Below are 144,179 nucleotides of genomic sequence, written 5' to 3' on the forward strand. Positions count from 1 at the left end.
AGGTACAAAGTATGTAGGCACTAAATAAGTCCCAGCAAATGTCTTCGAACTGTTTTGCATTTTTTAATATATAAAAGTATTCTATGCTGTGACTTGAGGATTCTTATTTTAGGCTTACTTGTAATTGTACTCCATTTAACTCAGCAAAATACAATTAATTTGTTACTAATAAATAAGTTTCATGTGGGTTTTCAACTAAAGAATGTCTCTATCTCCAAATTAATGGAAATTTGAGAACATACATAATTATATTTTATGAAGTGTTTGATATCCCCCCACCCTACTCCCTCTCTCCACCTGCCAGTTCTGTTATGATCAGGACTGACATATTCACATAGAAAAGTCCATTTAAGGAATGTATCTTGTTTTAAAAACATACTACTGTTGGTGTCTTAACTTTGCTCTATCACTTAACACATACGATGCCTTTTATTTAAGGACAGGGTCTTGCTATGTATTACAATACTGGCCTAGACCTTACAATGTTGGACAGGCTACCCTGGAATTCTCCATCCTCCTGAGTGCTACAGTGGAGGATGTGTGAAATCATGCTAGGCTGGGATTCCTTAAGAGAATAAAGAGCCTAATGTTTCTCTTCACATTTGCTTACATCGAGGAGCTTCCACATGTGTTATAAAGATTGAAACAATCAATTTACCAATAAAGATGTTAATGTAATTATACCATTAAAGGAATGAAAGGAATGCACCTATTAAAACTGCCTAATTTTCAATATGGCATCCAAAACAGTAACTTTTCTGGAGCTTATATATTTGGTAGTTAAAAAGCATATTTGGAAAACTGTAATGTTATTAAGGAGAGAATTGTATTGCATTGTTCCTATTATATACTAATACACCTCCAGTTCAATTAAATTCATGAAATAAATTAGTTCTAAGATGAAGATGAAATGCTCATATAATACATAAGAGCATTGCTGATTTCAGGTGGCCCAATGCCTTCTAAGAAATAATTCTGAAGGGTTGAACTCTAGTCCAGTGCCAAAGTAATTTCTTGTCCATGAGGTCCTGGTTCTAGCTCTTTAACCAGAAGAAAACCAAAAAATCCTAATTAAGCAATTCAGCATTTTTTACACCGAAAAGTATGTCATCTGGGAGATTTCAGGATGAAGCTCCGTGGGAGGAAAAAAATTGAATTTCTTAATGTGCAGTTGCTTCCATATTGCATTTAGCTTTAATTTTTTTATCTGAGGGAATGAAGCATACAAATCAAATATACACTACAATCACATTGACTGTATGAGAGTAAATTTATCATGTATGCAATTAATGTTTACTGAAGTGTGTACAACTATGTTCTGGGACATATATGTTTTCACTTGTGGGCATCTGTATACTCAAATAAAAATTTCATTGCAATAATGTTCTATAATAAGGATGCTCAGTGATTTGTCATGAACATATACTTTAAAAACATGCGTTTTATGATTTAGAACTTCAACAAATCCATAGTGAACAGATTCTAGTTTAACCTATTATCAGTTTTGCTAGTGTAGCATACAATGATTCATATTGACATTATGTCAAGTTCTTGATTAAAGTAGAATGCCTAATTCAATTTTCTATGGGGACTTCCTTGGAGGAAAGTTGGGAAACAGCCAAGGGTTCATAAATGTGTCTGAGCTTTTCTGAAAGATATTTCAGGGCGAGAGACTACTGGAAATTACCTAAGTGAAATTTATTTAATTTGCTTTTCTATTTGTAGATTTGAAATAGTATCAGGAAGGGCTATTTATTGTACCACACCAGCCAATTCTCTGTGATGAAACAGAGAGGAAAAAAATGCCCAGTGCCAGTTTTACATGTCGAGGGCACACTGATAATGTCTAGCCTGGTGAAAGATACAAATGGAAAAATGCATTTTTTCAACAGTTTTAGCGTGGAAATTCTTTTAAACTCAAGCATTTTGTTTTCAAGTCTTTACATATTTTGAAACAAGGCTATCAGAGAGTGAACATCCATAATGCAGTACTTGTCTTTACCCCGTGCTTTTGAGAAGACTGCAGCCATTAACTCTTCCATTTCAGGGGTTGAACAAAAAACACCACGGAACTTTTTCCCCCCTGGCTAAGTGATACTGAAAATAACACTGATAAGGTCTGAACGATCCGGGGACCTTTAGTTAAAGGCGATTAGACAGGGATGGGGCAGAATATACACCTTTAAATATGTGGATACAGCCAAGAAAACCCCTTTCTAAAAGTAGATGCACTAACCAGAGGTTTTCTTTTTCACTGCAACATGTTGGAAAGGTTGGGTCAGAGTTGGCTACCTTTTACCATCGCAATACTGAACAAGACTCGGTCTGATTTTTTTTTTTTTTCTTTCCGTTTCTTTCTCCTCAGGGAAGAAGAGGGAAGGGTTGAAATCCTATGAACTAAACACCCACGAGCTTGCCACAGGTAGAACAAGATTTTTTTAAAAAGCAAACCTAAGAGCGAAACGAGAGGGCTTGAAGCGCGGACCGCGCGAGGCCTGTTTGCACCGGCCCGCGGACACCGTTTGAGCGCTGCAGCGGGTATCCCCGGTGTCCGCCGGCCAGCCGGGCCAGCGCGCCCACGGGGACAGTGGGCTCCGGTCCCTAAGGGTGAGGCACTCGGAGCTGTCGCGCGAGTGCGTCACTGTCCGGGACGGGAGACAGGTCCGCTAAGAGAGTGGGCGCCGAGCCGCGCGGGGCCGCTCTTCGGTCCGCTGACCAGGCTTCGCCTCCCACCTCGGCGTGCGGGTGCGGGTGCGGACCGCTCGAGAGGGGAAGGTCGTCCCGCTGCAGCGACGGTCGTCACTCTCCGGCCTCCACACGTTGCGGGTACCGCCCGGCCGCGCGCCTAGGAAGCGCCGGTGACTGACGGAGTCACCGCCCCCTCCTCCCCCGCCGCCCCCTCCCGGTGCCCCTCCCCCGGGCCGACACGTCATGGAAACACCGACGTCAGAGGCCGCCGGCCAATCAGAGGCCGCCGCAGGAGGGAAGGGGAGCGCAGGAGGGGGCGGGGACAGCCGCCAGCCCGGGCGCGCACAGGGAAAAGGAAGAGGGAGCGAGGGAGGGGCGCCTCGGAGGCGCGAGTCGCCCGCCCTGCACTCCGGCCACCCTTTCGGCCCCGTGCGCAAGTTCTGGTCTCCGGGCGCGCGCTCCGCCAACCCGGAGACGCGCTCGCCGGATCCTCCCCTTAAACGCCCTCACGGTGAAGCGCCCAGTCCCGGTCGGTCCGAGCCGCGCTAACCTCTGCTCGTGCGCGCGCGCCCGCCCGCCCGCCCGCCCTCAGGCTCCCCGCGGGCCGCGTCACGTGACCGCGCCCAGCCAAGGCGGCAGCGGCGGCCGCGCGAGCATCGGCGGCGGTGGCAGAGGCAGCGGGAGGCAGCTGCGCCGCCAGCGTGGAGCGGGAGGCGTGGAGGTGTGGAGAAGAAGGGAGCGTCGGACCGGAACGGGTGAGCGTCCTCCACCCCCTCTGCCTACTCGGACGGGTCCCCAGCGGGTCCTCCCCGGTGCACACGGGCCCCTCGCCCCGGAGCTGATTGCAGCCCCTCGTGCTCGGCGGTCCGCTTCCCGGTGTGTCCCCCTACACACACACACAACCCCGGACCCCGCCCCGGGCTGCACCCCGCCCGCTGCTGCAGCGGACGACGGCGCGGGGCCGGCAGAGGTGCCTTGCCGAGCGCGGCGCGCCCTGAGCGCGGCTTTGCGGAGCCGAGGAGGCGGGTCCTGCGGGGACGCGAGCGGCCACTCGGCGACCGCCGGGCTCTGGGCGGGGGCCGGCCGGGCGCCGCCTCCTCCTCCTCCTCCTCCGCCGCCGCCGCCGCCTCCTCGCGGTGCAGCGTGAGTAGGGAGCCCCGGCTGGTGGACGCCGAGGCTCTGGGCTCCGCGGCGGCCGCCTCGTCCCCCGAGGTGCAGCCGCACCTCCGCGTGGCGCCCCGAGCCCAGCGAGCCGGCTTGCGGGCACGTCCCGAGACCCCCACGCCGCCATCCCCGGTTCCCCCCAACCCCTCCCGCCTAGCCTTCCTTGATTCTTCCCTCGGAAAAATGGTTCCCGCTGCGGGCGAGGTGAGTGGCGGCCGGTGGCCGCCCGCGGCGGGGGCGGCCACCTGCGGGGGAGGCCGGGCGGAGCGCGCAGGGCGCGGCGGGGGTCCTGACAGCTGGGCTCGGGGTGGAGTGCGACGGGTCCCCGCGAAGTTGGCGGAGCCGCCGGGGTTCGCTCTCCTGCTAGGGGGACCATAAAGGTGAGAAGGCTTCCTCCCCGCGCGCCCAGCGCTGGCTCCAGCACGGAGTCGCTGTCCCGGTCGGTGGGTCCTCGGCTACACCCGCGCCTCTCCTACTTGGCGGGGCTGCCTCTGCTGCCGCCACAGCCCATCCGAACACCGGTCGCCCCCACCCCGGCGTGTGGGTGGTGACCTTGAGGGCAGCCTAGCCCGGCACTCCCTCTCCCCGCGCCCCGGGAGGGTCACCCATTTAATCCCTGCGTTGGGCCCCTGAGAGGTGCTGCCGGCTCAAGGTGAGGGTTCGTGCTTCGGCCTCCCGGAGGGGGTGCTGTGATAGATGCGTGTCAGACAGGACGGTGACTCCCGGGGAGTTGGAGAGCCGCCCCGACTCTCTGTTCAGGTCTTGCGTCTGGCCCCCCAGGATGTTCACGCTTGCTTCCGATTCATGTTTATGTACTTAGTTTAAAAGAAAAAAAAATATCTGCGCTGTCCTCAGGTCCCCGGAAAGGGTCAGTAAGAAGGAGGGTGACATTCCAATTGCCGGAGGGGGGGGAGCGGAGAGGGCGGGGGGGGTTCCTCTCTGTTCCCATCTTGCAAGAGAATTTAGTGGCTTAGCTAGTTAGCGACCCCTGGGTCTGCGCTTCGGTCTCTGCCTGGGTTGGTCTCTGTGCGCATTTCGTTCACCAGTTTACTGCGGGACTCTAGCATTGGGAGGGAGTGCTTTTGCTGTAGAGGTGAGAGGACCCCCGAAGGAGGACCCAGAGGAGAACTGGGACTGCTCTGCGTGGGTAGAGGGGTCTGCAGGACCGCCAAGGACGCGATCCTCCTCGGTGGGCTGATTTTTTTTTTCTCTTCCTTCCTGTGGGCTGGAGCGCTGCAGACCTTTGCATGCTACTTTTCTGGGTTTATTAATAATCTAATGGCTCCTGTTGGTATCGATTGCTGTTCTTGATAAATTAGTTATATGGATTTTTTTTCATACGCGTGTAGGTATATGCACGTCCTGGACTGTCTGCCTTTCAACATGGAAGGCTTTGTTGTGTTTCACCTCCCCCACCTGAGGACAGTCTTTACTTTAAAATAAGGTTCTTACTCAGCGTAGGTGTATTTTATAATAATAAGTACTTGTAAGGGCCTGGTTTGTGTAAAGCGCTCTTAGGGCATCCCTTTGGATGGTGGCCCATGAGAGTGAATGGAGAGTCTTGACTTGCTCTGCCACCAACCTTCCCTAGGGAGACTCCCTGTCCTTGTGTGTGGCAGGGATGGATTGGGGGAATTAAAGGGTTGGAGGAGGAGAATCTGCCTTTTGTACTTGGGTGCTTCATTTGGCACCACCATCCCAACCCCTCTTTTTTCCCCTCCTGGTGAGTTCAAAATTTGAAGTAAATAGAATTTTTTTTTTCTTATTGGGAGGTTTTTTTTAGTGTATGAAATGGGCCTTTTAAGCCATGTTTTCAGGGAGCTGTTTTAGTTTTTACCTTGCTTTGGATAAGACAGTTAAATTGCTGTCATTAAGGGTGGATCTCTGCCCTGATTTTGGCTTGGGTGTAACTGCAAAGATCTTTGAAAAGTAACTGTTATTTTCTACCATATAGTCTGCAAAAGTGAGTCACATTCGGGTGAGATGAGGACAGAGCGCCACCTTTGATTTAAAATTTTGTTGTCCCCCAGTCCCATCAAACGGTGAAAATGAAGAGTACGCCTGCTTACTGCAGTTGTCTTTGCTGCACCCATTTAGAGGGAAGGGGGACTTGTCTTCATTTCTCTGTATCCTCTAGTTTCTAAAAGATCTTGAGAAGCATTTCAGCAACTGTGTGGGGAAACTACGATGTTTTGTTTTTAGATGAAGCTTGAGACCTTACGTAGCCTTCTAAGATGAGGTGAGGAACTGGTTTTGACTCATGTCGATAATAGAGTAAGAGGATATTGATGATCTGGACCGACTGAGGGAAGGAGGTAATGCAGCAGTGTTTTCCACTGTGTTTGGACATTCCAGCAAATTCCAGTACCTACCAGCATGGTAGTGCTTTTACTACTTTTTTTTTAAACTGCTGAGCTATAAACAGGTTCTAAAATAAAGAGCAAAAATGTGGTAAAATTATTTTTCTGGCCTGAATATGATATATTAATTCTTTTTCCTTCGTTATCTTGTTTTACCTGCCTTTCATGGTTTTACCGGGTGCTTATAATTACTTGCTTTAAGTACTCACATTCAAAGTTTAATCAAGACCATGTTGGGAAAAGTGGATTCTGTGTACAGCTCCTCTCAGATGTATCTCATATGAAAATAAATGGACTTTTTCAGGCTTAGGGGAAAGAGATGCTGTAGCGACAGCTGAGCTGATGAGATTTCCCTGTTCGCTCTGCGCCGCTCTCTCCCTTCTCAGATCCAAAGTTTAAGGTACACTATCTCTTTAGACAGACGATAATTTTTTTATTGTATACCGTAGAACACAAGAGAAAAGGATGTAGCCTTTAAATAATGGGTAAATTAACATGGATATTACCTAATACAGATTTTAATTACAGACCACAAGCTATTATTACTGTTTTATCTGCCTTTAAATTTTAATTCAATGTTTGTGAGTTCTTCTGACTGCTGTCAAACGTTAGATGTTGAGCTGTAGATAAGTATGAAGCTATAATTAAACAAAAAATCCGTTTGAGATGATAGATTACTTATGCCTTCATTGCTCCAAGGCCTCCTTAAAGCCATAGACTATGGCCCTACTAACCTAAGACATTTAAAACGATCAAGGTGATGCATGCAGAATAATTAATACATTGTTAAATGTATTTTGATAAAATTTTTTATTTGGGCATTCAGTTGACTAATTTCCATGGACAAACATGTTAACTTCATTTTGAATGAAACAATCTCTTATGTGAAGAGATTTACGAGGACTTGTCACTCAGTAAAACTATAAATAATAATAAAAATAGTAAAACTATTGTAATATTGAACATCAAAAACATTTGACAATTTTTCCTATGTTTTATACATATAAGGTTTAAACTAGCATTTTATGTCTTATGGAATTTGTAATTAATATGAAAACACAGAAAGAGTAAGGATCAGGAAGCAGAGACTAAAGTTCCTGCATCTCGTGTGAAAGTGTTTACTTGATTAGTTGAAGGGAAAATGATTTTCTGGTAAATGTCTTATAAAACGGTGCTATTAATAGCTTATTTGGGGATTTACAGACTCTGAGGCAACATTACAAGGAAAATGATATATACAGGAAACTTATTTTTAAAAGAAGTGACAGTTTCTTAACTTTTAGAAATGGTGCTTAAAAGCACACACCAAATATACTGCTTTATTAAATTTTTTGTTACAGAAAACAGAATAACAAAGTTAAATCACCATTTTGACAACCCATAGCCAATCCACTGTCAAAATCACCATACTAGAAATAAGTCTGTTATGAATGGGCACATTAGGTAAATAGATGGAATTTCTTAAAATATCAGATTCTTGTTATGTAGCCCTGGCTGGACTGGAACTCACTATATAGACCAGGCTAGCCCTGAACTCATAGAGTGCCACCTGCTTCCAACTCTTGAATGTTAAACTGCATTCTTACGTTTAATATTTATAGCATAGGAGATCCTCAGTACTACTTAATATTCAATAGTATCTGAAAAGTTGACTCTGTAGCCTTCGTTGTATGTGTGGCCTGGACTTTTTATTTTTCTGCTAATACTCTGTTGTGTAGCAGGTACCTAATAGTAGCTTTTCGGGGTTCACGCTTGTTGGTGCTCTATAACAGTGACTAAGGAACGCTCATAGCTATTTAGTGTGGTTTTTTTTTTTTTATCATACTGTGCTACATGATTCTCATGATGAGTAATTTTTCCAAATGAGTTACGTAGAGAGTTGTACCTTCCCCTCTGGTAGTCAGGGTGATTGATCTAGGTTCAGTGTCACATAGCTGACAGATAAATCAGCCAGACCTAGACTTGAGGTTCTCTGAGGCTCTCTCTTCTAGCTCTGCTCACTGCTCTGCTCACTCACTGTGTGTGCGTGTGTACAAGCGTATGGATATTCATACTCATGATCTGTGAAAGGGCAACTTCTGATCGGCATAAATTTAATAATATAATGAAAATAAATTTGCTTAGGCTTAGCTTTTTAGTTTAATTATTGCTTACGCTTAGAGTAATATAAACGATCCGTACATACCCTGATTTGCTTAACACTGAGTTAATGAATATGAACATCTGTAAAATATTAAATTTATATATTATTTTTTAAAAAACCTTGTTTTCAGTAACCTTGTTTTGTTTCTCAATAATTTAGTTAAAAATAGAAATGTTCCTTCTTTCAAATCCTGTAATGTTTTATGTGCTTGTTTTTCAGCCACAGGTATGTTACCTAAATTTTTTTAGAATATTAATTTGTTGAGCAGTGGAATTTAGAAGTTTAAATAGGTCCCTAGTGAGGAGATTTTAGTTCATGAAATCCAAAACCTGGTTACAACTCTCTCTCACACAAGAAAAGGTAATGGGTCTCAACAGTTAGTGTGGTTCCCCGGGGCAGTCACTCAAAGTGCGGGCCCTTGGCATCACCCCTGCAGTTCTGATTCAGCAGATTTGGGAGGGGGGCTATCGGTGTGAATTCTGAAAAAGAATAAAACTGAATTTATGTTATGTGAAATTGTAATATTATTAAGAATCCTTTATGATACAGGAGGAAACCGTTGATCTATTTGGACATAGTCGAATTTATGTTTGGAAATAGTTTTGACTGTTGTAGAAGAGTGTGATTTGTTGGCTTGGGTAGTTTCTGTGATAATTGTAAAAAAACATAGATGGAAAATCCTCTCTTATCTGTGTGCGCAGTCATCTTTCATCTGTCTGTGGCTACTTCCTAAGCACTGTAAACTCTCAGTGTTCTTCCTTATATTCATGTCTAAATGTCTGCTGTCTTCAAAGGATTTGAACACAGGTTTCTTTAAAAGTGATTCATGTTGTGTCTTCATAGTTTTGCATCTCTAGGCATCAGTCTACGTCTTGTTTTATTGTTACAGGGAACATCCTTCTAACAACTGGGCATAAACTAGCAGGTTTAGCATTTAGCAAACAGGTATCTCATAACATGTTGGTGCTGATAATCTTTCAAGAATATTAATTATACTGGATTGATAACTTACCAAATGTACACCAGGACAAAAGTTAGCGTTGTTTCACTTAGATGTTAGTTTGTATAGCTAGGTTAGGTCCATTTTATCCGAGTGTTAAGGCTGCTTTAATTACTGCATACTGGTACATACTATATATGGAGTAACTGCCTTGAATAAGTTTCCTGTTTAAAATCAGTCTTAAAATGTGGTTATTGTTTTGCTTTATGTATATCCATGTAATAAATAGTACATGCATTAAAGTGAAAGTAGTTTCAAAACCCATCTCAAGAATACTGAACTTGTCTTTATTTCTAAAACTTAGCTTATTGGTTGAGCCTTAGGGAACAGTTAGAAATCATGGGGTCTAGTTTACTAATGGTTATGGAAATCTAAATTGGTATTTTTGGCAGAGTGGGAAGACTTCTCCCTATAGTCTCTTAAAGCTGTTGTCTATTGAATTTTTCCATAAACAATGTTAACTAAAGAATATATGATGTTTTGAATTATTTCTTTGGTAAGAAAATTATTTGCTACTTGTAAGAATAGCAACTTCTAATACTGTGGTTTTTAACCTTTTGGGATTCGGGTTTTGTATTGTTGCTGTCACCCGGGCCTCTAGAGACAAGGAGCGTAATTTTGAATGGACCACTGCTTGCTTACACTGTGAAATCTGAGATTATACTCTTCACTGAAAACTGGTGTGACTACTGGAGAGACCTGATGAATTTAAGAAGAAAGTGTATGTTTTCTGAAAAGTAAACCTAAGAAAGGATTTGACTATTTAACTTAAAAGGAGTTCTTACAATAATTGTATTGTTAGCAGTGCAAATCTGTTCAGTTTATTGACTGAGAACATTCTCCTGCCACGAGAACTAATAATCTTGTTCGCAGAGTTTCTCAGTTCTCGTTTTACTCTAACCTTTCATATTTGTGCTGAAATTTGTTGTCGGCTTTCTTAGAAAATACCTCATCTGCCATAATTTCTTCACTAAAACATTTAGTAGCTCTGTTTAAATCATATAAACTTATTTTGGAGGTCTTGGATCAAATAAGTAAGCCAGTGTTTTCTAAAGTGTGTTTAATCTGATTCTTAGGAATATTAAGGGCTTGAGGAAGGAGTAGAGCTGAATTCTAGGATGTACTGTTTATGCAGTTTTTCCATTTGGGATTTCTTTCCTTTTTTAATGTGAGATGTCATTGTTTGCTTCTATTTCATAGATCACCTTAGTGGAGCACCTGTCTCATCTGTCAGCCTTAATATGCTTCTAACCAGGGTCACTACTTCGTACACTTGCAGTAGGAGTGATTCATAAATATAACATCAAATGAATTCTGTTTTCTGGAGTCGAGAGCCATGCTGTACGCACAGCACTGTTGACTGTCCTTTGGAGACAGCTGAATAGTCTGGCTGCTTCCCTGTTCCCTTTGCAGTGACTTCATACATGTCTTTCTTCTGACCTGAGACAGCTCTGGGTCTTCTAGGCTAAATGTGCCTAGTATTCAAAGCTCAGCGCCTGTCTGCTTTTCCTGTCTGCTCTTCATTAATCTGCCCATCTGAATTCCTCTAAGTTTTAATTTTGGCTATACACTTACTGGTTTTGTTTTAAAGATTTATTTCTCTTTTTACTAATATGTATTTGTGTGTGCCTGTGTAAGTTTATGTGCCCCATGTGTGTGTAGGTGCCCATGGCGGCCAGGGAGCAGTTGAATCCCACTGACCTGTTGTGAACTGGCGGTTGTGAACCATCTGGTATGGGTGCTGGGAACAGAACCTAGGTACTCCTAACTACTGAGCCATCTCTCCAGCCAAAGTTAGGCACTTCTTATGTTATAGATCCCCTTTCTGTAAGAGTTTTCATTTGGAGATAGTATGGAGAAGTTGAGAAATATGTTCATGAAGATGTATAGACTTGAAGACAACAGATGTTTGTTTAATCAATGTTTTCTGCATATTGAGTGTGTATCTTTTGCTAAGATATAGATAACAGAGAAGCTTGCAGGAAATTGAGAATTTCTAAAGCCTATTTTATCTTTGACTTTTTAACCCTGCTTTTGCTTAAAAGAACAGTCTGTTTTACTACTGGTAGAGTGACTCTTTTTCATTGACTATTACCAGGACAGTAGAATTTAGCTTCTATAAGGAACTATTTTTCATTCGTAAACAACATGGTATATCTATTCTTATTAGACTTTATTCTGATTCTAAGAAGTGGTTACAGTTAATATATCTATTTTTAATCAAAACGTGTGTGTAACACAACTTTCAAAGAAATAATAAAAATAAAAAAGAGCAAGTCATTGGGAAGAATATATTTTTAAATAACTAATTTCATTTTTGGCATGTGCTGTCTTTGTCTTTTGTTTGGATTAGTGTTGAGATGTGCTTTCTGGTTCTATATATAATCCACTGATATACTGCATAGTATAAAAGGCCATACGTTGAAGCATATATTGTGACTTATAATTTAAACATTGCGTTCTTACGGTTTCTGTTATGGATAGGACTGCTTGTGGAACTATGATGGGTTACGGGTTCCACTGTTTTGGAAAAGGGTTTTGAACTGCAAGTGAACTATTAGTCCATGACCTAATATTCAGTCACTGTAGGCATCAGGAAGAAGTATAAGGATACAGTCTGTTAGAGTTTATAAGTACAGTAATGTGGTTTTTCTTCCACCTGCCTTTAGGTCAGGAAAGACCACATCTATCAGTTCTACAGAATGCTCATTTTATACACACGATATTAATTTCAAGCATCAAGTAATTATAAATTTACCATGTAAATCATCACTTTTAGAATACTTGGAGGGAACTCTAGAAATGACCCATTTTCAGTAATTAAATTTTATACATGCAAATTTTGAAAAGATTTTAAGGGTTTATATTTTAAGTGCTTATTTTCTTTAAATCTTACTTTTGGACATTATCCCATGTAGGCCCAATTTATTGTGATTATATTTATACCACCCCCTTTACCCTCTGTTACCCTCTTCCTTTCCTTCAGTTCTCTTCCTTCCAGCTAGTCTGCCAGTGGCTGCACTCTGAGAAAACTTTCAGCAACCATTGCCAGTCAGCAGCCTCTCAGGAAGGGGTAGTGCCTATTGGATACCTCTTCCATTCCTGATAGGCTGGAGGGGCCAAGTCTTGTGCTTTGTTTTCATGATTGCAATATCATGTCTAGATGACAATGTTTTATAGAATTACTCCCCATCGTGTGTGTGTCTGTGTGTGTGTGTGTGTGTGTGTGTGTGTGTGTGAGAGAGAGAGAGACAGACAGACAGACAGACAGACAGACACCCCCTTTCCAGGGCTCAGCATTCAGCAGTTACTCATTCTCAGCATTTGACGAAATAGAAGTCTGCATCACCCTTTACATCAGGGAGCCTTTCTGCTGCGGGTTCACAGGTATAAAAATAAAAAACTTAGAAGGCAGTTTGACAACACATTCATTTAGGGAAGCACTGGTAGTAGGGTCCCTTCATGGGATGATGACCTCCTTAGGCTTCTCAACAGTTTTATAGTATGAGGCATTCCATCCTGTGGAATAGGCCTCCAGTCCAATCACAAAGCAGTTGGTTATCCCCAGATAGTTGTGCCACTGTTGCAGCAGTGTGCATATCTTGCTTAGCTGGTCAGTATTGTGGCACATGGTCTACAGCTAAATAAGACCATTGATGTGTTGCCTAACCATACTGTAGGTAGACGAGTTTTGATAAGGTGTCATAGAAAGTATTGGCGCTTGGTCCTGCTTTAGTTTTACAGTTGTAATGGTAATACAGCTGAAAGTGATGCATGGGAGTGGTTTCGTTAGTGGAAAAATAAAAGGAATGTGAAGGCAACAATAATATCAGCAAAAGTAAAAATGGATGAGTGAAAGCAGTATGTCTTGATCTTTTTGGACCAGAATGCACACAGGTGTTAGTGGCCTATACATTATACTGCCTGCCGATGCCTAGAATTGTGTGAGATCACCCATCCCTTTGCTTTGGGTCTGTCCTCTTCTTCTCAATTCATGCCCAGCGCCAGCTGAGTCGTGCTGTCACTACTCCTTTTTTGTTCATGTGACTCGTGAACTTCGGGTAGTTTATATACTCAAAACAACTAATGCCATGACAGAAAGACTGAGGGGAAGGACACCAGTGCATACAGAGAAGACACCAAGCAAGGATGGCCAGGTAGTTAAACAACAAAGATGGTGGGCGTGCTCAGGGAACCGAGCTCTCCCAGCATCAGATTCCAGGTCAGGTGTTAGAAACACAAGATCAGTCCGTCCCCTCTACACACAGTAGATTTAGGGTAGAGGATGGTTGTGTTGCCTTAGAGTGAACCCCAGTCTTTTTGCATGTAGAGCACTGGGACCCAGCTGATTTCTCGGTCTCCTTGCTCCTCTTGCTGAAGCGGTTTCAGTGTGGTGTTGTCATATTCCTGTGTGTGGCCACAGCTAAGATGTTCACTTTGCTTTTCCCTCTGTGATATTTCATGGACTCCAGTTTTAAGTTCTTTCTTGTCTTTGCCACTGAAAACCCTAGGAACTTTGAGTGATTGAAAAGCTTGTGTTGTTACCTCCCAGAAAAGTCTAAAAAGGGGTATTTTTTAAATTAATTTTCTTTTTAGTTTAGCTTTCAGAAACCTTTATTAAACTTAGAGCCACTGTTTTTTCCCCAACCTTTAATTTTCAAATTTTGTTAACTCTATCTTCTAACTTCATTTTATTATTTGACTTTTCAGCTGTGACAAGCACTATTTGGTTAGTGAAGAGAAATAAATACAGTCATTGAAAACCTAAGTTGTCTAACTCCATCGGCTACCTGTCAGGTGTACACCGAAAACATGAATAGTGAGTTCCTTATAAATTCAGAGGAAAAAAAAAATCCATACCAGAATGTTGGAAAGAGCTACAATAGCCTTACATCAGAACTCAAGATTGCCACTTTCAACAACATGTTTACTGCACAGTGTTATACCTTAAAAAACAGCAAGAAACATTTTACGTTATGATTTTATAAAAAAGTAAGAGAAACACACTAAATCAAAGGTGTAGACATCAGTGTGCAGCTTGCTAACTCTGGATTTCACTGTAGACGATCTGACAGGTACCTCCCCCTTCTCTCTCTTTTTTTCTTTTTTTCTTTTGAATGCACACAAATTGGAATCTTTAAGACTTTCTCCTCGAGCCAGAGAGCTCTTCTGTGCTAGACAGCAGGCACACTAACTGTTAAATGGGAGGTGGCCCTCGGTGTACTCTCTAAGCTGAGTTCTAAGCCAGTGATACTAAAGCCTAATATCTACTCAGTTTGCATTTCAGAGTTCCCCAAAGGCTCTCAAGTGTAGCTCTGCCCATCTTCCTCATCCATCCAGGTTATAGAAGCCTGTTTTCTGGGAAGCTGAATACACTGAGGCATGCAACTGAAAACCAAGATACACTCCTTGGTGGGTACGTGCGGGTTAGCCACTGCCTATTTAGCCATTAGTGTGCCTGCCATCTAGCACAGGAGAGTGTTCTGGCTCAGGGGGAAAACTCTCGAAGATTCTGCTTTGTGTGTTCAAACATTTAAAAGGAAGTCTGGGTCAGGTCTTCTGCTGTGAAATCCATAGTTAGAAAGCCACACACTCATGTCTATACCTTTGATTTACCCTGGTTGTCTTTTTCCCCCCTAAGACCAGGTTTCTCTGTAGCTTTGGAGCCTGACCTGGAACTAGCTCTTGTAGACCAGGCTGACCTCGAACTCACAGAGATCCACCTGCTTCTGCCTCCTGAGTGCTGGGATTAAAGGCATGTACCACCACTGCCCAGCTTTGCTGTTATTGTCTTGCTTCTTAAAAAGTCAAATGTAAAATCTTTCTTATTTTTTTTTTTTTTATTTGAAGGTATACTGCTGGGCAGTAAGCATCCTGCTGTTTAAAGTGACAATGGAGAGTTCTGATGTATGGCTATCTCAGGAAAATCACCACAGTCATTAAGTGTAGTCATCTCCCACAAAGATGTCTTTCTGTCTCTTTATACCACACCCCTTCCCTCCATTTCCCTGCTGCTTTCCTCGGGTAACCACTGATCTGTGCCCATAGATTAATTTGAAATTTCCACAACTATAAGTACATAGAATCATACAGTATATGCTCTTTTGTGGTCTGTCTTTCACTTAGTCGAATTATTTTGAAATCCATCCACGTTTTACCTATTCATAGTTTGTTTCTTTTTATTGCTGATGAGGATGTCATTATATAGCTGTAACACAATTTGTTAATTCTATTAGCGGATATTCCGGTTCCAGTAAGTCATAGTTTGTTATTATTGCGTTATATTGCTCTTTATCGTTTAGACCAGAGAACTTTAGGAATCGTCTGTGTTTGTGCTGGGAGGTGGAAGAGTGTTAGTGAAAGGAATATATGACACCTAACTAAAACAGGGAAACTGTGCTTCAGGATTATTTTTAAAGATGGAGATAGGTACTGTTCATCACCTTGTCATCATTGTGGTGATATACCCCAAATAAGTCAGCTTGAAGAAGGAGAAGCTGATTTGGATTCATGATTTCAGAAATTTGGGTTCACCATTGCCTTGCCCGTTGGTGTGGGCATGCTCTGGCAGAAGCATGTGGTAGATAGAGGACTAGATAACCCCAGGGCAGCCCAGAAGCAAGGAATGGGCAGGCTCCAGTATCTCCTTCAAGGGCACACCCTCAGTGACCCAGCTTCTTTTCAGTATGTCCACTGCCTCACAGTAGCGTCAGGTTGGTAACTAGCCTTTTATGCTAGAGGAGTGGGACTTAATATCTGAAAGCATCATAAGCACTAAATATCTGAAGTATATCATAAGTACTTAATATCTGAAAGCATCATAAGTACTAAAATGAATAGTTAATGGATTAAAAAACGTAGTTTGTAGTTGCCTCTGAATAGAAAATTATGTAGGACAACTAAGGGAATTATTGATATTTAAAAGTAAAAGAGCATTGTAGATCTTTGCTCTAAACAAACTTATGTGGTAGAGTTTTGTCAAAACTACAGATAAACACATTTAAGTGTGTAGATACCCCAGATATGTCACCTGTAAGTCCCTGTGTCTGTTTGCAATCTCGAGTGACTTAGATACATACATCATGCTAGTTTGGATGAATTAACTCGCTTTTATGGAAGCGAAAAGGAGTAATGCAAATATGACTGAACATTTCTTTTGCAAAGATATTCTCTGTACAGCTTACACGTTTATTTCCCCCCTTTCTTGATTTCTCCTTTAAGTTTATCTTACTTCAAGTTCAAATTTCTAAGTCCTTTATTATGAGGAACAGTGGATTGCCATCCATAATATTGTAATGTTTTAGAGCTATCTTTTCATGGCACCCAAGTAATTCCAGTTACTCTGACCAGAAAAAGGAAATTTAAGAGAAGTGAGTAAAATGAATCTCTATATACCAGTTTTTCCTGTAACCCATTGTCCTAAGACAGTCAAGTGAGTGAGTTCTATGGAGTTTGCGGGCGAGGTAGTCTACAGAAAAGAAAAGGTTTATTGTCTGCAAAGGTTATTCTCAGGGTGGGGGAGATGAATGAGTAAAGTGTTTGACATACAAGGGCAGGGGTTCAGATCTCTAGCACCCACTAAGTGCCAGGTGGGCATGGAGGCTCATTTCTGGTCCAGCCTTGAGAGTTGGAGACAGGGAGCAAGATAGCTAGAAGCTGAGTCAGTGACCTGTGGGCTCAGTGAGAGACCCTGCCGTCATAAATAGAGAGGAAAAAGGTACCTCGACCCCATCATCTGGCTTCCATATGCACATGCACACACTCTACACATATGAAAGTGAACATACATCATACACATTTATCTGTGTATATTACAGTGAGTTTTAACTTTTTACTACCTAAAAGTAAAGCAGCATTAATTATATAATGCTTGGAAGATACAGAGTAATGTAAAAGTAAAAGAAAATCAGGCTGGAGAGATGGCTCAGTGGTTAAGAGCACTAACTGCTCTCCAAGACACCCACATGGTGGCTCAGAGCCTCCAATTACTCTAGTTCCAGGGGATCTGACGCCCTCTTCTGCCCTCCACAGCCACTAGGCACACATGTTGGTGGTGCAGAGTCTACATGGAGACAAAACCACCTATACATATAACATTAAAAAAAAAAAAATTAAAGAAAATCACTCACTCTGTGTCTGATAAACAACTAGCTTTAAAATGTAATTATTTTGGTGTTTAAACTGTGTATATTTTAATACCATTGAAATAATAAAGTGTGATTGAATTGTTTAAAGAGAAGCTTGACATGATTTCCCCTCTAAGTTTTCTCCTTAACGTGATGTAAATTAGTATGATCCAACCTACGGCTATCCCTTATATGCAGTGTGTTGGTTTTCCTGTCTGTTAAATAATTCCTCAGTGTGAATCTTTAATTGTAGATGGTTACCTCTACTTAGGACCATGCCCTTTATAATTATTAAATTTAAAGAAGTATGGTTTGTGACCTATTAAAATTTCCTTCCAGCTTCCCAGAGTCAGGGGTTTGGGAATGGTCTTTTCTTGTTCTGTATATAATGTTTCCTAATGATCTTCAAGTCTTTCCACTGTTTTCTCAAACTCCCACAGCACTTTTTAAAACTGTATCTGTTTGACACTTCCAGGAGCTGTTCAGCCCTCGAGTAGAGAATGTTAATTTTTCTATCACTTGCTTTTGGCATGATGCCTGTTTATACCTGTGAGATTCTACATGATTTTGAATGAGCATCTTGTATCTAGTGGTGAGCTTACATCCACTGGCTTCTGATCCTATGAGATATTTGTCTCTGTTCCACTGTTAAGAGCACTGACGTCTCTTCCAAGGATCCACATAGTGACTCACAAATATCAGCAACTCCAATTCCAGGGGATCTGATTTCCTCTTCAGGGCTCTTCAGGTACCATGCACACATGTGGTGCACAGACATATATGCAGGCGCTAGTGTATATAAAATAAAAATAAAATGCTTGTTCCATCTCTTAGAAGCAGTAGTGTGCTTGGACTGAGTGTCTACCAACAGCTCCTGTTTTCTTTTTTAACTTTGAGTTGATGGATGTGTTAGTCGATGACACAAAAGATCTTGTTACGGCTACTATATGCTTTAGAAATTTAGCCCTTTCTGCAAGGAGAATTGACTACCTTAGTAAATAGAAAAGTGGACGATCTAAGGAGCAAAGACTAGGTAGAGAAAACTTATAGATACCTAAACAACTGTGAGCTCAGAGTGCCAGAAATCAATGCCCCAGAGCAGAATAATGTGGCTTGCCTTTGCTTTTTAGAGCAGAAAGCTACAGCTGTTTTAGCATCTAAACTTTTATGGAGAAGTCTGTGTGAAACTAATAACATAATGCTACATGTAGGTAAAATAAAATTGTGGAGACATTTCAAGTTGTTTTAGTGGATTTTCATAATGATATTTTCTGATTTTTTTTTCAAACCAGATTTTGAGTAGAAGACAAAGTTTTTATTATATATATATATATATATATATATATATATATATATATATATATATATTAAATGGGGAGACAAGAAGATCAGGAGTTCAAAAGCAGACTGGAGTACATGACACTGTCCTAAAGAAAAGAGGGGGACAGGGAGATGGTGTGTGTGTGTGTGTGTGTGAGAGAGAGAGAGAGAGAGAGAGAGAGAGAGAGAGAGAGAGAGAGAGAGAGAGAGAGAGAGAGCGCGAGCGCATGTGTGAAACAGACAGACGCTGCTGGTGGTCAGGTATTCCCTTTCCTGTGAGGGCTCTCATCAGGTGCTGCTGGCTCCAAGAACCAGTAGTGTCGGTGCAGCTGTCCTTTTCCTTGCTTGTTCTCTGTATTAAAGGTGTCTGTCACTTCTAGCCGTTTCTGTATTTTCCTACAAATCAGAGGGGCATTCTGGGAAGCACCTTCAGATCTCAGCAGTTTTGCCGCCATCATTTCTGTTCTTAAAAGTTGCTGCTGACAGTTTTCCTTGTATTTCCACAAAGAGCCAAGGGCTGGTGAGTTAGGCTCTCCACTCACTTATATAATGTCAGACTTTTCCTATGACCCCTTTCTTGATGCATATTAATTCATGTAGCATGGTTAATTCACATTGCATAGTTCCCCCAGAGAGACACTGTCTGGTGATGGTTGCCGTCCTGAACTGAGTGAAAACTGTTGACAAGGTTCTTTGGCCACACTCCTACATGTATTTGCTGTCAGCTGCTAACCTCATAAAGCAAACCCCCAGAACCGAGGCTATTTTATTGCTTTTAGGGTTCTTGAAAAATGTTTATTTAGCTGAAACTGTAAATACATATAGGAAGCTGGAGGTCATCATTGAAAGCCACAGATAATGCAGGAATTGTGGGCTTTGGGATTAAGATGACAAGCTACAGAAGTGGGATGTGGTGGGGAGAGAGAAAAGAACAGATTACATAGTTGGTTTTAACATTTTTACATCAATAGCTGCTTATATATGTATACTTGGGAGTTCAGAACAAGTAGGGTTTTTTTTTTACCCCTTTGGAATATCACTTAAAAATTATTGTTATAAGTGTACTATAATGTGCTTTTTATGTTGAAGTCAATAAATGCCAGTCTTTGCTGGTCATGGTGGCACACACTTTGAATCTCATCACTCAGGAGGCAGAGACGGTTAGATCTTTGTGAGTTGTAGCCCAGCCTGATCTACAGAGCAAGTTCCAGGCTGCCAGGAAGGACTACACAGGGAGACCGGATCTCACAGTCGTGAGGAGTTCCAGTCGTGGACTGATGGCTTCCTGCAGTGGGAAAGAATGAAGCAGCAGCAGGGATAGAGGAAAGGTTAAGAGCTTTCGGGTGTTTTCTGGGCTAGCCTGGGGCTGTTGTTCATCCAGTTTCCTGAATCATGTAAAACAAAGAAGAAAACCAGGAAATTGGCAGAAAAACATTTGAAGAAGCCAGATTCCTCCTGTCAAAACTCCAAAAGCTACTTTTCAGGTTAGGTGATTACTGGGAATGTTCATTCATATTTTATGTTCATTCCTGTAAATTTTACAATCAGTTTCCTAATATATTGCAAATGACAGAACAGGTTTGAGAAACTATTGTTTGGAAGCAAGCACAAGGATCTTGCTTAAAAATCGAAATTTGACATCGTGATGGCATAAGATAACATTTTTTAATTGATCAGATTTAACAGTCGTGGACAGCTGGTTGTGAAATAATTGCCCTTTGCTGTTCTCCATATCTGCAAAACCTTCACCTGGAATTAACCTCGTTTAGGACCCTTAAACTCATTCATGAACCCCTACATCTCTCAAAGATTAGGAGTCTCTAACTCCTAATGAGTGGGCATCTAGTTGTGGTCCCAGCTCTGCTGGCACAGTCATCTCCCCAGTCATCCTGGGAGACCTTGCTGATTCCAGATGTGCACAGCAGCTGTTCACTGTTCCCTGTCTTTGTCACACCCTGTGCACTAAATCCCTCATATTACAAAACACTGCTCCTGTTCAAGGCCCACTTTAAAGGCCAAGCTTTGAGCTGCTCCTCCAGCTTCCTGCACAGATGCATCCCCGTGTCTGTGTTGCAGTCATTTTATGTTGTTAATGCTTCCTTGACTGTGAAATATCAGGTAGGAAGTAAAGGATGAGAATAGTCTAACAGTTGTAGGGGAGGGGAAAGTGTGCTCACGGGAATGCCTGTACTGATGACTAGTGACAGTTCTTTTCTCTGTTGTTACATGTAATAGAATTTATCCTTCAACTAAAGACATAAAAATTGGATTGATACTGGGCTATCTTTTCTTTTAATATTTTTTTTAATATATAGAAATCCAAGTTCAAGCATTTTTCAGTTCAAGTCAACTGAGCTATACTGGTCTTGGATTGAGAATGGCATCACAACAGCATGTTACTTTCTATAACCTGTGTTCTTTATTCTTAACCTCCTCCACAGCGTCTCTGCACAGTGCACCCAAGCTAGCCGGCCTGAGAGCCTATTGTCCTGTCCTGCCTCTCACCTTGTCTCAGGAAAGCTAGGATTACCTGCTTTGTACATGGGTGCTGGGGGCTGACCCCAGGAGTCAGGCTCCAGCAGCAAACACTTTTATCCATTGAACTCTTCTCATCAGCCTAAATTTCACATTTTATAATTGTCTGTGGTTTTCTTATTTTTATTTCTGTCGTTAATGTAATAATGATCCACTGGGCTAATGCATAAAAAGGAAACACTGCCCTTCCTTAATTCGAAAATCCTCTTCTGAGAACAGGCCAATCCCTTTCCCTATAATTGCCTGTCTGACGTGTGACAGGCAATCTGTGCAAACTAGATTTTTGGGTTCAGTGTTGTTTCTTAATTACAGACTTCTGAAAGATACTTTAAACAGAAATGAGGGATTCAGATTCCCATGGACTCAACAATGACAGAATGGAATTTCCTATTTGGGAAGCTAATAGTGCTGAGAAGCTGGAAAGAATGACTATTTGAGCAAGCGGGCGAGCAAGAGAGAGAGATGAGAGAGTGAGTGAGCGCACATCAGGTTTCTTCCAATTTTGAAACAGGGCTCTCACCGAACCTCATGCTCACTAATTATTAACTGCCTGGCCAGCAAGCCCCAGGGCTCTGCCTGCTGGGATTTTTTACCTGCCACACCTGTAATTTTAAGTGTGCGCTTAGAATCCAAACTTAAATCCTCAGGCTTGCACAGCAAACATTTTGACCTGTCAGCCAGTTTTGAGTTTTTCTAAAATATTATTTGTTATCTTAAATTTGACTGTTTACAGGTCTGTCGTCTTTGGATAGAGGGAAGTTCTTTAGGAGCTGGTGACCTAGACCTAGCAGAGATCCGGGATATTGCAGGTCCGAGGCTGGACAGTAATCGTAAATTTCACATGCTGACTTCATTGTGCTTGGCTCTTTAAAATTATCCAAGATAACTTGTGATGTGTTGGCAAAAGATTTTTATGCAAAATATTTAGTTTCTATCTTTGTGAATTTTCATTGTGTCATGTATTGGTTAGGATTTTATTGCTGTAAAGAGACACCATAACCTCTGCAACTCTTACAGGGAAAATGTTTAATCAGGCCTGGAGTACAGGCTCAGAGGTTTGGTCCGTTGTCATCATGGTGGGAAGCATGGTGTCCCATAAGTAGACATAGTACTGTAGAGGTAGCTGAGAGTTCTGTGTCTGGATCTGATACAGAAGGAAGAGTGAGTGAAACCCTGGACCTAGCTTGAGGATCTGAGACCTCAAAATGTGCCCCCAGTGACACGCTTCCTCCAACAAAGCCACACCTACTGCAACAAGGCCAAACTTGTAATAGTGCCACTTTCTGTGGGCGAATGGGGACCATTTACATTCAGACCACCACACGCCTCATATCTCATACCACAAGTTTTTCCTGATAAGTTCTTTAGACATGCTTTAGTCGTGGATTTCACCCTTTGCCTTGAGTATGAGAGAATGGGTTTGGCTCATTGGCTCTAATTTTTGTAGTCATGAGGTTAGAGAGTCTGATTTTCGTACAAGGTTAGGTGATTGTGTGAGAACCACGTTGCAGCAACAGCTGGTGTGCCTTGATCTTCATGGCAGATTCCTAATAAGGTAAAAAAGTTCCTTTCTTTGTGAGTTTACCTGCCCAAGTGCCTAGAGGCCTAAAGGCCAGTTCTCTAGTTCTGGGTAACTGTCCTTTCCTCTGTCCTTAATTGTGCCTCTGACGTGCCTGTGTGCACTTGAAGTAACGTCTGAGTGCTCTCGCTCGCTCTCTCTCTCTGTGCGTGTGTGTGTGTGTGTGTGTATAAATTCTTGATATTAAAATTTTTCTTGGATGACTCTTGAAATGCTTGCCTGTTCCACCAATTTATTGTTCCAAAAATGTTCAGCATTTAATTTATTGACTAAATGCTTGTTTCCAAAGGACCTGTTGAAGTCTAATTTTGTTTAGGTTGTGCCACTCATTTAAAGTAGCAAACAAGCAGTGAGTATTTGATGTTACCCTGATGATTTTTTTTCTTTGACATAGGGTTTCATGCAGCTCAGATGGACTTGATCTTCTCACTTCCCAAGTGCTAGGCTTTCAGGTGTGCACCACTATATTTGGTGGTGTTATTCTCATCTTACACAGGGAATGTATATACACTGCCAAAAACATGGTTGATGGTAGGGCAAAGTAGTCGTTGTTAATGAACTGTGGAATTTCTGATGATCCCAGGGAAAGGAGAAAACAGAAAAAAAAATGTGTCAAAACTAACAAGTAGTAAATAATAGATGCTGAAACACATGCTTAAAGTTTAAAAACAATTCTGTTGAATTTGTGCTCAGGAGCTTGATGATGATCTGATTGATTTAGGAGATTTGTGTTTCGAAACACTACTTTATGTCAGGACTTGCCTCTGACAGTTTCTGTGATACAGCTTTGCCAATATCCTTACAAGGGGATGGGTTACGAACCTTATTGTGAGACTTTTATATAGATCATTTTAAAACACAAATATTTGCTATCTCTGTGACATTTTCTTTAAAAAGCACCCAGAGTAAAATTTGCAGATGATTAAAGCCATCAAGCCCCATCAGAATGACTTAAGATAATTATTTCTTGGTAAAAAGTGGGCATTTACTAATATGCATATATTCTGGTAGATTTAAAATTTTTGTAATTTCTTTATAGCCATATTGCACAGTAATAATGTTATCTACAACAAAAAGTCTAGAAATTGTATCAAATGTCTAGTGAAATCTTAACTAAAAGAATCTAAGCTTCTAAAAAGTAAGGAATTTGGGGCTTCTATACATTTCATATTTAAACTAGAGACAAAACATCCAACATAATTTAAAAAAAAAAGAGAGAGAGAGAACTCCAGGTTTATTACAGGATCAGTGGTTCAGAAGCATTATCCCACCTTCTGGGTATGATGATCTACAACCATTTGATGTTTAGGAAACAATTGTTGGCTGGTCATGGTGGTGCGCTCCCATAGTTCCATCTCTTGGGAGGTAGAGGATCAGGAGTTTGACACATGAGATCCTGTCTCAAGATAAATGAATAGAGAGCAGAGTAATAGAAGCAAAACACTGTATTTGCATGGTGTGCTGTGTGCATGAGAAAGGTGGATACGAGGTCAGTAAAATCTATCTCCCAAACTGTATGTGAAATACAAAAATAAAAGCATAGATTGAAAAAAATCTTACACAGAAATTGTAACAGTCAGGTCTTACGGTAACATTTGCACTTTTGATGTTAACGCAGTTTCATACATGCTTGTGATGTTACCTTTCCTACTGATTTACTCTACACTAATCAAACGGTCCCTAAACAGATAAATAAATGCAGGCACTGCTGCACGTGACGGGAAAATCAGGCCGATCCTGTTAATTACTCCATGGCTTCCTGGGCTTTCTTAAAGTTTAGAAACTCATCAAGGCCGCTGGTAGAAGTCTAAGTCAAGGAGAAAATGGGGCATTAGTTAAGGTCAGAGTTTTGTCTGTTCACTATCTCAGGCAATGATATAACCCGCTAACACTTTCTTCTGCACAACCATTCAGGTCTCTTTAATATTAACAATCACTCCTGTGGGTGACCATGCCAATTACAAATAAAGCAGCAGCTCAGGATTAAAGGTGCACAAGTGTTTTAGGTTACATAATATGCGGAGACTTGAATGAAAATTTTGTACAAATAAACTGTAGAATGGAGAATAAGTTCCAAGCATAAAAAGTAAGGCTTGGACCTTGGGACTAATCATTTTATGTCATCTTGTCCATTTAGCTACCAATTATTTGTGATAAATGGAGACACAATACATTTCCATATATACAGGACAAAGTTGCTTTAACCACTGGCTTCTTCAGTATCCAACACACTACCTGAAGCTATAGCTGTGCCAACATAAAGTCAACACTCAAATATTACCTTGGATGAATCTACTACCGTGAATGTTTAGGACATCTGAGTTTTACTCACCTGTGCAATCCTGAGCAAAGTGGAGACCACTGGGTCTCATCTACAAAGCAGATAGTTGCACCAGGTCCTCAGAGCCTTTTTAGCTTTACCTGCTGCCCCCAAATGTTTTAAATCCTTGACATCTCCAGGCACGGAAACATCTGAGCCCCATTTAGTGGACATAGGCGCACTTCTTGTATACAGTCTCCTTTACAATAAAATGACTGTAAGATGACCCAAAGAGTCACAGCATAGACTCATTACTGATTTTATGTTAGTGGCTCAAAAACCCTCGTTCATTGTATTAAATTTAGTCCCTAAATGTAAAAACCTCTTGATGGCTCTAATTAATAAAAACCTGTAGCCTTTAAAATTGGATTTTGAATACTGGTACATTAAGACATACAGTCCGCATTTCAGATTCCTATTTACCAGTACAGACCAAAAATTTCACTCTGTTACTGTCTGTCTTGTCGGGTCCTAAAAGGGCTATGAAACCAAGTACTGGACTTCTCATTAAATTTAAACTTAAGGTAATTAACAAATATTTTTAGTCCATGTATGTCCCATCCAATATTTGGGGCACATAAAAATATTCATTGGCAAATGGGTCTTTGTTTTATATGATTATAAAGCCCAGTTTCCAAGGAAGAAATTTTAAAAGTGGATTCATCTCAGAATATTAATGTTTTTCTCCCTTAGCAAATAAAGTATATAGAACAAAAAAATTGATGTTTTTCTTGTTAGGACCCCCCATTTTTGTGATTATCACTGTCAATTCTTTTATCAGTTGGTCTTCATTAAGAAAATGAATGGGGGACTATGAAGGTGGTTAAAATGCTTGCTGTGCCAGCATGAGAACTGGAGTTGGGATGCTCAGAAACCTCTATAAATGCCAAGGGGGCAGGTACACCTGTAACTGTAGCATCAGAAGGCAGAGGCAGAAATGCCCACTGCAAACTGGCTTGTAGATGCCATCACAATGTGAGCTCTGGATGAATGGTGGAGGATGATTTCAAACATCAACTTTCAGACCTCCACAAGCACTCACCTGTGCACCTGTCCACACGTGTGTGTATCACACCTGTACACATATACCACATACACCACAGCTGAAAAAAAAAGTAGAGAACAGATTAAAAAAGAACACTGAACCAAATTACCACTTTTATAAGACTAATTCAATGAGGCTTTAATTAAACACTTTTAATAGGCTGGGAAGGTGGCTCTGTGGGTAGTCATGCCTGCTGCCAAGCCTGATGACTTGAGTTTCATCCGCAGGACCCCACATAGCAGACAGACCAACTCCTGCACGGTCTCTTCTGACCGCCACATGCCCACTGTGGCATGCATGCTTCCCCACACAAGTACCTGAAAAATGAGTAAAATGTAATAAAACCTAAAACAACTTATTTATAAGTTTGTCCCCTTAAGTCGAAACAAATTTTCTAATTAAATATTCAACCTAAGTTCTAATTAAAGTTTAATATCATTTAAAAAGAACATTTTGTGTTACCATCTTTATGGGAAAATAATTTTGTTGAAATTTGAATTAGAAAGGGACTGGGTAATTAGCATGTTCATTTCTTTAACCTTAGTGCATAATAAATTAAAAAATTCTAATAATTTGTTTTAAATCTTTGTATTTGTGGAAAATACAAATATCCTCTAAAGGGTATTATATTAAATTAATTTAATAGAGGTGTCCCAGCCGTCTTTGCTGGTACGTGCAGCTCTCACCCCTCACCAAAGAAGCTTCTCTTGAATAGAAAGAGACCGTCACAGAAAGCTACAGCTGGTCAGAATGCAGAGAACAGCCCATCATGGAGTCTCCAGGCCCCATAGATAGATAAAACTACAATGTAAGTTCTATACCTAAAACTCAAGGAACATTACAAAAGAGGAGACAACCAGAGAGTCTGCTGTGAATTGTGTCTTCTGAAAATGGCAGGGAATCTTCATCCACAGTACCTCAGCACAAGGCCCAAACAGTGACAACACTAATAAGCACACAAACATGGAAGGGAGAGATCTCAAGGAGCCTACCCTTAGAGCTACAGACAACTCAGGACTGCTGGGTGTGGGAGAATTTGTATTCTAGGTGACACACACACAATTGGTTATCCAATACCAAGCTGTCAGCTCTGAAGCCATATGCTCATAGCAATACTAAACAGACTTGGCAGGTTGTAGTTTACTCTGTGTGTATGTGTAACAACAGTCAAGAAAAACAGCCCTGGATTTCAAAGGGACTGACAGAAAAAGGGAGGCATTGGGGGAAAGAACACTTGGGCCTAGAGAGGGATTGGGGAATGATTAATTACATTTTAATTAACATTTAAATCTTTTAAAATAAAGTTTAACTTAAGAGGCAGGATTATATTTTTCTAAGTAACATACTTGCTGTACTGTATGTGTACCTGGCTTTGTAGAAGCACTCACTCGTCTCTTAATGTAAATTTAGATGTATCTTTACATGTATACACCACACACATGAAATGAGACCTTTCCCAGATCCAGTGGTTTTGTGTTGAGAATGTACATCATTGTGCCATGTCTTGATGTTTTAAACGTAGTGGATGCACAGAAGCCTCTGCCAAGAGTACTATTAAGTCTGTTAGTTAATGTTTGATTTATGGTTTGTGTATTTGATTAATTGGCTAGCATTCATAATTGATCAGTATTTCCTAATAAAGGGCATACTCAGTATAATGTTATTTTGCTAAAAACTTCCTAGGAGTAGGAAATGATTTGGAAGATTTGATGATCTATTTGTTCTATTGATTACACTAAAGAGCATGTCTATAGTTTTATTCTGCATTATTCTAACCATAATATAGAGTAAAAGTGTATTCATAAACATCCTTGCCATCTGGCATGTTTGTCATAGGAGACAGATGTTTGAGAAAGGGCTATAGTCTTCGAGAGGAATGAGTCAAAGGGATGGATTATAGGCATCAGAGGCTGTAGGTTTGTTACAGCTTGGCTGAGTTAGATGGGATTTGCCTTCTCCAGGAGGTCAGAAACAGAATAATCTTTTGCCTTCTAAACTGTGAAAATTTGATTTGATGAACAGACACTGGAGATAATTTCAGAAATAATTCTAACAATGGCTGGTGGCACCTTCAGTTCATACAGCAAGAGACAGGGCATAGAAACAATTTTTTTTTTTTTAAAGTAAAAGGGACTATGTTAGTCTGCTGGTGCTGAGGTAAGAAAACACCACAGACTGGGTTACTTCTGACCATACCCGCTCTGTTGGGTTAGGACCCCACCCTTCTAACTCACCTAATAGTTCATTACTTCCTTGAAGTTACAACCACCAGAAGTCATTCTGGAATATAAGGCATCAGCACAGGAGTTTTAGGGGGACATAGTTCAGTCCATAACTGAGAAAGCAAGGAGACCCACGGGCACCTGGAAGGCTTGCCTTCAGAGTTCCCGAGTCTGTCTCATGCTCGAAAGTTTGTCAAGCTCCAACCTGATGCTCTAGGGACTGTACTTGGAGGGTGGCTTTTGGATTCCGGTATGGGATGAGGGTGTTACACTTGAGAGGTGTGAGAAAGGGCTATAGCCAGAAATAGAAGTTCAGTGGGAATGTTCAGGAGACTTTCCTTGGGTTAGCTTACCAAGTTATATTTATTCTCAATTTATTGACATCAAGAGAGATTTGGTTGAAAGTTTAATCACTTATATCTGGAAAATAAGTTCTAATTTTATTAACAATCTTACTTCCCCTGATATTCAGTACTTTGGTAAGATGTTCCCCTCACAGTCCCTCTGCTGCTTCTCATGTTCCTCCCCTGTCGCAGTTTAATGTGTGTCTACAGATTGGGCTTCTCAGAGCATCCATACACTCAGGATTCCCAATCCTTTCCTGCTCTCTTCTGTCACACGCTTCCTTTTATGAGTAGCCTTCTACTGTATTCTTTCTGTTCTCTTCCCCAAATAAAGAAACTTGCATAAGCTGCCTTACTTTTTTCACAAAGACTGGCACTTTCCCCTGTACTTGATGTATTGGCTGGTAGACAGCATCCTCCTTGTCACAGGTGTGCTGTGTTCTGATCTCTGTGTCATTCGTAAGCAGTCGCTATCTTAACATTTGGAGTTGAGGAGGCTCCCACTATTCTGAAGTTCAGGTGATGCCACAGTGCATGCGTAGTTCTGCATATGTAGTTCATACTGCAAAGGCAGGTCTTCAGAGTACATTTCTAAAACTGAAATAGCTGGGGTGATGGGCAAATCACTGTTTTCTTAGCTATTGTCAAATCCCATACCTATTGTCAAATCCCATACCAGGTGAAACTCAATTGGAGTTCATTTTTGTGTAAGCCCCTCATGGGGCCATGTATGCAACATTCACAAGAATTCATCAGTTAAAACTTTTCTGGGCTAGAGGTGTAGCTGGGCACAAGCATGTGTTTGTCATATACATAGAATGTGGGAAACCTTAGGTTCAACCTCCAACACCACAAATAACCTTTCTCTGTTGACTTTGCTCTTGGTGAACGTCTTGGCTAGGGTATTGCTGACTTTCTCACTAACACTGACTCACTATTGCCTTAAAAGTCACGTTTGCCAGGCCTTGGTGGCACACGCCTTTAATCCCAGCACTCAGGAGGCAGAGGCAGGCGGATCTCTGTGAGTTCGAGGCCATGTTGGTCTACAAGAGCTAGTTCCAGGACAGGAATTTCTGGTTTGTTTAAATTCTAGTAGTTTGGTTAATATGTGTCTTGAAGTAGATTGGGTAGGTCTTTAGACATTCATTGTCGTTGTCTTTTTTTCTCTTTAATTATAGTTAAAACATTATTTTCTTAAGGCACTTGAACTACATGGCATTGAACTTCTCCCATGTCTTCTGTTCCAGCCCCTGCTTTTGTGAGGACCTCTTTACCCCGTCTCTCATTTCAGCCTACTTTCCTTCTCTCACTGTCTCTTCCCAGATGTGTTCCGCACTGGGCCTTCTCAATTTGTTCTCGATTTCTGAAGGAAAAAAATGAAGCCCTTCCTTAGGATCTATCAGTCATCTGTTTCTACGTGATTTTTGTCGCTGTCTTTACCCAATGTAAAAGGCTTTGCTTCATAATGCTCTTCTAATTGATGGTGTATGTCTGACTAAAGTTGGTTGGTAGGGAGAGTTCTTACCAGCTCAAATCTGACTTCTTTAGGGTGAGATTGGTGTCATATCTGCACGCCACCCCCAAATTCCTAGGTAATTCTTCGGCTGAGTTTATGATTTAAGAATGCCTTGTTAAAATAGTGATCCTTTAAAAAATGGACAATGTGGTGGTAGGGGAGAGAAGTACAGAGGTGTTTGTGTCTTTGGTTTGTACAGCATCCTTCATTTCCTTCCTAGGCTTGCCTTCTGCTTCTCGAGAAGCACTTTCTGTCTGAGTGTACCATTTGCCTTGCAAGCTCCTGTGTAATTGGGTATTATGGACGTCCATATTTAAATATTTATCATTTTGGCACTTGGTATTCATTTATTTTTCTTTGTGAGTGACTTCTGGTTTGCCTGTGTTTGGTCTCCTTTTTACAAGGTCTCTTGAGCCTCTTCCCTACTGTGATGGACAGCGACAAACTCACAAGGGGTGGGGCCCTGGTGGAATGTGGGCTTTGTTATGACAGTCTGTAGTGTTCTTGTGACACTGAAGTTGTTGTGCTCTGAGAGGAGAGAGATTGGGATTCGGGCTTCTGCAGTTATCTTCCTGGCCCAGAAATTGTAAAGGAACCTTTCAAAGTTAAGAGGTTTATGGATGCTAGCCCAGGACATATGTTCTCCTGGTAAAGCTCTGTGGCTGAGTTTTTCCTTTGCAAAGGCATATATATGCATGCAGGTGTAGACATTCTTTCAGTGCCCTGACACACAGCTGGTGTGCGGAACTGCTGACCTTAGACCAGCGCTAAACATGCTCTTCTGTAAAGGGTCATTAGTTAAACCTTCAAGTTTCTTGACACCAGGTAATCTTTGTGGAATGTTCTGTCCACCCTGCTCCCCCTTTTTTTCTACTATTCTTTCCCCTCCCTTTAAAAATAAAGCAATTAGCCTAAAGAAAAAGATGTGGTGTGATTTGGGCCAACTTCCAACATACACTATTTTCAAAAGTTTTGTTTATATAGTTTGGCTTGAATGTTATATTTACTTCTTCTGATGGTTAAAATCATGTTTCTAGACCCACTCTGTGTACAAATCAGTAAGAACAAGCCAGAACACTAAGGTAAATGCAGGTGGTCCTGGCTAGCTGGGTATGCAGCCAGGGAATCCTGAAAACGACTTATTTGACAGACAGACCGCACTTTAAATGGATGCCTTGAGTAGTGACCAGCACAGTGCTGAGCATCTGTTATCCTTGTAAACACGGAAGAGACAGATTTCTTAGAGGATACTTTGAGAATCTCCTTGCAGATTTTTTTATTCCAAGCTTAAGGATATATACCAAAATGGTTTTGACCTTTGTATGGCTGAAATTGAGCTTTTCTGGCAGCATACAGGTTTCTTGCAGCACCTCTTAATTTGCCTTAGTAAGACATACTAATGAGGGAAACAGCTTCCTCTCTCCTGTGGCCAAGGGCGTGTGCTTGTCTAAAAGCTGGACTGAGTGGTCTGAGTGGATTAGAGAAGGAGGTCTTGCCTTGTGCAGGCCACCCTCCCACTTCTGATTTCCCCAGCGTCAGAGGTGCTGTAACATTCCCTTGAGGATTATAGCATAGAAGAGATTATTGTGAGAGAATAAACAGCATGAATAACAATGGAGAGATAGGAACAAATAAGGCTCAGGTAACAGATTCACTAAGTCCTTCACCCACAGGTTCTTTCTGTTCCCACTAGAAGAAAACACAGAGGGAGGTAGAGGCCAACTGGTCATTCTTCAGTATAATTTAATCCTTCTGTATTTCATGAAGGGATGGATTTCCATTGTGAAATCACTATGGTTTGAAGGTGTTTTGTTTTCACCCCCATTGTGTTTGTTAGTCACCTCTATTTTTGGTCACAGGTCATCCTGTTTTTCATGATTCACTGGTGTGGTCAGTGTTTGAAGGTCTGTTGCCGACTGGCTTGCGCAGGGAGTAGAAGGCAGTGGGTTAAAGTTAGTAATGTTTGTTACAGTGTCTGGTAGCTCTTTCTATTGTCTTAGAAAGGTTATAAGTTTCCAGGCTGGAGAGATGGCTAACCTGCTAAAGTGCTTACTGTTGAATCATCAGGACCAGAGTACAGATCACAAATCCATACAAACCAGATGTCCTGCAAAATACCTGTAACTCCAACTTTAAGGGAACGAACACCCCGTTCTAGTCTCTACCCTCGTACACACCTGCTCATACCTGTCATGCTCACCTGCTCATGCACATATATAAATAAATCATTTTTTGAAAGTTAAACTTTATTTCTGTGGAACACTTCCACCCTCCCCTTTTTCACAGAAGTCACAATAGTCATGCAGCACATGAACTGTGCGTCATAAAACAACCATCAAACTCCTTGCAGTGTTTTTAATTTCCTCAATATCTGGGCATTACTAATTCACGAGCCACTTATAGCTGGCTTTTACTTGATGCGCTAGCCAAGTTGATTCTTCTGTACTTGTGGATGTTGTAGCCTTGTTCCTGTCTTTGGGACCTTGTTCTTTTTCTGCTAAGAATGCATTACGCCAGCCGGGCGGTGGTGGCGCACGCCTTTAATCCCAGCACTTGGGAGGCAGAGGCAGGCGGATCTCTGTGAGTTCGAGACCAGCCTGGTCTACAAGAGCTAGTTCCAGGACAGGCTCCAAAACCACAGAGAAACCCTGTCTCGAAAAACCAAAAAAAAAAAAAAAAAAAGAATGCATTATGCCCATGTCTTCTGGAGGCTGCTTCCTTGTCAAAGGTTAAACATCTCATATTCTTCTTTGTTTTCATTGAGAGCCCCTGGCATACTATGCTTTGTTTAAGTATTTGTGTTCTTTGTAATTGGGTGGTGGGAGGGGGAAGACAGACAAATTAATAGAAGTTTAAAGTTTCTTTAAGCCAGGGACATAGCCACAATGTTAACCACTCAGTTCTGTGCTTTTGGACCTCTGTATTTTTTAGCATTGATTATCCCATTTCCTGCTAATAAAATGTGAACAATAGTGCGGTTCCCCAGAGCCATCCCACCTACCTCCATGGAAATAGTTGATCTCAGCTTGGAATTGTACCTGGTGATATCTCTTAATGTGCTTTATTATTGATCTGTAAGCTTCAGAAATAAGACTTCATTCAAAAAGTTTTAGCCTTAAGAGAAACACATAGTAGGGCATCTATCTATAGCTCTTTCTTATAACCAGGAAGGTGTAGTCAGTTACCTTAAGCAGTCGATGTTCAGTTCTGTGACTTAGAGACTGCTCATACCCATACTTTAGTTTGAATGACAGGAAATTCAAGGTCTTCTTTGTTTTTAAGCAGAATGATGTACTGTGTGATTCCCCATGAGGCCCTCGCGGTGTCAGTTTCTGTAGAAATGATCCCCTCCCCCCTTACCTCAAGCATTGACCCGTGCAGAAAAGGAGCTTTTTTTGGTGCTTTCAAGTATTGTACTCAACCTCCAAGGTTGACCAGGTTTTCCTGGTATCAGAGGAATATTCAAATAGAGTGCTTTTTAATTAATTTTCCGTAATTAATTAACTTCCCCCCTCCCCTGAACACTGGGGCCTCTGCCACGTTCCGTACTTAACATAGATTACACAGTCAAGCTTAGGTTTGAGTTGGTAGTGAACTACCAACCCTTTATCTTGTTAACATGTCTCCATTTTAATACGTATCTACCTCCAACTTTCTAAGGCGTCTAAACACAGAGATTAATATTTTTAAATTTCATCCCATTCCTTTCCTTTTTTTTTTTTTGAAGTCTTTGAATATGTAATCTACCATCTGGCATATGCGATCGCTTTGCATTATTCATATGCTGTCTTTTATAGCTTTTTTTTAATTAGAGGGAGAATACATACATGTATATATATGATATCTTACCATCGATGAAATTCTGAATAGCACACTTGAGGTTTGATACTTGAATACTTATTTGAGGTTTGGAACCAGGAGATAGCAAGCAAAACAGTTGAAGGACTTGCTTGGCCCATGTCTTTAAGGAAGTAAGTAGGTTTTCTTCACCACAGTTTTCTTTTGAAGACAGAGAATGCCTAATGCCTAAATTCCATTGTAAGCCTGGTCTTGTGTTCTTCCATTTAAAGTATAGTGGATCACAGATTGCCATTGGAGAATTAAGAGGAGAATATTTTTGAGACAAATTAATCTCAGTTGGAGACTGTTCTTTAAAATATTCATTAATGTCCTGGAAAGATTTGGGGAAGGTATAATCACTGCCTCCCACTTCCCCACACACAATTGAAATTAAACTCCTGTGGATAAATCACTCAAAACAGCTGGGCTCTGCAAAGGAGTGCCTCAGAAGCTAGGCCCAAACGCCGTGTAAAATACAAGGTGTTTAATGTCCTACGGAGTCTGTATTTGGTATCGTTTGGCAGTGATTAAGGAAGCTCCTAGCAGCCTTCATAGACCTTCCTGGAACTACTGGATACGTAAGGCTGTTAATATTTAAATACCTGAAATGCCTTTCAGGGTAGGTAGCACTATAATTGTCTTTTTTTTTTTTTTTTTTTTTTTTTAAGAATGACTTGAAATTTTTAAAAATCCAAATGGATAGTAGTAATATAGAATTTTATCTAAAGAGAGGATGATTTGCCTTTGGGGGGGCTACCTTTTTGTATCTTGTTATAATAACAGTTTTAAATGTTGTTTTATAAATCTGGGAGTTGGGAATTAGAATTGTTTCAAAATTGGCAATTTAGAAGGTTAATTATCTTGTACAAATGTAGGGATCTGGAAGGTTTGTGTGAATATGGGAACAGCTGTCAAATGAATGAGCTGTTTCTATTTGCAATTTTATACCTCTGATTAAGTAAAGGATATCCTCATCCAGGATATCTGTATCACACAAGCCTTTATCCTGTAATGCCAATAATACGAACATAATTACCCGTGGTCGGATCACTGTTGTCTAAGGTGGAAGTAGAATGTTTATATCGTAGACCTTATCTAGGAGCCTGTCGTTTTTAGTGGGTGCTCTAGCGCAGTTGTAGCTGACTTAAGACAGTATCACCTGAAGCTCCACACCCATCGACTGTATAAACTTGCCTTGATTTCTTTTGTAATGCCTTGGGTCAGTGGTTCTCAACCTTCCTAATGCTGCGATTCCTTAATACAGTTCCTCATGTGATAGTGACCCCCAGCCATAAAATGATTTTGTTACCTCATAATTTTAAGTTTGCTACTATTATGAATCATAATTAAATATCTGTTTTCCAGTGGTCTTAGGTTGCCCCTGTGAAAGAGTCCTTCAGACCCCGAAGGGATTAAGACCCACAGGTTGAGAACCACTGCCTTAATGTGGTTCTATGTATCCAAGATTGACTCTACAGCAATAACTATTGAGGCTATACTGAAAACCTCTGCCTCTGACGCCATACTTGCTATGATGGGATGAGACTAGGACGCTCTCTGTCGTTGCACTTCTTTCCCTAGCCCCTGCACCTAATGATTCTAATATGTAAAATGTGGCCTGGCAGTGGTGGCGCATACCTTTAATTCCAGCACTCAGGATGCAGAGGCAGATCTCTGAGTTCAAGGCCAGCCTGGTCTACAAGAGCTAGTTCCAGGACAGACTCCAAAGCTGCAGAGAAACCCTGTCTCGAAAAACAAACAAGCAAACAAAAAAATGTAAAATGTAAAACAGAATCTAGCCTGGCTGGATTTTGTGTTTTAGATAGCCAATTGCCGCTCTCGATGAAAGAATATTTGATATGCAACAACATTCATCTCTAAGATTATTAAGACATTCTTCTGCTTAAATGAATTTATATATTAAGTATTCTTTATAAAACAATGCCATCATTTAAAAAAAAAATCCCAAAAACAAGAGTTTTATGTTAGCCAGACAGGCCTAGAACTCATTATTTATTTCACCCAGTCTATTTGAACGTAGGGTAAGTTTTCCTTAGCCATAGCCTCCTGCATGCAAATGAGCCAATATATTCTTCAGCATTGTTTCCAGAAACTTTCGTCATTTGATTTTTGGAAATAGTGACACCTAAAATTTAACCCTGGATTGTCATAACTTTCAAATAAAGCAGTATCCTTCCCAAACTGAAATTACTATGGTGACTAGGGCACTGGAAAGCACTCTTTTCTAACCTGTTTACCGTAGTGTTTGAAGCATGTGAACTATTTTGATAGACTAGAGTTGGAGAGGCCACTTGTCATTTTCTTCATTGCTTCAGCTGTAAATTATATAATAGCCATACACTGGTGAGGTTGCAAATTCTATATTTGTGTATTTTTTTGAGCACTATGGTTCTATTGATTCATTTGGCAAATGTGTGTCAGTCCTGTGCCATACCACACTCTCCAGGGGTAGAAGACGGACTTCTTAGGATTGACGCTAATAAAACAACAGCAGAAATGTTCTCGTGGTCTAGAGTCACAATTTTAAAATAGTGCTGCCTTCATAATAAAGTGATCATCCTTTAGGTGAGTTAGCCTTGCATAGCACTAAAAGGCATAAATTGCTATTTATATAATTATTTGATGCATACTGTTGAATGCATGTTTTATGACAAGCACGAATATAGGCTTATTGCTAGAACAAACTGACATTTCCTAATCCAATTTTAATGAATGATTGTGTTATTTGATTGTAAACTTAATAGGACTTTTACCCTCTGCCTCTTCTTGTTTAGTGTAATATGACACCTTTTACCTAATGACTTTCAGTTAAATATTGATGATAACAAAGTCCCTGATTTTTAAAATGGAGGATGCTTTGAGATTGCAGCTCCAAGAATTTCAGTATCTGCTTTTTAATAAATAACACTCCTCCCTCTGTACCTAGAGTTTCCGTAATACTTGTAAGAGCACCGTGATTTGAGGTTATTATAGCATGTGACCATTTTTTAAGTGCTCAGATATCTGATTCAAGTAAGTGTACTTTTTGTAATGGCGTTTCCAGTAATGTAGGGCAACATTTCACATTTAATAGTAGGCTATTTTTATTTTAGTGAATTGCTATCTTTCCAAATAGATGATCGTCGTAGAGAGGTCAGATATCCTGCCCCCTGTAAATGCATGCAAAGAACGTAGAGATGTGGATGTATGAGCCACAGGACTGGGGTGTGAATCCTAGCACAGCCCCTTAATAGCTGTGTGACCTTGGGAGAATTGATTGACCTGCCTATCTTTAGTTTCCATAAAACATAGCCTGGTGCTGATTGATTATCTTTTATCTGGAATGCTTAGGGACAGAATTGTTTTCAGTTTGGGGAGGATTTTTTGTTTGTTTGTTTTTGTTTTTAATATATTTTTTTTCAGTATTTGTGTAGCCATCCAGAAATCGAAATCGTAAATACTTTAGAATCTAACACCCTCAACATATTCAGACTTAAGAACCTTTCAGATCTTTGCATTATATGTTCACCCTGTGGTAATAACCTTCTAAGGCCAAAATAAACACTGTGTGCATGTTAGCTGTTTATTGTTCGCATCATTGCTGTGATCATACTCTAATAAACTGAGAGGGTTCCCTTCCCTCAGTAAGCCAAAGCATTACTAGTGTGAGATATGTTTGCTATCACAGAAGCAATTTTAAAGAATTTGCTTCTAATAACCTTGGGGCCACAGCGTACCTATCGCTATCTTCATTCAAATTTCCTGCGATTTTTTGCCAGTACAGAAAGACTCTCATCAGAAAGCTGGAATTACCACTACCACCCCTTTTATGGAACTGTAAATAATCAAGGAGAAAGGAAGTCGGGGGGGGGGGCTGGAGGGAGGAGGAGAGGGGGAAATCAAGAAATCAGAAAATCAACCTGCATCAGTATGTGCAGTTCTTAGAGTTATGCTGTTCTGAGTCAGGAGGATCATGGATTCCAGGCCAGCTTGGGTGCTTAGTGAGACTATCACAAAGGGAACAGTACAAACATTGTACACTTCCTATACCTACAGTAGGAGACAGATGTTCTGAATAACTCTGGGGAGGGGGTCTGTCTTCCTCTCTGTCCACAATACCTGGGACTGAGGAGATAATATTTAAATATTTGTGTTCTTTTCATGTTAATATGTGTTCACAGATTAAATGGACATGACAGTCATGACAGTCTTGAGAATTTTTTTTTTTTTTTTTTTTTTGGTTTTTCGAGACAGGGTTTCTCTGTAGCTTTTGGTTCCTGTCCTGGAACTAGCTCTTGTAGACCAGGCTGGCCTCGAACTCCCAGAGATCCGCCTGCCTCTGCCTCCCAAGTGCTGGGATTAAAGGCATTTATAGACTAGTTGAAAGATGCAGTATATAGTAATAAAGTATTAGGGAAATTCAGCATTAAATTTTGAAATAATAAAAAAAAACTGGTGGTGAGTTGTTCCTTCTCTGTACCTGATTACATTTCATGCACATTTCTTATTTGCCTCATTTAAAGTCCCAGTCTTAGCTTGCATTCCCAGTGTCAGCGCTGCCTGTATAGAAGAAATAGGAATCCTAGTACTCTGATCCGCATATGCCATAACAAGAAGATTTCAACTGCATCACAGAGAAAAGATGACACATTTAATCCTTCCAGCAGTCCTGAAATGTTGATAGCATCATTGGGGGTTTTATTTTTTTTTTTTTTAGAGGACTCTTACATAGGACATGATCTGAAATTCAGTGGTTTAAGAGGGAATATATGAAGGATGGATTGAGAAAATAGGAAGAAAGGGAATTTGATGGACTAGGGAAATGGTTCAGCAAATTCAGATCTTCAGAACCTATGTAAGATGGTAGGTTGGGTGGCACACACCTCTAGTCCCAGCACTAGGAGGCAGTTAGAAGAGAGAATCACCAGGACTTGCTGGCCAGGCAGTCTCCAGCCAATTAAGAACCTTAGGTTCAGTAAGATACTCTGCCTCAAATACAGTCCCTCATGTGGTGCCTTCAACCATAATTATTTTATTGCTACTTCACAACTGTAACTTTGCGACTGTTATGAATCGTAATGTAAATAACTGATATGCAGGGTATCTGAGGTGTGTCCCCCAAAGGTGTCACAACTCATAGGTTGAGAAGCACTGTGAGAGAGGGACTGACTGAATATTGGCAGGAGATCAGAGTTGCTTTTGCATGTCAGTAGTAGGTACCTTGAACTAGCCAAGACTGGACAGCATTTCTTAATGTATTCTGTGAAACACTGGCTCCAGAGTATATTAATAGTTATTCATGGAAAAAAAAGAGAGAGTAGTTAAAAATAAGCTAAAAAAAAATTCAACATGTACCATTTCCCCCTTTGAGTGACGTGTGCAAGGCCATGAAAAAACTGAAGAGCTGGGATGACAGCCACTACCTCTGTTAGTGTACTGTGAGTTAGTAGCTCTTTAGGGCACCAGTTTGAAAGTCTGCTATAGAGAACTTGAGAGGGTTTTTAGGAATCTGAAGCTTTAGAATCAAGCAGGGGAAAGCAAGAGACAGAACTTGGGAAGGAAAGTGTCAGTGTGCAATTGCAAGCTGACCCTAGCACTATTAAATTGTGTGTGGGCTTTCAGGTATGCACCAGTCTTTAATACCTTGAACACACAGAAATATATGAGACTATATTCCAGAGTTATGTGTAAAGTGGGGTTGGAATCTAACGTCATAACTGGGTGCTAAAGGGACTGAGTACAGAACCTTGGACTCTTCTGAGATGGGTGTAGAGAGAGAGATTGCAGAGACAGGCAGTGGTCAGGAAAGCCAGTCGAGACACAGAGAAGGAAAACGGCAGTGTAAGAAGTAGGAGTTGTGCCAGGCAGTGGTGGCGCACACCTTTAATTCCAGCACTCTGAAGGCAGAGGCAGGTAGATCTCTGAGTTCAAGGCCAGCCTGATCTACAGGAGTTAGTTCCAGGGCAGCTAGAGCTGTTACACAGAGAAACCCTGTCTCGAAAAACCAAAGGGGGGAAAAAGAACTAGGAGTTGTACACGGAGTGTGAGAGGGTAATGCATGCAGTAGATTGAGAGCCATAAGTGTCGATGTAAGGAGTGAAGGATGGTGTGGCTTATTTGCAGATGAGGCCAGGACAGACAGTGATTTGCTAGGATTAAGGAGCAGGATAGCCCTGTTAGAAATCTTGTTCTTTTGATGTACCTTTTTGTGCTTTGACTTGAGAAAGGAGGAGATAGCAGATGATGGTGTGAAAGTGTCTCATCTTGGGAGAGGACTGGCTGTGCCTGAGGGGAATCCACAGGCTGGAATTATTATATCCTCTAGTGGATTTACCTTGTAATGAGTAAAACCTACAGACAAAGCTCAGGGTAACTCCATTCTGGATATCTTCACGCAAATTCATAGTCACAGTTGGTGAGCGTGAGTAAAAACCAGAATGCTGGATTACTAATTAGCGTTCCTAAGTTTCATTTGTCTGTGTGTGTGGCGTGAGTGTACATGTACAGAGGTTTTTGATTTCCTCTGTCAGTCAATCTCCACCCCATTTTTGAGACAGGGTCTCTCACTAAACCAGGAACTTAGCATGTCTGCTAGACTGAATAGCTCAAGCCTCTGAGTCTCTCAGTCCTGTCCCCGAGGACATGGTGGGTAGTTAGAGGGGGAGGATTTACAAATGGTGCCTCCCCCTGGCTTTCACTGGGTGCTGAGTATCAGGGCATCTGAACTCAGGTCCTCACGGTTTCACAACGAGCACACTACCCACTGGGCCATTTCTCAGTCCCTCAGTCATCTCAGCCGATGATTTTTTTAAAGCCTATTATTAGAAACTCTCCAATCCTGCCTGTTGTTTTTACTGTAGACAGGCTACACAGACAAAAGAGTAAGAAGTCTCTCAGGAACATGTGTCATGTTGGAATGTATGGTGTGGGATGCCCCTCTGTATGCTGTGAGTATGTTTTATTACCATCGGTTAATCAAGAAGCTGCTTTGGCCTATGGCAGGGCAGAATATAGCTAGATGGGAAATCCAAACAGAGGACAAGGAGAAGGAAGGCAGAGTCAGACTCAGTAGCTTCTGGGGAATAAGATGTGAGGTAACAAGCCTTGTGGTAAAAATAGACTGATAGAAACGGGTTAATTTATATGTAGAGCTAGCCAGTAAGAAACCTGAGCCATTGGCTAAACAGTTTGTGATTAATATTAAGCCTCATAGTGGTTATTTGGGAACTGGTGGGCGGGAGAGAAACCTCTAGTTACAAATTTCTGGCCCCCCCCCAATATTACGCAGCAAAGAGTTTTCCAGGTTTGTGTCTTAGTTTTCTTTAATGGTTACTTTGTCTCCAAGACTCTTATCTAATAATTTTAATGTCTGATTTTAATCATCGGAGGAAAACTTTTCTCCCTTTGGGTGACCATACTATTCTTTCAAATATGGACCAACCCAGTTTGGAGATTAAAATTCTTCAGCGCTTTGAAATTCTTAAGTTTTATTTAGAGTTACTGTATGAAAGGATATCATCCTCAAATACCAAAAAAAAATCTGTCTATTTAATAAATATATGTAATGCATTTATTATATATTAATATATGTAATACATGTATTATAAATATACATAATAACCCTCCACAGTACAGAGTTAATTTAGACATAAGTGTGACAGGAAACTAATTAAAATAATTTGCTAATGAAAAGCATCACGATAGTTACAGTTCACTGAGTGCTTAATATTAAGAAGCAGAGCAGGCGCTAGGAGCAAGCTGAGTCCAGAGAGTTGAAGTTATCAGTTTGCTCACATTTTTAAAATTCTGAAGGTGAAGCAGTATTTGTCAAGGTCGTTCTGCTAGTTCAAGAAAGTGTGACGTAGAATCCAAGAAGCTATGGACTGACCATCATTCCTCTTCTGATTAACTCGTGGGTCGTGTGTCACTGTAAGTGCTGAAAGAATCTTGGTTTCTGTGAAAGAAACTCAGTTCGGCTTTCTGGCATCTGAATGAGGCTTCTTTCGTGAAAGACCATGTTATCTTTAACGGTGTTGCCTCGTGTGCTCCAGTGCCGTTTAATTACCCTGTGTTGAACTGTTTCTAGGGACAAAATGCCATTGCTGGAATGGTCACTAGGAGATACGGGATGTGAATGACCATCCTGCCTTCAGAACTCACTTGCGGTTTAGCAAGGAAGAATGCAATCTGCACAAAAGATTGCAGTACATGATGGATGTATTACAGAGGCTCTGGAAGACCATAGAAACACATGCATGGACTGTTTCTCTGCTCTTAGCTCAGAATGGGGAAGCATTGGAAGCATCCCTTGGAAGAAGCCAGTAAAAAGGAAAAGGTTAGCGTTCAGAAGGGCGCGCGTAGCAGTCGAGGTCTTCTGTTTGTTTGTAGGTCTGTTAAGATCTCTGGCGGTTAAGGTCTCATGAGCTAGATGCTTCCCAGTTTCCGTCACTGGCTGAAAGTAATCCTCATCTTCCTGGTTCATTAAGTTTACTTTCTACAATGCTAAGGAAGGAAATTAAACTTGTTTTTGGTCTTCTCAAAAGTTGGCACGAATATCTTTAGTCTTTCATTTGTCTTTATTAATAGCAGAAAGAATCACAGAGTCAGCAAATTTGAATATTTCTGCATTGGTTTTATACTAACCTTCAGTTTCAGTTATTTAATTTAAAGTAAATGTGTGTGTCCATGTGTGCATGCACGTGTCCACATGTTGGGTGGGGTACCTGTGGAGAACAGAGGCTCGAAGAGCCCCTGGAACTAGAGTCACAGGCAGCTGTAAGTGGCTCATGTGTATCCTGGGAACTAAACTCTGATCCTCTGGAAGAAAGCAAGAGCTTCTAATGGCTGAGCTGTCTCCCAAGCCCGCACTGCCTTTTTTATATGAGTGCTGCTGTTATTTTAGCGTTCTGTTATGGAAGCTTAGGTTGTATTTTAGGAGCAAAGATTAATTTCTGTGAAACTAACTTTGGAGATAGAAATAGTGCCTTTATCACAAAACCAGCTATTTCTTGAGCTACCTCCTTATTCTCCTGTACTTGGTGACATCATACCACTACACCTGTTCTCATCTCCTTACCACCCCTGCACTGCTGGTCCAGATGGGGCGTGTTCTAGACACTGAGATCTGCAGATATTTTCAAAGTCACACACTCATTTAGTACTCTTTGCCTGCTCACCATTTCCTTTGTGGGTCCTTGTGTAATGTTTGCTTACACACTTGTCTTTCTCTTTTATAGAGACTGAACTCCTTGAGCACAGAGCCTGGGACATGGATTTATTCAGATGTCTTTGATACTGATAGAAACTTCAGAGAAAACAGTTTATATGAGACAGTCTTAAGTTTAACATTAGTGATTTCACCTGAAGTACTGCAAAATACTTCAGTGATAATGTGGGTCAACAGCTGTAATGTAACCAGTAGCAAGAGAGTAATACTCTAGTAAATGTAGGCCATGATGTTATATGAGTTGCCAAGAGAATCCTACAAGTAGATCCGGGTGATGCCCTCATTTAGGATGTTGTAAAGATTTAAAAGGCTACTGAATTTGAATTAAGTGATAGAGTGACTAGAAGAATACCTTACAATCAGACCGTGGCATAGAGAAAGGTGGGGGTGAAAAGCAACAACTAATCACTGTAATGTCGTCTCAGGAGTGTGTGTACTTAAGAATGGATCCAATTGCCAACCTCAAGATCAGAATCGGGGATGAAGTTGTATTGAGGAAAGACGTTTTTTGGAAATGTGGTAGAAGGAGATGAAACAGCTTGATGGGTTAAGAAAATCCCAAGAGAGGCAGACGTTTTAGAGGACAAGAAAGAGACGGTCTTTTATGGAGTAGACTGTATGTGAATATTGGCAAGGCCAAGTGAGAGACCTAACAGAAAAGGCATTGAGATACAGGCTTGCAATGGCAATTTAAGAAGCAGGAGTTAGAGCAATGGAAGCCTTGAAATCAAAGTCAAAATATTCTGGGAAAATGAGTTGTGTCAGTCGGTTGTATATTACGAAGTCATGTAAGTTATTAATGAACTAGAACCTGGCTTGTTTTTGTTTTTTGAGACAGGATCTCATGTATCCATCGCTGTCTGGTCTAGAATTTGTTATATAGACCAGATGGGCCTTGAACTCAAACAGCAATCAGCCTACCTCTGCCTCCCTCCACTGCCTCCTGATTGCTGGGATTAAAGGCGTATGCCGCTGTGGACCTGAGAGGAATGGGAAATGAGTGTGATTGAAGGGTGTTGTGTGACATTCTCAAACAATCAGTTTTTAAAAAGTCCTCAAAAACAACAACTAAAACTTCTAAAATTGTTTTTCAGTGGGCATGGTGGCTCAAGCAAGTGAAGGCAGAAACAAGAGAATTCATCAAACTCAAGCCACCCAGATATAACACACTGAGACCTTGTCTGACACGTACACACACTCACACAGGCACACACCCCATTAGTTAAATATGTATTTTTTTTTCAGTATTGCTTAAGCAGATGGTTTGTCTCTTCTAGGGGTCGCTAATTAACCAGATAGACACAGGAGGAGGAGGACCAGAGCAAGTCACACATAAAAACACTTAGAAGCCAGCTTTTAGAGGGAAACTAGTATGGCCAAGGAGTCTGGTGACCTCAGGACCAGTCAGAACGTGTGACAAGATTCACAGAGAGAAAATCTGAAACTAGAACAATTCTAGGCGATGGTTTCAATGGGTGGCACTGGCCTTCAGTAGCAGGCAGAAAGCAAACCAAAATGAGGTCAGGATTACGTGTGGGGAAACAATTTAAAGGAGAAAGATTGGGACTGTGTGAGCAGCTTAGAGGCTCATTGGTGATGTGATGGAGTAAATTACAGTTGAAGACATTCCTAATGCCCAGACTGTGTGCACTTTATTGAGTTAACCATCAATCAAACGTTGCTTAATATCCTCTAAAATATAGCTTATTTTTCAGCCAAGTTGCTTGAAATAGCATGAAACTGAATATTGATTTTTTTTTTTCCAAGCTTCTCTTCAGTATCTATAGCTGGAAATTGCAAAAGGACCATCCACACTCAAACTACATATATAAAATAGAAATGAAGGCCTGGGAAAGTGTCTCTTCCTCTTAGCTTTGTGTTCAGTTTTGAAGTGCTGGTCCAAATCTTTGAAATCTAGAATTTTCAATTAATAAAACAGAAAACTCATGTTAATTTGCAGAAAAGAGTTAGCCTCCCTCGGTATTGCCAGCTTTATTTTTGTGAGTCTGTTCGGTGACATAATGAGCATCCTGTTTCCTTAAGCATTTAAGTGTAGGTTCTTGTGAATTGACAGGATAGAGGCTCTTAAGAACTGAGTAGGCCGGTGGAGCAGCTGGTGTGACATTCAAGTGTTCATGTTGCCTCTTAGCCCCTGAACAGAAGGAAAAAACACTGTTTTAATTTAGAAATCTCTTCCTTGACTATAGCCGAAAATTTCAACACCAGAGAGACTAGAAAATGATAGAACATTTGGTTCTCATATTTAGCCGGAGATATAGTATGTTCTTATATTTGGTAAATTGCACAGGATTATATAAAATTAACTTTATTTTGGAGCTCTTCAAAAGTCTCTGCCCACCCCAGCCAGGAATCTTACTGTAAAAATGAAAGGTTTAAGATGCCTATGTAGAATAACAGGATAGGAAAAAACGAAGTATAGTTTATCTTAGAGGTGTAAATAGGTAATAATTAGAGCATTTTCTTAAAAGTCGATATTTGAAGGTTAAACATTTTTAGTTTGAAAGAATTATTCACAGTATTTGTGTAATATGACGCTTAAGAAGAAACATATCAATGTACCTGGTATTAAAATCGAAAACAGTTGTACATACCAGCTCACAAAATATTTTTAGAAGGTGGTCTGCTTTAAGTTATTCTTGAAAGTGAACACTAGCACGATGCAGAATGATGAGTAATTTGCCTATTTTGTCCAGAAACTTTTGGATCAAGATGGATATCCAACAATTAGTTCTTGAGTCAGAGCATGGGTCACAGTTGTCTAGATAGTGGCTTACCAGAGCAACAGCAGGGTCAGCATCCCAGAAGTTGTTAGAAATTTAACTTTTCATAGGAAGGGGAAAAAGACAAAATCTCCTGAATCTCCTGAATCTCCATGGGGAAGGGGAGGGAGGGAGGGGAAAGGAGAGGAGAAAAATGTATAACTCAATAAAAATCAAAGAAAAATTGTAACATCAGGAGAGAGAGAGAGAGAGAGAGAGAGAGAGAGAGAGAGAGAGAGAGAGAGAGAGAGAGAGAGAGAGAGAGAGAGAGAGGAGAGAGGAGAGAGGAGAGGAGAGAGAGAGGTAACTTTTCACACTGCACTGTGTCAACTGAAGAGATTTCCAAGGTGGGGCCCAAGAGCCCTGCAAGAGTTACTGATAGACACTGCAGTTGAGAAACAGATCTGCTATATGTGGAATTAACTTGAGAATTTATCATAGTTTATTAAATTCAGAGGTTGTGGTTTGTTGACTCTGTAGGTACATCCTTGCAAGATTATGCCAATCTTCTCAGACATGTTGGTGGATCAGAGTCTACAAACTACTTGACCATAAGGCAAACAGTTCTCTAGTTGTTATCCAGGTATCTGTGCCTTCGATCGTTGACATTCAGAATGTTACCATCCGACAAGTGGTCTGTGCTGGAAAAGGCAGTTACCTACAGCTTCAGAGATGTGGTTGAGTCTATGCCCCTGCTTTGTTTTAGGCTGGCATACACTGTTATAGATGAAAAGTTAATGGGAATGAGAGTGATGTTGTGGGGAAGATGAGGAAACTGATTTTTCCCCCATACCTGTGAGCCACACTGCTGTAGTGTATTTTAATTGTGAAATTCTGAAATAATAGAAAAACAAACAGAAGTCTTGCAGTTGCACTTGCAAATCAATTTTTATTATCGAAAAGCCAATCTCATTTTTTGTGACTAAAAACCAGATGAAAACAGTTACCGTATCACCCAACCCTCCCACTGATTTCCTTGACAGTTCAAAAAGACCAGCAAGGTATGGACAGTGAAAACATGCAACCAGAGATGGCTGTGTGGTGGGAACAAGAATCCAGCAGTGGAAGGACTACAGAAACAGAAACTTCAAGTCGGGAGAGTGGCAAAGGGTAGCAGAGGTCGCCAGGACGTCAAATAGGAAAGACTGTGGCTCTTCAGGTTCAGGAATGTGGGAATCACTGGCCGCCTATACAGTGGTTTCTTGGGCACAGGAGACGCTAGAGTGGACTAAGTTGATTGTGAAGGGGGAAGTAAATGGTCTTTCCTAGCTGACAGTTTAGTATCCCTGTTTCTTAGGAGCACTGGCTTAGTTAATTCCTATGCTGATTTGATATGTTTTTATTTGACATGAGTATTTTTTAACAGTTTAATCCTCAAGTAAACATGCTTATCCTCCAAGCTTTATGACATACTAAAGCTCAAAATTGTTGCTTGGCCTCCTCTCAAAGATCTAGGGCCATCATTCAAAGTCATTGGCAGTAGTAGTGTATAATACATTTGAGACTCTCCACAATGTATATATGTGTACATGTATGTTTGTGAATCATGGTCTCACTGTGTGGCCTTAGTTGGCCACTCATTGTGTAGACCAGGCTGTCTTGAACTCAGACCCTAGTGCTTCTGCTTCTCTGTTGCAGGGATTAAAGGCATGTGTCACCCTGCACAGACTTGAGTACTTTATAATTTCTGTTGTCTAAAAAGATTCAAAGGGAAATAAAAATGGTACATCTTTAATACCAAGAGGGTTTGAAAACTCAAGTGCGTTCTCAGAAATCATAATGCACTTAGCATGTATTTTAAACATGTTGTTAGGTTCTGTTTTGTTTTATTTGAATTGTCATTACTTTGTTGCAGAGCTGCTTTTTCAAATAGGTTATAGCTCATTTCATAAACTGAGAGCGTTTCTAGTCAATAAACATTGAACCTTCAGAATATCACACATACAGATGGGAGTTAAAAATCAGTAGGACAGATTCTATCCTGAGGTCACACACAGTTCAGTGGGAAAGACTAGAGACAACTCAGATTGTTACAGCTGTGTGTAAACAGCTGTGACAAGTGACACGCTAGGTCCTCCTCTGTTCTGATAATCTACCCCCACCCTAAGACATTTGCTGAAACCTTCATGCTGGGGCTTGCAGCTTGACACAGCTGCAGCTACTTTTACAGTACTCAGTCTCTGCCTGGAGTAGTCTTCTAGAAGAGAGAAAGTAAGTTACTGAGGAGAGTAAAAATGGTATTCACAAATCTTCTGAGGTTTATAAATCAGTCATTGTGAACAGTGATTGCTTTCTGCTGTATCAGTTCTGTATAAATGAGATCATCCTTGGTGAATTTGTGTGTGTACATTAATAGGAATTAACTCATCTAACTAGGTTGTGAGTATGTTTAAGTCCTTTGAAAAGTATAAAACAGGAGTTCTGAGTAAAATTAAATTTGAGTCTCCCCTGGGTTTCCTAATTGATTTAATGAGATAATTTGAATACACTGTAACTTTTGGTTGTGAGCCTAGACTTTAAGACCTGAGCCATCTCTCCTGCCCACTGTAATTTGTAAAAGAAGCTCCCACTCGTGATTTTAAAATATGTGCTCTCCGAAACTATAGTATCAGACCGCATACTCTTTCCACTGTTACAGTAATGCTTGAGAGTTGACAGTAAGCCATTGCCACTTCTTAAAAGACTATTTCGGTTACTGAAAGGGTTCAGGATTTCAGGGTAGGAATCTGGTGAAAGGTGTTTTTTGCACTTCTACAGAAGTAGCTCTGAAGTAGTGTGGAGTACAGTGTCTTTCTGAGACGCGGTAGCCTAGTACGTGTCTTTCCCTTTGGTAGGTTCTCAGTGGAGTGGGCAGTTGACCAGTCTAATGTGGAGTATTTACCTACCCACCCTCTCCAGGGACCCTTTAAGTCAGTGGTTCTCAATTGTGGATCGCCACCCCTTTGGGGGCCACATATTAGATATCCTGCATATCAGATATTTACATTATGATTCATAACAGCAAAATGACAGTTATGAGTAATTTTATGGTTGGGGGTCACCACAATGTGAGGAACTGTAGTAAAGGGTCGCAGCCTTAGGAAGGTTGAGAACCATTGGTCTAAGAGTACAAAGTTCAAGTCAGGCTGTCCACTTTGACTTGAATATAATTGAAGAAAACTGGGTGTGGCAGGTTGGTTCTCTAGTTTGCAAAGCAGCTCTCAATAAAATGCTAGCCACAGTAAAAGACAGTTACAGAGGTGGGTGACACTTCTACTAACTGCCTGTCAAGGTACAAAGGAAATAAAATTAATTTTATTCTAATACCCTTGCATACATATATCCACATATGCTGAGGGGGAAAGGAGACTGAGAAAATGGAGTTCTTTAGTGAGCTGTAATTCCAAATTGTTTTTGAGTTCTAATGGCTAAGTTTAGAGCACAGTCATTTCGCTGGATGGCAGGTGGACCTTCTTAATATTAGCACATTGTTAGGAAGTATACCCTGATTATGTGATTAAGGTTGATGCCTATTATAATACATGATAATGCTGATTAATATCAAGTTAGCACGTTTAGCTTTGGATAAACTGGGCCTTTGTCTTTCATAAATACTGATACATTCGTATACATCATATTTATACAGTTACATTTTGGAATTAAATATAGGATGATCATACATGTGTGCCAATTAAATTTAGCCTCATTCCCATCTGTCTGCTTGGATCCTGATGCTGTTATTTAACATTTGCTGATTATTCTGCTTTAAATTTTTATATATTGAATAAGCACAATTTCCACATCTTCAGCTCACTAGCATACATTTAGAAACATCAAAGATTTGGGAACCCCAATTAAGGGGAAGTCTTGCTGCTAATACTATTAGTTGTATCAGCAAATGTTTTTCCTGTTTTATTACAGGAATCTCTTGTTGGTATATATTAAAATCATATCACGGAGTGTTTTCTATGACTTCATATTTCATTCCATCAGTTACTTAGCCCCTCTATGTTGTATTAAGAGCGGCGGCAGGGCTGCGTCCCACCACCCGGCTAGCTTTACCCGAAATAATTACACAGAAACTGTATTCTTTTGAACACTGCCTAGCCCATTAGTTCCAGCCTCTTATTGACTAGCTCTTACATATTGATCTAACCCATTTCTAATATTCTGTGTAGCACAATGAGCTGGCTTACCAGGAAAGCTCTTAACCTGCGTCTATCTGGAGTGGGAGAATCATGGCGACTCCTGACTCGGCTTCTCTCTCCCAGCATTCTGTCTGTTTACTCCACCCACCTAAGGGCTGGCCTATAAATGGGCCAAGGCAGTTTCTTTATTAAATGAAAGTAACTCCTCCATCACCTCTACATTTTTTTAGTTTGTGTAAATGATTTTTAAAACCCGGTTACCTGTGTTGATGCTAGATAACTTTCATACAACTTTCCCTGTGTTCTTTACGTCTGAAAAGAACTGAAGTTGTACACTGACAGTGCTGTCTCTGAACCTCGCTTAGCAGGTGGACTTCACAGCCGCCTTTTGTACCTCTGCTCATTCCTAGGGAAGCTCATGTGTGGTGAAAACCTACCCCTTGCCCTGCCACTTGATGGTTGTAGCCGTTTTGTCCTGTGCCAGGCTACAGCCGTCTTTTTCTAGAAAACCTCAGACTGCCAACAGTGACTTAATCAGAAATGCCATTCACTCTGGCATGAAGTGTACAGGCTGAGTGTTCTACGTCGAGTTGTGCGCTTTCCTTAAGACATCGCCTTTCTGAGGTCTCAACTTCCACTTCATTTTTCCCATTAGACCTCTAAAATGGAAGGTGAAAATTCTCTGAAGAACAAAGAGCATCAGAATAGGTCATCTGGTTTCTGTTGTATTTGAATCCAAAATAGTTTGTCTCTTACATGGCTGTTACTTTGAGGCTAAAAAATAGATTAGTTAGATAAATGAATGAGTGAATAAAGGGAAAAAAGCAAGAAAAGGGGGTAATAGATAACCTAGAAGTAGAAAACAGCCTGATATGTAATTTGGAGAGTGGCTCTTGCATTTTTTGGTGTTTCTTCTGAACATCTTTTCTCAGAACATCTCAGAAGGATGTTCTTGTTATTTAGTATAGTGGAACTGAACATCAATCATATACTCAGCCAAAGCTCTGTGGTTATAAGATAATAGAAAACTCAACTTCTAAAATCAGTTTCTTGATAAATTGTTGAAAAAACTAAGGACAGGACAGACATTACTCTTTGTGTAAACCAGGACTGAAAGGCACACGTCCATCCATGCATGCATCTGTCCATCATCCAGCCTTACATGCCTTCCCTATCAGATCATGGAGTACTAGGTAATGATCATAGCAGCTCTTTGTGTTTCTCTCAGAGTTAAGTTCAGTAAAAAGATTCAAGCTGGGAACACAGAGGCATCCTGGAAGTTTCATTGCTAGTCTGTTAGGTCTCATTCATATTTCTGAAGCAGAGAGAGCATGGGAGATGGTTTTCTCTGGAAAAGGCTGTTGAGGTGACAACAAAAGTCCATAGCAGTGTCTGTTGATAATTGATTTGATTGCATAAATCAGTATATTTGATGTTTGAACTTCTTTATTTTCAGGTAACAGAAATGTCCATTGTGACCTAGTAAGTGTGAACATCTAGGGGAGGCAGTGTTGTTAGAGTTAGGGGCACGGCACGGCACTTCTTCTAGCTCAATATTATCCCCTTCCTTAAGTTAAGGGTATCCAATGAATAGCATTCTTTTCTCTTTTCTAAATCTGTTGAGAGAACAAATATTGGTACCTAAGAATAAAAAATAAAAGAGCTACTGTTACTTTCCTAAATGAGCATGAGAGCAAACTGCCTTCTATTATAGAGTAGCTCTTACGATAGGGCAGAGAAGTTTGTTTTTGCAGAGGGTGACAGTTTATGCAGAGGCCATTTTCATATATGGTCAGAGTGTTGAAAAGAAGTGACTTATACACATTCAGCCTTAAATGGAACAACACACGCACACATGAATGAAAATATTACTAAAGAGTGGAAAGAATTTTAAGAACCAGAAGTTGAGGAAGCATCTCATGAATCAGTGCCCCCTAGATAATGACATTATCTTCTCAGCCATGAAAACACAGCAGCTATAGACATCTGCACACGATCAGCCCCATGGATAGAGGGAGGTGCCTGTGAGACCGGGAGAGCTACAGATCAGCCCCATGGATAGAGGGAGGTGCCTGTGAGACCGGGAGAGCTACTACTGCTGATGGCTTCTGCAGTAGAGAGGGTGTCCTTTCTCTAATAGAGTAAGTCGCCACTGGGGGAAAGAAGGAAGGATTCTGAGGGAAAGGAGAAAGGATACCAGAGGGTAATGGAAGGTGACTAAAAATACATTGTATTATAAAGCTCAAAAAAAAATTAGCTAAATGGAAGATGGTTTTGTGTGATGACAATGGCATTCTAATATTGAGCCCAGAATGACATTTTTCCTCTACTCCAGGCACTTTAAACAACAGTGAGCTTTATAGCATTAAATCTCAGTCTAGCATATACGAGGCATATAGCTATGCCATTCCTAAAAAGAAGGCAGAAAAGTTAAGAAACCTGTTCTCTGTCTCTAGGAAAATGCCTCAGGGAGAATCATCACATTCATGGCGATTGGTAGACTAGTAAGCCAGGAGTTATGGAGGAAATCTCTTTTGGAAACCAAGAACAAGTGGACGACACAGATACCCTTGTCCCAACACAGACAAGAATCTTTATTTTACCTCTTAGAATAATTAATCTGTATTACGGTTGATGTGATATTCTTGCCAACAAATTTGAGTATGGAAACTGACGATTATTAACTACAGTCTCTAGGTTTTTTTTTTTAAGTTGACTGTTAGAATAATTTATGTGGGTAGGTGGGAACCCCCTTGGCCTAGGCAATGAGTAAGATGGCAGTAGTTGGGCAAGTGTAGGGCTGTTAAGTGGGAGGAAGAAGCAGTGAGAGACAGTGCCTTCCAGAATCCGCCACTGTGTGTTCTTGCAGATTTAACCCAAGGCAGACAAGCTTTTCTCAGCTCGCCGGTAGACGTGCTTACCTTTTTGAAGCAACTTCCATTCCCATAGTTCTCAGGATGCTCCCTGAACAGATAGCACCTGTATTGTCAGGAAACTGTGGCCTACGTGCTTAATTCTGCTACACCTAACAACACTCCTGAGGTGTAGGCCCCAGCGTTTGTTGTTATAAACAGCCCTTCAGTTGACTTTGATGATGGCTGAAGTATGTGGACCACAAACCATGGTATACATCCATCCATCTGTCGGTTTTATAGATGAAAAGTAACTGTACTAGCCAGTGTCTTTTCCAGCTGCCAGACATTTTATTAAGTAGTTGGAGGGCTAGTTGCTTTAGAGACAGAGAAGTTGATTCAGTTAACTGAAGTTTGACTGTAGATGCCTTTAAAACAATGTGGTGGGGAAATGTCCAAGGGCTTGGGTGAAGGAGATGTCATCATAGGAAGGCTCAGCCAGACTCAGTCACTGCATGAAACATTAAGGATGGATTCAAAGATAAGAGTTCAAACCCAGGCAATTAGGATAATGGTGATCATGAAAGGGTATAGTTACCATACAATATTATAAATCCCATCTTTAGCATGTTAGATGAAGAATTGACAGGTCATTTTTAGGTCAGTTAAAAAGATGAAAGTACAGTGAAGAAATGAAAACTGTTCTTCTAGCTTTTATTAGCTATCTCATTTTTTAACCTTTCTGTGTTTTATTATTATGCTCATTCTTTTATTATCTGTCATGATCTGCCATAATTCTTGACTCTTAAGAGTAGAGTAACATGTAGATAAAGCAGTAAGAAAATGAAGTAGCGAGAAGGATTAAGGTGTAGACAGAAGTCCTGAGGTGGTAACCTGATGGGAACCGTGTGGAAGACAGCTTTAGAAAGCCACGGGACAGTGGAGCGGCAGAGTAGTAAAGAGCAGCGCGGGAAACTGTACACATTCAGTTTATTAGGCTTTTTGTGCTGTCACAGGCTGTTCTGTATGAAAAGGCTTAGCAAGCTAGGTTGGGCTCATGGGTAAGAAGGAACTCTGGCTTTTGAAACCATTCAACTTCAGATTCTTCAGCCATTGAGTTAGCTGAAAACTCAATTTGTCTAGCCTTACTGTTCTGGATAGAGTAAGAAATGATAGTATTTAATTTTAATAGTTAAATGAAAGGAAGAATTTAAAGCAGCTAGCAAAGTTGGAACTAACCACTTGGCGCCAAGCACTTCAACAGTAACTTAATAACAGTAATACACAGGCACGGAATTCAGGCATGCTATGCCGGTACATTTAATTGTGAGTTCTAATGACTAGATGCACCCTTTTTATTTAGTAGTTACACTGTGATCCGAAGGCACAGTTCACAAATATTTGTAACTACTGTACTTTGTTTAGCTACCTGGTGGCATTTAAGAAATATGCTTATGTGCATGCATAATACACTTGAGGATGAACCATTAACACCTAAATATTTTCTTCTTACAGATGTGTGCATCTCAGGATTGAGAGGAAGAAACAAGTCATGGGCCAGTGGTCAAGATACTTCTCTGGGAATTGTTGCTGCTGATACTACTTCACAGAGTCATACAATGAGTGTCTGGTTTAAGGAAGATTTTCATATTTAAAAGATTTTCATCTTGGAAATATACCAAGTGAAAATTTCATTCTTTTGGGAAACATTTTCCTCCTAATAAATTATACTTGTAATGGGCGACATGGCAAACAACTCAGTTGCATATAGTGGTGTGAAAAACTCTTTGAAAGAAGCTAATCATGATGGAGACTTTGGAATTACGCTTCCAGAGCTGCGGGCTCTCATGGAGCTCAGGTCCACAGATGCATTACGAAAAATACAGGAAAGCTATGGAGATGTCTATGGAATCTGCACCAAGTTGAAAACATCTCCCAATGAAGGTAGGTTTTATTGTGTGTTGACTAGTCACTCACTGGTTTAAAGCATACTGTTTATTCAGTTCCGATGGAAACATACTGTTTATATCGTCTTGGCCATTGCATGATTTTAGTAACGAGTTCTCAGATTGCTACAATATGTTAGCTAAACTTCCGTGTTGCAGAATGGCAAGCTGAAGTAATTTGTGCTTTTGTCTGCATTAGTGCTCCAGTTTACAATAACAAGATTGCCCTTCCACTGGAGATGAGCTGAAAGTGGTACCCCCAGGGGATCCAGTGGAAATAAACTGCTCACTAGCCTTCATTTTGCCGAAGCTTAAAATAGTTCTCATTTCCAGTAGCCGTCAAAGTTGTTTTCGCTCATGGGACTTAATCTAAACTTTTAATAATCAGTTGATGAGGCCTGAACACAAAATTTTAAATTAGGTGACTCTAAGTTTTTCACTTTGTAAACATTTATGTGGTCAAATTATGTTGAATTTCCCTATGTTTAAAACGGCTTTAGTTTCATGAGTTCTTTGTTTTACAGTGTGGACTTTGCTGTACTGTGTCATTTGAAATGAACTGACAAAGTTGGGTTTTTATATATTGATATTATTGTTCATAAAATGATGGATACAGAGTTTGAAGAGAGCATTCCCAGATTTCAGAGAAGAAAGTGAACAAGTATTAAATATGTAGTGTGATGATATCATATGCTTACAAGAAAAGCTAATGGAAAGGGGAGGCAGAAGTATTGGAGGTGCCTGTATTTGATTGTGACATCCTAAAGAACAGCTCTAGACATGAGGATAAATGTTCAGTAAATAAATACAATTTATTTTAGTAAGATTGGAAATTTTTATTTTTAATATTAATATCGATATATATTCCCAAGGCAGTAATAGAGAAATTATGAAGGCTGTTTTTCCCAACATTTTTATAGCACTAGTGTTGATGGCAATAACAGAAGGTAATTTTCAAAATTATTCAAGAATTTAAGTCAACCATATTTGAAAATATTTGTGTAGTTGTATGTGAATTGCTCACTCCTGATTGTGATAAGTAGGCTTTTTGAATTCCATGATGAACCATAGTGTTGCGGACCTCTGTCCATCCTCACCCTTGTCCGAAGACAACGTCATCTCACTGCTCGAGGTCTTTTTCTACAAGCTATCTCAAGATTTTTCTCTATCTTTTCAATTCATATATTGTAGAGTTCCTATTATACCTTAGTAATATGATAAAACTTGAAGCTTTTCATTATGTGAACATGATTTGAGATTACTTAAAGTTTTGACATGCTAGATTATACTTTAATATGCTGTTCACCATTGGTAGATTTATTAATTTTCTTTGCCCGTATGTACTTACTATGTTTCATCTGAAATCCAATTGATGAATACTTCATGATCAGCAAATTAATAGGAAATATTAAAGAGCCTTCGTCACATGCATTTGTTCATAAAAGGCATATTGAGTGACTAGGAATATAGCTCTGTAGCAGAGCCCTTACCTAGTACACAAAACCCCTAGGTAGAATGTCCAGCACTGCAAAAGCTGTATATTGAGCTTCAGTTTCAAAATATACATAATTGCCCTTCCCCCAACCATATTTTTATATTTTGTTTGTTAGAGTATTTCCTAATTACTGAATATTCCTCTCCAATGCCTTGTCATTTTCATGAGCATTTCTCCTTAATTTGCACTACAGTTTCTTTGATTAATTTTGAGTAGTATTTTACATTGATTTTGATTTAGTTAATGAATTAATTGGAAATTTTGCATCTCTTACATTCTGGGAAGAAGAGATTATTTACACTTGACATCATGATAGAAGCCATGAATGGTCTCTGGGGAACTGAATTAACACTTAACATTTTATCTTTATTGTTTTTGCCTTGGGGCATTAAATGAAGTTACGCATTTTTCCCCTCTTCTAGTTTTACAGAGTTCTTGATCACGTTCTTCATACTACTGTGATGAATGTTTGCTAAAATTTGTACAAACTGGTCTTTACAGCTCCTATATAAATTAATTTGTCATTTTGAAATGTTCCTTTTAAAAATTACAAAATGGTTCAATGTAAGCATTGTATTGTGCTTATAGTTACTGAAATAGAACCAAAATGGCACAAACTTCATAGAAATATTGTCAAAGGACTTTTCATAGCTTTCACTTATTAGAAATATTTCACTCCAAAGTCTAACATTGTGTCACTGATGAACCAGCCAAATCATAATGAGTAAGCAGCTGGAGCTTATGTAGCCAAGGGTGTGTCTAGACAGTAAATACCTTGTTGTTAGAAGAATTCGTATTCAGGGAAAATGAGAACTGAAATGTTTCTTCAAAGGACGTGGGTTGTATTGCTGAAACTACAGATACTCCCTGTCCCTTCAGTCCCTTTGTTTATGACTCATTCCTGGCTCAGCCTTTCAACAGACCTGGTGTCCTCATGTGTTCATAGATTCCGTCTATCTCCCTAAAACGGAAAGGCATTGGCAATTGTTAGAAGAAAATTCTAAGTGTAAAATCAAGTTTCATCTATCACTCAGAAGTTTTACTGAAATATAAATTTGCATGAGTATAGTATTAGAAAGTGTCTGCTATGTAGCAGGTACTTTTCTAGGCCTTGGGCTTATATGAATGAATAAAGCAAAGATCTGCACTTTATTCTCAGGAAAGGGAGACAGACAGTTGACCAAGTTAGATGTATAGTGACTAAATTAAATTTACAGTGCTAGTATATTTGGCATGAGAGCCTTGAATGGGAAAGGGAATCAGTTGTGCTGGAGATGCCTCTGTTAGATTGTGTAATGTCTGCAGGAACAAGACATTTCTTAGGAATAGCAACAGCAGAAACTATAGCACTTTCATTAGGTAACATTTTTGTGCTAGGTTGGTTATTTGTGCTTTCTTATAAATATTAATTTTATCCTTAAAACTCCTTTATTCTAGGTTATAAGCAAGAATGCCACCCCTCACTCAAAAAGGGTCAAAAGCCCAAGGTCACTTTAGCTGTGGTCTCATTCTGAATAGATGCTTTAGCTGACACGGTGTACTGCTTTCTCTCAAAGTTCAATTCGTATAACTTATACTAGAGCTGAGACACTGAGAAAGAGAAGCCTTTGTTCTCTTCTTAGTAGATTTCCCCCCAGTGGAAAAACAAACTTATTTTTGTAGTTACGTGATAGATGAATGGTTTCATGTGTCAACTTGCTGTCAATGACAAAATATTTGAGGTAGTCGACACTGAAAGGAAGAAAGGTTCATTTTGGCTCGAGTTTTAAGGATTCTTATCATGATTCCTTGGCCCGTTGGCTTTGGGGCATAAGGAAGCAGTAATGATTAGCAAGAGTTCATGGCAGGGGTACTCTTTCACTTGGTACTTGGTGGTGGGGAGGTGAGTGAACGGCCTCAGGGAAGTATTCACAATCCAGGCTGTGGTTTCAGTACCTACATCCTTTAAAAAGATGTCCTTCCTATCCAGGCAGCTGTGTTACTTCCTCATTTGTCCCACTAACTTACCACGTGTCCTCTAAAAATGGACTGTTTGAACCTGTTCTCAAGAATATGACTAATATGTTGACCAGTAGAACATGTTTGAGCCTACTAGGTTTTTTCCATCTTTTTTGATTAACCATCATAATTCTTGAGGGCATTGAAATTTAAAGTTCAGGGTAAAATGAAGTTGATACTTGAAATGTCATATTTTTTATGATATCTTTTACCTCTTTTAGAGCAAGCATTTATCTCAGAGTGTAGTTTTATGTCAGAACAATCTAACATCCTAGCACATAAGATTATTTTAAAGTATTTTTCTCTTGTATTGTATTTTCCTGTATTGACTCTCTCGTGCATACTCTAAATCCCGTTTCTCAGTCCTTTAGTTTTCACAGTTGCTTCTCTGCTTTCTCTGCTTTAACCCTGTGCTATCTGTCTTGTGCGCTACATTGGATGGCAGAGTAGACTGCTGTAGATTCGGGAATGCAGGCCTCTAGCTCCAGTGTCGTATTTGTCATGCAGTAATACCACACTAAACGCAGTAGTAGAACAGTGAAGTCATCAAAATTCAAAACAGATGCTGAGTTAATAAGCATGGCTTCTTGCACCACAAAGGGGAGAAGTCAAGTAAAACTGAACTCTTTAAATAATGATTGTCGAGATTAGGTAAAAGAGGGGCTTTAAAAAAACAACAACAAAGGAGGCAAAAGATGACTACAGAGAGCAACAAACAAGGGATACATTGGGAAGCAGGATAGGATCAATAGCCATTGTCGCTGGTTGCCTAGTTTCCATGTTTTAAATGACAGTTCATGTTTGCACTCTCTAGAAGTAAGTCGCTTGTACTGCTGGACTTTGACCGTGTCTCCGTGTTGTGATATATTTTAACTCTTTGAGAAAATTGACCTTCCCCTAGGGATAAATCACTATTGATTTAACAGGCTAGTACAAAAATGCTCTGATGTCCCATGGTTTGTGCTTGACTTTGCAGATTAGTACAGACGTTCAGCCAGTGATTGTATGGTCACGGTGTGCTTGCGTGTATGGTTTTATGCTTGTGAGTTCTGTGATCCTGCATGACCTTGTCCTAGAAATGCACTGACACTTTAGTAGAGAATTACATGTTATTTTGGTGCCTGAGCTGGTCACTTGTTTTCGTTTCTTATAGATTTTTTAAAGGTTGTTTTAACTAGTTCTCCATCTAGTAGCATGGATATAATTTTAAAAGTCATAACGTGAGCCTGAAGTAGAATGTCCTTGGCTGTCTGTTGTGCTTCCAAGTTTAAATTTTAGGTAACAGTAGATTGAATTCCTTTTCAAATACTCCCTCTCCGTCTTCCCAACATATTCCTGGAGTTTTTCTTGCTATTAGACGTTGTTGCTCCCCTCCTGTGCTTTCCTAGGCTGTTACTGTTCTGCAGGTTTCTGGTGATTGGTGCTTTGGACAAAGCCACCCATTGCTGTTACCTTTGACTTCACGAGCCATCACCTGGGTGCTGGTGGTTCCCATGTTAGCAGTTCCAACCCAGGCTGCCCCAATTCCTCATTCTTTCCCCACATCTCAGTTTACTGAAACTCTTCAAACCTTTCTGCTGAAACTGTTACCCATGTTGCTACTTTGACTTTGATGTGAAATTTTCCCCCCATTCTCAAGTGGTCTTGAGTCTTGAGAATTCTAACTCCTAACTTTCTCTTTACAAACAGGGTCCCCTTCCCTGCTGTCGTCAGTTTACCATGTGGGTGGGATTCACTGTCTTGTCGTATGGAAATTCAGCTAGGGTCATAATTGGTGCCTCTTCCATACACTGTCATTTTTTCTCATAAAGCGGAATAGTTTCTCATTGCTTTTGTAGTGACACTTAGACTTCTCGGGGGAGACCTGCAGCTCTCCTCGTGATCTGCTCTACCTGACCTTGCTAAGTTGATCCCCCTTTCCTGTTTCTGATTCTTCATGTTGGAAACAGCAAATGTTGTTTGGATTCATTTCCCCACATGGATTCCCGTAGTATGTCCTCCACTGCCATCTAATATGTCATATACTGGGTGTGTCTGGGTGGTTGCTTGTTAGTCACCCCTACCAAACTTAGTTCATTAAGGTCAAGAGCCAGGAAAGGCATCCTGCCTGACACATCTCTTGTATGTTCAGTACCTTTCCATAATACCTAGCACATGTACCATATGGAAAAGAATACTAAATCTGACTTTAGATGGGTGGATCTATAGTTTGAGGGCAGGTGAGGGATCACCTCTTTCAAAGCTAAAACAAGGAACACATTTCCATATACTTTTTAGTCAGCATCCTCCCCTCCCACCTTCACTACAGCCGTCCCACAATCCCATATGTGCATATGTACACAGATATACATCCATAGTCACAGTTTCTGGTTGTATGTGGAATGTATTAGCCCTTATTCAAACACTGCCACAAACTTCCCCCTTTCATAACATGGAATCAGCTGTTGAGATGCCGTATTTTCTTGATATAATTGAATTTTGTCCTGTCTCTCCATTGAAGTGTCAGGTAGATAATACTGATGATATATATTGTCTGTTCATAGGATCAATTTTAGGCTATTTTTACTCCCTACCTTGATGGATATAGACATGTAAAGTGTATAATTTTGATGCTGCTTTGTATGAGTTGTGGTTGTATTTTTTCTTTATGAAGCTAACTGTGCTATTAGAAGATCAGTCCTGTGCTTGACCTTGACCTGGTTGCCACTGTGCTCTAATCAACCAAACAGAGATTTTTATTGTATTTATTGATGTTATTTTTAATAATTTGTTACTTCTGTAGTTTAAAAACTAAAGAAGTTTCATCACCCACTGTACTCTTCTTGAAGTGGCAACATCTTCCTAATCTCTGTCAGACTGATACCCTGAGCCTGAATTCCATCCCTTCTTTCCTCATCACAGATCTTATTTTAATAATAATCATGATTTCCTATGTCATTTCTGTCATCTACTCAATTTTTCTCTTTTTTTTTTTTTTTGGTAGATACCTTGCTTTAATATCACCACCCATCCTTGAAAACACAAAATACAAATAATACACACTTTAAGTCATTTTTCCAGTATATTTCTTCCCATTGTATCATAATTGGGGTGGGGGGAAGCAATGGATATTGCTGTTTCTACTGGTCATTATTATTGTCTGTTCAATTCCGGCTAATCAAACTTTCTTCCACACTTTGCTACAGGAAGGGTCTTAATCAAGGTCATTGTCTTTTGTCTGATAAAAGAAAATAGTTTTCTGCCTTTATCTTACTGTGCCTTCTCATATCACATCAGCGTCATCTTTTAAACCTTTTTCTTATGGAAACCTTTAGTACTGCTCAGACAAGCTTCCTTCTGCCCTGGGGTATGTCTTGGTGTGCATCCTTCCCCTGTACACTTCATTTTATCCTTCCTGCCTGCTTATTCTGTCTTTCATGGAGCCAGTGTCTCCAGAATCCTTGTGTGTTGCTAACCCTCTGTTTCAAACTTTGCACAGAAATTCTGATTGGGACTAGCAGTCTGCTTACTAGATACAGCCACTTGATTGTTCACATCTACAAAGCAGAACTATTAATTCCTCCTTCCCCTTTAACTAGCCCAGCAGTTCCCCAGGCCTGCCCTACTTGGTAAATAACCACCACCCACTCACATGCACACACACACATTAGCTGTGCTTTTCAGTTAGACCCACCAGCTTCAAACATTCCATTAAACCACCCCCATTCAAGTTCATGTGCAAAAAGAAAAAAGAAAAAAAGAAATGTTAAAAGTTAGTTCTAGATACCATTCGTTATCCTTCTCACTCCCTTTCATCCCACATCCAATCATTCCTCATCTTGTCTGATCTCTTTCCAAGTAGCTGGCAGATCCAGTTACTCCTCTCAGCCTCTGCATCCAAAACCCAGAATCAAGTACTTTTGTCTCTTTGTACCACAGCCTCACTGGTCTTTTCCCTGGAGCACTCCAACATGGCAGTGTAAATGACCTTTCTAATTGCACACTAGTTATCACTTCCCTGCCTTAAAACCTTCAGGTAGTTTCCATCCCAGTTAAAGTGAGTAATAAATAGTCTTCCGTGAACTCCCCCGTGATCTGGGCTCTGGGTCTTTTTATTTTTTTCCTTTCTTTCTTTTTGACCCCTTCTTTCTTTCCTTTTTGATCACTGAAGCTTAGCCCAATGGTTTGCTTCCTGGTTCCTAACTAAATCTTGTAACCTTGCTTTGATCTCTGTCTGGCCTTTGCATTTATGCTACTGGAAATGCTTTGTTCTGGTCTTCTCATGGTTGACTCTTCATCATTCAGACTCATTTAGATGGTGGTTTGTTAGAAAGGCTAATGTCCACTGAGAGAATTCTGGTGGCCGTTTAAAAATAATTTTCACTGAATTATAAGTATCTTAAATTTCTTAATTTTAACTTTGTGTTTGTCTCTCTCTCTCTTCAATGTAATTTACACTTGCTGAGTGTAGAACTGGCCCCAGCATGTGGAACAGTGTCTGTAAGTAGTTAATGATCAGTAAATAGCATATTTGGGCAATTCACAAGACTTCATGATATTAAGATTATTAAATCTAAAAAATTAAAGATTTTATTCCAAATGGGCTTGAAACTTAGTAGTACTCAAATTTGTAACCTGTCTTCTCTCTACATAATAAACTTTACCGTTATTTATGATTTACAAACTTAAAGCCCTCTCCTTGTCTTTAAAACAACCTTGTAAGTTATTCCAACAAAGAGTACTGCTTCCCCTATCCCCATCCCCCACTCCTGCAGCCCCAGGAGGCAAAGTGACACAAGATTTCAGTATGGGACATGTATCTTAGGTCTTCTGATTCGCCAGCAACCTCATTGTTGAGGGTTGTAAGCATATGCTTAACCATATATGATAGGTTTTGTGGGAGTGAGTTTCCTTGTGTGACAGCTCTGACTGTCCTGGAACTCCCAGAGCTCCACCGCCTCTGTCTCCCAGGTGCCTGGATTAAAGGTATGACCCACCATAGGCCTCCTAACCATGTATGATGTTTAGAAGAATTAGAAATCCTTAAAGCTGCCTCCTTTTCATTTTGCTTTCTTTAACTTTGTGACTTTTCAATGTTAACATAAAACATCTGTAGCTATTAAAAGATAGATTTGACCTAATGTTTTATAGTTATAATGGTAATATTTAAACTAATCAGATGTTGATTTTATGATCAGTGATAATCTCTATTCAGTATGAGTTTTAAAAAATATATTTATACACATTTCTTAGATAGTGGAGACCAGCACAGGGCAGACTAGAACTCATCCTCCTTCCTCCTCAACATGAGGTAACTGACGTGACTAAACAGTTACCCAGACTTCCAGTCATCTTTATTACTGTAGTCTTCTCTGTTTTTGTTCTGGTGACTCCATCTTTAACATCTGGCAAGAACATTCTCAAATATTCTTTTGAAATAAAGTCAGTCATGATGTTGGATTTGTATGTTCGTCTCTTGTTCTAGCAGTGCAGTCTGATGTCTCTTCAGCTTTCTGCTTACCTGGGCATTGAGATGAACTGAGACAGTGAAGACACAAACCTTCTAGAAATGCGGGTCTTTCCTGTTTGCTTTGTTGCTGCCTTTCATAAATAAGCTTAAAAAAAAGTTTAAAAAGTAAATAAGTATAGAAAAAGTGTTTTACTGATTAGCTAGCCACCATTCAGTACCTAAAGGAAATCTGCCTTGTGTGTGTGTGTGTTTTATATATATATTTTAACATAAAAAAAAAACCCTATCAGATTGTCATAAAAGGTTCTGGTATCTTGGTGTCTATAAGAAGGATGGTCAAAATAAGCAGCTAAGAAAGTGAAAGTGGAGTTTTAAAGCTATTTTAAAAAGGTGTTTTTGCAGTGCTGAGATCAAACCCTTCCACATGCTGCAGGCATTCTACCACTGAGCTTCATCCCAGCCCATGTGATCCACTCTTGGTTTAGCTACTTAAAATGTATGCTTCAAGGAAAGCTCTGTGTGTTTCTCATTGACTTACCTGTGTGTTTAGACTAAAGAGCACAAGGAAGCGTTCTGCTATGGGCTTGAGAATCAGTCTAAAGTGTAACAAATTAATATGCTTGAAAAGAGTGGATACCTTCACTTTCGAGTTGTCAGACTTCACCCAAATTTGTTTCTTTTTTTTATCAGGTTTAAGTGGAAACCCTGCAGATTTAGAAAGAAGAGAAACAGTGTTTGGAAAGAACTTTATACCTCCTAAGAAGCCAAAAACCTTTCTCCAATTAGTATGGGAAGCATTACAAGATGTAACTTTAATTATACTAGAAATTGCAGCCATAGTATCATTGGGCCTTTCTTTTTATCAACCTCCGGAAGGGGATAATGCACGTAAGTAAATTGGGGGGGGATGCTTTGTGTGATGCTAGTTCACTGAATTTGCTTAATAAGTAATAATAATAATAAAGCCAGGGAATATTTATTGGCTGCTGTGTGCTAGGCTCTGTTCTAAGCACTTCAAATATGTTATCCCAAATGATTTTCACAGTAACTCATGAGTTTCGGTGTTGCCTGCGTCATATAGGGAATTACAGTTTAATTGTTCTTCCATGCATGTGTCGTGTGTAAACATAGTTAGACATCTGGGCACTACACGTGTATGATATAGCCTGATATTGAGGGTTCAGGTTTTTAAATTTTGATTTTGTTTTATATTGAAATGTTTACACACAGGTTTAGTGCAGTACTTGAGAGGAAGGTATTATTTTTCCCTTATACTCAAATGCATGAGATCAAGGTGTTAAACTTCATGTCTTTGGATTGGGGAGTATTTGCAAAATACATAATGAAATTCTTGAAGAAAGGACCTCTCTAAATGCCACATATATTTATGATTCAGACATATATGCCTGAAGATATTTTATACAATATTGTAAATAATTATCTGCACAATTTCCTGGCTAGAGTTTTTCACTGCGGCATTGTGTCTGTGCTCAAAAAGTTCCAGATAGTTGAGTGTTTTGGATTCTTGAAGGTTGAGTCTGTGGGGACTTTGTGACCTCTGAGGAGGTCTCGCATAGGAGATGCAGATCAACTTCTGTGTCTATCCAACTCTTTTTGTGCTTCTCATGTGATCTTTCGACTTCTTGTTTGCCTTCTAAAAGGCTTTATTATAATGGAGATTATCATTACTGTATGCTGTATCCTGGAGAATCTAGCCTGGATTTTGAATACTACATTCATGTCATCCCACAGTATTTGACATCAGGGGACTGATTTCAGAATGTTTTGTTTGTGAAAGCTTCTTTCTTGCACTTTCTGTACTATGATCAGTTTAATTTTAAAAATTGCTAGCTCTAGAAATTGGCTAGGTAAAATACAAAAGAAATTTCACAAAGGTGTGCTTAGGACTTCTGTGAACACATGTGTCTTACTGATTTTTAAGGAAGTCAGTCACAGAATATGCCCATATATCTTAAAGAGTGTAGGGCAGAAATTTTGAGCAGCGGTACTGTTAAAATTTGAACAGTTCTTACTATTCTGAACCATTCTTTCAGTTAAGGCACCAAAAATATATCCAGGTTTTGTAATCTGTCTCATAGGGACATAAAATTGTCCCTACATCAGAATCACTGGTGCAGGTCAGAAGATATTTTGATAATATATTTGTCAGTATTTATGCAAAAACCAAATAAAATTTTATTTAAGCAATTAGTGTATGGTTTGTTTTGTTTGTGAAAAAAAACTGAAGACAAGGTTATCAGAAGGAAATAATAATTTACTGTAAAATACCTTTAGAATCCTTCCAGATTCTAAAATGTCCATATTTGCCTGTGTGTAGTCATCTGTTTGTGTGTGTGCATGCTTTTTGCATGTCTAAAACATACAACTGAATTTTTCAGTTTTCCACTACACAACCTTTATTATTGAATATTGAAAATTGATATTCTAGATTTTAGTTAAAAATTAATACAAAAAATATACTACGAGACCAGCCTGGTCTACAAGAGCTAGTTCCAGGACAGGCTCCAAAACCACAGAGAAACCCTGTCTCGAAAAAACTTAAAAAAAAAAAAAAATATATATATATATATATATATATATATATATATACTAGCAGTTTTTTCCAAGACGATAAGGAAATTTTTATTTTTAGTGGCGTGAGATTTATTATGAGCAAAGTCTAGGTCAAGTGTCTCCTCAGATGTCTTAGAAGTTCTGCTTAATACATCTGAGGTGACAATCTAGTTATCCTAAAGCCTTTTCAGAATCCAGTAGAACTAGTCGATGAAACCTAGGCTTTTGTCCCATGGTAGAAAGTTTTTTGGTTGTTGCACTTTGTTTTACTTTTAAGAGTTGTATGTATACTACCCGTATGCTGTTGTCCCGATACTTTTTCATATCGAAACATAGTGACTTTAAAGAAATCTATATTAACAGCATTTCTAACTAATACTGTTTGGCAATGAAATACAGTATTGCCATATATATAATTCTCGAGTCACTAGTATCTGATGTCAGTGATTCTCAGACTTTTTGGTCTCAAGCGGACCCTTTACTCTTGCTCTTGAGGACTGACTCAAAGAACTTTTGGTTATGTGAGTTAGGGTATAGATATTCCCTATGTGCTAAATTAAAGTGGAAATGTTTAAAGTATTAATTAACTTGATTGTGGTAATTATTTCTCAGGGTATATATGAGTCAAATTCCTACATTAGGGCAAAGGAGATGGCTCAATTGGGAAAGTACATATAAAAATCAGGCATACACTGTTAAAAGACAAGACAGGATGATTCCTGGAGCTTGTGGGTTAGCCAGCCTAGCAGAATTGGTGAGCTCCAAGTACAATGAAAGACATTGTCTAAAAAGTAAGGCGAACACCTGGCCTGAACACAAACATGCACACAAGCATATGTGCATACCCATATAAAAATATTTTATTGACTTAAATATAGCCATGTTTTTTTACTGTCCTCATCAAGCTAAATATTTTGTTAATGAAATTTAGAATATAAGACTATTGCAAATTGGTATAGGTAGCATTTCTATGGAAAGTCATTAACATCCCCCATCTCTACATAAATAATTTTGAATAAAATAACGAAAAGAAGATCATGTAGCTCAGACTGGCGCCAAGCTTGCCTTCTTCCCCATTTAACCTCCAATGCTGGGGATTACAGACACATGCTGCCACACTCACTTAGCATTTCTCATTTTAGTGTGCCTTTTATTACTGACTGAACTAGAGCTGAGATCTCGTGTGTGTCTGTATTCAGTGGGTCACGTCCCATGTAATGTGATTGATCCTTGATGAAATAATTTTTAAAAGGTTATTAAATAAGGAAATTTTAAATGAAATAACTGCCTTGAGGTAGATGTAGGTGGAATGTAGACTTCATATCTCTCACTTGAATATATTTCCAGGGGAATGCTTTTAGTAAATTGTATTTGCAGTAGGACTGAAAGCATTAAACTTTTTATACCTTTGATCTTGGATTACTTTCTTTGCCCCTATTGCTTCTAAAAGTGGTCACCAGTCAGAAAAAGTCTTAGTTTCGAGGGATACTGTACTACCCTCTGTTCAAAGATCATGTGATCTTGGGTAATGTGGAGTGGAGCCATATATGAAATGAAATATGTTGTTGTTTCATGTTTTCTTTGAAACACTCAATATTTTAGTGATAAATATGTGTTTCAGTTAAAACTAATAATTACATCATTGTTTCATAATTCCTTTCTCTTAACCTCTTTTATATTATCTTTAATCTTTTATAGTTACTTTTAGGAAAAATTTGAACCCATACCTCTGAGTGGTGAATATAATTATGTATATTTGCAACTGTATTTTTAAAATATATAATTTCAAAAGTAGAAATTGGAAAAATAAAGGGATAAAGATTAAATTGTTATTTTTTTCTATAGTAATAACTGTAAGAATTTTTGAACTTAATTTTGGCCTTTATTTTCATGATTTTACTGGGAAGAGGTTATAGTAAAAAAAACATGCTTACCAAGTCTTCATTGGTTCTTGGTCCTTTCTGTCAGTTACAAAGAAGCTTTGTTGAAATGGTAATACCAAAAAAAAAGAAAAGAAAAGAAAAAAAGAAATGGTAATACCATCTTTTGTTTTTATACTTTTAATAAATGAAAGGGAAATTCCTGCAGGTGCTTCATTTGGATAATATTTTAGCTCATTACCAGGTTACTGAAAGTGTTCAACATGGTATTTCGACCTTTGTCTCAGGGTTTCTGTTGCCATGTAGAGACACCATGACCATGGCAACTCTTATAAAAGAAAACATTTAATTGGGGTGACTTGCAGTTCATAGGTTCAGTCCATTATCATCATGGTGGGACATGATGACATGCAGTCAGACATGGTGCTGGAAAAGATGCTAAGCGTTCTACATCTTGGTCCAATGGCAGCAAGAAATGAACTGAGACACTGGATTTGGCTTGGGCATTTATGAGACCTCAAATCCCACCTCTGCATGACATACTTCTTCTAGTAAGGCCATACCTCCTAATAGCGCCACTCCTTATGAGCTTATGGAGGCCATTACATTCTAATTATCACAGCTTTTATGTGTTTTTGAATCCAGACGTAATCTAATTCAGAGTTAGTCTCTAATGTGTATGGGGTCTCTTTACATATGTAAATCCTGAATTGGCTATTGTACCCAGTGACATGGTCATTTCTTCAGCCTGAAAATAATTAAAATACAAATTCCGATAACTGAATGCTTTGTTCCCACTGAAAGCTGAGTTCTGATAGCTTCCAAAATACTTTTTTGTGATTATTAACTTCATCCCAAGTGGATCTTACGCTTTTCCTTTCTTCCTTGAGCGTTCCACATGTTCTTCTCCAAGACTGATAATTGCCCAGTAACCTTACTTGCCAGGTTCTTTCTTCGGTCTCTGCACACTTCTGGAATACGCTTAATCATTTCTGCAGTTGCTTATTTTCTCATTTTTAGTTTCAGTTTTCTTCTCAGCTTGTCCAACCAGTAGCTTCAGACGTTTCGGTTCAGCTCAGAGAGCATGATCTCATGTAGTATTCCAAAGAATAGATCCCTTCTGAGTTTCGGGAAAGGGTGTTGTCAGCGGCAGCATGGTAGCACACACCTATAACCCAGTGCGTGGGAGACTGAGCCGGAAGATGGAGAGCTTGAAGCCTGCACGGGCTATGGAGCTGAAACACAAAGAAAAGCAAACAAGACTCCCTGCATATGTATCCCTTCTTCATTTTTCAGAGGATCGCCATGGACCACTGACTCAGTCTTAGACTAGATTAGATTATAGCTCCAACGAACAAGGGCCAGGTCCTTTTCCTTTCTGCTTTTCTGCTTTTTAACAATTCCTACTGACTTCAGTCTCCCCCTGGAATTCTCTTTCCTTCCATCTGTATGCTGGTGGTCCCTGATGACCATTTGACATGTTGTGGGCATCTTAGACCAACTTTCTCTGCTCATTCGGCCTCACTTTATTTTGCGATATACAATCATGTTATGTTTTTGCTGTGAACTTATGAATGCTTAATTATTGACGCCTTACCTGAAACTCGGTATTTCTTCGCTCCCTAACTACCTTGGTTTCCTAAAGTAGTGTCTGCCACAGTAGGTTCATGTGGTAGAACAGACAAGTATCAGCTGGCTTAACTGCATGCTACAGAAGCCAAGCTGTGACCACACTGTAGTAAAACTGAGAATGATTTGGCGGGTGTACATCACCTTTAGCTTTTTACTTATATCTTGTCTGCCCTCTGTAGTAATAGCAGATAGCCTCTCATGCTAAACAGCCACATTTTAAGTGCAAAGGGAAATTTCTTATGGGAAACTGCACAGTGTTACTCTAGTGAACACAAATCGTAACCAAGGAAAACAGCTTTAGTGCTGATACAGAAAAAGTTTAATGATCTGGGAAGAAGATGAAGTCAGCCACAGCATTCCTGTCAGCCGACATGTAATCTAGAGCAAGGCCCTGATTTTTAATTCTGTGAGGACTAAGAAAAGAAAGGAAGCTGCAGAAGAAAACTTGGAAGCTCGCTGAGGTTGGTTCATGAGGCTTAAATAAAGGGCCCTTCTCAGTTAATCCCAGCCTGAGGGTCAGGTGCTGATGCAGGCGCTGAAGATGGAGCTGGTGGCACTGAGGAGCGTGGCTCTACAAGACTGTCTCAGTGTCAATGGAACAGCCTTGTCTGGGAAGAACATACCAGAGGGTTGGCAGTTAAAGAAGATTTCAGTGCCCGGCTTCCAAGGGCAGGCTCATTCTGCCTACTCTGCCTGTGCTCTGTAAATGGGATAGCAAAGCCTGGCTCATGGTGCATCTATTTCGACAAGCCCACAGTTGAGGTTCCCTGTAATTACGGATCTATACATGCATGAAAGTCAGCCTTCCACATCTCAGCAACCACCACAATAAAAGGAGCTATTGAACACTCGGATCATCATTGACAGCTTGTAGCAATAAAGTTATTAATAAATAGGATATATCCATTTTTGGACTATATATATTTAAAATAATACTATATACTTATATATAATTATATATTAATGTATTGTGCTATATGTATTCTGTTGCTCAGTAACAATGCACCTGTTCACTCAAGAACTCCAGTGAAGCTGTATGGTAAAACGAATGTTTCTACATCTGCTTGTTCATCATCTGTTCTACAGCCTATGGACTCAGAAAGTAATTTTCTTTGGGGTATCTTTATTTAAGAAACACGTTTCCTAGGTAATTTGACAAAGGAAAGGTAAACTAAAAATCTAAGGGAAGAATTCATCAGCCAAGATGCCGTAAAGGACATCATGGTTCGTGGAGGAAAGCATCAACAGTAGCAGCGACTTGGAAGACGTTGATCTACCTTCATGGATAACTCCAAGGGGTCCTTGACCACGGGAGAGGAAGTAACAGACAGGGTTGACTGCACTAACTTAGGACCACCAGCCTGAAGATGTGACTCGGTTGCTGCTTACAGATGAGCAAAGAAAATGGCATCTTGAGGTGGAATTGGCTTGTGGATTTAGATACTGTGTATGTCTAGTGATCAAGTATGAGAGGCTTGATTTCAGCTTTGAAAGTGACTCTTCTGCTGATAAAATGGTACCAGACAGCCTTAAATGCTCCAGGAAACCCTTACAAGATGGCAAGCCTCATCCTTGGTTTGGTTTTATTCTGGAAGATGATAACTATTTAATGTCCTTTCCTCCTTTCCTTTTCTTCCCTCTAGGCCCTTTCATATACCCCCTTGTCCTTTTTTTATTGTCACATGCATATATGCATATACATATATTCCAGATACAACCTTTAAGACCAGCACCAGGAAGGCAGCAATGAAAGCCGGAACTCTGTGAGTTTGGCTCAGCCTGGTCTGCATAGTCAGTTCCAGGTCAGCCAGAGCTACACACAGAGACCCTGCCTTTTAAAGCCAAATAAAGGTATTGGTCATCCTGTCTTTCTTCAGCCCCCACTACCCTGATGAGTCTAGCAGCCAGCATCGGTGTCACAGCAGCCCTCACAGCACCGCAGCCTTAGGCATCGCTGAAGACTCAGATGGTCCTTGGCAGTCTCATCCGCAAAGCTCTGTGTAATTACGGTGTGCACACTTTAGACTTCACACAGCCTTTAGTGTGGACATGGCTGACAGGCAATAGGAAGCTGAAATTGTGGAAGCTGAAATGTTGGCTTCATTGGGTCTACCTGGAATGAAGCCGTACATGTCGCAGAGGCATGCCTAGAACTTCTGGAACCTGGAGTTTGGTCTTCTCCGCATGCTTCCTCCTTCCTGACACCCTCCGAAAGGTTCTTTAGAACCTTTATAGAGAGGTTGAGTTCAGTGGTGCTCAAAGCTCTGGGTAAAACTGATGAAGTAAAAAACCTGAAAGTAGTCACTGGGTTTTTGAAATTGCCATTTTGTTTCTTTGTGAATAGTTTGTGGAGAAGTCTCTGTCGGCGAAGAAGAAGGTGAGGGTGAAACCGGGTGGATTGAAGGAGCTGCGATCCTCCTGTCGGTGGTGTGTGTAGTGTTAGTGACGGCTTTCAATGACTGGAGTAAGGAGAAACAGTTCCGAGGTTTGCAAAGTCGAATCGAGCAGGAACAGAAGTTCACCGTCATCCGGGGCAGTCAAGTCATCCAGATACCGGTAGCTGACATTACTGTCGGAGACATTGCCCAAGTGAAGTATGGTAAGCCATGCGGGGCACCGCATCCACCTGTGAGATGCAGAGCTGTGCTGAATTTGTGGACCGCTCAGCATATCACTGCCTTCTGTTTCAGGCGATCTTCTTCCGGCCGACGGCATACTGATTCAAGGCAATGACCTGAAAATCGATGAGAGTTCATTGACTGGTGAATCTGATCATGTGAAGAAGTCTCTAGATAAGGATCCCTTACTTCTATCGGGTATGAATTTATAAACTTGAGTATTTTACTAAAAGCCAAGAAAACATTAACTTTACAATCTATGAAGATTTTAAAGCAATGACAGGTATATTGCAGATCTTGGAATACACAGTATATTTCATAAATGGGAATAGAATCCGAAAAGTAAAGAAATTTTAAAGATGGTGTTAATGATAAAACTCCAATATAAGTCTAATGATCTCTATTACACTTTTTCTATATCACATTTATTCTTGTCAACTATTAAAGTCAAATGTTAAAGAATGACTATAGGTTTAAGACAAAAATGCACTCTAATGATTTACAAAAAAAAAAAAAAAAAAAAAAGCTAGTTAGTTTTTGTTTTAAATAAAACCTAAAGTTTATGGCCAGGAGGTGCTGGCGTATGTATACCTTTAATCCAGCATGGGGTGGGGGTGAGGCAGAGACAGACAGATCTCTATGAGTTCAAGGCCAGCCTGGTCTACAGAGTGAATTCCAGGACAAGGCTCCAAAGCTACACAGAGAAACCCTGTCTTGAAAAATGAAACAAAACAAAATAAAAAAATGTCTGAAGTTTATGTAAGCAACTACCTCACTTAACTGTTAGGTAATTTGTCTGAAATGTAAACTGTTTATGTCAGGTTATATGAGGAATTGACAGTAGGAATACTCGAGTGACAGTCACATGTACAGTCAGAAATAAGTTTGAATTTACACGTTATAGGAACAGAGAAGAAGGATCAGCATAGGTGCAGGTACTGTTGGAAAGGAAGGTGTACATGTCTACTCAGGACACTTGTGGTCATTCATAAGAGTAATAACATAAACGAAGGTTATTTGGGATTGAAATTGAAAGGACGATGAAAACAATTGCAAGCTGCTACCTAAACACTAAATAAAAAGAAACCAGAAATGCCTCAGATTGTCTCTAAAAGAATGCTCAGTTTTTAATTTAAATTTCTGAGATTTCCTACTTTTAATCTTAAAATATCTTTAAAACATTTATGAAATTACTTGTCAGAGCTATAGTGTTAGATTAACTTTAATATTGGACTTGGGCCAATGTTAACCTATTTGTCTTCTATTATCAAATGTTCATAGAATGCTAATGTCTATAAATTGAAGATTTCTGCTGATTTGATAGTTAATAACTTTAATAGCTTAGCAGTTGTATTTTTTTCAGGCCTTTGTTAGCTTTATATTTTAATAGATTGAACATGACTTTATTGAACCAAAGTCAAACATACATATCATACCTTCATAAGTTAAGTTGTAATCACAACTTCAGAGCAGAACCTAAAATTAACCGTTATCTTTTGAAAATTTGTAATTATGATGAAAAATATTCCTGCAAAATAAAAATAGTAATCAAAAGTAACTATGCATTCATTTTTGAAAAGAATAGGTGTCAATTATCAAACAAAAAAATCAAGATTTGGGGTCAGACAATGATGGCACACACCTTTAATCCCAGCCCTTAGGAGGCAGAGGCAGGTGGATTTCTGTGAGTTTGAGGCCAGCCTGGTCTAAAAGAGCTAGTTCCAAGACAGACTTCAAAGCTGTCTCAGGAAAAACAAACAAAAACCCCCTCAAGGTTTGTATGCTGTTTGTCAGTATCCTAGCCACTTAGAGTGTCAATCCTATTTGAGTGTTTGTATTGATGTTCTTACAATTCATACCAAGGATGCATATCATCACTTGTATAAGAGTAATATCTGTACTCATTTTACTACTACTCTGCCATGTGTCTAAGAAGCTAAAATCAGTGTTAACGAGGTGAGACCCATAATCTTCCGAAGGGAACAGGAGAGTCCTAGTCTTATCCCTGAAGACTCCTTGGCTATTATGTTGGTCAACAGAGATAGCCTTGTGCTGCCTTTTGATATACATGCTTTATGGACTGCTTTGTATGTGTAGTTCATTTACCAAGTGCTTAGTTCTTTCAACCTGGTCCCTTAACCGAGCTCTGGTCCTCTGACAAAGATGACTGGTAAACTGTGCATATACTCGCTTTCCTAACATGCCAAGATACCAAGAGAACTCTATAAATTTCCATGTTCAAGAAAAGACTGAAATAACTTTGTACAGTCCCTTATCACAGTACGGGTGGGAAAGTTTCTCTGCATTTATTTCCCTGTTCCAAAAATGTACCAAAACCATGACATGCATTTATTTTTAAATTTACTCTCATGATGCCATCTCTCACTGCTGTTCTTGGCTTCTTAAATTTAGATTTTTAAAAGCAGTGTTCGGTTAGTGGTGGGATAGGACCTGAAGAAAAACTGTTTACTTTTCTTGAGCATGGTCACTGCTAACATTTGAGCAGATCTGGACTAAGGAAAAACAGAGCACAAAAACAAATCTGAAGAAACCCAGAATTGTTCAAAGAAATTGTCTTTTATACATGCTTATAAATATTGTCCTGCTGAATTTTCCATGCTTACCTTTTCTTTTCACTGACAACAAATGCAGTAATTAGTAAAACACAAAGAATGTAGGATGTTTTTCTTGTTTGGTTTCTTAGCAATAACAAACCAAAGGCCTTGAAAGTTCACTTTGAATAATTTACCCAATAATTTGTAGCCAAATGTGAATCCTAGTGACTGGAGTGCATGCATGAACTTTACAGTCTTATTAACAGATAACCCACACCCACTTGGTGTGTAAGACGGTGGAGGATACTGGAGAGTGTTAAGGAAATTGGTGGCCATAAGTGTCTATTATCTTCTGCCAGTACTAAATTGGATATTTGCCTTGTTCTTGATAATTGTATAACTTTAGGCAAATTTCTAGAAAATTATAATAATGTTTGTCAACTTGAAAGATTGTTGTGAAAGACATGGTCTGAAATCATTGTTCTTATCTATGTTGGAACATAGCTGTCTGGATTGGAATTTTATGTTAGAGTTGTAGTCAAGAAAATTGAGGTTGGTTAGTCTCAAATGAAGATACAGGGCTTGATCCAGTAGGCAGTGTTTAGAGTCAGAGATTACTGAATCTTAAGAAGGATGTTAAATTACACTGTAGGAATACTAAAACACGGGGATAAACTAGGGAGGCAGAGAAACAAGTTAGGGAGCTGTCAGTAACGTTGGCAAGCTGAGTTGAAAGCCTGTGTTAAAGGTTTAGGGTTGAGTATGGGAACATGTTTGTGCTGTGGAATTCTGGGCATAACCATATTTCTGTTTGAACGATATATTTTTTAGATGCTAACCCCCCTGCCCTTACATTCTTATGTTATAGCTACTACTGACTTCATTGAATACTCACACATTCCAAGCAATGTGCTAATTTTTCCTTTACAGGCTTTTTTGAGAAATATAAGTTGTATTACATCTTAAGAAATATAGGTTCTATAATCTGGTATTTTACACAAGGATTTGATGTGTTATTTTTCTTTTGTCACTTGGTAATAAAAGTTTAACCTCGCCGGGCGGTGGTGGCGCACGCCTTTAATCCCAGCACTCGGGAGGCAGAGGCAGGCGGATCTCTGGGAGTTCGAGGCCAGCCTGGTCTACAAGAGCTAGTTCCAGGACAGGAACCAAAAAGCTACGGAGAAACCCTGTCTTGAAAATCAAAAAAAAAAAAAAAGTTTAACCTCATATGACTGATTGCATTAAGCACAAGAGTTTAAGATTCAGTATGTTAGTGTGCTTTTCAATATATTAGTGTGCTTTATTAAATCTTGTTTATTAAAAACAGTATGACTGAAATTTGAAATTGTTGGAGGGAAAGCTATTATAATTTTTTACAAAGTTCTCTGTTCTTAAAGGTACTCATGTAATGGAAGGCTCTGGAAGAATGGTGGTTACAGCTGTAGGTGTGAATTCTCAAACTGGAATTATCTTTACCTTACTTGGAGCTGGAGGTGAAGAAGAAGAAAAGAAAGATGAGAAGAAAAAAGAAAAGAAGAGTAGGTGTAGTAGTTGGCTGTAAGAATTGGAAATAACAGTGACTGGGAATCTTCAAAACTGGTCCTGAAATTGAGCTCTTTCATGACACTGTGATATGAAAATGTAATGTAATGTTAATTACCTGATGCACTCTCAAGAGCAAAAATGGTTTTCATTAGTGCACCATGCCCCTCTACCACAGGAAGAGACAGAGTCAGCATACACTCAGTACTTCAGTTTGGCCTTCAGCCTGTTTGTTCTCTGCTCATTTGATCATCACTATGAATTCAACTCTCCCTTCCTGTTCTCGCTTGGTTTTTAATCTTCAGATTTTCGCCTTTCTTGTGTTCCGTTCTATACATACATGGTGAATGTGTGCACACAGACTAGGGCTGCACTTTGACAGTTTCTGCTTGTCTTGACATACTGACCCATCATTCAATGTCAAGATCTTTCATTTTGACTGTTTCGGCTGTCTCTCCAGGAGATCTGTCAGCAGACTTTGATAGCATATAGTTTATCCACAGAGCTCTTAGAGCAAACGGATAAATACACAGACATCTCAGAATGTAAATAAGTTCAGGGTATGCCTCTTTAGAATGCCCTCCTGTACCATTTCCTGGTATCCTCTGCACTGTTCATCTCACTCAGAGGCACCTTTCAGGGACTCCTTTTCCTTTGCCTTGGCAGCAGTTAGTGTCCTGTAATCATTTGGATTTAATTTTCGTTAGGATGTAAGCCTATATTTTGGTTTCTTGGGTCTTTTAAGATCTAAAAAAAAATTGCATGGCTAAAATTCTGACTTGCCATACTATATCATTGTTTTTAATCTGTTGTTTTTTGAGAGTTTGTTGCTGTGGTTTATCATGCTGAGCCTAGAACCCAGAATCAGCCCCACAGTAGAGGTGCATGTTTGCATGAACTATTTTTAAGCCAGGGTTTCATATTCTGCCTTGGGCTAGTCTAGAATTCAGTGGGTAGCCCAGGTTGACTTGAACTTGAGGCAGTCATCCTGCTTGAAAGTACTGGCATTACAGGCATGAGCCATGGCACCTGGCTTGCCTCAGAGCTCCTAATAGTTTCATGGGTTGTTTGTTCTTTTTGTGTTGTATTTTCATGGGAAGTTCTTATTTTAAGTAAAATGTATTAGAAAATTTCTTTAGGTTGAGAGTGTAGCTCAGTGTTAGAGAACATCATGGCATGCTCAGTCTCTGTGTTCATTTCCCAACACCAGGGGTGGGACAGGTGAAATGTTGTGCCTCAGGTTGAGGGTGGCTAGCCCCTTGTTCTAGATTTCTCCACTTCAGTAATGCAGGCAGCCCTTGATGAGCCACCATAGGCTTCCTGAAACCTGGTAGCAGTGGTTACTGAGGGGTTTGCACACTCCATCTTCATCTGTCTTACTCTTACTGCTAGGAAAGTGACCTCATGGAGGGTTGTGTAACTTGATCAGGTAGCAAGTGTGTGATCAAACTCCTTTTGCTCTTTCCTCTCCTGATACACAGGAGTCGAACATCATTGGATCCTATAAAAAGAAGTGTGTTAATGACTGATCTTTCTGACCTTACAGAAGCGTTTCTGATAAGCCCTAGCCCCCAGTGTCTTTTCCAAGTGCTTTTGTTAGTCCAGCCTGGAATAGCCCTAGGGATTAACATCAAAACCATTGTTTACCTTTTTTTTTTTTGCTTTTCGCTTCTCTCTCCTCCTTCCCTCCAACTCTCCTATTCTCTTGACTACTTAGTTGTCTAATCAGACACAGCCCAGGCTAATCTGTCTCCATGCCCTGTCCATTTGCTTGCCAGCATAGAATGTAGCTTTCTCCTGTCCAGACCTGAGCTCACTGACGGTAGCTAGGTGTTCTCTTACTATCGCTTCATCTAGCCCAAGCTTCTGTTCTTTCCTGACGTATGTTCCAGGTTTCCCAGCTTGAAGATGCTCTTCTTGATAGTGCAGTTGGAAGGAAAGGGGCTGGTTTGCTTGTTCCGAACAGTAGACCTGCCCGTCCCCTCCTTGACTATTGCCTCAGACGCATGTATTCTCTGTATTCTGTGATTCTAAGCTAATTTAGGGGGTTTCTTTGGTAATCATCCTGGCATGTTAATATTTGCTTTTACTAACTTGCCTCCCTGTCTTCTACATCTTCTCATTCTCGTTCTCACTATAGCTCCCCTGTATGCCTGTTTTCTTTTTATAGCATCCCTCCCTCCCTTCCTCCCTCCCTCTCTATCCTCTCCTTTTCTGCTTTCTCAGGGTTAGGTCTGTATTTAGCTTGTCAATCTCTTGTACCATATTCGGGCTTATAACTTACAAAAGAATAAAGTCTTGTGCAGAAATACAGTATACATGCCCTAAATTGTTTTGGAATATTCTCCCGTGGTGAGATGTAGGAAGTGATTGACGCAAGTCAACAAGCTGGTGTTTTCTTTTTGTATACTTGTACACCATTGTGTAACAATTCCCTTATAGAAATGTGAACTACCTCTGCATAATTTAGCATGGCCGTATTCATTTCTTTTGGAAAGCTTTAATTCCCATTTTGTTCCTACAGATAAGAAACAAGATGGAGCTATTGAGAACCGCAACAAAGGTAAATTGAGGAAAAGAAAAAGTACAGTTAGCTTGTTTTCATTATCTCCAAAAATAGATCTGCTGTGTACTATATTTATCCAAAATTAGGGTACATGTGGCAGGGAACATCAGCAATGTTAGCTTGGGTTGCCCTCTGTTGCCAGTGCCGTAGTCATGCTGTTTCTACGGTCTTAAGAGGGTGTTAATTATGACTTGTGCTACTATGCTTAGGCAGCTTTCCACATAAGGGTTTCAAGTGTTCTAACATACCTGAAATGTTACTGTGTAATTGGTAGAAAATACAATTGTATAGTTAGTTGGTAGCAAAAATGCCTAAGAATCTGTAGAGTGTAAATTATATTTAAAAGTCTATAAATATGCATATTTTTATATGAAATCATATCTAATATTCTGTATTGATCGTAAGTTAATGAGAGGGATCTGTAGTCTTTGGATATGGCCTAATCCCTAACATCGCATGAAAAGAAATTAGTATTCTTAGTTCTTTATTTAAGGACTGTGTATGCCTCATTCCTGTCACTGAATGCCACTGTTGTCTTATTCTCTCTGTGTAGGTACTCCCATTACACATACACACAGAGCGCTGAATGTTTATGGTTCAGCCTTTTTCCTGTAACAAACTTTGTAAAAAAAAAAAAAAAAGTTTCAAAATGTTAATCATGCCTTTAAATGCAGCAAAATTGTGTTTTTTCTGAACCTAGCAAAAGCCCAGGATGGTGCAGCCATGGAAATGCAGCCTTTAAAAAGTGAAGAGGGAGGAGATGGTGATGAAAAAGACAAAAAGAAAGCAAATTTGCCAAAAAAAGAAAAGTCCGTTTTACAGGGGAAACTTACAAAACTGGCTGTTCAGATTGGCAAAGCAGGTATGACCCGAGAATGGGTGTTGGTTCTGAAGTGCATCTGTGCTTTCTTACCTGAGAGGGTCTCTCAACACAGCAAGGACTGGCAAGTGTAAAGGATGTTGGAGTTAAAATATTTTTTATTTTGTATGGGGCCTTTTGATTACCATAGACATTCATAATGGGATTATGGCATATGGGCCATTACCCCTTCTGTCAGTGAGCTAGTCAATCAGTGATTAAGTTAAAATTAGTGCCTGAATTTGCTTAATTTACAAGGCCTTGTAAACCTCTCTAAACTTTTAGGGTCAGTAATGAAAAGGGACTATCAGGGATGTGATTTTGTACAAATTGTCAAACCTTAACAGTTTCTTAGCACACATTGTGCTCAGCCTTCTATTGACTGGCTATGAAAAAATATGTTTTTGTAAGCATAATTTCGCTACCCTGAAAACACAGGTGATTGTGAAGCTGAGACACTAAAATGCTGCCTTCACTAGAAAGTGCCTGTGAAACCTAGGACCGCTGCCCTTGAAGGGGCAAAGAAGCCTGTGGGTGAGGTAGCCCTTGCCCAGAGTCACCACCTTTTACAGGCGACTGTGTCAACAGCATACGTTCTGAGAGTCATGCAGCCAGCAGCATCGGGTGGCAGTTAGGATAACAGGTGAAGCAGCCTGTGTTCTGTACTCAATAAGCTCATTTCTAATAGTAAATACATATGCATATTAATCACTAAAACATGGTGTTGACTAATACTGTTGGAAAGTTTAGACTTGAGGTGGTAATAGCATTTAGTAGCTACTACATAGGGTATTAGACCCAGATATTTAGACTTGCTTTATGTTTTAGTATTCATTTTTAAGAGGCTAAATAATATAGAAGGGCAAATGTTTTGTAGTATATAGTTAAAGTTTATTTTTCTAAGTTAATTCATCAGTGAAGATGGATTAAAAGTAAATTAGGAAATGATCCAGGTAGTATACTTTTATGTGTATACTTTTAAATGTAGTTAATTTAATTTTGAGACTCTAAGATGGCCGGGCTTCATGTATCTTTCAGAATGTTGAGCATTGCAAGCACTAGCCTACACTGATCTGTTGGTATTCGCTTGTATTTGCTTCTTGCTTTACCTAGGCCTTCGAAGACAAGGCACAGTTGTCAAGGAACCACAGAAGCTCCTCTCTTAGTCTCTGGAGTCAGGATTATACCTAGAAGCAAAACTTAAATCTGACAGGGGTCAGATGTGATAAATGAAGTACAAATTGGAGATAACAGTTTCCCGGAAAAATTAAAATAGACATAACTTATCGAGTTATAAAATAGCCTTACAGTGCTAATACAGTTGGCAGTGGGTAATGTCTGCACTATTTAAACAATTGCCGCTTTTCTGTCTTTAAAGGTCTGCTGATGTCTGCCATCACAGTTATCATCCTAGTATTATATTTTGTGATCGATACCTTCTGGGTCCAGAAGAGACCATGGCTTGCTGAGTGCACACCAATCTACATACAGTACTTTGTGAAGTTCTTCATTATTGGAGTCACCGTTTTAGTAGTTGCTGTGCCCGAAGGCCTTCCATTGGCAGTCACAATCTCACTGGCTTATTCAGTCAAGGTTCGTGGGATCAGTCGGTAGACGTGATGTTTAAAGCCTTGGCTGGTTTAGAAAATGCATACCCGGTACATCCTTTTCTGGTCTGGAAAGTGGAGGGTTTCCATATCCATAAAAGTGCAGGTAGTGATTTCACTATTTTTGTGTACTTCGTGAAGAGCAGCAGCTTGGTGAGGTCTTACCCTCCCTCCCCCTTCCCATCTGTAAAATCAAGGCCAGGATATGTGCAGGTTAGAATACTTACTGCACAAGAGTGAGGACATTTTACTTGAGACCAGTTCCTGAGGCCACATGTTTCTACAGTGTAGTCTTCCCACTTGTGGGCAGGGTTTTATTTCCAAGAACAGTTCACATAGATGTACATGTAAACCCTCTGACTCCCTTCCCGTAGCTGCAAAGTCCTGCTCGTTCTGGCCCTCGCTCTTGTCCCTGTCAGTGCTCATCCGCCTCACTCTCCCTGCTGGTTTCTGAGTATTCCTTCTACCTCTTTTCTTCCATTTCAGCTTTACGGGTTACACTTAACACAAGAATGCTGGTCTTGTAATTCATGAAGTTATTTGGTTAATAACATTTCTGATGGGGAAAAATCTAACCAGTCAGCTTCTGTGCTTACATTTTTCCTTCAGTATTCCAAATGTTTTACAAATGGCCAGTCATAAGAATGTGTCTTGCTTACTGTTTGAACTTTTTCTTAATTTACTGTGTCTGTGCATTTGTGTGCATGTGGAAGTCAGAGTACAGCTGGCTGGAGTGGATTCTTTCCTTCTGCCGTGTGGGACCCTGAGATCCAACTTAGGTCACTAGGCTTGATAACAAGCTGCTTTTTTGTTTGGTTGGATGTTTGTTTTTCAAGACAGGGTTTCTCTGTAGCTTTGAGCTTGTCCTGGAACTAGCTCTTATTGACCAGGCTGGCCTCGAACTCAGAGATCTGCCTACCTCTGCTTTCCGAGTGCTGGGATTAAAGCTGTGCGCCACCACTGCCTGGCTGTGAGCAGCTTTCACCCACTAAGCCACCTTGCGGGTTCCCACTCTTTATTTTCTTTTCAGGCATTTAACACGATTTATATAGTTTAAAAATTATGATATGATAAGATATTTACAGAACACAGTTTAACCATCTATTTGTACTTTTCTGGTGCTTTAAAATAATTAGAATAAATACTGATTTGACAAACCACCCACTTTATCAGTATTGTCATTAGTTCATTTTGTAGTCATTAATGGTGTTAATTTTTCAGTTGATCAGAAAGATGCAGGTAAGTTGATTTGTGTTCCTTGAATAGAAGAGTGAGACCATTTTGCCTAAAGTCCTTTCAGCTTGTGTTAAATGTCTGTTTGGGCCTAATATGATTACCTTCTGTTTTTTCACTGTGCTGTGGTCTTTCTACATCCCGTCAGTTTCCTAAAATTCAACCTATTTCCTCTACTGCAGATTTTATACTTTCAGTTTCTTGTATCCAGACCATAAGTAACTTTGGAAGTATACATTTCTCTTTTCTATGCTTACTCAAAAACTGGGGTTTTTTATATTCTCCTATGATTTTAGTTATGGGTGGAGAAACATTGGAAATGAATTCTTGTAATCGTGTGTGTGTGTGTGTGTGTGTGACTTTAACTCAAATATCTTTTTCAACTATTGTGAAAAGTCTTGGCATCTTTGAAACTGTCCTCCTTGGTTACAAATGAAAGCAGTGACATGCACTTTGATCCTAAGGATGAAAATTTCTAGCATTTGGATTGGATGCAAATGACTCGGTCATGTCTTTGAATGTTAACTCAGCCTGTAAAGGGGAGGAAGCAACCACCATCACAAATTTTTCATTTTGTCTGACTAAAGCTATGTTGTTGGAAATTGCTGAGGAGTCTTTATCTTGTACTTACTGAGACTTGGCCCTTTGTCTTGCATCACTATAATTACTACTGTGCCTACAGGCGACAGTCGTGAAAGTAAGGCAGTTCACTAGTGTCTCTCAAGCATGTAGCGCCCAAATGTAGATGCTGAGATCTCTGTTGGGTTATGTGATGCATCAGTACCATGTTTGAAACCATTAAGTGCTGGTAGTGTTTTAAAAGCTGATATTTGGCTTATTTGAGTAGGTCAAATATTCTAAAATCCTTCCAGTGTTAAGCTGATATTTTTTAAGCTGTGTTTGTATTAATTGATTTTATCATTGTAATGTAATGAAGTGGTTGTCCTTCTGTGTAGTTTAACTGTTTTAGATTGTTGGTTTTGTTCTGTTCTGGTTCTTGTCACTGTAGAAAATGATGAAGGATAATAACCTAGTGAGGCACCTGGATGCTTGTGAAACCATGGGGAACGCGACAGCTATTTGTTCAGATAAAACAGGGACATTGACAATGAACAGAATGACAGTCGTCCAAGCTTATATAAATGAAAAGCATTATAAAAAGGTTCCTGAGCCAGAAGCCATTCCACCAAATATTTTGTCCTATCTAGTAACAGGAATTTCTGTGAATTGTGCTTATACATCAAAGATATTGGTAAGATTTCTTTAATTTATATGCATGAGGATTATTGTTTATGATATGATTAATATATGATCTGTTACTTGTTTATTATTACTGTTTCTGTGTGCCTGGTGTTGTGTGGGCACCTGTGGAGGTCAGAGGAGGAAGTGGTCTTTCCTTCTGAGTTTACTTGTGTTCCAGGAGTCAAACTCATGTTTCTGGGCGTGTACAAGTGTCATAACCCCTAAGCCATCTGCTAACCCACACTTGTGCATCTTTTTATCTTTAATTTCTGGTATTCAGAAACTTTGATGCCTTATAGTCAGAACACCAGGCTACGGTCTCATGTTTATTGTTAATTTGCAGTGGCAGGTATAGAACAAAGGACCTGTGTCTGTTAAATCAGTGTCCTGCCCCCATTTTATTCCCAGCCCACACACTAATACTAAATTCATAGTACTAAATTACTGTTACTACGTTCATTTCTGTAAAAGACCTGCCTGCCTTTCTCATAATAGAGCACCCAGTGTCAATTTAAAGAAATCCTTGAACCTACTGTCAGTAGCGTCCTTCATATGTGCTTGTTCCACTATTTTATTTCTCAGTAGTTCCTACCCATAAAGTTGTCTTTAAACCTTTTAAAGGTTCATAAAGTAATCATAGATTCTGTGAGAACTTTATTAAGGTATTCTCAACTTTGCAAGCTTCAAATTTTAAACAGAAAGTATAACATGTGTGTTTGACTTTTTATTGTGTAGCAATTTCTTAAATCTTTGGGCAGAAATTATATTGCAAGTTGCTTAATGAGAACATGAATGGGTCTATGAGGAAGTTAGGAGAGTCTGGATCTTGCCATTTACTAGCAAAAAGCCTGAGTTTTTACTTTCTATACTTACAAATAAGGGTTTTGTTTTGAATTACTTAATATATAGATATTCAATGAAAACAAAAAGAAAAAAGGAGTTAAAATTAAGTCCTATTCTGTGTGAAGAATTAACTATAAGATAGATACATCTTATGTCATTTAATTATAAGTCATAAGTCTCCTGTTTATATAGCTACTGAAGCCACAGCCATTGTAGCTGGAAAGCTCGACAGAAGTTCACTTGATTAGCAACTGGCTGTACTGTACCCTTCCCTAGACTCCTTTCTACCTTACATCTGTCCTTCCTTGAAATTCTCATATTAGAAAATATTTTCTACATCATTTTGTTTCAGAAGCTATATTCTGTTTTACATTTTAAGTTAAATGTTTAATAGGGAAGCAAGGTAATGATAGCTTCTAACCCTTACTCTTTTACAGCCACCAGAGAAAGAGGGTGGATTACCTCGTCATGTGGGTAATAAAACAGAGTGTGCCTTGTTGGGATTTCTACTGGATTTAAAGCGGGATTATCAAGATGTTAGAAATGAAATACCAGAAGAAGCACTGTACAAAGTCTATACCTTCAATTCTGTTAGGAAGTCCATGAGTACAGTCCTGAAAAATTCAGATGGAAGTTTCCGGATCTTCAGCAAGGGTGCTTCTGAGATAATGCTGAAAAAGTAAGTGTGAAGTGCTTAAATGAACAATCTGACTTTTGGACATGAAATCCCTCTGTGTGGTTGTTTCTTTCCTTTGTGAGCATTGTACATTTGATAACATCACAACTATTGCATACTTTCTGGTGTCCAGAGATCTGCCTGCTGTGTTCTGCCTCTCAACTCTGTAGCTTCTAATTTCTCAGCATTTTGCTCTAGGGAAAATAAGCCTATTACATTTAGTGTGGTAGTTTAAATAAGGTCAACTTCATTGCTTTGAGTTTTTTTTTTTTAATAGATATTGATACCAATATTTTATATAATCTTGAAAAATCTTTTGTTTTTTGTTTGGTTGGCTTGGGATTTATTTATTTATTTTTTGTTTTGTTTTTTGAGACAGGGTTTCTCTGTGTAGTCCTGGCTGCCTTGAAACTAGCTTTGTAGACTAGATTGGCCTTGAATTCAGAGATCCTCCTGCCTCTGCCTCCTGTGTGCTAGGATTAAAGGCGTGCACCACTACTGCCCAATTTTCTATTGATATAAATAGAAAGTCCCCATTTGTATCCAAGGGAAATTTATATTTATATTTTATATGTAATCTTTGTTTCTTACTGTCCTTTATAGTTCCCTAGTTTCAAAGTTAACATTCCATATAGAAACATATAATTTCCTATTAGCTATGTTATTACAGCTATTAAAATTATTTTGTTTTTTTATTCTAATAGAGAACTATCAAAAAACATAAAAGCAATTTTGGAAAATTGGAGTTACTATTAAAGCATTTTGAATGTTTCTATTGTTGATTTACTTGTATATGGTTTATAATTTAATGTATTTTAATGTACGCTTGACACATTATAGTCTTAATAGCCTTAAGAGGCTAAGTAAATTTTTAAAAGCAACTTTTGGTAAGTTGATACAAGTTATTTTACTGTTTTGTTTTAGTTTTTGTTTTAATAAAGAATTTCATGTAACTCAGGCTATATCCCTGTGCCCCCATCTCCCAAATGCTGGTACTATAGGCATTTGCCACCATTCCTGCTTATGCAGTACTGGGGATCTAACCTAGGCTTCTTTGAGCTTTTAGAGGAGAGATTGCATTTAAAATGGGTGTGGATATGAATTGAGAACTTCAAGGGGACAGGATGGAATGTGCTGGAAAACATCTTCTTGTATAGCTAAGCAAGAAGTGAGAAGGTGTTGTGAGACCTAGGTTACAATCGTCTTTCTCTTATCTCCAGCACACTTAGTTATGCGATTTCATTCAGTGTGACAGGGTAGGAACCTGTTGTAGACCTGGTTTGCTTGGTAACAGATATGGTAATGGCAAAGGAGGGGCTTTTTTTTTTTTTTTATCAAAGTCAATCAAACATTGACTCTTTCCTTCAACTAATTAGCTTTGAAATCTGAGTCAGAATTTTTTCTCCTTACTTTCCATTCTCCATTAGAAAAGGGGGTGGCAACCAGCAGCTAAGCAAAGCCAAGCCAGTAAATTCCTCCCATAGAGCTTGTTGTGTAGTAAGTGCACAGTAACTCACAGTTATGTTTATATTCTGCTTAAAGACTTGAGTGTTAGAATGATCAGGTGAGAATGAGAAACCAGATAATACCATTAGAGCATTTGTCATCGAAGCGCTGTGTCTGAACGCTAGACATGGTGGTGCGTGTGTCTAGATGTGTATCCCCTAGCGTTTGAAAGTCATGGGCTACATAATGAAACCCCGTTCAAAAAACAGAAACAAGAAGGCTGTGACTGGAAGCCATTCCTGAATCAGGAACTGATTCGAGGTCAGGGGGAAAGGAGTGACTGGTGCCAGGGATGGATGAAATGGCTGTTGCTGTCACACAGGAGCTCAGGCTGAGAGCTGAGAGCCACGGGAAAGAAGGGACACGGTTACAAAGGAATGAACACTCATTCCTCAGTACCACTGAGAGAAAAGAAACGTGTCACTTAGGAGGTGATAATGCTTTGGGGATGAAGAAGCCAGTGTTCATGTGAAATTTTTAAGTTACCTAAAACAATTGGGGTAATGTTAATGCCAACTGCACAGGCAGTGAGCAGGCAGCATTCAGTTCAGCACTGACGAAAGCCTTAGAAAACAGAATGGTGGAGATTTAAAAGACACTTCCGTGGCTGGGCGGTGGTGGTGCACACATTTAATCCCAGCACTCAGGGAGGCAGAGGCAGGCAGATCTCTGTGAGTTCAAGGTCACCTGGTCTACAGAGCAGTTCCAGGACAGCTGGACAAACACAGAGAAATCGTATCTCAAAAAAAAAAAAAAAAAAAAAGAAAAGAAAAAGAAAAGAGAGAGAGCACCAAGACACTTCCATGGAAACACATAGAAGGGCATCACAAAAAGAGGAATATAGAAGATGTGACTTCACTACCTTCTAGGGGGAGTCTTGGAGTTAGTTTCACTAAAAATTAAACTATTTGATGTAATCTCTCTCTTATAAAATGCCTATTTTGATATTTTAACAAAAAGATTCTTTTTTCTTTTGTGGTTAAAACAATATAGGTGATGAAATAACCTCACAGGTAAGGGGTTAATTTGAACTTACCCTGTTTATTTAAAAGGAAAAAATATTTTGTGTTACCACTTGAGAATCTTTGTAAAAATGTTTTTAAAACGGCATTTCCCAAAAAGAAAATCTAGAGACTGTCCGTGGTAACTGGTTAAGAACCATAAATAAGAGCCATACAGGTGAGAACTATTTAGTCAAGGGGCGAGTAAACTAGTCTGTAAAATGCACCGTGTAAGATTCCCTCATTTCCTGATGTCAGATCCCATGAGCTCCCTTGCCCTTGCAGTTCTCTTAAATGATATCACCTCTTACTTTTGTTAATTATTGATGTTTGCATTCATTGTTCCCTTTTAGGTGTTTCAAAATCTTGAGTGCTAATGGTGAAGCAAAAGTATTCCGGCCCAGGGACCGTGATGATATTGTAAAAACTGTGATTGAGCCAATGGCATCAGAAGGCCTGAGAACCATATGCCTTGCGTTCAGAGATTTTCCAGCAGGAGAACCAGAACCAGAGTGGGATAATGAGAATGATGTCGTCACTGGCCTTACTTGCATTGCTGTTGTGGGGATTGAAGATCCCGTGAGGCCTGAGGTGGTGAACTTTCCTATTCTACATGTGTGGGATCCTGTGCTATAGTAGATCTAGGCATTAGCCATATCCAGTCTTCCAGTACCATTCCTGATGTTCCGTGATCTTTACTCTGTGAACCAAAGATGAGTGGAACCATAATGTAGCAATGATAAAAGAGCATACAGTACCCTGCTGCTATCAGTGAGGCAGTTGCCACGGTGTCCTGTGTGGTTATAGCACCATAACCTAGCACAGTTAGGTTTTATTCTGCAGACTGGGACCATCCAGTAGAGCTCTCAGTGAAGGTAGAAATGCCTGTGATACTGGCTGTGTCTGTCTACCCTGTTCTTGCGGTGTGACAAGTACAACTGGAAAACTGAATTTTTGACTTTATTTCAATTTAAACATCTGCCACATCTGATAGAAGGGAACACTAGATTTTGCCACTTAAATTAATTGAAATTTTTGTGTGCTTACTGACTTTTGGTTTTGAAGTGTATTCCAGACACTGTTCTATATACTAGAGTCAGAAAGAGTTTAGACATCTGGTCACTGGCTTCAAAGAAGTCAGTATTTTGGGTGATAGTGGATATAGTATTTGATGTTAGTACATTGCCAGTTATATACAGAGCATATTGTATAATTGGAGACCAAGGTATTATCAGCCTAATCTAAAGCAGTAGCATCTTTTTTATTGTTTTCTCTGCTATGTTCACATATAACTTTATTTAGTGCTTACCAGGTGGTTATATTATTAATTACTCTGATTTGACAGAGAAAAATGTTGAGATATATGGTCTATGAACAATAGACAGTATATTCAAATCCCAGCTCTAACTCTAAAACAAAAGTTTAAAAGACCATTAAACTGTATTTCCCACTACAGGGTTTAAATAAGACTTAAAGGTTGATTAATTGTCTTGAGTCTCAAGGGATACGAGCTAAAGAAGGTAGGGCAGGGAGCCTTGGGAACATAGTACATCTAAGCAAAGAAGGAACAAAGCAAAAAATACTTTTGTTCAATACATTATCAAGCCATTTATCCAACCATTAATACTGGACAACCTTCTGAGAACAGGAAATACTGACTTCAGTGAGCAAAATCATGAGAGAATGTATATTCTGGAAGAAAATACCCCAGTAGTACAAGGATACCTGGACAGTATGCCACTGGAGAGGAAAGGCTTTGTGGAGAATACTGACAGTCCCTGCTCTCATAACCCTTATATTTTACATGGGGAAGGGGCAGCTATGAGGATGAAAATGGAAGTTTAACATTAAATAGACCTCTTGTGAGAGCATCAGGGTTGTAAAGGCTCTGCCTAGGGTAATAAAATAAGGTAATTGAGGAAGACTATATTAAGAATTTGAGCTGAAATGAAATATGGTGGGTCACCAAGAGCCAGGCATATAAATAGCCACAAGAACATTCCAGGCTATATTAGTCAGGGTTCTCTAGGGGAACAAAACTTACAGAATGAATCTATATGTATATAGAAAGGACATTCATTAGACTGCTTATACGCAGGCTGTGGTCCAGCTAGTCCAACAATGGCTGTCTACCAGTAGAATGGTATAGTAGTAGTTGTTCAGTTCACAGGGCTAGGAGTCAGTACGCACCAGCATCCTGAAGTAGGCTCTAATGCCAGTGAAGGAATGGACTTGCTGGTGAGAGGGGGAGCAAGCAGGCAATGGGAACAAGCTTCCTTCTTTAGGTAGACTGCCAGCAGAAGGTGTGGCCGATTAGAGGTAGATCTCCTCACCTGAAAAGAGGATTTTCCCACTTTGAATGATTCAGTTAAGAAAATATCCCTCACTGTGCCCCAGCTGCTTGGGCTTTAGTTCATTCAGAGGTAGTTAGATCGACAACCAAGAACTGCCATTACACAGACAGACAGCAAACAGTGCAGGGGACTGCAAGGGAGAAAACTGTATTGAGCTGTATGAAAATGGAAAGGAAGCCAGTGTGCTGATGAATATAAAGAAGCAGGAGATGAGATTATCCATGGTTTAACTAGACCATAAGGCCTCTGAGATTTTCTACAATGCCAATATAGTATCATTCTTTGTATGCTAAAATGCCATTTTTAAGAGTAGAAATCGAGAAATAGAAGCAGAACACCCAGTGAAATTTTTACACCAGTCTCCAGCAATATTTGAACTGCAGTTTTGACAGGGAATGTAAAATGAAAGATGGCTTGATAGGTAGACTAGTAAGGATGAATGAGTATGTTGGGTTTGCGTATTCTGGGTTTTGACCCTGTGGAAGTGTACGAGATGTCCTGTGTGTATCAGGTAGGCATTTGGACCTATACGCCACAAAATAGTACTGGAGAAAATAGGCTGGAGAAATTGGTTATGAGACAAAAAGAGATATCCTGGGGAAAATACAATCAGAGAAACTGGTAGAAGCTGAGAGCCAATTAATAACCTTACAAAGCAGGAGGAGCCAGTCTCTACCTTGCTTAACTTGATGGATGATAGAGGATATTTCCATGTCATAGAGTAAAACAACACAGTAGCTTGAGAGATCAAGATAAATTCAGTTTGGGGTTTTGCAGTTTCACAGGCTTATCTGGCATCCAGGTCAATGATGATTGTCAATCTTTGCTGATAGGAAAACCATTCAGAGTTCTGTGCATTGACTTACAGCTTAAATCTTATCTAATAGAATACTCGGGATAGCTGTAACTACTGTCTATTAGAGAAACTCAAGTTCTCTTGAGTCCTTTATATTCTGGCATTTTAGCTGGGGGAGAGCTTTCTTCTTTAAAATATACTAATCGGCCTTTCTTCATGAAATAAGAAGGGTGTATGGGGCAGATGCAATGAGGAAGTTTGAACCAGCTTCCCTGATGTCTGACTGGTTGGTGCAGTTCTGAATCATGAGTCCTGATGGAAGCTACAGAACAAATCAGGTTTCCTGTAGCTGCCTGGGAACTTGTACAAGACATGTCATCTTGCTTTAATACCCTGCTTGTAAAAATGGAGGCAGTTTTTAAGGTGCAAGTTAAAAATGCTTTCTGTTTAATAGGCAGAAAACAAATACTAATTTATCATTATTAATCAACCTACTTAAGATATAATTTTTGGATCATCCCAATTTAAAGTGTGGTCTAATGGTTCTTCCTTTGCTTACTGAGAGTTATGCAGATGTCATGGCAGTCAATCATGATAGCTCCATAGTCACTGCTACTCATCCCCCATTATCCCCACCTCACAGCCTGTGGTGCCAGACCGACATTTGCCTGCTGTTTGTGCCTACATTTACGTACCTAGAACTTTAGAAAAGCTATTCTTCTTAGCTCATTGTAATTAAATACTGACTGGTCTACTCCTCGCAATTCCCCTACCTTTTAAACTAAGCCATGGTAACCAACATCCAATCTGCCCTTCATAAATAATACTCCTACATAGTTTTAAATCAGTCCCGATCTCTGTACTGTCTAAATGATTGTAGATGATTCCAGTCAGAGATTTTGCTTAGATGTTTGAGTTAAAATGTGTCTTGAGCTTGTATGAGATATCAGGAGGTACATTATATAAACAATTGGCCAGTATTTTATAGATCAGGTCTTGACAAAACATCGATAACCTAAGCATCACTGGACCTCATGTGGTACCTGGCATCCAGTAAACATTAGCTACAGTGAGTGTGGAAATGGCTCCTCTCCAGTGATGCAGATAACTAAGAGTTGGCAGCATGACAAAAAAAATAACAATATAAACCTGTAAACTTAGATACATATTTAAGCTGTTCATAATTATTTATATGTTCCAAGACTATCAGATACCGTGCTATTTGTGCCACCCTTGAAAAGCATCCCTGTGGTAACTGTTTCTCCAGAAGCATTTAATTTAGAAGCACGGTAAATACTAAGCTCTGTTTATTTACCAGGTACTTAAATGTGTAAATTAGTGAAAGAAATTGCTTTGGTGATTTCAAGATAAAGTAAAGGTCCTGCCTTAGAAACAGACTTGCTGAGGACATGAAAAAGCAAGTATCTGTATGATGATGGGGTAGCCACTAATAGCGATATTTAATGGTAAGATGAAGGCCAAGTTTGTTTAGGTAGGTAGCTAATTCAATGGTGCTGCAGAGAAGGGACATTTAAACTTAACTTGGAGTAGTCCCAGGCAGGCAGCTCCCTCCTCTGCATGTGTATGTATGTTAGGTGGTATACATTGAGAGATTATACACAAAAGAGTTTCTCCTTTCTCTTGAATTGTGTCAGCATTCGACTCTCTTCATTCTTCCATAAAAAACAAGTGAGACAAGCGCTGAGTAACACTTTGATTAAGCTTTTTTCTTGGGTGTGTCATTATTGGCATATTTTCCTCATCGCTGCTGGCTGCGTGGCCCTGAAGCCATTTAAATTCGCAGCCTCTGCTCTGGTAGGATCTGTGTGGATTTTCTGACTAGAGGACAGAAAAGAATTTTCTAAACAACTACAGTAGCAGAAGCACAAGCTGCCGCATCGGTCTATATGTAGTAGAGGAAAGTTTTAGTATCTAGAAAACCTCTCCTGAGGCCATCTGTTCTCTTCAGTACCGAGAGCCCTGTGCTTTGTGTGTAACAGCTGAGGAGTCGTGCGTATTTTTAACATGTGTTGCTATGGTAAAAAGAATTCTATCATACAGTCGATGAGACGTTTAAAGAAGTAACAGAGAGATAGGGATTGCAGTTAAAGCTGTTGCAGTAAGCCCTAGGGATCGACCTGACTCAGGAGAAGTTTGAGAGAGAATCTGTAATGACGTGTTGGTCCTTAATGGAAGCATCGGGAGGAAATGAAAAGAGAACTAGAGTTGACTCCCGGGTTAGTTTACAAAGCATACTATACACCAAATTGTGATGCCCACTTTGTAGACAGAACCTGGAATAAAGCTCTCAGAGTGTAATGAAGGGTGTGGATTTTAAAGTCATTAGCTCAGAAATGGTTGGGAAGTAGGTAAAAGGACTAGAACAGTGGCTTTCAACCTGCCTAACACTGCAGCCTACTGTAGGAAGTATTATGCAACCCCAATCATAGAATTATTTTTGTTACTGCTTCATAACTTCAACTTTGCTACTACTGTGAATTGTAATACAAACATCTGATAGACAGGATATCTGATTGACCCTCAGGTTGAGACTCATTGGGTTAGAAGAAAGGGAAATAAGTGAGCCATCTAAATGTCTTACTCAGGTATCTCCTAGACAGTAAGCCTGAGTCATTGAAAAACTACCACATAAGAATCGCCTGATGGTTTCCAGGAAAGAAGCTTTTAATAGCATTGAGAAGTTAGTATACAGAGTAAGGTTGGCAGCTGAAAATGGCTGGCAGTAATAGAAAAGAAAGTTTGGACATCTTGAGATGAAGTTGTGAGTTTGTGAGATCATATTTGTTCAATGATACGTTTTTGTTTGGAAATAATAATTTTCTGTCCTAATAATTTTTTTCTTGTGTAATCTAGGTACCTGAGGCAATAAAGAAATGTCAGAGAGCTGGAATTACTGTGCGCATGGTCACTGGTGACAATATTAATACTGCTCGGGCTATTGCTACCAAATGTGGTATTTTACACCCAGGGGAAGATTTCCTTTGCTTAGAAGGTAAAGATTTTAACCGAAGAATACGAAATGAAAAGGGAGAGGTAAGAATTTTTCCAAGTTTTAAATTGATATGCTTAGATGTATTTAGTAATTTCATCAACCAGTACATACTGAATCTACATTCTTTGTTAGGCTATCTACATCAGTAATGCTGTTCAGAAGCAAAGCCGTCTTGCAGTCTAGGAGATAGGAGCAGTGGTTCTGAAAGGGCTTACGTGTGGCAGGAATGCTTTATAAAGGAGCTAGGTAGATCTGGACTACTTGTACACACGGTAGCAAGGTGGGCAGCCAGAGCAGATGTGAAGTGGAAGGTTAGGAGGCCATCTTCCTCAGAATTCTCATGCCTTTTCATAGGTAGTGGGGGAATTTTTCAAGATTTGGCCTCAACTTCTTGTACATGAACCAGAGCCACCAAGTCAGCGTGTTAAAACAGATTGATGACGCCCCAATCAAGAATAGTTTAGTATTTGTTTGACCTAAGGCCCTGCCCAAGAATTGCAATTCTGAGATGTTCCAAGGAGTTTCTGTCCTCTTGGACCATGAGTAAAGAACCACTGGTAACATGGCAGCTAGATAATTGAGAATTATAAGACTAGTTTTGGCACATTTTAACCTTGATAAAAATTTATAGATTGAACAAGAAAGGATAGACAAGATTTGGCCAAAGCTTCGGGTACTCGCAAGATCATCTCCCACTGACAAACACACACTGGTTAAAGGTGAGTAAATATGTGACTCTCACGGTTCTCAACATAGAAATGTGTTCTGATTTCTTAAGCTAAAACAAACCCTGATTATTAAGTTGAATCACAAGTAGCGTTTTGTAGTAAAATGTAGATATATTTTCTTCTGATATCTTGGGAAAGTTATGTTCGCCTTCAATGATTAGTACTCACCTTCAGTAATTAGTACTCCTAATACAGCCTTAGCTTCTAGAATCGATCTTTGCTTCATAGCTAAGCAGTGTATATTTTTGTATTTGTTTAAATGTATTTTTAGCCTTGAGTCTCTGAAATGTACTAGTAAGGCTATTCTACAGAATCACCTATTCATTGAAAGGATTTTAGAACACTAATATTTGCTTCTCTTTAAGGTATAATTGACAGCACTGTCTCAGAGCAACGCCAAGTTGTAGCTGTAACTGGCGATGGTACAAATGATGGCCCTGCACTAAAGAAAGCAGATGTTGGATTTGCCATGGTAGGTGCCTACTTACTCAAATATTTATATACAATTTGCTAGCTGGGTTGTCTGCTTGTTTGCTGCCAAAATTAATGCTGATTTTAAACCATGTTCCTCAAAATTAGTTTAAGAGATACAGGATAAGCTTACGTGAGTTTCTAAACACAATGGTTTTATATGCTAGCTTTATGAGATACTGTGAAGACTAGCTAGACGATGATTTCTTTGGACAACTGCTAACAATATACATTTGCTTTTATGAATGATATTTAAACATTCATCAATTCATCTGACTCTTACAGCCACCTTCTTAAGCAAACTTGTAACAATGGTGACCTCGCAGCTTTTAAAGAACATTTGGATGCCATCATTTTATATAGTCATACAGTCTCCTGTGTGTACAAAATAACGTGTTTCATTATGACATGCTCACACGTGCATATAGCGTGCTTTGCTCATATTCACACATTGCCCTCTTACTCTCCCCTCCCCCTCTTGCTAGTCCTTTACCCTCCACAGTTTGCCCTTGTATTTTGATGCCTTTACATATTTTTTTCAATCCAAATTCCACATACAAGAGAGTTGCTTGGGGGGTGGGGAGTTGCTTGTTCTTCAACTGAAGTGTTTTCTTTACTCTTTGTCTTATTTTTAGAAATAATAGTCCATAATCCTTCCAAATTGTCAAAAACAGAATTTAACAATAAAAACTAAGTATCAGAATATTTTTGTTTAATATTTTTGTTTTATTTTTTGCATTGGTCTGGAAAGTTGTACATTGGGCTACAAAAATCTCTTCCTAAGAGCTAATTGTTAGCCTTAATGTGACTGTCCATGGCCATTGTAGAAATGCTAATTTTCTTAAGAGGTGCTAAATTTGCCTCCTTATCCTAAAGTACAAGGGACATTGAATTCTGACATAAAGCCTGACACTAAGAATTCAAAGTATGAAGATGTTTCTGTGCACTGGTGTATACTGGCGTAATTGTTCTCCAATATTCTGTTGCTAAAATAGAGATTTACAAGAAGAGTCATGGTAGGGTCTAATTAAAAGAGATAGTAAGAAGAAATATATAAATTTCCCCTCAAGTAAAAGCAAAGATTGCAAAGATTACAAGGACTCTCACCCTACCCTGTATCTGGACAGATGGATTGACATGAAATGTTGAAACTTGTGATAAGTTCTAGTCGTGGGCTAAGCAGTGCTCAAGGACTCTGCCTTGTGTGCTCTTAAGCAAACAGCATCATTCCATTCAGGAGCATTACGATCTCCAGTTGTTGTACCTACTGTGACCTGACAGCTAACTAGGATGGCAAAACTAGTTTCATAGAACATACGCTCTTTTTCCTCAAAACTTGGGTATAAGATAGATGTTCAAGTTAGCAAAACTTAACCAATACAAAAAAAAAAAAAAAATACAGTACACAGGATATGTTGGTAGTGGGTTTTACACAACTTAATTAAATTTACTTCCAAAGTAAAGAGAAGGAGTAAGTCCTTGGATGATTTGGTCTTGTAACCATTTTTGCTAAAACTTGACATCTGATTAAGTGCGAGTCAGTTTAGATAGGTGTGTGCATGTAGTCACACTGAGGAACTCACTAAAACCTGTTGTCTATTTTGATCCCAAATTCCCAAACGTATTTGTCTGTGAAATTAAGTTTTCTTTGAGCAGCCACTCCCCTTTTATAGCTGTCTCTTAAATTCGTGAGGATTTAATCAAAGAAAGAGATTTGCATTTGCAGCCTCTAAGAATGGCTGGAGTTTAGTTCGGGGACTAAAAATTTAAATCATACTTGCTTATAATTGAATATTTTGAGTACCGCTCCATTTCCCCTTTTTTAAGTTTGGTATCTAATGCTCCTACCATGTGCCATTTCTTTGACCTTCATTTCTGGCTCCAAGAGGAAACGACTGTTTTAGCTCTTTTCCCCCACATATATGAACCATACGATTCCAGAACTTAGTCAACATACAAAGCATTGACTCCTGGCTTTTCCTCAAGGAAGGTGAGGACTCCACACTTAGCAGACAGCAGGGGCACAGGCACAGCACCGCATTTGCTCCGTGTGCATTCAAGTCCACCCTGCCCGCCACTCGTCAGTAGTATCCCGTCACCACTTAGGTTCACTCTATCTTGTTGTGACTGTCAGTGCTGTTCCATCCTGAGCCACATGAGCTCCTTTTTTGTTATTCACTTAATGTTTTCCATAATGTTTTAACATACATGGCACACTGTCAGTTGGTGATCTTAGCAGTTTTACCATAGCAATCCCTCTGCCCCACCTCTTGACCTGCTGTAATCTGGCATTGGAGTGGAAGTGACAGCTTGCCTGGATGTATGAATTTGAGAGAGCTCTGAGGATCTGCTTACCTTGTCCTGGGCAGTACAGGAGATAGATATTACTTGTGACTCCTGAAGCTCATTGCTTCTGCCTGTTTTAAACTCTATACAAAATCACATGTATTGCGTCCATATTTTGTTCAGAAGATTATCTATGATGTTTGTAGGTACAATTAACTTGTTTTTATTAACCCACAGTCTGTTCATCTGCCCATTCTACTGTTGACAGTGTTGCTAGTCTGAGGTTTCTCATTGCTTCTTCAGGTCTTCAAGAGCGCCTCTCATTTCATATCCGTTTCTAAATGTTCCCTGAAGCTGCAGGGCCTGAGCCTCATAGGAATTCTATAATGGGGAGAAAAGTCGTCTCTGCTTTCCCTGCTGCTGGCTTAAGCAGATTCCTTCAGTCTCCTGAGCTGTTAGCCATTCATCATCTACTTCCAGTCCCTATTGTTTTCTTTCAAACATTTCTTTCTTTTACGTTTAATCACTTTTAATATTTTGAAAAATTTTTAAATGTTTTAAATTTGAGAATTCATACATATGTATGGTGTATAGTCATATCCACCTCCTTTATTTCACCCTTCCTGCTTCTCTAATTCCTCCAGCATGCCTCCCTCCCAAGTTCAAGTCCTGTCCTTTCTGTTAGTGTGTTTAATACACCTTCTGTATGACTTCAGAAGAGACGTCCCTTTGTTTGCAACACTACTTACATTTTGCTTTTTATGCTTCATTCTTTATGTATGGTGTCGACTAAGCCTGGATGTCTTTGTCAGTGGCATCCTAAGATTACAGTATTATCGTCTTTTAGCATAAATGTAATCATTTTTTATTAAGTATAATGGTGCACATTTGCATATGTACAAGTTATATTTTAAACATTTAGTCTAATTCACAGACTTTTTTAACAGGGCATTGCTGGAACTGATGTGGCTAAAGAAGCATCTGATATTATTCTCACAGATGACAACTTTACAAGCATTGTTAAAGCAGTTATGTGGGGACGAAATGTCTATGACAGCATCTCAAAATTCCTTCAGTTCCAGCTTACTGTTAATGTAGTAGCAGTGATTGTTGCTTTCACGGGCGCTTGTATTACTCAAGTAGGTGACTGTTAATATTTATTTTAATGCAAAAATTATATGATCTACCCTTTTAAAGTCCTTAAGTATTTAAATAAGATGAAGCTTTATATTGTAGGTTAATTAACATAAAATGTAATCTGTTTTTGTTCCTTAAGTCTTTGTAATCCTAAAGGCTTCCTGAAAGTCGCTGCCTTCCTCCACAGTTGTGAATGTCTATTAGGAAGCCTGTCTTTTCTAGGACTCACCTCTTAAGGCGGTGCAGATGCTGTGGGTCAACCTCATCATGGACACACTGGCTTCCCTGGCCCTGGCAACGGAACCACCCACTGAGTCGCTCCTGCTCCGGAAGCCTTATGGCAGAAATAAGCCTCTCATCTCACGGACCATGATGAAGAATATTTTGGGTCATGCATTCTATCAGCTCGTGGTGGTTTTTACGCTCTTATTTGCTGGTAAGAGTTCAGTTCCTCTGTTTCTGTCGCATATTACTGTCACTCAGCATGCCTTAGTGTGACAGAATTTTCACAAACCTCAATTCTGTTCCTGATTTTATGTTAAAGTTTTTACTTGCTTCTCCTGGTGCCCACTCTGTCTGGGGAGGTTGATGAGGTGGTGGGGAGGTAGAGAGTCTTGACTTTTATCCAGGCTCCACCACTCTTAGATCTGTGATCTTGACGTGTCTCCATGGTGCCGGGGGTTTCCCTTTCCTCATCAACAGCACCAGATAAGCTGGCCAAGCTTTGTTATCATGCGCTTCATGAAACACATTGTGTTATTTCAATGATAATTACAAAATGGTGACGTTTCATTTCAGGAGAGAAATTTTTTGATATTGACAGTGGAAGGAATGCCCCTCTGCACGCTCCCCCCTCGGAACATTACACCATTGTGTTCAATACCTTTGTGCTGATGCAGCTTTTCAATGAAATAAATGCACGGAAAATCCATGGTGAAAGAAATGTGTTTGAAGGAATCTTTAATAACGCCATCTTCTGCACGATTGTTTTAGGCACCTTTGTGGTACAGGTGAGTAAGTAGAAAAGATAGTTTAGGCTATATGAGACATAGTCCTACAAACGGGTACTTCGTTCAGCAGATAGCCCAAGCTGGGAGGCAGCTTCCATGTACTGACTGTGATGTCTGCCCAGCTTCATGTTGATTTAATGTATAGTCTGGAGACTTTGGCAGCTTGCCTCAACCTTCTCAGAAGTCACTCCCACAGCTGCCTCCGCAGACACCTTTATTACTTTCAAATATAAAGTAAAGAATTACTTTTAATGAGACCAAATCAGCCAGTCACATAATTATTGGTTTTCCCTAGTACTTTTAATGCCTTCCTTTCACACCTCATCACAACAAAAAAGTCTTTCAATTAAAAAAAAAAAACAAAAAAAAATTGGAAACATTGAATTGGTTTACAAAAGAAAAACTATTTCAGTTCATTTCTTTACGAAAATCCAGACCTGATTATGAAATTAGCTCCACTAGTTTTATGATATAACCAATATATATAATATCAGTTATAATGCTAGCCTCCTAGCAAATCAGTGACGACTCTATCTGGACAAATAGACAAATATTCTTGACATTAAAAAGCAACGAAATTAACAAATAAATGCAAAGCATGAAATTTATAATGCTTCTTAAAGTATAAAAATGTAACAACTATTACGTTCTTTTAATTTCAGTATTTCACAGCTACTTCCCTTATATCAGAGAGAATTGTCAGACTCAGACAAAGGTGAATGTTTTGTTATCACGCTACTCCCAGGTGTACTGTTGTAGGACACTGCGGGTCAGGAAGGGATCGCGAGCACCGTAGTGTGAACTTTATGTACGGTTGTCATTGGACTTCCCTCTCTCTGTTGAACAGACCAGAGAGATAGTGCACACTTCATAGCCTTGCCAGGTTGCTTTTCTTCTATTACAGAGCATACATACATAGTTGTCTTAACATCCAAATGTCAACGAGGAGTGGTTGCTGTGTGGAAGAGAAAACAAGGTGGCATATTCTGTCCATATATGTCACCATGACATGTGATACTTCCCACAAAACACATACTACCTTTCATGAAAGCATACCAAAAAAATGTAGTTATTTGAGATAATATAGGAAAGAACATACAGGTATTCTTTTGGTCATGTGATTTTTTTTTTTTTTTAGTAAATGTAATATATATATTATATATATTTAAATTTGGGAGCAGAGATTTTATGTTAGTTGTCATTTAAATAAATTTATTTTTGATTATTTCTCCAGATAATAATTGTGCAGTTTGGTGGGAAACCATTCAGCTGCTCAGAACTTTCAATAGAACAGTGGCTGTGGTCAATATTCCTGGGAATGGGGACCTTACTCTGGGGCCAGGTAAAAATCTCACTGTTTTTGTTAAAACCTAAACTGATTCTTTTTTAATCTTTCAGCTATTTCTATTACTTATTCTAGTTACCACTTGAGTCACAGAAGGGAATTGTGAATTACATGGCATTTTTCCCTTTCCTAAGTAGCTGTTCTGAGGTGGTTCTTGTGCTCATTGGTCTTTTACTCGTTTGTACAGTTTTAGAGCAAGTTGTTGCAGTTGCAGACACGACACATAGATGACTGGGTAGGATGGTAGTGCCTAGGTCTCTTCCACCTGATTATGTATTTTCAGAATAAACATACTTCATTACTTTGGTATATGATTTAATATTTCTAAAAGCCTGAGAGAAATTTTAAGTCTTACATAGTTTCTTAAAATCACGGGTGTCTGAAAAATAGAGCCACAAAATGGTTTTTTAAGGCCTTGGAATCGTCTTTAACAGTTGTCTGTAAATGAAGATGCCAGAAAAGCATGATCCACCTCAACTGTACTGATCGCCGTTTTTCTTGCAGTTAGTTGCACGCCATTCTTCTTTTAAAGATGAGTGGTAATGGCCTGTGCCAGTGCTCACCTTCAGGCTGCTATCACTCGTGTCAGACCAGCTGCTGGAGAGTCAGCGCTGGCATGTCCTTGAACACAGGGTGCTGTGTTACCGTATGTGACGTGTGTGAGCTCATTCATTGTCGTTCTGCAGATCCAGCCAAACTCAGGTTTTATCTTTTTTCTTAGCTGTGTTCTTCTGGGTTCTAAGTTGTTTTTGTTACCTTAAAACTCTTTCTTGATGATCCTTATTGGTCCACGTTTCTTTTTAATTGTTTTACAGTGTTCTCTGATAGGCAGAGCACAAGTCTACAACCTAAAAAATCTGCCTAATTTCAAGAAGAAAATCTCAGTGCTGCACACACACAGCCAGCAGCAGCAGACTTATGTTGATTTTGTCTGTTCATTTTAAGTGTGTGATTCTAAAAATAAAGTAAAACCTGACTTAGTGCCTCAGAGACCTGGAATCTTAACCATTTCATGTGCAAATCAATTCACAAATCTGATCCTGTTTTACCCCTGTGAACGTAGATGGCAGGAGTAGAAGTTCTCCGGGCTATTCTGGTCTGAAGGCAGCTTGGTTTCCCCTTGGTAAACTCTACTTCATAGGTATTACCTGTTAATGCTCAAATGCTAATCTGTACTGTTGATGTTTCTGATAGTCCTCTTGTTTCTGGAGGCAATTATTGCTATGTATTGCTGTTACCTACCAATCAGTGTTGACTCAATTTAGATAGCTAAATTTTATAAAAATAGTTAACTATTTTTATGACCTTAAAGATTTTCTGAATTCTTTTACTTGTGAATTTTTATGGCGATAATGGATTACAAGCTTAGTTTGTACCCAGTAAGACCACATGCCATGTCATCTTATTTGAAGTAAATGTAATTAATATGCATTCAGGTGGAGACTGTATACATGTAGACACAGTAAAACATGGTTGTACAATTTAACATCTTGAATGTCTACATTAAAATATGAGAAATACCATCTTCACTTCTATTCAGAAAACATTTTGTTTTGGAAACTTGTCTTTTTTATAACTGAATAATTTTTTGTTCTGAGAAAGTCACCAGCAAGACATTGCTGCATTGGTTAAAAAAAAAAAGTGGATACTCCTGCAAATTTTAATAATACCTTGAGTTCTTTCCCCTGTGTTATAGCTTATTTCAACAATCCCAACTAGCCGTTTAAAATTCCTAAAAGAAGCTGGTCATGGAACACAAAAGGAAGAAATACCCGAGGAGGAATTAGCAGAGGATGTTGAAGAGATCGATCATGCCGAAAGGGAATTACGGCGTGGCCAGATCTTGTGGTTTAGAGGTCTGAACAGAATCCAAACACAGGTATGGGTCTGGTAGAGAGGTAGGAAAGCAGAAGGGAGTAATGATTTTATCTGGGGAGCAGTCCAGACCACCTGTGCTTTGTAACTGCCTTTCTAGCCTTCCCAACCTACACAATTTATCCTTTTGAAAAATACTACTGATGGCTGAACTGAGCGAAACTTTAACTGATTATGAAAGAATGTCTCTTATATGCCCCAAGCTTTTTTTTTCCTAGCTTTTATTTTCCCTTTTCATCTCAAAATGCTACTCTTGCCTATTTATCTGCTCTGTAAAAGTGCCTTTTTCTTTACATTTTAAATGTTGGTAGATGGAACGGTCCTTTCTCTTGTTCTCTCTCTCTTGCTGAGCACGCTGTCACAATCTCTGATTCCTTGCAGATGGATGTAGTGAATGCTTTCCAGAGTGGAACTTCCATTCAGGGGGCTCTAAGGCGACAACCCTCCATCGCCAGCCAGCATCATGATGTAACAAATATTTCTACCCCTACACATGTAGTGTTTTCCTCTTCTACTGCTTCTACTACTGTGGGGTGTGAGTGTGTGTTCCTAAGTGCATGAAATTAACATTTCCTACTTCACACACCTAACGTTTCTCATTTTCTCCTTAATGTTTAAATTCATTGTTCAGGCTTTTCATAAAGCTTTCTTTTCGTAAAGTGGATTGAGACCTCAAGTGTTGCCATTGTTGTTGTTTGGTTTCTTAGAGGGTTGGATAAGAGGCGGAACAATTGCAGCCAAAGATTAGACCTGAAATCTGGGCGCTTGTCTCTGTGCTAACTTATAATTCATATGGGAAATAAAATTGTAGTTTAGTACTTATGAAACTACTATAAATTTTTGAGTATATGCCTCTAAGTATATGCATACTGCATGGTTCCCAGAAGCATGTGATTTGAAACTGAGCTAAGAGAACTGGAAAATTATATTTATCATGCTAAAGAATGAATTTAGCATTTCAACTTTAATATTGTTCTGTTGAGAAGGTAACTTAGTAGCATGAAGTGAAGTTCGTGTAAACAGCCAGTTGCTTGCTTTCCTGACTTGAGCTTTGTTCGCCTGTTCTGTGTGTTTTTATAAGAAGGAGCCCTTGAATAAGCTGTGCTGTTTATATTGATTGATTTCTTGGGCTTTTCCCGTTTGTATGTACATAAGTTCAGCTGAAAAATGCATCATAGATATTATTCTTCTGCTACAAACAAAATTTTGGTCTGTCAAACTGAAAGAGAAATGCATGAATAAAGCAGAATTAAAGTAGCATAAAATAGTCACATGATAGTATAGGCAGGACGCACTTGATTCCATGTGTTGGCATGGCCCGGCTTCTCAGCATCAGGCTTCAGAGTTGTTGGAAACATAGACTGTCTGAGATCTGTCTTTTCTCAGGATCCCCAGTTGGTGCATGTGCACGTTAGTGTCTGCGGGTCCTGGGTGATAGTGTATGCTAACACCGCATCACACTCTGTAACAGCCCCGTGAGGTGTAGGGACCACGCTATTGAGGAATTCCATTTGATTACAGTTCCTCATTGTCTAGTCAGTGGAAAACTAAAACTCATTTTTATCTCTTTATCCAAGTTAATTTAGATCAGTGGTTCTCAACCTTCCTAATGCTGTTACCCTTTAATACAGTTTCTCATATTGTGGTGATCCCCCAACCATAAAATTATTTTTTATTTCTACTTTATAACTGCAATTTTGCTACTGTTAGGAATTGTGATGTAAATATCTGATATATAGGGTATCTTATATGCAACTCTGCCCCCCCCCCAAAGATGTTGCAGCCCAAAGGTTGAGAACTGCTCATTTAGACTACTAACACAGCTTACAGATGGGGGTGCTAAGTCCGGAGAGACAAACAGGAGGAAGGATAGGGTCACTTAAGGGGCATATGACCCTAAACATACACTTTTAAAATATACAATAATATGTCTTAATAATCATTTTACTGTTGAGATAATTTAAGTGATGACTGTTTTCTTCTAGAATGTTGGTGTCACTTAACTTCTTTTAACTTTATGAGTAAATGGTGCCTTCATTCTTAAAATTACTAGAATTGACACAAACGTGAACATTTTTATGTTATCAAAATCAAAATATATTTTAACTAATATAAGTGCTCAATTGAACAGATTTTTATCTCTAAAATAATTTCTGAATGACACTGGTTTGTTGAACCCAATTGTCAGCACTACAATGACTTTTTATGCTTGCCCTTTAACCTAGTTTCTTGTATACAGCGGACACCCAAAAAGAAAGGTGAATTGCTAGTCCATGAGTCTAAATAGTTAATAGAAGACTTTGGAACTTTGTGTCTCTCCCTTGGAGAATTTTTCAGAGTCCCAGAGAGGGAGGGGTCTGTGTGCGTGTGCGTGCGTGCATGGTGTGTATGCTTGTGTGCACATATGAGTGCGTGCATGCGTGTGTGTATGTGTGTGTGTGTGTTTGAAATCTGTTCTTTCTAGCAAACTCTAGTGATCAAGATATAATCTCTCATAGAGAAATCCACTAACACTTGTGTAGAAAAAATGGCATATACTCAAATATTTATAGCTGTTTATAGTAGCATTTTATAGATACATATGTGGGTTTGTCTTTATTCTTAACTTTTAATTAAGGAAGTAGTGGGGCAGGTGTGAGTTCATTGTGGCATTCAGCTTATATTTGCTTGGCTTTTTCATAGTTGGTGACACCCTGATTCCTAGCATGATAAATAGTAACCCTTTGTGCTTGACTTTGTTTAGCTTATTTGAGTTGTTTTGAGAAATACGTTCTTTTTGATTTAAAGATAATTCAACTAAGCTTGTGTATGGCTAAGTTCTCATTTTGTTTTTTGTTTTTGTCGTCTTAGGGAAAAAACATCCTACACAATGGCTATTAAATTTTTAGCCAGTGACAATTAAGATTTTGTTAGTTTTCCTTTGAATGTATACCTTTTAGAGTATGTGGTTTTGTTGTTCTGTAGTGTCCTACTAAAATATTCATTTTTTTACAGTGTATTGCAAGTTCCACTGCATTACATGCAAATATGATTCACTCATACCTAGCTGTTTGTGGATTCAAACTCATAAGTGAACCATTGCTGTAGTTAAGCCACTGGTGTTCTGACATCTTTTCTGTGTTTTCTGCTGTTCACAGATTCGAGTGGTGAATGCATTTCGTAGTTCTTTATATGAAGGGTTAGAAAAGCCAGAATCAAGAAGTTCAATCCACAACTTTATGACACACCCTGAGTTTAGGATAGAAGATTCAGAGCCTCACATCCCCCTTATTGACGACACTGATGCTGAAGATGATGCTCCTACGAAACGCAACTCCAGCCCTCCACCCTCTCCTAACAAAAATAACAATGCTGTTGACAGCGGAATTCACCTTACAATAGAAATGAACAAGTCTGCTACCTCTTCATCCCCAGGAAGCCCACTACATAGTTTGGAAACATCACTCTGATTGTAAGCTGAATGTTAACACACTAGCTGCATTGTAAAGAAACAAATTGAAACTGAGTCTTTTCACATATTGTGACGGACAAGATAGTAGTCTTGTCTTTGGACTTCAACAGAAGACACACTTGTACGAATGTAGATTTATTTTTTTAAAAAAAAAAAAGCAAAGCTTTCTGCCAGACTGAGGGTGCTTTTTGGGGGGTGGGAGAAATGAACTGACAGATAAACAACGGCATAAGTGACCTGTGGATCATCATTGGTACCCAGAATGGTCCTGACGGTGTATTAGCAGAGCTGTGGTTTATCTCAGTGTCCTTGATGGGAGAGAGGGAGGAGTGAAGCTGGGCGAGACAGAGAGCCCTGGATCATTGAATGAATACTTTAATTTCTGCTGTTGGCTGTTAATAATTTGGATTATTTATGTTTATAAATGATACAGATCTGTTTACAAGGTTTGTAGATACTTTTTTTGTTCTTCATAGATGGGAAGCTTCCTTATAACTAATGCAGAGAAAAATTAGTCCTTCAAATACTGCTGTATTTTCAGGAAATAAAAAAGGGGTGTTTCTATTGAAACTGTACTAAATTTTTGCCTACAATTTATCTTGTTAAATATTGTAGATAAATTGCTAATACTAATAGCCAAATAGATAACACTAATGCTTTGTTTAAAAAACAAAAAACAAAAAAAGAAAACAAAACAAGACAAAAAAAAAAAAAAAAAACATGAGCAGTGGTGTTCTAATGAAGTTATGGCATCTGTCCTAATTAGTTTCTTAAATACATTTACTACTTAATGGTTTTGAAAGAACTGTTTAATTTTTAAATTTTTTGAAAACTTGCTAATAACCTTTTGTTCAGAATTTAGTAGATTGTTTATTGCAGGACATCAAATACACAATGAAAGATGCTTGAAATGCTTTTGTTATTTCAGGCAAATCAAATTAAACTATAAAACTACAAGAGAACCTTTAGTCCTTTTTATTTTTGTCTAAATATGTTAGTTCAGTGATGTCTTGGTGAACTGTGAGTGAACTATATTGATTTTTCTAATAACTCCTTAGAGACCTGCATACAGCATAGAGGGCTGTTGGCATTTTGAAAAAGGTTAATAGGTAGAAACATACATGTTTTCCTTTTTGTTTTTGAAACTTGTTTGTAAGCATAAACAAATATGCCCTTTTATTAAATAAATACACAGCGATGGTTTTAAGACAGCTCAGCTCCTATCCTTAGTTCTGCATAGGTGATGCATCGGTCTGTTCCCTTTCACCACAATTGGAATAAATTTCAAGCTGGTAACAGCCCCACGAAGTTCTGTTTGAATTCTTTATTGGTCACCTCATCGAGTCAGGGTGAGACAGCACAGTTTGCCACCTAACATATTCTTGATAGAACTTAGTTTTATCTAAAATAGTATCACCATTTTATAAAAAGTAATAACCACCATTGTCTCTGATACATTTGTTTTTATTAAGTGGCCAAATAACAGATGAGATAAAAGGAGATAATACATGAAAACATGGGGAAAGCTTCTAAACATGATATTTGTAGATCGATGATTAACCATGTGTTGAAATGCCCATCCCTGAGTCAGTTGAATTTCTGGGCTCTCTGCTTCTTCCCTGTCTACCTTCTTCCTTTGTTTGCCCCTTGTCTTCACCCTTTAGAAACTGGTATTGTTTCAGGGCGCAGATTTCACCAGATAAACAATCCTCAGGCTGATAAAGTTTACGAGGACTACTACATCCAAGAATGCTGACCCAGCAGAGAAACATGGTTGACGGTGCTTGATTTTTTTGTTTGTTTGTTTTTTTGTTTTTTTTTTTTTTTTTGGTGGGTGGGAGGAATCTTTTCTCTCCATCAGTTGCCTGCAGTAATCCTCTGCAAGTCTTAGAAACATATTGGCTCTGTCGCATTTATCATTGTACATTTATTCATCAGGTGTTGTAGTTATTCATACTGTAAAAAGAGGTAGCATGATATATGCTGGGAAGCATATTTAGACCAGGAGTCCAGAATGGCCTCCTAGTCTTGATTTTGCCATTAATGTGCTGCATGATCTTGGGGAATTACTCACCCTGAAAGAGGGTGGGAGACTAGACTCCTCTTGAAGAACCCTTTCAACTCTAAAAATTGACCCTATCCACTGAAGAAGCCTGCAAGGCATAGGGAATAGAGAAAAGGGAAATGTTTTCAGTTTTCTTTTTTATTTTGGTTATGCTTAACTAGGAATGTAATTACCAAACGATCCAGACATGCATGTGCTTTGGAGGGTTTGTGTCGAGCTTTTCCGGTCTTCATTTTTCAACTCAAGGCAATGGCTTTTTACACCACCTCCAGTCCATAAACGGGTCTTACTTAGGGCATCCATGAAGTAATAGCAAGACATTGAGACACTGTAATTTCTACCAGAAATTTCCAGAACATTATGTAAGTAAAGAAAAAGAAATACAAGCAAGCTGTTAAAGATCTTGGATCCCATTATATAGAGTGTATAGCTAAATCAACATCTGTAATTCACATTTTATCTTTTATCCTCTAACAGAAGAGAAAAAAAAACTTGTTTAATTTTGCATCCCAAATGTTTTTAATCTTTGTATATTTTTTAAAAATCCTTTTCTCCTCATCATTGCCGTTTTTGTGGTTGTAAATAGATGACTTGCCGCACTTTGAAGCCGAGTTACTCCTTGTCATCTTACAAAATATGTGATATGGTCATTTTCATAACAGATATCAGTTTTGAACCGAGAAATGGTGATTTGTTTATAAGAAAAAAAACTGGCTTCATTTCTGTGAAATTGCTCTTCGAAAATTTCATTTCCACGTGTAAGCCAACTGAGATACTACCATGATGGTGTTGATTTCCTTTGATGATGCTTACCATCTCTTTTAGCCACTGAGCCTTTCATTATTTGTCTATTTGTAAAGTTTATTTGTCTTAACTCATTTAATAAATATACTGTTTATCTGTTTCTGAATGGGGACTGGACTTTTTGAATAATTGAATGATTTGAACATCATATTTTGGCATTCCTTTTTTTTCTATTTGAGATTTTTTTTTTAATCTACATAGTGAAAATTCTACAATATACTTGGAATGTTACGACCGATGCAGTGACTCAGTGTTCTCATGTACGTGGTATCGCCTCTGGAAGTAAAATGTGTACAGTGCCCCCGCTCCTGCCCACAGCGTCAACGTTCAGTGCAGCATCGTTTCTGCAGTCCAGGGAGGACATTGTTTTGGTTTAGAACAAATTTGTGTTCCATATTATTAAGAAAGTTCACTAAACAGTCATGGCTTTTCAATAAGCTACCTTAACTCTGTGATGAAAAATTCATAACAGTGAAATTTGTGTGTAATGACTTTTTTATAAGTTATTGCCATAAGTTCACAGGAAAATGGTGAACCAGCAAAATAATTATGGATGCTGTATTTTGATAGCAGAGATTATTAAATCATTAAATATAAGTAATACACAACATGAAAGATATTTTCCATCTTGTCAGATTGGGAAGTGTCAGAACTGAGTGTTTAATTATGTTCTGTTTATAAAGTGAAAGGGGGGTTTCTTTAGCCTTCATTTCTTAGTATTTTCCCCCGAAGCTTCAGAGAACTCGGGTTTCCTTTCTTTCCCTTCCTTCCTTCCTTCCTTCCTTCCTTCCTTCCTTCCTTTCTTCCTTCCTTCCTTCCTTCCTTCCTTCCTTCCTTTCTTTCTTTTTCAAGACAGGGTTTCTCTGTGTAGTCCTCGCTGTCCTGGAACTCACACCATAGAACAGGCTGGCGAGATCCACCTGCCTCTGCCAGCAGCCGGTGGGAACTCAGTTTAGTATAGCTGTTTGTCTCTGCAAGCTGGGATGCTTTAGAGCTCTTCTGCCCCGACTGCATAGCAACCTTCTCCTCTTTCAGTTCTTACGCATGGGTAGGTCTGTGTTTGTGCCGGTATACTGCACCCATCCAGAGTCAACAAGGAAATTACCTTCATCCAAATCATTTATTTTTCAACAGATTAGCAGCTTTTCCCCGTAAGCTCTCAGTCTGTTTACTATATGCTTTTGCAATGAGAATTACTTATTTTCCATTTTCCATATTTGTATAAAAAACTTATAATCAAATATCGTGCACGCAGGCTGGTTTAATCTGTTTTCTCTAAGTTCAAATGGTCATTATTGAACAGAACATTAATGGCTCCGGAATGGGGGCATAAAGCTAATGTGTGTTTATACAGTGTCGGTGCCTGGCACAGTTTCCTTTACGGCACTGCCCTGTGAATACTACTTAAATCATTAACATGCACATCTGGGTTTGGGGTCAGCTCAGGACGAAGCTTCTTGTTGACATCAAGGCTTAAAGGTCATACTTTTTCCATATTACCAATAGTTACTGACTCGTTAATTAGTAAATATGCAGCATTCTGATATGCCAAGCATTTTGTATGGGTTATGGAAATGATAACCCTGTGAATTCCCATTGTACACATAGAAAAACTAAGGCTTAGGAAGTTTCAATCTCTTGCTTTGGATCATGTGGTAGAACTAGGACTCACACTAGAGACGGCTTTAGAGAGAGCCCCAGCTGGTAGCCCCTGAGCCAGAATCAGTATCAAGGGAACTACGCTTCAGTCTCCAGCTGCCTTCACTGATGCTCCCAAGATCCCTCCCTAGACAAGACTCAAAGGCTGAGGCAGGGAGTAGCTGCTTAGGATGTAAGTAGCCTAGACTTTCCTCACGGGCTGCCTGTAGCTAAAAGATCAGGGGAAGACAAGACAATGGTGTTCACACCATACTCGGGTTAGGATTTCTAAGGTAGGTGTTCTGTAAGTTTCATAGAGAGCCTTCACAGGCCATCGCTCACACTAATGTGGGGTGAAATCTGTCACATCAATGAGATGAGTGCACTTTTCTCTGAAGTTCATAAACTTCAGGTGGTTTGTTGGCAGAGAAACTAGACCTACAGACTAGAAGGCTCTGCTTTCGCGCTGTTGACGCTTCCGTTGCCCTGTCTTACGTACTCTGAAAATCTCCTAACTCTATTTGATCCGATCCACCCCGCATCCTCCCTGAGTTATTTTGTGCTTCAATGGTATTTTCCTTGTTGAAAGTTCTTACTGCTTCAGTATTTCTCCAAGGGAAGTGACACTGTTGCACATTAGATTCTGGTGATACCAGTTTAAGTAAATGGCAGTCCTTTTTGACTGCCGTCTTGGTTCCATGTGTGCTGATGCAGTCTGTGAGTACTCCATCCCTTTGCTTTATAAAAATGAGAAACTGCTTGCTGGCATCCATGGTCATCGAGGTACCTTCGTGGAGATGAAGTATGTGAAAAGTTTTTTTTGTTTTGTTTTAAATAAGACTGCTTTTCAAATCACCAGCCGTTAGGGCATATCTTAATGAATAGCTAGAGGGTGAAGACAGAGGGGGGTGGGCACTAAGATCTGGAGAATATGGCATTCAAAATTCAAGTTAAGATCCTTTTCATCATAAGCCTGCTACAAGGTGAATTCGAAGTGTGTCAGAGGGTCTTTCATGTTTCATCTTTCTGCTGTCGCCTTGGGGGTTCAACTTCGCTCCTGTGAGGGCAGCGGCCTTCAAACAGCACAGCCACTTCGATTCTGAGGAGTCTGATCCTGCCATCATCTCCAATCACTGCCTGGGAATTAGTCCCTGCCTGCCTTCCTGTTAAATTAGCTATCTGTTTTAATGTGTTGTTGTCCATAATCTCCTGATCTCCAGGCATTTGACAACCTATGAGAAAGAATTCATACCTTTTTGACTCTAACCTAAGTTAGATCATATTGGGGGGGGGGTGTCACAGAGGTCGTCACAGATGAGTAACAGTGGAGTAAAGACAAAAAGGGAGAGCCACCTACTACATTTAGCAGGAAGTGCCTTCCAGAGTCTCTAGTAGCTTGGTGCTTGTCAAGTTAGAGGGTCAGTGTAGCTGGAATGGGTGGGCCAGTGGGAGCGTGTTTTTGAAACTTAGGTAGTAGAGGACCACTAACTTGCCTTTAGTATTAACAAGCTTGTTGAGAACCTTGGCTCTCTGTCTGAGAGAAACCAGAAGGCGCTGGGCAGAGGAGAACCAGTCTGGATTTTGAAGGATCATGACTGTTGATGGATGTCGTCTGATGCTCAGAAACCAGTTAGACAGAGATTACCGTAGCAGATCTGCTCTTCCAGTTCGGTGCTCTCTACCTCCTTACAGCTGCATAAGTCTATCTGGGCTAATTTACATCTGTCCTCCCCAAGACTGGTACCATTTTTTTTAAAAAATATTTATTTATTTATTATGTATACAATATTCTGTGTGTCTGCAGCCAGAAGAGGGCATCAGATCTCATTTCAGATGGTTGTGAGCCACCATGTGGTTGCTGGGAATTGAACTCGGGACCCTTGGAAGAGCAGGCAGTGCTCTTAACCTCTGAGCCATCTCTCCAGCCCCCATGGTACCATTTTTTTTAAGCATCTCACCTCTTCCTCATTTGCTTCAGCCTGAATGAATGTTTCCCTATGGATGACCTTCATAGTCAGTGGTTTTTATTATAGTAACAAAGATGGTCATTCTCAGCTCTCAAGTCTAAAGTCGTAGTCCTCCAACCCACCCTTTGTTTAGCTTGGTAGGAAACCCCTTTGCTCCTGCTGGTCATATTTATCTATGGCATCGCTGCCATCTGTGTCTCTCACCTTTGCCTACTAAACTTTGTTGACTTCATCTTTACAATGTGTTTGAGTTGGCTCCCTCATCCTATCCTGTCATTGACTTAGAGGTCAAGAGGGCTTGCCTCCTTGATTTCCACAACTGTGGTGCCTAAATCTGAACTACCTTCAACTTCATACCTCTTTATAGCACAGTCGTGGTCTCGATAAAAATGAAAATAAATTCAGCTTGTTTTCTGACTGGCTCAAGCCAACCTTTTGTCTTTTATTATTTTCAGGTCCATTTCTCATTGCAGGTATCCTAGATCTTTCTATACTCCTTCAACCAAGAGTCAAGCCCTCATTGGCTGACTCCACACTGCGTTATTCCCTGAAAGCCTGCAGCATTTTGCTGTCAGGCTGTGGTCTTTACATTTCAGCATCTGCTGCTCATTCTTACTGTGTTGTTAGGCTTCAGTCCAAAGCAAGATTTTACATCTGTCTGTATTAAACCACATTAAGATTTGCTACTTTACTGAAACAACTGCTTTTCTGGAGAAAACTAAAAGGCACAAGCAAGAAAGATCTGCAAACAAACCTTTGCCTGGTGTTTTGTAAACCCTATCCACCAGGCTGCTGATTAACCCAATAATTAAAGACCACCTTGTTAAATATTCCATCATGTTATATGTTATTGAATCCAACAGATTAATTGAAACGCTGTCAGCTACTGTTTCTCTTTTACCTCTTCATTAGTTTCAAGTCTTTTTTTGTTAATATCCCTATTTTCAGTTATTGTCCTTATCCCTCACATCTCAAATCCTACCGTGTCTCCCAAAATTCACCATTATCATGAGTTTTCCCAAATTCCCTTTTCAGGAAATAGTTAAGTGACCACTCTCATCACCCAAGAAGCTTTGACTTGCCCTTACCTCCAAGGTCTCAGCTGTTACCTAGCCCTTTCTCTGCTGGGAACAATTTGTTGTTCATGCGTTCTGGCACCCCTGAACTCTTCTCTAAACTCCATCTTTTACTGTGCCCTTTTGTACTTCGTATCTCTTTGCAATGCCTCTGCCACCCTGCCTCCGTTCTTCATACAACAACTGTAAGGGACAAATGGTCCCAAGGGAGTGTTTTCACTAGATGTGGTAGCACTCACCTGAGGGTCTGAGGCAGGAAATTGATAAATTCTCAACTAGCCTGACAAACATAACAAGACCCTTCCAGAAAAGCAGACTGGGAAAGTGTCCCAGTAGTAGAGCTCTTTTGTAACCCCATGAATTTGGTCCCCAGAATCGCTCAAAGGAGAAGCATCATTGGGGGAGAATCAGCCTTCTGGGGAAAGATGCTGAGGCTCTGGATGCGAGGGGTAGGAAGAGGCAGCATTATGTGAGAAGAGCATTTACCTGGCACTCTACAGACCTGGTTCTGGTCTTGACTCTCCTTGCTCTGACAGCAGTTGAGTCCCCAGTTTACTCATCAGCTGGAACACAGTTCAGCCCCTGCTCTTTGAAGGTCACAGGAAGTCAGAGACTTGCCAATGCCCTAATGATTTTACGGAGAGTGCAGAATGGTGCTGTGGTCTATGAGTTCAGCAGCAACAGAGCCCTGTAAGAAGCTATTCCTGCCTCCCGGGATTTAAAGAGTTTGAGATGCAAAGAATTTGCAAATGCCATCCAAGCCATAAATGCAGTCTTAGGAAGACTACCAAGGAGATGCACCAGAGAAATAATAGTACTTGCTTCCATTTCCACCTTGGTGTGTACTCAGTCAACAATAGAAACCTTTTTCTTTCTTAATGGAGTAGCTTACCTGTTACACATCTGGCAAGTGGAGATCCAACAAATGTGCAGTGACCCAGGCAGGTCTTAGCGTTTATCACGTAGCTAAGTACCCCTAGATGCTCTGATGTGTCGGGTCAGTTGCCTTTGTTTAATTACCTTGTCCCTGGTCGTATCTTTATTCTCATAACGATGATAAAGTACCACAAGTCTCCCTAAGCTTTGTTGTAAGTGAGTGAATGGAAGGAGCATTTAAGTGTTGATACCAACTCCACCTCCAGTGGTCAACACTGTGACCCAAACATTGGCAACTTTTTTTTTAATTCCCAAATGATTCAAATGTGCAGCAAAAGTTTGAGAACTCAGAGACTCTGAGAATGGCAGTCTCGGAATGTAGGAACGAGCCCAGAATGGTGAACTCACCCTCCCTACCCCCAAGATTGATGTTTAGTGCCAGAAATGCAGTTTGCTCACTTAAGATGTCTTTAAAAAGAGGGAAAAAAAATGGAAGCATCTCTAGTGCTCTTTAAAAAATGTACAGAGGGAGAGGAAGAAACATAGGTTATGAAACTTAGCTGTTTTCACTTAACAGAGCTTATAAACTAACCCAAAATCTTTTTTGCGTGGAAATATACTAATAGCGAGTTTAAAATCTCTCAAATACAAGTAACTTTAAAATCGGTTGATTACATGAAAACCAAAGCATTTCCTTGCTTCTAAAATCCAGGTCCATGTTTAAAGCTGCATTTGGGCTGAAGAGATGACTCAGCAGTTCTAAACATGTGAGGCTTTTCCAGGGGCCCCGAGTTGATTTCTAGCACTCAGACAGCGTGACCACCTATAACTGCAGCTCCAGGGAGGTCTGACACCTCTGGCCTTTTTGGACCCCTGCGTGCTCGCTCGCGCTCTCTCTCTCCCTCCCTCCCTCCCTCCCTCCCTCCCTCCCTCCCTCCCTCTCTCTCTCTCTCTCTCTCTCTCTCTCACACACACACACACATTTAAAATAGTAAGCAATAAATCTTAAAGATGTAGTCTAAAGCGATCTACCATTTCTGAAGTTGGCTCCTACATCATTTCCCATTACTAAAAACAAATAGCATTTATTACTTGATAGGTAAATATTAAAGTTCATGATTGGCAGTAAACACTACATATGATCAAAATATAACAACTATACACTTAATTAAAATATAAGTTTTGAAAATGTTTATTCCAGTCCAGAAAAAAAATGAGTTTTTCTCTCTGTCTCTGAGGGCAATTTCTGAGGCACTTTAGTCTTAAAATTTTTCGGTTACATCTGTCCATTCAGTTTGGAGCTGAAATAGCCGCAGTACTTGCACTGGGGACCTGGTCCTCGCTTGTCTCCAAAGCAGCTATGCTACCAGCGTTGACTGTGCTCTCTCCGTTCTGGGTCCCACAGCAAGTCCTTCCAGTCTGCTCATTTCTAACATCTGGAGTCTGTACGAACTCGTTTCTTACAGCCTGGGAGGCCTCTTCAGCTTGCTCAACCTTGCTGCCCTGTGAGAATCCCATCAGCCAGTCCATCATGGCACTTTTCAGATAGACAAAAGCAGCTTCACACGTCCCCAGGTCCCAAACTCCATCCTCACTTCCTTGTTCCCACACTCACGGATCCAGTTTGCCAAAGTGGTTCTGCCATCTCCGCGTGACTATGAATGCACCCTCCCCGTCAAATCGTTCTTGCCTGAATGGTGAAAGTTGCGTTTCCAGGTTTCTTCATTCCCTGGCTCTCACTCCCCCAATGTGTGTTCTGTGTCTGTAGCCTGACGGGTATTTTGAGACTGGGAGAATGTGGGATTCCACTGTGTAGCAAGCAGAAAGTTGAGGGAGGACATGGAGCCCCTTTGTATCTGAACAGGTAGATCTAGGGGCTCCCAAACATATCAGTTTCAGTCCATGAATGTCTGGCCAAGAAGCTTGTTCCAGTTGATCGCACGGGGTCCGGAGTGTGACTATGGGCAAACAGGCCCACCTGCTTTCAGCCCAAACCTGGAGCCCAAAGGTGTGACTGGGGACCTGGCTGTTGGCTCAACACTGACTGTTGAAACCTCTCTAAGATGGGCGTGGCTATGTTGAGTGCCTTCCTTCATAGCGTTCTAAGAAGGCTTTCAGCCCTGTTTAAAGACTATGCCACTTATTTGGCTATGATAAATTGTACCAGAGACACAAAGGGTCTCAGATTTCCCTATGAGGACAGAATGCCGCAGTGTGGTGGACATCCATTCGAGTGAATTACAGGGCTTGAAGAAGTTGCTTTCCTTGTCGTTAGAGTTGGGAGGTAGAGGCAGGAGGATCAATAGACCCCGTCCCAAAACAACAACAAAAATAAAACCATAAAAATCATGTGTGTGGAGTGTGTGTGCACGCACGTGTGTGCGAGAGAGAGAGAGAGAGAGAGAGAGAGAGAGAGAGAGAGAGAGAGAAAGGTAGACATAAACTACTAGGTGAACAAAGGGAACTGGCAGGAAGGAAAGGGGGAGGAAAAGAAAGGTGTGGGGTTGGGGACAGATATTCTCATACGTGCTTGTGTGAAAACTGAAAATAAAGCCACTTTGGTTTTGGTTTGTGGTTTTGTGAGACAGGGCTGCTCTGTGTAGCCCTGTCTGTCCGGGAAGTTGCTCCGTAGACATCGCTGGCCTCGAACTCAGAGATCTGCCTGCCTCTGCCTCCTGAGTACTGAGATTCAGTGTGTGAGTCACTATTTTTAAAAGGTGTTGTCAACTAGCCAACGCGAAAGGCCTCTCTGATGGACTAGAGTCTCATAGACACAGCGTTGAACTTCTTAGAGACACCTACCAGCGTTCCAATGAGAATCCTTGCTGGCTAACAAAGCTTTGGGAACTGACAATGAAACGCCAGCTTGTAGCTGTGTGCTTCCAACATTTAACACTCATGGGTGTTGTTTTGTAGCATTCTGTTGCTTCCTCCTACGATTCTTAATGAGCCTATGAATTCCCTAAGGTCACTTTTCCTTCTGCCTCCGCCGTAATGAATTATTGAATCTGAAGGATGTATAATGTACTATTTTGCACCACAAGAAAACAGTGTGGCCACCAAAAGAGAGTCCCCCTTCAAAGTGAAAAGTACATTTAGTAAATATTTTTGCAGGCATGGCTTTGGCTCCAGAAATGACAGGAAGACTTTCATGCAGATACTATCTGTGAAGTTATGCCTTTAATGTCAGCTAGGGAACACCATGTCAAGACCAAAACTCACTGGAAAAGAGTTTCCCTGTCTTCATCCAACACAACTAATTTCATGTAGTTTGGTTAAACGCAACTTGTTTGCGAGCTCCTTCCACCGTATACAGTGGGTTTTGCTGTGTGGTCAGCGTCATGGAACGTGGAGGCCGCATCCGATTCAATATTTTTATTCGGACTGTTTGTAGGCAAACATTCTTCAAAAACATGTCGGTCTCCCCATATTTTCCATCTGAGGCTGTCGGCTCCCATTTGGAAAGGTTAATTGAGGCCCAGAGTCTCAAAGCCTCCGACACAGAAGCAACTTCTGCCGGCCTTAGTAGTCATCTTTGAATTTGCTGCCAGGGCTGATTCTGTCTGTAAATATTTGACTGGCTTGCTTTTCTTTCAGAGTTGGGGGGGGGTGCATTACTATAACACAATGTGTGAGGTGGGGAAGCCAACTTTTATTTCTGCGTGTTTATCTTTGCTAATGTCTTGGTTAGTGTCTGATTTGCAGATGTCTTCTTAGCTGCTCTTCGTGACACCTTTGGCCTCCTTTGGAACTGCCAGGTGGAGCAGGAGTCAAAGCGGCCCTACTTGCTAAGGAGATCAGGGTGTTTTGATTAGTGCCCACCCTGCTTCGTGTCACCAAGGAGGCTGGGTAACATGAACAGACCCTTTCTCACGACCCTTAAGTCTTGAAAATCAAACATCTCCTCACGGAGGCTGCCTTTGAACGGTTTGTCTGAGCTGCTGCTATGCCTCCCTTTTAAATCTCTCCAGAAAGTCCAGCCTGCCTGGAAAGGAGCAGAAATAACCCACTCGAGGGGAAACCACTTGCGAGCCGAAGCGTTCACTATGAAAGCTGTCTTTGCCGTAGTTTCCTGCAGGGGGAAGAAGCAAGTTTGTCCCTTTCCATTGCCTCTCTTCCTCTTTCCAGCCAGCTGCCACTGAATTCAGGCAGAAGAAGGCAGCTGGCGTGAGAGCCAGGCCTGAGATGGGTGGTCTGGATCCAAGTTATCTGTTAATTGTGACACACACGACAGGCACATCACTGAGGCATCTGAGGAGTCTCATTTTAAAACTGAAAAGACAAGACTCACTTGAATAGTATGCCTTGACTCAGAATTTTTAAAATATGTAGCATGCAATCCAAGCTGGGTAGCATGGCATGCCTGGAATTTCAGGTCTCGGGAGATGGGTGTAGGAGGACCAGGAATCCAAGGTTATCTTCAGCTGCACAGTATGCTCAAGACCAATCTGCGTGACAGAATACCATCTTACCGCCGCCGCTAAAAATCAAACTCCAGAAATTTTATTAGCAAGATTATTTTAAGTACACTTATTTACAAACGAAGTGTTCAAAATATGGGGTTTACTGTACACTTCGGGTGATCTCAATTCAGATTTTAAACTTTCATTGGAAATATGTTATTTGGTTATTTCAGTATCATAAAATTAAGAAAACTTGTTCTAAACATGCTTTGAAAAATGGGTTACTTGCAACAGAACCAAGTATTGGATTGTTCGTACTTTTTGGATTAATTGAAATTCAATAGAAGTCAAAACTTCACATTTCAGGGGCAGCGCACAGTTGCCGAATTCCACTCCAGTGGGAATTTTTAACACAGGAGACAAAAGGCACGAAAAGAGGCAGTTTTAGAATAACTCTGTTCCGGTCCCTTGTCACCTGCAGGCTGGTCTCACAGAACGGAGCACTAGGTACTTTCCGTGGGGACAAATGACTAAGAAGGACCACAAGGTCAAGGATGCGGGATTTACATTTCAGCCCTAACTCCAAAGCTTAAAGTTCTAATCACCATGTTATACAACACATTTGTAGCACATGCATAATTTAAATCAAGATTGATTCCATTTTCTTCTCTTTTATTTGTGTAAGAGGGAAGGGGCGGGGGCATGCCTATCTCGGTGCACATGTTGGGCGGGGAGGTCAGAGGACAAGTTGGGGAGTCAGTTCTTTCCTTCCTGGGTCAAACTTGGGTCATCAGGTTTGATAGCAAGCACCTTTACCCACTGAATCATTTCACTTGTGCTGATTCCACATTTTTCTGCCTGAACGTTAAGGGTTTCAACTCCAACTCTCTTCCTTCTCCTCCTCCTTTTGACCCTACACAGGCCAAGCCATTGTGAACAGATGTGTATTCTCTCTCTTGCTTTCAGAAAACAAGTCTCTCTCATCCTGGCTCTACCACACTCCAGCCCCGGCCAACTCGGTCATGTTCAACCCAGCTGGGATACCTCTTCTATTGTTCCTCAAGAGTGAAGACTGCATCTCTTTATTCTCTTAGTTGGGTGTGGTAACATTTATCAACTTCTAAACAAATGTTGGGCAAAAGGAATTGATAACACCCTACATGGAACAAAATTAAGACACTAGTAAACTAAATGTTGTGCCTTGTTATGATCCTGGAAGCTTTCTCCAATGCCAGAAATGAAAAAGATTACTGGAGACCCTGTCGTGCTGGGAATTGTTCCCAGGGCTTTAACATGCCAGACAAGTATCCCACAACCGGGCTCTATCAACAGCCCAAATCCACGCATCTCATTATTGCATTTGCAAAGACTTTAGCTACTACCTTATCTAGTTATGGTGACCGTTATTGGTGGGGGAAGTATCATTTTCTTTCTCCTTGCTTCAGACTTAGCTCTTCACTAGGCCATCTCCCAGCTCCAGGGAACAGAGGCTGGAAATTTGAGGGACATGTTCCTAAAGCTGTTTCCGAGGGAGCAAGGTTGTTTTCATTCATATAAAAATTGACCCTTGCATGGGACATTCACCAGAACACTCAATTCTATAGTACCACAGCTTTCCATTGTCCCCCACAAACCCCTGGTGTACCCTCAATGTCCCCCCTGCTCAGCTTTAATAGTTGTTACATGCTCCTATATTAATATTATTTATATTATTTCTCAGTTCACTGTACCTTGTGAAACAGATCTGTCTCGCCGACACCCATCTTGACAATAGATGGGGAAACCATCATCAGTCGCTGACCTTGCTTTGTGAGGACCCTCGGTAACCTCATGATGCCACGCGTCGCCCGCTCTCATGTTCAGTAAGGTGCTTATACCTTCTCAGTTCTTAAACATCTACTACGCCCTCTCACAACCCGCCGAGGCCTTCCTTCCTTCCTACGCCACCAAACCAAACTGACTCCATCAAAAGGGAGTTTCGGCTCGTCCTCCCCTCAGTTGGACATGTCAGCAGCATCTACATCCATACACCCTGCCTTCTTGATGGAGTTGGAGGCATGAGACACATGCCCACTACCACACACAGCACAAGCTCTGTCACCTAGACAAGGATAGTCCTCCAGGTATCTGCTCTCTCCTAAGTCACCAGCACTCATAATGGCTTATTCCCTGGACAAGCCCACACCAATATTTCCTCGAACTCATTCCCCCTACTTATGATCACACCGTTTTTACTCCTTCTGTAACAGTTTCTCAAAGAAGAAGCTCAAATATATCAAGTTCCTTACCTCACATTTTCTACTTAGATCACTACGCTCAGCCTTTTGCCCTTTTGATTCCATTTAGCTACATGCTTTACGTCTGTTGTTTTTAACTCTCTCTCTGTGTGTGTGTGTGTGTGTGTGTGTGTGTGTGTGTGTGTGTGTGTGTTAAAATAAGACTAGGCCCAAGCCCTCATATCAAGGCTGTATAAAGCAGACACTTTGGACCCTGATCTTATTGCTCCTGTTGGATGCCACCATGTCTTCCACGATGTGATAGACTCTACCCCTCGAACTATAGGTCAAACCCTTTCTTTCTCCCTGAGGTTACTTTTGTCCGGGTATGTTATTGCAGCAACAGAAAAATAACTCAAATACCAAGTTTGCGCTGTCCCGCTAAGACCTGGAGTGTCTTCCCCTCTGACCTGTGTGGACCTCTGTAGCTCTGAACCAGATTTTCTGGGCCCTCTGAAGCTAGGCATTATAATGCCATTCTTTCATTTAAAAGGGGGGGGAGGGGCATGAGAGGAGATGGCTCAGCAGGGAGAAGGGCTTGCTGAATAACCTTCACAGTGTGAGTTCTATCGCCAGGACCTGTGGTGGAAGAAGAGAGACAATTTCCAAAGACTGCCCTCTGACCTCTGTACCTGTGCTGTGCACGCGGCACACGCAAACACAAAATATGATGGTAGTGGTGGTGGTGATGAAATGGAAAAAAAATTTAAAGGCTTTGCAAAACGACTAATTCCGGAGGTGATAAAGGAAAAATTCGGGAGAACTTGGGGCATCCTGAAATGCCAAAATATAAGGAAATGATAAAAAAAAATAAATAAAAGATAAGATTATGTAAAAGGGACACAGTTTAGTTCCAAACTAAAGGAACCTTTAGTGCTCAAAACTGAAAATTTTGAACTATAAAATAAATCACACAGTGTCAGGTTACCACCCAAATGACAAAATAAATATACATGAACCTATAGCGCTATAAATGAACAGGAGAGCAAAGACAAAATCTGCCGTATAGAAGAATTTCAAACAACTTATGTAGATGTGCCCCCTGCAGGAGGCAGGGGAGCCTTCCCTTCCCTTTCTATCTTGCTTAGATTTAGAAACTTGTTTCCAGGATACAGAGTGTGGGGAGGGGAAAACGCAGCAATTTTGCTGAGAAGGAAGATGGCAAACACCATTATAACCAACATACCAAAGCTACCATGACCAGCAATGTCACAGCAAGGCGTGCTTCCCAGGGGAGATGCGCTAAGAGGAATGTGTAATAGGGGGAAAAAAAGGCAGTAAAATTGTGATGTAGCCCGGAGTATAACAGAGCAATGCCACAAGAAGTAGAAAGTCTGACAGCGAAAGAAATGGTGAAGATGTAGAAAACTGTGATTTGAAAGAGTGTTCTGAAGTAAACTGGGCGTATTTAAAAATAAAAGAGCGGTTCAGCCTCTACCTGCATACTTGTACGCTCTCACTCTCTCTCACTCTCTCTCTCTCTCTCTCTCTCTCTCTCTCTCTCTCTCACACACACACACACACACACACCGCTCTCTTCCAGTATCACCCTCCTGAAGCACTTGTTCTCAGAACAGGATTCTGTGCAGACAGTGTGATGTACACAGGACCTGTTATAGGTATGTCAGTCTCAAATCCAGTTGGTATCACCTGATAGCCAGCATCAGCCACCACACGTGCTAAGAAAGCCTTTGAGAGAAGCCCAGGCTCTAAGTGCAAACCTGCTAAATGAGCCCAGCCAACGCTCGGGATTATTAGATTGCAGCAACGGTAAGAAATGGTTTCATGCTCCTGTTGGGATGGCTCACACAGATAACATCCCCCAGAATTCTCAGGTAAGTTACACCTTGTTCTTTTCCATTTGATGTGACAGTCAAGCACTCCGAAAGTCTGGGGAAATGAAAGAGACCTTTTCCTGTGCGTTTCCATGAGGATATCATGGAAGAGAATTCACTTCTACTTCAAGCTGTAGAGTCATGCCAATGTTGGCTTATACCAGATGTCGGAGACCAGCTTCGACAAAAATACCACTTCCCAGGGTAGGAACATGGGGATTAGAAGAGTTAGTAAAGAGTATGAAGACGCAAGCAAAAATAATAAAACAGAAAACATAGAATGGTACCGGGAGGGAGTTTGAATACTGAAATTCCCTGCAGTTAATTTTCCATACACTCACTTTTATACCCCAATACACCAGGGGGAAGAAGACAAAAGGCTGCTTTAACAAGATACAAAGGACAAGTAGAACATCTTGTTCTAGTTGTTCAATACTTTGAGCCATCAAGCAATTAATCCATGAGAAAAACATTTTGTTGTTTAGGCAGTGACCAAGTATCCTGAAGGCAGCCACTCCCCAGGTCAAACCTCCTATTTCAAAAGAAGGAGCAGGAGTATGCTTGAACATCCTGACCCTTAGTCAGGGTGGAGCGTATCTACCTGTATGGGCATCTTGATGTCAAAAGGACCAAGTAAAACACATCCTGGGTCAGGATATGGAGCCCTGGTTGTTGTCAACAATTTTGAGCATCCTCAAACTCTCTGACCTCCAGGCAAGGTGGAAATAGATTCACATTTTTGGGCCACCGCAACCAGATAGCCTTAAATCTGAGAAACACTGAACATCAATTAAATAATAATCAGGTTCCCATTCTAGTGTTTTCTGTTTGTTTATAGAGAGAGGGTACTAAAGACTAGCTCGGACACAAGACCGGCATGTTAAACACGTCTAGCTTGTGGCGTGTCACGCCTATAACACATCAAATTCCTCACCCTTCACAAACGCATAAGAAAACACCTTCCTGATGTCTGAGAGCTAGGAATTGCTACTTGTCTCAGAGTGAAAGACTTGCCTGACTTTTGTACACAGTGAGCTGTGTAACCACATCATTTGCAGGCAGCCTGAGATTGCCTAGCTAGGCCTGCAACTATTACTGAGCAAGTGACCCGGGAATTATGTTCTGTGTATCACCTTCCAATATCATCCCTGCTTCTGTTAGAGCGTGCCCCCTCACCACCCACCCCTGCTTATCCTGGGTGTTTTCCTACAAGCAGATTTATATGCTTTCTCGGGAGAGTTGATGGGGCAGTGAATTTTAATTGTCAGCTTGGCAGGATATGCAATCACCCAAGAAGAAGGGAGTCATAATGAGGAATTGTCCAGCTCAAGCTGGCTTGTGACTAGGCAGGTAAGACTTTTTCCTAATTCAGGCCATTGAAGTGGGAAGACCCATCCTAAATGTAGACCGCACCGGTCATGGGTTTAGTCCTGAGCTGAATGAACAAGAGAGAGGGAGCTGAGCACAAGTATTTGCCGCTCTCTGCTTCTTGATAATGAATTCAGTGTCACCCGCTGTCTCTAGCTACTGCGACCTCCTTGCAACAATTAGACTATACTCTGGAACTGTGATCCTAAGTAAACCCTGCCTTCCTTAAGTTGCTTTCCTCAGGGTATTTTCTCAGAGCAATAGAAAAGTAACTAGTACAGTCAGAATGTAAAAATGTAACAGACAGCAAAGGGGAAAAGATGGCTCAGGTGACGCTGTAGCTGTTTACTGGAATCCGTTTATCATCAGCTTTCTCAAGCAGAGTGGAGAATTCCTGTGATTTTATTCTTTCATGAGAAAAATAAGAAAACTTTCTTAGGCTATCTGAATAATATCAAACAGCACAAGATGTTTTGGGTCTTTTTGTTTATCTGATTTTTCAAGGCAGGGTTTCTCTGTAGCCTTGGCTGTCCTGGAACTCATTCTGTAGATCAGGCTGGCCATGAACTCACAGAGATCTGCCTGCCTCTGCCTCTCGAGTACTGGGCTTAAGAATGTGAGCCACCTGTGCCTGGCTTCACAATGCTTTGTTTTTGTTTTCAGGACAGGGTTTCTCTGTGTAGCTCTGGCCTGTAACTATCAGGCTGGCCCTGAACTAACAGAGATCCACATGCTTCTGCCTCCCGAGTATTGGGATTAAAGGTGTGCACCACCATTGCCCGGCTGAAAATTATTTTTTACTTAGTACATCTTTGAGATGCACACAGCTGTGGGAAATCCCAGTTCTTTACAAACTGGTAATGAAAAGGGTAATGCCAGCATTTTGTACCATCTCAAGAGGCAAACACCAAAGATTTATATCAAGATTTACCAACAGAAAAATCTTAATCTTTTGAGTCGCGTTGTGCTTTTACATTCACTCCCTAATGCTTGGGAGAAACTGAAATTAGAATTTCGAATAAGCCAGAAACAAGAAAACACTTTCCATCATTCATCTAACACATCCTTTCTGAACATTTAGTCTATGTTTGTGCACTTAGAAAATGGTTTCCTTATGTAGCAGTGTGGCTTGGAATATGTGTGTGCATGTGTGCATGCGTGTGTGTGTCTACATGTGTATGTGAGGGTATTTGGGCAAGTTCACAAACAACATCCAGAAAGCATATTTTTATACACACACAAGCAAATACACACATGCACACATGCACACATGCACACAGAGCCTCCGTTCATTTGCATTCAGGTTTTGTTTTCTACTGAAGAGAAGGGAACAGAAAACAGGAAAGGGTGATTGTGTGCGTGATGTCACACAGTGTCTACTGTGATGCGCTCTTTTGACACTGGCGGGGGAACTGTGTGTATTGTAGATCGCTGAGCTCTCTTCCATGATGTTGTCCTTATAGAAAATGATAGTATGTGTAGGTCAGGCTAGAATCGATTAAATAAGATGGCTTATAAGCAGATGACAGGACTCCATGCATCCAGTATCCAATAGACTGCCCCAAGAGCCAAGGTGCCCCTGTAACGTTAGTGGTCCATCAATGTACCATGGCGCATAGCGAAGAAGCTCCGCCTGTAACTCATAAATCTCACCAGAGGCATTATATAAACCTTAGCTACATGGAGAATTGCTAAATAGCTCTGTGGCACAGGATGAGAAACGAAAGACACTCCCTATCTCTTCATCAAGATTAGGGGTGTTTGAGCACCCAAGAACCAAAACGCTTTGAAGCATCTCCAGGCAGTACAGATTTGGAAGGAGATACTGTCATTGCTGTGGTGTGCAGTGCCATTTACAGGTAAAGTCATCAACGGACAAAAAGAATTAGATGAGGTTGTCACCAGTTTGTGAGAAACTATGAACACCCACTTGAAGACGCCCAGGAAAAGATGAGAGACACTTAAAGAGATTTATTGGAAGACAATTTTATGCCAAAACAAAATGAGTCATAAGGAGCTTCTTACAATAGGTGAGAGAGTTGAGCAGAATGCATTATGGGAAGTCTGGAAACTAGCAATCCTAGAGGAGTGGCCTCTAGGGTTATGTGTATTCGATCTTGTGCTCATTCAAACTCTGGCTACAAGTAACAGAATAATGGTTAGAAGACCAGAAAACCTGTGTAGGTGTATATATATGTTGTTCATTGTGAGAAAACAAGTTACTGGGTGGTACCTGGGCCTAAGAATTTACCAAGTGCTCAGGAGGGGCTGGATCAAAGGGCTGAAAGTATCCTACATTTAGACAATGTCCATGAGTGAATTTTCCCAGACTCAGTTGCTTTAATGCTCAGCCCACTAAGAGGGGCAAAGCTGAATCCAGCTTCTGACTTCTCCTCTCCTACCCATCTGGGGCATTTCTTTTCTTCTTTCTTCCTTTCTGTCCCTTTGGTGTTGGAGATGGAGTCTCATTCCCTCACTCAGTTTGACCAGGGACCCTTGACAGTCCTCCCACATGCAGAGGTCATGGATACGAGCCACCACACCAGACCATTGGGGTTTCTTCTTCTAGTGTTCTTATTATCATGTATTAATCATACATGATTATAATGGGTTTCATTATGACACTTCACACATGTACATAATGTAGTTTGATTGTATTCACCTCATAGCCTCTTCCCAACTAGTCCATACCTCTTGTACTTTCATCTGTGTGTGTGTGTGTGTGTGTGTCCCGATGACTTTCACTAGAGGTGCTCACAGGAGACTTAGCACTGTCTACACTAATAAAGAAAATGTCTCTCCATCAGCAACTATTAACTACTTCAGATCCCCAGGGAGGGAGGGCCTCGTGAGTCATTCCCCCTTCCTGTGACTGGATATCAATGGGCTAACCCTTGTGCAGGAACTCTCAGCTGTGGTGACTCCAGGAACACCATAGCCATATGCCCTGGAAGTCATCGTACTGCAACACGCCACCCACCTCCCAGCTTTTATGTTCTTTCTGCCCTCTTTTCCACAATGCATGAGAAATGTTTGAATGCAGTGTCTCAAAAATGAGTATCTGAAGAGCTTCATTTAGATCAGGTATCCAAACATCCCTCTGTGTCCTTTCCCCTGGAGGGTAGGATCCTAAACTCAATACTAATGGCTACTTTCATGATTGAAAGAGAGTGATGCCCAGTGCTTCTCTGAACCGGGCTGACAGACTGCCCACTCCAGTAAGACTTAAAGAAGGGTTAGACACGTGGCAGACTGTGGGGAAAGCTAGATGATTACTTTTGAGGCCCGCCACAAGAGGAGGAATACAAGTTAGCAAAATGCCAAGCCCGCAAGAAGCTTTGAGATTCTTACATGGGCTGCAGCAGCCCAAAATGACCCTAGGAAAGAACCTAGAAAAGTTAGGTTACCCTCACTGGCCAAATCAAAGGATGAGGATCCATGTTAATAAGTCACTACCAACCTGCCTGCCAAGGGGAGTGGGCAGAAAGTGTATTTAGAGCCCTAAGTGTATATCTGGTTATTGTTCCTTGAATAATATGCAAAGGAAATTACTCCTCTGCCCAGGTTTTGGGGGCTCCCTTTAGAAAGCATTCCAGCATGTTTATAACATTACGCTGCTGCCACGAGACCCCAATGCCTTCATTTCACGTCAGTTAACATAGGTTAGCAATAAACCGTTCTATTTTCTCTAAGACCCATTCCTTGCCTCCAGTCTTGCTGCCCTACTTAATCATATAAGCCCAAATTTTATTCCACCCATTCCCTGGGGCCCTGAGTCTACCAGCCTCTTGCTACTCCTGGGTGAATAGTTCGCATGCCTTGTGCTTGAGCTAACTTCCAACCTAAGAATGAAACCTTTTGCCTGGGTTCATGTCTGTTCACCTCTGCATCCCTTGCAAAACCATTCCCCACAGAGGATGCTGCAAAAAGTTCATGGAGTTTTTGTGGTGGAAAGAATTTTACGGGTCTCATATTTTCTAGGGTGGTGTTCATGTTTTTCCCTCAAAGATTGCTTAATAGGCCCCGTAGGTTTCTAACTTGAAAATACAGACTGTTCAGCAAGTTAGAACATTTACAAAAGGACTGGTACTTACCTCACACATTGGAACAGCTCAGCTCTTGCCTTAGGGTTACTTTTGAAGAACTCTGATTTGTATTTTGACTCTTCCTGAGAAAGGGTTGGCTGGTATTAAATAGCACAGAAATGAATCACCCTCACATCTTGAGATAGGATGAGGAGGGCAAAATTAAAATCCAGCGGATTGCACTGAGGGGAAGGGGATGTTTTTAACCTAGAAATAAAGTTGCAAAAACCTGAGCTTGGAGGTGAGTACGAGAGAAACACACGCTATTCCATTGCGTGGCATTTACTGTTCGTCTGAGAATTGCTCTGAAAGGTGTTCAGCTTCCCAAAATAAATGACAGAAAAGGACAACTAGGAATGTCCAAGTTGATGCTAAGACACCCACCCATGGATATGTAGCTGCTATTTAAAGTCCACAGTGTTAAAATCCATGCTTTGTTTGACCCGCTTCTTCCTGTCCTTGCAGTCACGACTTTGAACTTATCTATACACTTGCATATACAGTCAAAGGCACACCACTTCTCTTGTGCCTGTATACAAACCACCCTAACAAAAAAGATTCTTTCCCAATGGTGTACTTAGTAATAAAATACAAAGAAAACACCTAAGCACTCAGTCAGAGTGCTAGTAGGACCCTGGAGACTCCTGAGAAGTCTTATAAGATAATACACATAGAACAGGAGATATGGAAGCTCTTGGTGGCACCGAGTGGCCCTTAGTGTGGAGGCACAGAAATCATGACAACAGTGTCTTCCCCACCTCCTCCAAAAACATCCATCTGTCTTTCTAGATTAGACATCAACCTGGTATGGCAAGCAAAAACGTACTGGACTCGGCATCAGGCCCGCCCCTGCTGGCTTTGGTACAGGACTTGCTTGCCAGTGGGATGAGCACATTTGGAAGGGAATGACCTTGGGCTGGGTGAGATCATTTCTCCTGCATCACCTATGATAGCATCTAGAGAACAAGGGCACAGCCTCCTACGCATCCCACACCAACATGAAGCATTTCATTGACAGATCTCATCTCTACCAGGCTTCCAGATCCTTGACCTTTTAAGGTCAAGTTTCTGCGGTAGTTCTCAGCTCCCATCTGGGCAGCCTTCCTAAACACCGTGTCATGCATCACTTTAACACCCAAGTGGAGAAAGTTTTCCAAGACAACGACCTCAATGGCCAAGGTAACTAGTATTTGAGGGTAAATAATAAACTACTGCAGAAAAATCCTGCATTAAATTCTCTTCTTGTAATGCACAGTTTTTTGCCTTTCAATTCTCCAGTTCTCATCAAACAAACCAATGACCACATCTTCTGTCTTTACAAGCCCTAAAACTTTAAAGAAAATTATGATAATGACAATTAATACCACCAATTACCCTCTTGGCAAACCTTGAGTTCACAGTTCCACTTGGTTCTCAAATTAACTCTGTAACATCAGAATTAATGTTATGCCCATTTTACAGTTGGCTCCTGAGGGGTAAAAGAAGCTGCTCTCCAAGTTATAAAGTAGTAAAGATGAAACCAGTATGTAGACCCATTTGGGAACCAAATCCAATGCTTCAGTGAGACCTTAGGACCTTCCCCAACTCTCATAGTCAACCTCACGTGACCAAGACTGGATGATGGCTGGACAGTATTCATTTAAACATCTTATCTTTGTCCATAGCTAAGGCCAGTCGTTCTTAACCTTCCTAATGCTGCGACCCTTTAATACAGTCCTTCATATTGTAGTGACCCCCAAGCCTAAACTTATTTTCATTGCTACTTCATAACTGTAATTTCACTATTGTTATGAATTATGATGTAAATATCTGATATGTGACCCCCTTGGCGTCATGACTCACATTTTGAGAACCACTGGCTTGGGCACATTGTTGAGCCATCTAACAGACGCAATAATTACTGCTTTAATGTTCCTGAATTTTAACTTCCTTCCGCCAAGTGTGATGGCTGTCCCTCTGGATTAACTAGCCCAGCTTCACTTCATCATCTGAACAAAACCAGAGATCATATAGCAGGGCACCAGGTACAAGGCTTCATCGGTGCTTGGTTCTGTTATGAAGAGACCACCAAAGCAGCCAGGAGGAGAGGCTCTTTGGTAAAAGCTTGGCTGTATCTTCAAAGAACTTCAGAGGTTGGTATTTGTTGGATTGAGGAAGCTTGTGTTAAAATGAAACTTTCAGCATGGGAATCTGACTTCGACTGTCCTGGTTTATTGGCATAATGACAGGGGGTTGGGAGTGACCCTTAATAAGTGGCCATCCCTTTGATAAGGAATTTGGCACCCAATTGAACAATATGTCATGGAGAGAGGTGAATTTTTTTTTGAAATGAACACTTTACAACTTTCTTAACCTCAAGATTTCCCAGAATAGAAGTTATGTTGATGGAGCCCATCCTAGCTCATCCAGTAACAAGCAGCCTTCATTCAGTGTTTATGCCCCTTATCTACAAATGCAGACAATTAAAGCACTTACTGGGAGAGACCTCATGAGGTTTAATGAGTTAATTGAGCTCTTCGAAGGGGGTTAACACACAGAAGACTCTCTGGATGCAGTCAGTATCGTGTCTAGAACTCAGCACAGGGAGTCCCGCCCCAGACAGATCAAGGAAGAATCTTCTGTGATAAATCTTCTCAGAAGCAATAGATTATGGACTGAACTGTGTCTTCTTCAATGTCTGTGTTGAAGTCTTAATTTGCAGTATGACTTTCAAAGGACAGAGCCTCTGAAGAGGTAATTAAGGCTAAATGACATCTCAAAATTGAGACGCTAAAGCAAACAAACTGGTATCTTCATATGAAGAGTAAGAAATCCTGAATAGGCCTTTCTCTACACAGACACACAGGAAGGGCCATGTAAGGAAAAATAAACTGTGGGCCAACAAGGACCCTCCACGTTGCTTTGGTTTTTTTCTTTTCTTTTTTCTTTTCTTTTTTTTTTTTTTTTTTGACAGTAGCTTTGGAGCCTGTCTCAGAACTAGCTCTTGTAGACCAGGCTGGCCTTGAACTCACAGAGATCCACCGGCCTCTGCCTCCCAAGCGCTGGGGCATAAAGGCGTGCGCCACCACTGCCTGGCTGTTGCTTTGGTTTTTAAAAGCCATTTTGAACAAACAGAATGTGTAAAGTTTGCCTCTGGTATGCTAGATTTTTGTCTCCACTGAATTCTCTGAAGGCTCAGTTTGGTATGCATGGGGACTGCAGACCAATATCATTACCAAAGCTCACCTTAAAGCTGTTTCACTCAGAACCCAAGCGAAAGGACCTGATTCCTCCCCTCCCCTCCCCCACCCACCTCCACCTCACCTGTCGGCCCAGACTACTGCCCCAGGTCTCAATTATACAGCAAGTGTGGATTGGGTACCTTTTATCTATTTTTTTAAATCTATTTTACCTATTCTACCTTTTATCTATTTTATCTATTATTTATTTCCTTAAGTAAAATGGTGACAAATACAGACAGGGAGTCTTCCCTCCAGAACCCAGGGACTACAGAGAGAGGTGGATGACAAATCTCAAGCTACAATTGCCACCTGTGCTAGGGAAGGGGTGACACAAACACAGGTGTGTTGTGAGAACTAAGACTGCCTACAGCCACGCACCTCAACTCCGGATAAGAACCAAGGCCGCCTACAGCAACAGTGACTTCGCTATCTGTCCCAGCAATTCTTGCCCAGGGAGGTAAGGCTACGGAGCACCAACATCCCTATTGTTGGCTTGAAGAACTTCCTCTTTGTCAGTTCATATAACTGTAGCTTCTCAAACAGTCAGTTCCTCCTTGGGACAGAGACCCGAGGTAACACATTCATCAAACAGCTTTTAGCTCTCAAGATTTGCTTCAAGATTTTCACCTAGCTGAGCGGTGGTAGGGCACACCTTTAATCCCAGCACTCGGGAAGCAGAGGCGGGCGGATCTCTGTGATGACCTTTATGGGTCTTACCATAAATACTAGATGGGAAGAAAGAAAGAGAAGGAAAGACAAAAATGAAATAGAAAGTGTTTGTCTATAATCTCGGCACTTGGGAGGCAGAGGCAGGCAGATCTCTGAGTCTGGGGCCAGCCTGATCTACAGAGTGAGTTTCAGTATAGCCAGGGTTACACAGAGAAATGCTGTCTAGAAAAATCAAAACACACAAACAAACAACAACAGAAATAGAGAAATAATGTAAACTAAATGATTTTTTAGTATGAGGGAGTTCTAAAAAATTTTAATCTGATGCAGGTACAATGGAAAGTACTGATGAGAATTTAGACTGTCTGCTGTCAAATAAAAGAAAAGAAACAAAGGAATTCAGCTGTCAGGGGGAATGGAAATTAGCATAACAATTATGGAGAACAATATAGAAGTTGAATATATGTCTGTCACAGGACCCAGCTTTCTTATTTCTGCATATATCCAAAGAAATAAAATAACCACAAGTAGAGATATGGCATACCCATGGGCCAAGATCTTAGAGACAGTTCCTCCCTCGAAGTTCTCTCTTCCAACATACTTCTAGTTTATGTCAAGTGGACAAAAGCTAACCATGGTAGGTTCCATGGCAACTGATGAAGGCATCTGAAACGTCACATTTAGGAAAACCAGGAGGCGGAGAGCAGAAGGTGTTTACAGTCCTTTTTCCCTTTGAATTGAGTCTAAGACACTACCCCACAGGATGGTGACACATTCAGGATGGGCTCTGCTTCCTCAGTTAGACTTCCCTGCAAACACTATCACAGGCAAACCCAGAGCTGTGCCTCCTGTGCAATTCTAAATCTCATCAAGCTGACAGGCAAGATTAACCATTAGAGCATTGTTCTATCCTTTTCATTACAGCATCCGTCCTGGGCTCCCACAAAATAGGGGTGTTTATAAGATTGGTAACATTGTAGATTTGATGCGATTTGCCTGGTGACTGTGTCAGTAATCTGAGTGCTTTTGTGTTTGTCCCTCTTCACGCTCCAGTCTTCTAAGTGAATCAGGGGAGAGAGTGAAGCAGTTTGCCAATAGATATTGGGTTAGACTTTGGACTTGGCCAGTACAATCCTTGCTCTGGCTTGACCTTTGACTCTACCCATTACTAGGCTGACTGGCTGGTCAAGCTGCATGATGTATTTGAGCTTCAGTTATTCATAAGAGCAGCGTCCTAACTTATATGTTGGCTGTGAAGATGAAACAAGATGCATATATTAGTAAAAAAAAAAAAAAAAGTTGGACCATAGAATATATGAACACAGCTGAGTTGTGGCTCTTGTGCTGTTGTTGTTGCTGCTGCTAGTGGTGCTGCTTTGTTTTCTTAAGTCTAAGTGTGGGGTGACAGCTTGGAATGAGAGCAAGGCAAGGGAAGCGAGATGAAAGAATAACCTAAGGTCAGTACTGTGAACCCACTGAAGGAATGGACAACAGACTTACAGGGTCACAGTCAGCCTGGTGGGGTGAGTTCCTCCTGAAGGGACAGGCCGAGCAGGGATAGGTGTGGCCATTAGCAGATTGTACCATCAGAGGTTTGGCTGGGTGAGTGCAGCAACCTGCCAGTCATTCTGCTGGACCCTTGCCTAGGTTGTTCTCTTGCCAAAACCACATTTCATCACAGCCATGTGTGCGGCCCCTCACCGGTACTTCAAATGCCACTTCCCTGGGGGCACCTCCCTGGTCATCCTAACCTAAAATAGCACCGGCTGCCTCATCTTCTTGACACCTCCACTGGCGAACGGTGACACGACAGAATGTTTTTGTTTGTGTTTCTGCTGCCTGGCCTCTTGGTGAATAAGGCACTGATGACTTAGCCCACTGTCCTCTGGTTTCTTGTCCAGCCCATACGCATAAGTGATGATTAAGGAGACAAACTCATAAACAAATTCAAAGACTGAGAGGACATTAACTGGGGTGATAATCAAAAGTTCGGACTGCAAAGAAAGGAAATAAAACCACAAGAATCTGAGGGTCTCTCATTCGTTGACACATTTATCCAATTTTCTCTTTCACCTCCTCCTTCCCGGTACCAATGAAAAGAACAAACCTCTAATTCTCTAGGCCTTGTATTCAGCTATGGGAGAGAGACAATAAACAAGATCAATAGTTAATGAAGTGCCGTGCTAGAGGAGATATGCCCCACGGAAAGGGAAACAGGGCAAAGGAGATCTAGAACAGAAAGAGTCTGAGTGGTTACCGGTTAAGCTAAGCAGCCGGGGACTGAGACAATACGTTCCAGCTCAGGCATGGAAGACTCTTTTTGTTTTTTAATTTATTTTTCTTTTATACATTTCATCTCAACCACTCTTTCCCTCCCCCTCCCTTCTTCCATTACCCTCCTCTCCTCCCCCCAAGATCCACTCCTCCTTTGTTCCTCTTCAGATAAGAGCAGGCCCCCAGGATATCAACCAAATACATCATAACAAGTTACAATAAGACTAGGTACAAACCCTCATATCAAGACTGGAAGAGGAAACCCAGGAGGGTGGGAACAGAGTCCCCAAGCAGGCAGAAGATCCAGGGACACCCCCACTCCCACTGTTAGGTGTTCCACAGGAACACCAAGCTATACAACCATAATGTATATGCAGAGTATCTAGCTCAGACCCATACAGGGTCGGTGATTGTCACTTCGGTTAGCAGAATGACTGTTAACAGCTATGGTGAGAAGGTTTGTTTGTTTGTTTGTTTTTTGTGTTTTTTGTTTTTTTTTTTTTGAGGTGGGGAGGAAGACACAGTCAGCAACCACAAAGAGTCTGCGTTTGGGGCGTGACTAGAATAAATGCGTGGGGAAGAACCCACTAGCCAGTGTGACTACAGCAGAGCCGGGAAGGAGGAGGGGGTCGGGGAATGAGGAAAGAGTAGGATGTTGTCAGCTGGTGCAAGGATCTGGGGTTTTATTCTGAGCAATGGGAAGCTGTGTCTGACTCTGGGCAACAAACAAGATTGGGATTCTGAGTGACAGGACCTGAGAGAAATAATCCTGACTTTATTCGGAGGCAATGGTTATATGTCTAAAATCAGCAAACAAATACCGTGCTTAGATTGGCACACCCACATCCTAAACCTACGCTCTTGGCCAACAAACTCTGTATCCCCAAAAGGCACATGCAGAAGAGGGCTCCCCCCAGGCCAAGAGAGCAAGAGTCCATTTCCAGGTAGGAGATCGGATGGCTCTGCCAAGGCCAACAATAAAAGCTCTGTCTCAGTCATTCTTTACGGATGAGTCCTTCCAGCTTACAGAGAGACACTGCCCTCACCCACCCTCCACCTGCTGTGTCATATAAATGACTAAGAAGTGTGTTACCAAAGTACTCGCCGGCCAGGCCTTAAAATCGAGAGATTGTACCCTGAGAATGCCAACTCCTGGCTCTCACAATGCTTATGCAGGGAACTGCCTATCCCCAGGCACCAGTATGTGTCTTATTTTGCACACGTACCCACGTGTACACGTGTAAGTGCAGCTATACTTGTGCCATGGTATGCACGTGGAGGTCAGAGAGAGGGCAACTGTAGGTGTCAATCCTCAACTTTCACCTTGTCTGAGTCAGGGTCCCTTGTTTGGTCACAGTGCACACCAGACTGGTTGGTCAGGAAGTCTCCAGGGACTTTCTTGTCTCCCTTCCCATCACGCTTACGAGCTGCTCTGAGGTGTTCGAGCCAAGTCAGACCAACCTCACCAAGCTGAAGCAAGTCCCAGATCACTCAGTATTTTCAAAAGTTTCCTCTCCCCACCGTGACGCAGGCAGTCCCCCCACCCCCACCCCGTTCTCTTCCATTCTCTGAGCTTCTTTCTCCTCTGGACAGGGCAATCAAGCCTGGCTGTGCCCACACATCCTCTTTTCTGCTCTGGAATATAGTATTTGAACATCGAAGACCATCTCACCAACACCCCTTTCTCATTATCTTCCTTGGTTTTTTACTGTGATTAGTAATCCAGTTGACAAGCAGGGCGCCTGAAAAACAGTGTTAGCCAGTTAAAGACACCTTTGAATAGCCAACTGTAATCTCGTAAGTGCTAACTGAACTTAGCATCAGTTTGTCCTGGGTGCTGGAAAGAACTCTGCACAGGACAGATAAATCCTTTGGAAACCTCCAGTTCAGAAAAAAAAAAAAAAAAATCATTGAATCAATGAATCAACAAACCTAAAATTTTGCTTTATTTTCAGTAGCATAGTTTTCTGTTGTATCCAGAGAACTGTTTTTATTTATTTATTTATTTTTATCTATTTTGAGCAACATAGAAAGATAACAGTTTCTCTTTGCTACGAGCTTAAGACCAATGACGTTGGGCATTTGTTGACCTAACAAAGGCGTGGAACAGAACGCAGGGAGAGCTGATTAAAAGGAGAGCATGTCTTCCTGTCTCCCGAACTGAATGCTTCCATTAAGGTTTGAATATCCTCCTTGTTCTTTTAAGCCGCGGCATGAAGCCAAGTCATTAACTTTCTGATAGCCTGTCCTCTCCGCACTATCTGTTCCAGATCTGGACTTGGTGACTCAGGTTGCAGAGCTGCCTTGATGGAGACGGGAATGAGCCAACAGGTAGAGTCCTAAGTCTAAAAGGGCCTGAGACGTTTCCCACCTCAGGAAAACGAAGGAAAACCTTGAGAGGCGGCTCTAGTCCAGCTTTTTCAAACGCCTGGGCTTTCCTCCATTGTCTTCCTAGCCTGAGATTTAAAACATAGCAAACAGCAAAATGACCTTTTCGGTGCTTGGCAATGTAAGCTTTAATATGTATAGAAACTCATGCAGTCTCCATGACAGTCAATGCTATGAAAATCTACATTTCTGGGCTGGGTGTAAGGGCACACACCTATAATCCCAGCACTCCAAAGACTCAGGCAGCACCACTTCCCAGGCAAGTTGGAGCTAGACACAGGGAGACCTTGCCTCAAAACCGAAGCACCGGACAAGCAAAACAAAAACCGCCCCCACCCCACCCCAGTGTCTCCCCTCTGAACCCTAACAGGGAGCGCACGTCAGGCTGCTACCTAGCTCTAGGGTGCTGACTTTTAGAGACATTCTCTTAAGTGGAATCCACCCTGTGAGGCTGGCTGGCTCCTTTCACTTGGCCCTGATGACTTTGAGATTCATCCAAGGTTCTGCATGATTCAATAGCTGGTCCCGCACGGCGGCACGGAAGAGAATTCCATTGTTGAGATGTTCCACTGTTTGTTTCTCCAGTCCCCTTGGAGGACATTTATATTTATGTTGTTTCCTATCTGGGGTGACTATGAATAGAAGCAGTTATAAACATTTAGGGACAGTTTCATTGGGGATGTACTTTGGGGAACGTTTCTTTTTCTAGGGTAAGCAGGTAGAAGAAGGCTGTTGGATGTGCTGGTGGATACATGTTTAACTTATTAAAGAACTCTGAAGACTTTTTTCACTAGTGACTGGGTGTTTTGTGTGCACACCAGCAGAACCCTGGAGTTCCAGCCGTTGTGTGGCTGCCATCATTTCATAGTCCAGTGTGTCTTCCTTTCGCCACCCTCACAGATACACTACGGTTTTAATTCAGCTTTCCTTAATGACTAACGAAATTGTCTCTCTTCTCATGAGCTATCTCCCATCCATCCGTGCCCTTCTTTGGTCCACTTTACAACCCGATTGTTCCTTACTGTTCAAATCTGTGGTCTTCTGACATATTCTGGATAAAGGTCTTCGTTGGGAATGTGATTTGTAAATATAGTCTTCCAAGATCAAACTTTCCTTTTTATGCTTCAAAGTGTCTTTTAGTAGCAAGTTTCTGATTTGATTTCGCCTCGACATTTCTTCTTTTATGATTCAAACGGTCGCTCTTTAAATTTTGCATGTTTGTATATGTGATGTATGTGCCTGTTTGCATGTGTGTAGGCACACACGTTCACATGCATAGATGCTTATACGTGAAGGCCTTGGGTTGATGTTAAATGTCTTCCTTGATTGTTCTCCACATTATTTACTGAGGTAGTATCTCTTGCTAGGTCCAGACCTCACCCAGTCATCTGGTCTAGCTAGCCAGCTTCCCCTGGAATCTACTGTTTCCTCCACGGAATGCTGAGTCTACAAGGGGTGTGTGTAAATCTCTTATTTATGCACCATTGAGCCCCCCCCCCCATTTTCTGACTGTAGTTGGAGGTTGCTTGTTGGTTCCCAGCCTCCCAGCTAGCTTAGACCCTAAATAATCACACAGAAACTGTATTAATTAAATCACTGCTTGGCCCATTAGCTCTAGCTTCTTATTGGCTAATCTCTTACATATTAATTTAACCCATTTCTATTAATCTGTGTATCACCAAATGGCAATGGCTTACCGGCAAGGTTTTGGCATGTCTGACTCCAGTAGCCGCTCCGTGGCTTCTCTCTGACTCCGCCCTTCTTTCTCTCAGCATTCAGTTCTGTCTTCCCCGCCTACCTAAGCTCTGCCCTGCTATAGGTCCAAAGCAGTTTCTTTATTCATTAATGGTATTTAATCATACAGAGGGAAATCCTACATCATCTGACTCAAACTTTTGTGTCATGACAAAACTCTTTCCCTAACTTTAAATCATGAAGGTTTTTAAATCTTTTTTTCTTCTAAATGCTGTACAGGTGTATGTTAAATACATTTTGTTTGTTGGCTTGCTTTGGTTTTTTCTTGAGAGAGGATCCCCCCAATGCATCCCAAGTGAACCTGGAACTTACGTTCAGTCCTCTTGCCTCAGTCTTCCAAGTGCTGAGATTACAGGCATACACCATGTCCACAGATAAGTATAAACTTGGCAACTGTGTCTATAATCTATAATAATTTGTTTTATTCTTTAGATGGATACTATGATGGATTACATTGGATGGCATTCTGTGACGACCAACCTTGTAGTCACAGGATGAATTCCAGTTGGTGTAGGAACTGGTTGGGTTTTTCTTGTTTGTTTTATTTATGTTCCACTTGATACCAGCTAGAATTAATTATCTAAGAAAAGGGGAACACGATTGAGAAAATCAGACTCTATAAGACTGACCTGAGGGGCAAGCTGGTGAGGCATTTCCTTAACCAGTGATTGATGTGGGAAGACCCAGCTCACTGTGGATGGTGCCACCCTGGGCCGGTGACCCTGGGGTACATCAGAGCAGACTGAGCAAACTATGGGGAGCAGGAAGTATGCAGAGATTCTCTGTGGCTTCTGCTATAATTATTACTTCCTTTAGTTCTGAGAATATATAAGCCAAGTTAACCCTTTTCTCATGAACTGATTTTGGGCATGGTGGTATTTGTTGTTGTTGTTGTTTTGGTTTTTGGTTTGTTTGCTTGTTTTGTTTTTCAAGACAAGGTCTAACTATGTATCTCTGGCTGTCCTGGAGTTCACTCTGTAGACCAGGCTGGCCTCAAACTCACAGAGATCTACCTGCCTCTGCTTCCCATGTGCTAGGATTAAAGGCGTGCGCCACCACCACCCCATTGTTCCTGGTGTTTTTTTTTTTTTTTTTTTTTTTTTGGTTTTTCGAGACAGGGTTTCTCTGTAGCTTTTGGTGCCTGTCCTGGAACTAGCTCTTGTAGACCAGGCTGGCCTTGAACTCACAGAGATCTACCTGCCTCTGCTTCCCATGTGCTAGGATTAAAGGCGTGTGCCACTACCACCCCATTGTTCTTGGTGTTTTTTCACAGCAGTAGAAACCCTAAGACAGTCTGGTATGTTCTCCTTACTGTATATTGTTGAGTTTCATTTCCTTGAGGCCTTGGGCATAGGTTTCCATATATGAAATTTTGAAATAGGAATACTGGTCTATAGGGATTTTTCCCCACTGCCTTTAGTTTCCTTATCAAGGTAATGGTGGACCCTAAAATGGACATTTGGGCAATTGTTCTTCCTCTCCTATTTTCAGAAAAGAGTTTAAAATATTGGGTTCCAATATAACATTCCATCTTCTGTGTTACCTGTTTGGTAGACTTTACCAGTAAAGCCATCTATAACCTGAAACTCCATGAATTTTTTTTAGGTTTATTAACTAAAAATTAAAATTTCTTTAAAGGACTGCATAGGCTATTTGTCTCATCTTAAGAGAATATTGGGGGCAAGAGAGATGGCTCAGTGATTGAGAGCACTGTCTGTTCTTTCAGAGGACCTGGTTCAATGCCCAGCATCTACATAGCAGCTCACAACTCTCTGTACCTCCAGTTCTAGGGAATCCAACACCTTCACACAGACACACACGAAGGCAGAACACCAGTGCACATAAAATAAAAAATAAATGAATTATTTTTAAAAAGAGGATACTGATAGTTTGGGGTTTTCTATGTATTAATATATTCTTCTATCACTTAAAATAATAAGAGAATACCATGAATAACTATTATAAGTTTATATTTAATACCTATGTTTATAGCAATATTTCATTCCATATCTTATATTAGTAATTGCTGTGTTCTTTTTAGTCTACCATTTACTTGTTAAGACATGATCAAGTTTTATTGGCCTCCCATTGCAATTCATTAGTTGTATCCTTGTCGCTTATTTCTTCATTGTAATCACTTTGAGCCTATTTTAATCTCTTCTCTGTAGCTTCTTGAAATAGACATTTAGATGATCAATTTGAAACTTTTTTCTAGTAACAAATTTTAGTGCTATAAATACCCTCTGAGTAACGCTCCATCTGAGGCTCATAAGCTCCAGCACACATACCTAACTTTTCAGACTTACTTAGAATCAATATTTCATCAGTTGAAGTGGAACACAGATACCTCACCACCATTTAGCTCCTTTTCTTGCTCTGCTTTGGGCAATTTCTTATTTATTACATCTGTATGCACCGGAACCCCCATTAATTTTAATTATGGCTGTTGATCATCAGGCACATCAGAATTATGAACAAAAGAAAGTTCTTTAAGGGTCTTCAGTGTCTGTTCTCCTTCCTTATGAATTTCTTTCCAGCATTATTTCACTTGTATCTCCAGAACTCCTTTCAGCCATTCTTCTAGGAGAGACTTGTGGGAGCAAAAATATCGCGTTCTTTTTGTTAAAATGTTTTCAGTTTTCTTAATTCCTAGAGAATGTTTTTATTGATTATAGAACACTTGCTTAGTTTTTTTTTTTTTTAATTAGTGTGTTTAAACTATTTTAGTTGGGCTTGGAGAAAAGTTAGCCAGTAAAGCACTTGAGATGTAAGGATGAGGACCCACATTCCATCTCCAGATCCCCTGGGAAGGATCCAGGTATGACGGTGTGTTGTAACCCAATGCTGGTTTCCTTGAGTGGCTGGCAAGCACCTGGGTTTTACACAGTGCATTCTTCAGGATTGGATTCTGGGCGTTTTCAATCTTTTAAAAAAAGTTTCTTATATTATTATTGTTCTTGGTGTTATTAGCGTGGTGTGTGTGTGTGCACGCACATGCGTGTGTGCATTGTGTGTGAGTGTGGGCAGGCATGTGTGAGGGTCACAGGACAACTTTGAGAAGTCGGGTCTCTCCTACCGTGGGATGCTGGGATCAATCCCGTAGCATCAGACTTGTACAGCAAACACCTTTTCCCACTGAGCCACTGTACCAGTCTGGCTGACCTTCTTATGTCTTTATTATGAAACGGAGGTCTTATTTAAATCTTGCAAAGAATACTGATAGCTCTGTTTTAACAGGCACTTGACTGTTGAGTTTACATGTTCTGACCAGCAAACCAGGATTCGGATTCCAATGTCAACATCGGTCTCAAAACCTCCCGAGCCCAATTCAGTTCAGTCTCTAGCCAAGGCAATGATCTTGGCTGTCCAGGGTCCAGGTCATGGTCCTGCCACTCAGCAGTCGATGTCCATATGATTTAACATCAAATCAAGGTTAAGATCAGAAGTTCATGAACAGTTTTCAAGAGCAGCCATCGGGCGCCTGCTGGCTTCCCAGGGGCCCTCTTTGTGCTCCTGGTTGAGAAGCCACGGTTTGCTAGGTTTGTCTAATTTTGCATTTCTTGCAATTATCCCCACGTCTCATGCCAAGTGGCGAGAGAACGCCGAGTCGGAAAAGAAGCAGGCGTCTGTGAAGTCTCTTGGTGTGGCAGCTACTCCGGCGGAGAAGGATGCCCCCATTCAGAGCTTTGGCGCCTGAGCACCCGCGGCGGGACAACGTCTTGGGAAACCAAAGTAAACTGAAGGTGAGAAAAAAATAAGTGTAATAGTTTTCCCTGGTCACCCTGAGCACCTAGAGTTGACTTTACATCCGGTGAGCCAAAGCAGGGGTCCTTTTGAGCTCTGCCTTTGCCTCAGCGTCTGTCGGCTCTGACTCCTTGCAGCCTTCAGTTCGTTCCAAGAAACTCTAAGTGCTGAGGTGTTAAACTCGCCATTTTGACTTTCCTACTATTATTTACTCATTTCATTATTATTATTATTATTATTATTATTATTATTATTATGGTTTCTCTGTGTAGCTTTGGAACCTGTCCTGGCACTTGCTTTGTAGACCAGGATGGACTTGAACTCACAGACATCTGCCTGCCTCTGCCTCCTGAGTCCTGGGAACAAAGGCGTGCACCGTCACCGCCCGGTTTTCTTTTTATCTTTTTTAATTAAGGCAGAATCTTGTCATATATCCCAGACCGGCCTGGAACTCCTACGTAACCAAACTTCTCATGGTCCTGATTCAGCTCCCGGAGTTATGGAGTTACCGGAATGGGCCACCACGCCTCATTTCTTACTTACTCAAGTGTTCCCTGCATTTCTGCCCGGTTCTAGTGTTTTACTCCATGGGAGAAACGGTGGAGTCGGCGTGTTTACTCACTGTCCTGGAGTCAGAATCCCCACCATGGAAAAGAAATCCCTTTAAGAGCAAAAAGACAGAGATGCAGTTTGTTATCCTTGATTTTCTCCCTAAACGAATGTTTAGACTTACGAATGCTGGGAAGAGGAACAATACCCGTGTGGGTGGATGGGGTGGGACTATCATGTCGTCACCCGAAACGCTGTAAGCCAAAAAAGAAAAGAAAATCTTTGAGTTTTCCTTTTACAGGCTTCTATTT

At 40.4% G+C, this 144,179-nt stretch overlaps 1 protein-coding gene across 4 annotated transcripts; it reads left to right on the forward strand.

The window, feature by feature from the left end:
* Positions 1 to 3,021: 3,021 nt before the first annotated feature.
* Atp2b1 (ATPase plasma membrane Ca2+ transporting 1) lies at positions 3,022 to 109,892 on the forward strand. Of its 4 annotated transcripts, none has more exons than XM_057757621.1 (22): positions 3,022 to 3,443; positions 54,703 to 55,131; positions 64,766 to 64,963; positions 72,506 to 72,760; positions 72,852 to 72,977; positions 76,732 to 76,872; positions 79,401 to 79,439; positions 80,143 to 80,304; positions 81,680 to 81,894; positions 84,151 to 84,393; positions 85,664 to 85,905; positions 88,763 to 89,000; positions 94,434 to 94,613; positions 95,204 to 95,291; positions 95,666 to 95,772; positions 99,005 to 99,196; positions 99,417 to 99,630; positions 99,993 to 100,204; positions 101,439 to 101,546; positions 103,246 to 103,428; positions 103,806 to 103,892; positions 106,562 to 109,892. In XM_057757621.1, exons 2-22 carry the CDS (start codon positions 54,924 to 54,926, stop codon positions 106,871 to 106,873), a joined length of 3,750 nt encoding a protein of 1,249 aa, XP_057613604.1. In that variant the 5' UTR covers positions 3,022 to 3,443; positions 54,703 to 54,923; the 3' UTR covers positions 106,874 to 109,892. The 4 variants fall into 4 exon arrangements, with proteins under 4 accessions (XP_057613604.1, XP_057613607.1, XP_057613606.1 ...); XM_057757624.1 differs by having other exon boundaries at positions 103,806 to 103,957; positions 106,562 to 106,711; XM_057757622.1 differs by lacking the exon at positions 3,022 to 3,443 and adding an exon at positions 4,923 to 5,041.
* Positions 109,893 to 144,179: the final 34,287 nt, after the last annotated feature.

The sequence above is a fragment of the Chionomys nivalis genome, chromosome 25 (genome assembly GCF_950005125.1).
Source record: "Chionomys nivalis chromosome 25, mChiNiv1.1, whole genome shotgun sequence".
Classification (NCBI taxonomy): Eukaryota; Metazoa; Chordata; class Mammalia; order Rodentia; family Cricetidae; genus Chionomys; species Chionomys nivalis.

Coding starts and splice junctions, on each gene's coding strand:
- Atp2b1 (XM_057757621.1), top strand. CDS start 54,924: ATGGGCGACATGGCAAACAACTCAGTTGCATATAGTGGTGTGAAAAAC. Junction 76,873..79,400: donor GAAGAAAAAAGAAAAGAAGA/GTAGGTGTAGTA, acceptor TTGTTCCTACAG/ATAAGAAACAAGATGGAGCT. Junction 101,547..103,245: donor GGACCTTACTCTGGGGCCAG/GTAAAAATCTCA, acceptor CCTGTGTTATAG/CTTATTTCAACAATCCCAAC.